At 47.1% G+C, this 141,871-nt stretch overlaps 4 protein-coding genes and 1 pseudogene across 14 annotated transcripts; 3 read left to right on the top strand and 2 right to left on the bottom strand.

Moving 5' to 3' along the window:
- The first annotated feature begins 34,726 nt into the window (after positions 1 to 34,726).
- Positions 34,727 to 39,716, top strand: ANKRD40CL (ANKRD40 C-terminal like). The gene is made up of 5 exons (XM_061176394.1): positions 34,727 to 34,762; positions 35,176 to 35,314; positions 37,944 to 38,024; positions 38,582 to 38,742; positions 39,573 to 39,716. The coding sequence occupies exons 2-5, from the start codon at positions 35,275 to 35,277 to the stop codon at positions 39,714 to 39,716; spliced, it is 426 nt and encodes a 141-aa protein (XP_061032377.1). The 5' UTR covers positions 34,727 to 34,762; positions 35,176 to 35,274.
- Positions 39,717 to 46,115: 6,399 nt separating this feature from the next.
- On the bottom strand, positions 46,116 to 70,352 carry LUC7L3 (LUC7 like 3 pre-mRNA splicing factor). 3 transcript variants are annotated; one of them, XM_061175983.1, is made up of 11 exons: positions 70,109 to 70,345; positions 59,483 to 59,549; positions 56,523 to 56,562; positions 55,895 to 56,039; positions 55,465 to 55,539; positions 54,057 to 54,161; positions 52,946 to 53,107; positions 52,269 to 52,552; positions 51,603 to 51,763; positions 48,017 to 48,210; positions 46,116 to 46,494 (listed from the first exon to the last, which is right to left on the bottom strand). In XM_061175983.1, exons 1-10 carry the CDS (start codon positions 70,205 to 70,207, stop codon positions 48,050 to 48,052), a joined length of 1,299 nt encoding a protein of 432 aa, XP_061031966.1. In that variant the 5' UTR covers positions 70,208 to 70,345; the 3' UTR covers positions 46,116 to 46,494; positions 48,017 to 48,049. The 3 variants fall into 3 exon arrangements, 2 of the variants coding, with proteins under 2 accessions (XP_061031966.1, XP_061031965.1); XR_009698403.1 differs by lacking the exon at positions 46,116 to 46,494 and adding an exon at positions 49,389 to 49,514 and having other exon boundaries at positions 48,124 to 48,210; positions 70,109 to 70,349; XM_061175982.1 differs by lacking the exons at positions 46,116 to 46,494; positions 48,017 to 48,210 and adding an exon at positions 46,501 to 47,964 and having other exon boundaries at positions 70,109 to 70,352.
- Positions 70,353 to 73,806: 3,454 nt separating this feature from the next.
- Positions 73,807 to 79,723, top strand: LOC133080812 (large ribosomal subunit protein eL15-like; annotated as a pseudogene).
- Positions 79,665 to 92,778, top strand: ANKRD40 (ankyrin repeat domain 40). 2 transcript variants are annotated; one of them, XM_061175114.1, is made up of 5 exons: positions 79,665 to 79,863; positions 85,039 to 85,187; positions 85,533 to 86,018; positions 89,556 to 89,728; positions 90,342 to 92,778. In XM_061175114.1, the coding sequence occupies exons 1-5, from the start codon at positions 79,730 to 79,732 to the stop codon at positions 90,486 to 90,488; spliced, it is 1,089 nt and encodes a 362-aa protein (XP_061031097.1). In that variant the 5' UTR covers positions 79,665 to 79,729; the 3' UTR covers positions 90,489 to 92,778. The 2 variants fall into 2 exon arrangements, with proteins under 2 accessions (XP_061031097.1, XP_061031096.1); XM_061175113.1 differs by having other exon boundaries at positions 79,667 to 79,863; positions 89,556 to 89,737.
- A 1,980-nt stretch (positions 92,779 to 94,758) lies between these two features.
- ABCC3 (ATP binding cassette subfamily C member 3) lies at positions 94,759 to 137,885 on the bottom strand. Of its 8 annotated transcripts, XM_061177017.1 has the most exons (31): positions 137,802 to 137,885; positions 126,207 to 126,383; positions 125,718 to 125,843; positions 125,373 to 125,510; positions 124,412 to 124,537; positions 124,095 to 124,156; positions 123,260 to 123,391; positions 121,865 to 122,056; positions 118,586 to 118,763; positions 118,326 to 118,487; positions 117,047 to 117,139; positions 115,624 to 115,827; positions 115,373 to 115,519; positions 114,869 to 114,956; positions 114,433 to 114,499; positions 114,076 to 114,202; positions 113,818 to 113,994; positions 109,847 to 110,014; positions 109,362 to 109,515; positions 108,251 to 108,365; positions 107,915 to 108,062; positions 107,609 to 107,816; positions 107,005 to 107,315; positions 105,725 to 105,924; positions 105,443 to 105,569; positions 104,281 to 104,382; positions 101,790 to 101,936; positions 101,482 to 101,640; positions 100,742 to 100,908; positions 98,133 to 98,327; positions 94,759 to 95,514 (listed from the first exon to the last, which is right to left on the bottom strand). In XM_061177017.1, the coding sequence occupies exons 1-31, from the start codon at positions 137,844 to 137,846 to the stop codon at positions 95,406 to 95,408; spliced, it is 4,551 nt and encodes a 1,516-aa protein (XP_061033000.1). In that variant the 5' UTR covers positions 137,847 to 137,885; the 3' UTR covers positions 94,759 to 95,405. The 8 variants fall into 8 exon arrangements, with proteins under 8 accessions (XP_061033000.1, XP_061033001.1, XP_061033002.1 ...); XM_061177018.1 differs by lacking the exon at positions 124,095 to 124,156 and having other exon boundaries at positions 109,323 to 109,515; positions 121,865 to 122,049; XM_061177019.1 differs by lacking the exon at positions 125,718 to 125,843 and having other exon boundaries at positions 109,323 to 109,515.
- Between the last annotated feature and the right edge of the window lie 3,986 nt (positions 137,886 to 141,871).

Raw genomic sequence — 141,871 nt, 5'->3', positions numbered from 1 at the left:
ACTAGACAACTACACAAATGAATATCAGTGACAGATGATGGAGGGTGCTTAAAGGAAATATGCAGGTGGCTGACAGTGGGCGACAGGGCCCGGCCGCTCTCCCTCACTGGTCCATGGACTCCACCTGTAAAGGGTGAGAAGTCAGCTGGAGGAGGCTCTGAACACCTGGCTGGGCAGATTCCAGGGGAGAAAAGTAGGGGCAGGAGCCCATTTCCAATGTAGGCAGGGGTCAGGGAAGGACTTCCAGAGGAAGTGATGCTGATGCTGAGCCCTGAAGGATGAATCTCACGTAGCCGGGCAAGGAGGGGACCGGCAAATGCAAAGGCTATGCAGAACATTCGAGGAGCTAGAAGACAGCCAGGGTGGCTGGAGAGGAGCAAGGCGACACAAGTCCAAGAAGAACTTGACTCAGAGGGGAGAATCTCTGGTCCATGCCAATACCACCACCAGGAAGGAGGCCCTGATTTTACCTTCCATTTAAAACATGTTTCCTTTGCACTTTGGATTCTGTTTTGGGCAGGTGTTGGGTGGGGAATTTGAGAAAACAAACATACGAAACAAATCCAGTCTATGCTAAGGGAAGAGTAGACCGCAGGAGAGCCGTTGGCAAGGCACTGCTTGCAGCAGATGGGAAACATAGTGCGTATTTGGAAATCTCCTAGGAGCATGAAAGAGGTAAGTGGGGGAAAGCTACTACCCACTTCATGGCAGAATGGTTGGGGACACAGCTGGACACAGAGCAGGGGCAGAAAATGGGCCAGGCCCATTTGTCAGGAACTACTAGAAAGACTTCCTGTCAGTGAGGGGTCCAGGGGCAGGTGCCTCTCTAATGTTGAGCCCGGCTGGCAAGCATCATGGCTGAGGGCAGAAGGGTGCTGTTTCCAACTCCAGGGCAGCACAGGGAAGTGGGAGTGAGCAGGAAGATGGAGAAGGGGCAGGAGACACCTATTCAAGGGGGCCAGCCCTCCATACCTTCAGGTTTCAACCCACAGGCAGTGACCTTAAGCCTGCCTGCTGCCCAGTGTAGCCTCAGATAGCAAAGATCAGGAGAGACAAAGACCCCGCCACTGAGGGCAGAGAGCATTAGTGTGTTGGGATGAGGGTTCGATGCCTGAACCCTGTGACTAATCCACTGCCCTGAAGGTTTCCCAAAGAGGGAGTGGGCACACACAAAAGACAAGTGCCAACGGGACCAGCACATTCATCAACCTTAGTCTTAAGGGCTTAGTGTCTGAGCCTCTGCAGAGACTCTCCAGTAAGACAGGCCCTGACTGAGAAGGGGGCTCTGGTAAAGGGCCTCGGGGCTTCACCTCCCAGCTCCCCTCCCCAGGGTTCAGGCTTTGGGGTCAAAGCTGGCTGACTGACCAAACACCCAGTCACACGTGGAGAAGGTGCACCAGGAAGAGAGGACAGCCGGGGCTCTACCAGCTCACCCATCACTGGGACAGCGGCTCCAGGTCTGGCTGCCACGAGGAGAAGAGAGAAGAAAGGGAAAGAAGCAGACTGCTTTCATGGGAGAGATGGCGTGGACAGAGGGTGCATGTCAAGGCCTTTGAAAGTAGCCCCATCCATGAGTAAACTACTGGTGAATACATGTTCTTGGAAGCACCCAGTAAGATGAGCCCCCTCCTCTCACCCCCATCCTCTCTGTCTTCCATCTTATTACAGCCACACCGGTGTGTCGGGTCCCCCCCTTCTCTCCCCTTCCACCTTCTCAGGAACTTCCTACCATCAATTATGCCTTCTCTCTTTCAAACATCCACCACCTCCTCTTAACTGGGTCATTTCTATTAGCATCTGGACACACTCAAGTCTCTCCCATCCTCAACAAATAACGAAATCATTCCCTCCACCCCCACATGTTAGGGAACCATTGACCAAAACTGCCCGCCTTGGCCGGCATGATGATAACCGCTTGCCTGAGTTGTTTTTCAACAGGAGGTCCCAATAAAGAATGTGGTGCTGCTAACCAGGAGAATTCAGGAGGGGCCAAAAGGAGGAGGGAGGAGATGATATGTCCTGCCAACCTCCCAGAAATCCTCACGCCGGAATCCATCTTGGCTGAGAGATGCACGCGCCACCAGGGAGGACCCTGAATCAGACCAGGTATGGGCCAAGCAAGATGATTGGCCAGAGACAACCTGGAAACTAACCTCATCACCATAAAACCTGAGATTGTGAGCCACGTGGCAGAGCCTCTCCTGGGTTCCCCTACCCTGCTGCTCTCTGCCCGGGCACCTCTTCCCAATAAAATCTTTTGCTTTGTCAGCACCTGTGTCTCCTCAGACAATTCACTTCTGAGTATTAGACAAGAGCCCACTCTCAGGCCCCGGAAGGGATCCCCCTTCCTGCAACACACATACCCCCTCCATAGACAATACTCATCCCAAAGTCAGTCTACATTCTCTGCGTCCATTTTCTCACCTTCTGAGTCCTGACTCACCTCTCACTCTCCTGCACACTCTGATCCAGCTTCCCACCCATCACTCTGCCAACAAACATGCAGCTAAAGCCACCAGTGGCGGGCACAGCCCTAAATGGCACACGCAGACCTGCTTCTTTCTATCTCTGCAGCATGTGGCCTGTTGACCACTGCTCCTATGCTAGGACCCCTCCTGCTTTCCACCCACTTCCCTGGTAGCTCCTCCCCAGACTTTGTTCAGCGGGATGTGTCCAGGCTGCCTCCTTGGCCCCTCCCCCCATAGCCAGGGGTTTCCAGCACTGGCTGCACATTAGAGTCACCTGGGGAGCTTTTAAAAACTACCAGCACCTGAGTGCCCCTAATTAAAGCAGAGTCACTAGAGTGGGGCCAGATGTGGTAGCTTTAAAAGCTCCCAAGTGATTCTGAAAGTGCAGCCAGGGTTTCAAGTCATTGCCCTGGGCGTGAAAGAGGTCGCTGCGTCCATCTGGGTACCAGTAGCCTTCAAAGCCCTATCTGCAGGCTCGGAGACATCCAGAAATACCTTTGCTTCCCCAAAGGCAACTAGCCAGACATCATCGCATAGCGGAAATTGATTCCTCTCAGCTTTTGTAGAAGCCATTCCAGAGTCTAACACGCTTATTGTAATGCTAAAGTCATACGGTTCTTCCTTTTATCTATATATAATCTGCATTCACATTTCCATAATGAACTAATTAGGGAAGACATTTTCCTTCTGGCCTACGGAAGACCTTAGTAGCACATCCAGAAGCAGGTTTATTATTTTTATCTCTTGAATCATGAATGAAAAAACTCTAGAATGCTAAAATGCCTGTGACTGAATCATGATGCTTTGGTTCGATTCTCTGCTTCTCTCTCTCTCACAAGGAAAAAAAAGTCACTGCTTTCTGCTTCCTGATGCCCTGGGAAACAGTCCTGCCCCTCCTGCCACTCTCACTCATCACACTGGAATGTGATTAGATGTCTCTCCAACCAGACTCCAAGGCCTTTGAGGGGAGGGACCATGCGTTAGTCACCACTGCATCATCCATGCCTACCATGGCGCCTAGCATAGGGTAAAGTTTTGTTGAATGAATGGATAAAATTTTACGGAATAAGCCACCACTCTGGTTGGTTCTCCTGAATAGATTCATAAGGAGGAGACACGAGCTCTCAGCTTAGAAGCTATATCTGGAAGGCAGACTTGTACTGTCTGCAGATAGTATAGGCTCCTCCTCTGGGCATGAACTTGAAGGAGGGTCTTGTAGAGAATCCCAAGCCTGGCACACATGAGAGTCACTTGGAGGGCTGGTGAAACCTGTCCTGATCGCACTGCAATAAGGAACCTGTCTTTTCACACACTTCCATTGGCTGCAGACCAGAACTGGGGGACAGTCTGGCACTCCCCAAAGGCAAAGTTTCCTTCACTCAAATATTTGGAAAGAAAACTGAGGGAAAAAAATCACTGAAGCAAGGAGATTCACAAGTAACCCAGGTAGGAGACAACTTTCTGGAGCAAGACTTGTCCCAGCGCCCTTTGCTGGGGTGGGGAAGCCCCACGTGGGCACAGAAGCGATGCTGCAGACGGTGCTCACCAATCTGGCAGCCTCCCTTGCAAGACAAGGAGACGCCCCTGTCTCCCCTGGGGGAGAGTGAGTGATCTGGGTGATTTGAGTGATGGCATATGTGGGGCTCAAAGACATGGGAGTTGAGCCCAGGGAGCAATCTGGTTCTCCAAACCAGATCAGCCGCCAGAGCCCTCAGAAGCAAGAAGCACCACTGTGTCTCCCAGTCACCCTTGACTGTGATCTGTTTCTACCCACAGAACACTTCCGACTCAAAGGTGAGTCCCGCCTCACCCCACCCCAACCAATTTTCCAACACCAGCTGAGTGTCCTACAACTTAATTCAGTTCTGACGCTTAGTACCTGGAGTTAGCACCACACATTAAGGCTCAGTCCCACAAGATTGCCCCCACTTCAGACGCCGGTCACAAGTCTCGGACCACCAGGACTTTTGACCAACCAGCTACAAACTTAAGGGGTTCCCACAACCCCCTCCTCAGGTTCGATAATTTGCTAGAATATCTCACAGAACACAGGAAAACAGTTTACTTACTATTGCCAGTTTATTATAAAGGATACAACTCAGGAACAAACAGAAAAGATGCATAGAGCAAGGTGTGAGGGGCTTGCATATCCCTCCCAGCACTTTGATGAGCTGGAGGCTCTCAGACACCCCACCCCCCGCCATAGTTTTTATGGAGATTTCTTTATGCAGGCTTGATTGTTCAGATCACTTCCTCTCCCCTCCTAGGAGGTTGGGTTGGGGCTGAAAGCCCCACCTTCTAGTCATGCCTTGGTCTTCCTGGTCCCCAGCCCCTATCCTGAAGCAAGCTGGAAGTCATCCCTCCCCTGATGCTATCCTGAAGCTATTCCCACTCCCCCAACCCCCCACCCCCACCCCCGACCCCTCCATCCCATCATCTCCTTAGCCAACAAAAGACGCTCATCACTGGAGAGTCCAAGGAACTGGGGACTAAGACCAAATGTTATAACAAAATATGCTTCTATCAGTCAGGAAATTACAATGGTTTCAGGAGCTCTATGTCAGGAATGGGAGACAAAGTCCTAGAGAAAGAAAAGTGGTGGGTGCACCTTTGGAAGGAGTAGAGACACCCCGAAGTGTCTCTACGCCCCCAGTCTCTGCTTCCTCACCTCTCCCGCTCAAGGCTCTTCACAGGCCACCAAGGGCCTCCCTGTCACTTACATCATGGGTCTCATTTGACCATTCCACAGGTGTCTATGAAGCACCTGCTGGGTGCCAGATGCTGTGCTAAGTGCCCTGTGGCACTTGTGGAGCACTGAGGCTGGACCCAGCGGGGAGGAGAGGGCAGAGGAAGTACAGGGTGGGGAGGGAGCCAGAACTGGGCAGCCCACAGACTGCAGAGAGAGCAGGCTGAGAGGTGGGTCGATGGGTGAGGAAAGAGTGTTCCAGGCAGAGGGCCTGACAGGCTGAGGGTAGAGGGCAGAGGAGCCTCTGAGAAACCAGAAGATTAACACAACTGACTGGATTTTAGAGACCGAGGAGGTTGAAGGGGAAAGATGTTTCCAGGGAGATGGGCAGGAGCCATGGCAGACAGAGCTGTGTGGTCCATGGTGAGGATGAAAATCTGAGTCCTCTCTTCTTCATCCTCTCTGTCCAAGTGACCACCTAGTCACCTCTAAGATAGCTGTTGCCTATTCAGTTCTCTGTGTCCTCCTTGTTCCGAATCTGGCTTATGAGACCATCCACCTAATCCCTGGAACCTGCGAATAGTACCTTATATGGCAAAAGTGATTAAGTTAAGGATCTTGAGAGGAGGAGCTTCTCTTGGATTTTCTGGGTGGGCCGTCATGCAGTCATGTGTATCCTTATAAGAGAGACACAGATGAGAAGACAGAGAGAATGGAGAAGGCAGACATTGGGATGATGCAGCCATAAATCAAAGAAAGTCAACAGCCACCAGAAGCTGGAAACAGCAGGGAACAGATTCTCCCCTTGAGCCTCCAGAGAGGGGGCTTGACTTCAACACCTTGACTTCAGACTTCTGGCCTCCAGAACTGTAAAAGAATAAATTTCTCTTGTTGTAAGCTACCAGATTTGAGGTGATTTGTTACAGCAGCCACAGGAAACTAATGCAGTGAGAACCTGCTCCTTTCCTTCCAGAACCTAGAGGCTGCCTGCATTCCTTAGCTCACATCCCCCTCCTCTATCCTCAAAGCCAGCAGCGCGGCATCTTCTCTCCTGTCTCACCTCTGCCTCCCTCTAATAAGGATGCCTGTGGTTACATGGGGCCCACCTGATAATCCAGGACACTGTCCCCATCTCAAGATCCTTAACTTGATCTCATCTGCAAAGTCCTCTTTTCCATATAAAGTTACATAGTCACAGGATCCAGGAATCAGGACACAAGCATCTCAAGGGGTGAGTGGGGAGGAGGGGGTGTTATTCTGTGAACCACACTCAGGTACCCAGCTTCAAGGTGCTTTCTGAGCGTTTGTCTCCAGGGGTCTCTAGAACTGTGCTTAAGTTCTCTTCTCACCGGGAAACTTGGTCCTCTCCCTCCAGCTCCTGCTCTGGAGGCACCTGGGGCTCCTTTGAGGTGGGTGGCAGAGATGCTCATGGGTCTTCAAACTTTCCAGGTGCTCCGCCAATCCCAGGAACCCACAGCCCTGAGAGGCACCCCTCCCCTTGGCTGCCTCCCTTCCACCCTCCCTCAGCATCCTCACTACCACACTCTAATTTACCCCGAACTCCAACCACCTCAGGGTCCACAACACACCTTGGCCTCCTGTCTTACAAAGGTCATGGCCATGCTTCCACAAAGCTCACTCATAACCATGTCCAGAGGCAGCACTTAGTGAGGGCGTAAGTGGTCCACTGTCAGTAGAATCACCCAGGACAGGACTGTCAACATGGCCCTGTCACGTTAGCCCACAGTCTGCTGGTGTGGGGTCAAAGCAATGCTGAGTGAATGAGGGATTCTGCCTCAATTTCAAGTGTCACCCTTCTTTGGAGATACTATGTTGTTCCTAAACACCCGGGCCTCCTTTTTCTCTCTATGGCAGATGCTGTTGCCTGACCAACGCCTCCACTCCCCACGTCTTCCTGCTGGCTGAACCCCAGTTTGGTTCACCCTGCTCTTCAAGGAAGCAGCCAGGATCTTCAGGAAGGCTGGGCCTGTCAAGCCCCAGGGGTATGAATTTTAATTGCTCCTAAACAATCCTGGTGGCTCGGGTCTCTTGCCAAGAGACTGGTTAGGCACGCTGGGCAGGCAAAGCAATTCCAGCCAGTGAAACATGGCAAGTTGGCTTGAGGGGGTGGTTTCATTTTTAAAAGGAAGGAAAAATAAAGAAGTTGCATCACTCTGCCTCTGAGTCTGGTGGTCTGATGCCTGGACCTACAGAGTCTGTCCTGGGAGTCCAGGAGAGCCAGGCAAAGGGGTGGACAGAGGAGACAAGACACCAACCTGTGTCCCTGGGGTGGGCATCCAGCGAACTTACCAGAACCGGACCTGCCCTCCCGCCAGGCTCCCCTCTCTGCATACCCTCCCGCGCAAGGCCCTCCCTGACCCAAGTGCTGTTGGTGGTTTCTGCTCCTTTTTGCTCGACGCTCCCCACCCGTGGCTTCTTGGCATCCTTGCAGCAGCTACTGGTTTAAAGGCACCCACCCCACGCTGGTTTCTGGCATCACAGTTGCCCCTCTGTCCTTCGACTCCAAGGTGGGGCGCGGGGGGCCAGTGAAGCTCCGCACAACAGTCGCCAGGTGTATACACGGGCATGAAACAGTTAAGCTCGGCTGCTGCTGTGGGGGTGGGAAGGGGATTAACTTGGAGTTGACGGCTACCTGCACACTGGGGAGGACTTTTTAATCCTCACTCAACTGGAAAGTTGTTCCCCTCCTGCCGAAGAAAGCCAGGGTGGTCCACACAGCCCTCCTGTGGCTGGAAGTGGTGCAGAGAGACTCCCCGCCCCCAGGTCACTGGAAGCCACACACAGCAGGGCCTGGAGGCTGAGCCCACCCGGATGGGTTAGGAGGAGCGACCCCGGAGCATCAGAAGTGCAGTGGTGGGGCTCCACAGACGTGGAATCGGGATTGTAAGAAATCGATGCCGGGAGGCTGAGAGTCTGCTCTGCGCCTAGTGTGACCAGCCGGGGATAGAGGGGAGGGTCTGTGAGTAACCCAGGACCACGACAACCAAGGACAAAGAGGGGCCCAAAGGCCAGGACTGGATGGGGCACTGCGCTCGCACTCCTTTGCTGGGCCGCCACGGTCCCTTCTTTGGAAGGGTTTGGGGGCAAACCCCAAACTGCCCTCCTGGTCACTTGGAGTTGTGTGACCACCTCAGCGTGCTCGTCTACTTAGCTGTGCAGCATCACGTGAGTTCGCGTCAGTCACTCTCCTAGAATCACCGGCACTGAGTCCCCAGGAGAAAATCGTCAGCTATCCCTGACCACACTCTCCCTCCCTCCACCTTCCAGCCAGTCACCAGCTCCCTGTGAGTCCACCTAGGAAAACACACACACACACACACACACACACACACTTAAGCACAAACACATGTACATATGTGTGCTTACATACCCAATACCCATGTACATACATACATGCACGTATACAAAAATATACACTCACAGCTCATGTACACAAGAGCCACCTGGGGTGCTCCTCAGAAATGCAGCATCCTCCATCCCACCCACCACGCCTGCGGAGCTGGGAAGCCTCACAGCAAACACGGCTTACAGACAGGGCTCTGGAGAGCCTGGCATTTTCATTTTCCTTTCCCAACCACCAGCCTTGACTCACATTTCAGGTTCTTAAATTCCCACTAGAAACTGACCCTCGGCCTTGTTTCACTGGAAGCTCTGATCCTCCCTCTTCCCTCACGTTTCAGGCTGTAGCTCTGGCTCCGGGTGCCTCTGGCTACTGGAGAGGCACGAGCCCAGGAGCGTGCCACTCCGGCCATGCTTGCCTCACCCTCACATGCAGATTTTTGACCCCTCTTGGAAACTACCAAGGTCACTTGGCTAAGGAAAGGGGAGACAGCAGTGGGTGCCCCCAGCCAGGAATGACCTCTTCTGGCCGTTCCACAGGCTGTCGTGCCCCTGGACAGCCTCTCTGGGTGTGAGAATCCGCTGGAGGCCACAGAGTTTAGGCATCTCTAACACCCAAGGCAGAGGTTCTCACTCTTGAGTGTGTAAGAGTTTCCCCCGCACCTTTCTAGGTCCCCAGCCCCACCCGGGGGGCTGACAGAGCCGGAGCTAGACAGGCGGGCGTGTGGTAGGTGAGGGTGTGTGGTGGGTGAGAGTGTGTGGTAGGCAAGGGTATGTCGTGGGCCAGGGGAGCGAGAGAGAGAGGGGACAAGAGTGTGGGTGACTTCTGTGGTTGGAAAGAGCCCGGGGATGGTCCTCACTAGGCAGGTGGTGTAGATGTGGCAGGAGGAGCCCGGCCAGGCCCTGTGGGGCACAGGACACCAGTGTCAAATGGATGGGAGAGGGGCCAAGACCATGTCCCTTCTCTGAGGCTCCCAGTATGTTTTTATTTTTTTAACTCAAGAAATACCAAAATAATGTGTATAACTGAGTCACTTAACTGTACAGCAGAGATTGGCCCAACATTGTAAATCAGCTATACTTCAATTTTTTAAAAATTAAAATGAAAGAAATACCAAAATTGGGTTTCTAAGACTGTGTCATATTTTAAATGTTGTATTCATTAAATTAGTGCTTTTGATGCACACACACACAAGCAATGAAATATTTTATTTCTCTGCCCCCAAAAGTAAACAGATTGATGTAGTTTTGAGTGATATAAAATATCAGAACCTTTGCAGTAAAATCACATTAATTTTGCATTTTGAGTAAGACAGAATATTCTACTAATTGCGGTTTAATGATAACCCTGTGTCACTGTGTGTTGGTTTCCTGCGGCTGCTGTAACAAATTACCACAAGCTTGGTGGCTTAAAACAACAGAAATTTATTCTTTCGCACACTCTGGAGGCCAGAGGTCTGAAATCAGTTTTTACTGGGAGAATCCATCCCTCGCCTCTTCCAGCTTCTCTTGGCTTCTACCTCCCTGGCGGCATCACTCTGATCTCTTTTCTTCTTCTGTGGGAACATCTCCTGAAGTTTCCCTCTTATAGAAATACCTGTGGTGGCATTTAGGGCCCACCCAGATAATCCAGGATAATCTCCTCACTTCCAAATCCTTAGTTTAATCACATTTTGTGCCATTTAAGGTGATATTTACAGATTCCAGGGATTAGGACCTGATTTCTTTGGGAACCATTACTCAGCCCACCAAACACTGATAACATGTAGACTTAAATCTTTTAAAAATATCCTACACTAGACGGATATTCACTCAACATTTCTGTATGTTTGAAAATTATTATAATAATATATTGAGGGGAGAAAAAGAAAAAAATATCCTACACTAAAATGTGCTATGCACAGATAATTATAGGACTTGTAAACACAATTAACTCACACAAGTGCTGTGGTCCAGGGACATGGCATCAATTTAAGGCTGTGTGAGAACCTTCCAGTCTTGCACGTGCCTCTTTGCTTCTGCACAGACAACCTTGCCTAGAGGGAACATCCAAGCTCTCCATGTGAGGTCTTCTGGAGACACAAGGGCCAAGCCAAATGGCACTCCAGCAACCCCACCCCATGCTCACCTGAGACAGGTCCCAGCGCTGGTGTATTGTGGACCTCGACCTCCCCAGGCAGGGAATCATTTTGGAGTCCTATTCACATCCTCACCTGAGACTTGATGCTTCAGGGATTTGTCTGAAGGAGGCTTATCTATTCTTACTGTACTGAATTACACATAACATAAAACTTACCATTTTAGCCATTTAAAAATGTACAGGGCTTCCCTGGTGGCACAGTGGTTGAGAATCCGCCTGCCAATGCAGGGGACACGGGTTCGAGCCCTGGTCTAGGAAGATCCCACATGCCGCGGAGCAACTAAGCCTGTGTGCCGCAACTACTGAGCCTGTGCTCTAGAGCCCGTGAGCCACAACTACTGAAGCCCGTGCGCCTAGAGCCCGTGCTCCACAACAAGAGAAGCCACTGCAATGAGAAGCCCGCGCACTGCAATGAAGAGTAGCCCTCGCTGGCTGCAACTAGAGAGGGCCCCGTGCAGCAACAAAGACCCAATGCAGCCAAAAAATAAATAATAAATAAATAAATTTATTTAAAAAAAAAAATAAATAAATAAAAATGTATAAATCAGTGGCATCAAGTACATTCACAATGTTGTGCAACCATCATCACTATCTAGTTCCAGTCACTCCCTGTTCCTCCCTCCCCCAGTGCCTGGCAACCGCTGATCTGCTTTCTGTCTCAATGGATTTGTCTATTCTGGGTACTTCCTATAGAAGGAATCATACAATGTTGGTCTTTTGTGTCTGGTTTCGTTCACTTACCATAATGTTTTCAAGATTCATCCATGTCGTAGCATGTATCGGTACTCATCCCTTTTTATGGCTGGACAATATTCTATTGTTTGTGTGTACCACATTTTGTTTATCCATTCTTCAGCCGATGGACATCTGGGTTGTTTTCTACTTTTGGCTATTCCTGGCTGGAGCCCCAGAACCCCTCCAGACCCTGCATCTCTCAGCCCTGATTGGGGCAGTAGTGCTGCCTGTAGGTCCATGAGCTTCGGTGCCAAAACAAGCAGGGCCTTAATCCAGCAAGGGAGAGAGTGTGGCCCTGGTAAACCAGGGTCCTTAGTTGGTGCACGTCCACTGCTGGTTGCCTTCTCTCAGGACTGCTGCTCCCCTTCTTCCGGCCCGATGGCCCCAGTGCTGCTGCCACGGCATCCTAGGGTCCTACCTGATACAGGCTCCACAGCTCCTGGCATTTGCCACGAGCAGAGGAACCGGGTCTGCAGCGGGGAGAGAGGGAACAACGTGGGGAGAAAGCGGCAGAGCTGAGAGAGGGGAGGCCCGGCGTCGCTGTGCTGGACAGCAGGTCTTTCCTGCAGTTTGTGGGTTGATTCCTGTAAATTCCTCTTTCTGCCTAAGTTACTTCATATTGGATTTCTGTTGCTTTCAACGCAGAGAATCCGACTGTGGCCTCATCAGCCCTCTGCCACCACAAGACCTAGTGCTCTCTGAAGTGGAGAAAACGGGGAGCTCCACTTCGCCCAGACTACCACCACCTCAGGGTAGTGACTCCGTGGGGTCCTAGGTGTGTCGGTGAACTTGGAACTTCTGGGACGAGCTGCATGGAGCTCAGATCTTCATAAAATGGGACATCAGGGGGCATGCACAGCCTTGTCAAGAATGCAAGGTTTTCCAGTTACTCCTTGGATGGCTTGGCACCTGGTAATTGACCCTTAGCTGTGAGATGCCCCTGCCACTCCCCATGTCATTTAATGGGTAGCAAATGGGATCCAGCAAGGGACCTCCATCCACCTGGAGAACATTCTTGGGTGCTGCCCAACGGGGCCTCAAAGGAGTCACTGGCCCAGGCAACATCACCTCTGAGCCAGCCCATCCTCAAGCCCGTGTTTCCCCAGTGCAGGCCTCCGGGGCTCTGCTGTGTTTGGCTGGGGTTTCTCCTGCGTTCAACTGGGTATTGAAACTCCCAAGCTGGATTCCCTGCCAGGTGCATTTGTCTTTGTCTGATCAGCAACCCTCCTCACCTCCTCCTCATAACAAATTTTGAAATCAGAAAGTGTTAAGCCTGCCCTTTGGAGATGAGACGTGCAGAATGATGATTATAGAAATCTCTTTTGTTTGGTCTTCTTTAAAAAGGAACAACGGACCAAGCTATTTTCTTGCCCCCAAAAGAAGTACTGTTGATTATTAAAATAGTGTGCTTACTTTGTGCTAATAGGAAAAGCTGAAGAATATTAATGAACTCATGCACTCCACAGAGCCCTGATTATCTGACTCATCAGGCAAAGGTCCCAAGTACAATTAAAGTAGACTCTTCTCTGGCCTCTATCAGAAGAGATTTTCTCTGAGTATGGTCTGACCACTGCATATAAAAAGATGAGCAGTTCTCGTCATTTTTTTCTACACGGTCTGTCTTTTCCATATAAACTACAACCCTTAATATCTCTGTACCTCAGTTTCCTCATCTGTAAAATGGGATAATAATACTTTCTCCATAGGCATATTTCGAGGATTTAAAAACTACAAATCAGACTTCCCTGGTGGAGCAGTGGTTAAGAATCCGCCTGCCAATGCAGGGGACACGGGTTCGAGCCCTGGTCTAGGAAGATCCCACATGCCGCAGAGCAACTAAACCCGTGCGCCACAACTACTGAGCCTGCGCTTTAGAGCCTGTGAGCCACAACTACTGAGCCCGCGTGCCACAGCTACTGAAGTCCGTGTACCTAGAGCCTGAGTTCCTCAAGAGAAGCCACCGCAAGGAAAAGCCTGTGCACCACAACGAAGAGTAGCCCCTGCTCGCCACAACTAGAGAAAGCCCGTGCACAGCAACGAAGACCCAATGCAGCTAAAAATAAATAAATAAATTAGTTAATTAAAAAAAAAAACAGCACTACAAATCACTTAAGAATTGTGCCTGGGGGACTTCCCTGGTGGCACAATGGTTAAGAATCCACCTGCCAGTGCAGGAGACTTGGGTTCGATCCCTGGTCTAGGAAGATCCCACATGCCGCAGAGCAACTAAACCCGTGCACCACAACTACTGAGCCTGCGCTGTAGAGCCCACGAGCCACAGCTATTGAGCCCGCGTGCCACAACTACTGAAGCCGGTGCGCCTAGAGCCCATGCTCTGCAACAAGAGAAGCCACCGCAATGAGAAGCCCGTGCACTGCGACGACGAGTAGCCCCCGCTCGCCGTAACTAGAGAAAGCCCGCGCACCGCAATGAAGACCCAAATCAGCCAAAAATAAATAAATAAATAAGAAATGGCAATTTAAAAAATAAAAATAAATTTAAAAAAATAAAAAGAATTGTGCCTGGAACTTAGCAGCAATAAAACATATTTGTCATTATCATCGCCATCATCATTATAAATATCAAAGTTGTAAAATCCATTTTAGATAATTGAGTGAAATTATAAAGCATAAATAGTACAGGATGCAATGACGGTTCATGAATTATGGCTATTGTTGATCACTTCAGACATAAACAGTGAACTCACTAGATTCTTTTCCTACTATAGTTTTCTACTAGACTAGGTTCCTTTGTTTCACATACAGCTGAATCTTGAACAACACGGGTTTGAACTGTGCTGGTCCACTTATACTCTGATTTTTTTAATAGTAAATACTACAGTACTACATGATCTGCAGTTGGTTGAATCCACAGATGCTGAACTGTGGATATGAAGGGCCGACTAAAAGATTTTTAACTCCTCAGAGGTCTGGCGCCCCTACCCACCACCACCCTCATTGTTCAAGGGTCAACTATACTAAGAAAGTTCAAGCAGGAAAGTAATTCAGTCTGCTATTCTTCTCTGCAGATACTGGTTTTAGAATAAAGGTGCCTCTGGCTGTTTCTGAATTTTAATGAAAGCTAAGCTTTATTTCTTCCACCGAGATTCTGCCCCAAGCTGCAGAGTCAGCCATGACTCAGGCCAAACCCTATTCTCCTGGCTACATGCTTGCCAAGACAGACCCGTAAGAACACTTCCTGGGGCTTCTCTGCTGAGGCTTCCCCCTCTCATGTGATGGGGCTGGAAGATGTGGATGCAGCTGCTGGAGGATGGACACCCTGACTCAGCTTCTGAGGTCTCAGAGACACCCCGGTTGATGCCACTCTCTAGGGCTTTCCTCAGTGTCCTTCCAATAGAGGCTCCTTGTTTCATTTTAACTAGTTTGAGTAGACTTTCTGTCAAAGATACCCAACATTCCTAAGGTTCACCAGAGACCAGAGAAACTCCATCACTGTTTTCTCACCACTATAGCCAGCCCCTCAACTAGGAGAAATGTCCAGCCTCAAGTGGCAGTCCCGGGCCTCAAGAAGCCGAGAAACCCATTCAATCTGCCTCCTCGGTCTTCTCTGAGCCAGCTTCACCTAGCGTGCTGCCTTCTGTGCATTGGTGGGGCTACAGGATTACCATAGGATCCAAACACAGGTGTACCGCCTCTTTGGTGAAATCTGGTCCTAGCTGAGGTCAACATCCCAGATAGAAGCAATTAAGACCACCTTCAAGGGTGGACAAACCACTTTACAGGAGCCTGGCTCCCCAAGGTGGTACTTCAGACCACCAACAGCCCAATCATCCAAGGCAAGTGACTTGGCTTGTGACTAGTGAGATGGGCACTGTTCTCCAAGAAGTTCAAGTTCCACATCTGATACAGGCTGGGAGCCCAGACTTCCGAACAGGTGCCAGAATAGCTGGAGATGGAAGCTAAGGGAGCCTGTGGCCTGAAAGTTTATGGTTATCTTATTATCAGGGTAAGTTAATGCTGCAGTAAACAAGCCCGGATGATAATGGCATAAACACAGTTGAGTTTATTTCTCATTCACATGAACAGTCCCAGGCGGGTCCAATTCTGGTGGCTGGGGATAGAGCTCTCCATGGGAAAATTCTTCAAATCCCTGGGCTCTGTCAACTTCAACACCTGGCTTCCAAGGTCACCGTAACGAAAGGGGAGAGGTCATAAAGGACCATGCAATGAGAACGTTTTTTATAGTTATGGCAGGCCTAGAAAAGTGATCACATTTCATGGGCTAGAACTCAGTCACAGGGCCTCATCTAACTGCAAGGGAAGCTGGGAATGTAGTCTGGCTCTGTGCCCAGACGAAGAGGACAGCCACTTAGAGAGCAGCTAGCATCGTCGTGGTGGTCGTGGACGTGAGGCCACCTGTGTGTGGTGTCTGTGCTCTGCAGTTCCAGAGCCACCTTGGCAGCCTCCATGGGGGTGGCTCCGAGGGTGGCTCCCCAATTCCACCAGCTGGGGAAGGCTGCCTCCTCAGTGCTCACTCATCAGGGGTGAGCACTAAATTACCCTCCCAGATTCTGTGCCCCACCCTTCACGTAGGACCCAGTCTAGCACTTGGGACCCTCGATCCTGACCCAAGACTGAGAGCCCTCCGGCTACCATGGCAAAGAGTTCCAGGTGAGCCCCGACCTGCACTCGCTGCCTCATGGCTCTCCTGCCGCTCTGAGAGCAGCGGACCCCTCCTGAGATGGCATCCTTCATCCTCTTCCTGGACCCTTGATCCTACCGACCCCAGCCACTGCCACTCTCTCCACAAATGACCCAGCCACCTAATCGTAGCTCCTATCCCGGGTTGAACAAGCACTGTTGCCCGTCAACCACTCACTACCCAACAACCAGTGAGCAAAGAAAGCTTCTCACCCACGTCCTTCAGGAGTGCTGAAAATGTCCGATTCCCTACAGTGATTTTTGGAACCTGTGTCACATTCCTTCCCGTCCCCAGTCGTTCTTCTTGTGAGGCCAGGAGAAGCAAAGCCTGAGTGACGGATTTGCTGGGCTGAAGAGAGGCCAGCAGAGCCCAGGCCCCCGACCCCTCCTCACTCAGGGAGAGGAGAGAGCTGGCAGTGGGCACACCAGGTGCAGCATCTTCTCGCACCTGGTCCTGCCACCCCCAGATGCCAGGGCTGGCTCCACTCCAGCCACCCACACCAGTGACCTGCTGTCTCCTCGGTGTTGCCCACCCCCCTCCATGTGGGCTTTGGATGCAGCCGGGCCTGAGCTCCACCGTCTGTGCCCCTCCTGAGCAAGGCCTGGCCCGTTTGCAGGCCTCGGGTTTCTCTCCTGGGGTCGCTCCAGGCATCTTCTGCTGTGGCAATGCCTCCGGACAGCTGAAGAGGCCCTGGGTGTCGTACAGAGAGAACAGGAGGAGATCAGACCAGCCTGCCCTCAATTCAGGTGCCACCTCTTCCAGCTGTGTGACTCTGAGCCAGTTCCACCCAGCATCTCTGTTGCCTCCTTTCAAAGTACAGATCCCTGCAGGGCCATGGGAGGCAGTTAATCGAGGTTGGCAGGGGTTCTTTCCCCAGGCTCCTGGGCCACCTCCGGAGGTCTAAGGAAGTGCTGAGGCTGGGGCCACATGGTATATGCCTGCTGCCCGCGTCACTCTAGGAGAAGGGCCTTAGCTTTTGTCTGGTCCTCAGAGGGGCCCATGAGCCCAAGAAGTCCCTCACCCAGAGCCCCCCACTCTCCCCACTTTGGGCTGAGCATCTTTCCTGGTCTCCCACTGCCTTCCATCTTGCTCTGAGCTGCATTTACCGTGTGGCATTGTGGTGACCCATCTCCCATAACAGGACTCACTCACGCTGGGCCATGCTTGTTACCCTGTCCCTGACCCTGGGGTTATTTGCAAAACAGGGTCTTAACAGGTTCCTTCTCCACCTACCGTAGTCTTTTTCATCCGGAAGCCCTACTACCCTCATCCTCCCCCTTCACCTGCCCTTCGAGCAGCAAGCAGCGGTGTTCCCCAGAACACGCCCTCCTGCCACCCCTCCCCTTGCACTGGCTCCTCTGCCCCCACAGCTTTCACTAGGCATTAGTGAAGGTGACACCAGCCACTCTGACATGCATACCCAAGGTTTCAGTGGCTTAATGCAATAGACAGGTGTTTCTGCATATAAAATCCAGCTGGCACTGGGTTCCACAAAGTTACCAAGGGATCAGCCTCTGCCTTCTTTACCATGTGGCTTCCATGGTGGCCTTGGGCATCTACATCCAGCCAGGGGCCTAAGAGGACATGGAGAACAGTGTGGAAGGTTCCTTGGGTTTTTATTTTCTTGGGAAGTGACAGATGCAGATGTCACTTCCACCCACCTTCCGTTGGCCAAAACACCATCTGTCTTAGTCTACTCGGGCTTCTCACAGGTCTGGAGGCTGGGAAGTCCAAGATCAAGTCTCCGGCGGATTGGGCATCTGGTGAGAGCCCACTTCCTGGTTCACAGCCAGCTCGTCCTGCTGTGTCCTCACATGGGGGAAGGGGCGGGAGAGCTCTGCGGCCTCTTTTATAAGGGTCCTAATTCTATCCATGAGGACTCTACTCTCATGACCCAACCACCTCCCAAAGACCCCACCTCCTGAAACCATCACACTGGGGGTAGGATCTCCACATATGAATTTGGGGGGGACCCAAACATCCAGTCCATAGCACTGCCCATGGCCACAGCTAACCGCAAAGAGGGAGGGAGATGTGGTCTAGGGGTGCACCTGGCAGCAGGGGCGTTAGGTGGGGCGAGCTACAAACTAGTCCCTGCCCAGGCTGTGCCTCTGGTCGCTGAAGCACCGTTTCTCTCTTTCTGTCCCACGTAGAACACACTCTCACTCCTGTGCCCTCACTTCTTCCTGGGACCTTGGCCACACCCTGGGACCCCCAGGAGATGCACAGTTCTCTCCCCAGGTCCAGGGTGGTTCCTTGTGACCTGGAAACCAACAAACTAAAAGAACAAGTTATCTGTGTCCTTCCCTCCCCCTGCCCACCCCCCCACACACACACACACTCCAGTGGCAGGATATCCACAACACATACCCCAGTCAGGAGAAGAATGGAAGGTGGAGAGCAGGCTGTGATCACAGCAACTGTGAAATCCAGCCAGACAGGCGCTGGGAAGGCGGCTGCCAGGAGATTCTGCCCTGTCCAGTGTCCTCCGCAGTCCCCGTTCCCCCTCCAGGGGCTCTTCCTGCCGCTCTGCTCCAGCAGCCTGTTTGGAGTGGGTGTTAGGGAAGTGCCTTCCTTGGTCACTGCTTCTCTCCTTCAGCCTGCAGCTCCTACTGGTAAAAGTTCTGAGGCCTGAAGGTGGTTTTAAGGTCCAAAGGATCAGAGATTTTTTTTTTTTTTTTTTAGTTCAGGCTTCTGGCTTATTTGACAGGACGGATCCCTCAAAACCTGAAAGTCTCCTCCTCTCCCTGCTTCCAATCAGTCTCAGGTGCCAGTGACCACATGCAAAATTCATTTTGAACACGGTTCTCCAGACTGGTTTTTGGCTTCCTGCCCTCAGGCCATCTCCCTGAATGTACTAAAGGACACCGGAGGCTCTCAGGCCAGGAGGAAGGACCCCCGTCTTACTCTGACCTGGCTCAGGGCTGAGGCTTAATGGGCCTTCGCTGCTCAAAGGGCTGTTGGATATGACTTCCTTCTGTCTGCATCTAGAAGCAGTCAGCTTTCCCAACCAAGGCCCCAGATGTCTGGAATCTTTCTATTTCACTTTAGTTTTGCTTGCAAGTCAGCCAGTGTTTGCCTGGGCTCATCTTATTCCTCTAATACCTTGCTGAATACTGTCTGTGACAGCCAAGGCTCTCTATGACAATCTGCTTTACAACCGCTTCCCCGAGAATGAGGACAGTGGCTTGCTTATCTCTAGCAACCGTCCTACCAAAGATTTTGCCGCCGCAAAGCACGGGTCTCCACCTTCCCAGACCCGCAGCGGTCTCCTCGCCACCTCCCCCACCGACACAAACCAGTGCCATACATTTCAGATTTTCACTACGGTAAAACCCCACTCCTAGGACCAATTTCTGTCCTAAAGTAACACTAATTCATATAAGAGATAACCACCCCCCCCCCAATTTCATTTGCTAAACACACTGTAAGTTTATTTTTCACTCGTGTAAAAGGCAAGCTAGGGAGCAAATGACCAGGGACCTCTGTTCCTTGCAGTCATTCAGTGACATAGACAGATTAAAGGTGTGCCATTCTCAATACACGGTGTGCCATTCTCAATACACGGCTTCTGAGGGAGACCCGGACACCAGAACCCAGGCAGCAAATTAGAAGAGAGCAGAGCAGTTTTATTGGAACACAGTCAGAACCATCGTCTACATAGTGCCGCAGCTGTTTTCATGCTACAAGGACAGAGGAGGCCCTTCTGAACCATCGCAGAGGAGGCTGTGTGGCTCACAAGGCCTAAAATAGTTACTGTCTGGCCCTTTACAGAAAAAGGCTGCTGACCCCTATGGTAGCGGACTGGTGACCGGAACGGATGGGATGGGCCAGGCCTGCGAGTGGCATCATCCTTCACTCCATTGGCCAGAACCCAGCCACATGGACATGGCCGCACAACTGTAAGGGAGGCTGAAAGTGTGTTCTCAGTGTGGCCCCAGAAAGCAAGGGAAAGAGCCGGAGTTATCATCTGGCCTTCCTCTGCCACAAACACCCTCCAGGCCCTGGTAACCTCAGACTCAGCATTTCTACTTCTCAGTCCACCTTCTTTCCTAAACTTCAGATCCATATTTCTAGCAATGAGCCAGACTTCTCAAACAGAACTTGATCCTTTTTTTTCCCCCCAAATATGTTTCTCCTTCTGTGGTTCATAATTCAGTAAATAGTTCATCATTCATTCAAGTGCTTAAACTAGAAACCTCAGGATAGGCCATGACCTTCCCAGTCCCTCAGCCCCATACCCACACTCTCCACGTGCATTTGAACTTAAGTCTCCCAAATCGTACCCCGCTCTTCTCTGCACCCTGCCACGGCTCTTGTATTCGCCTCCTAACTCGTTGCAAGGACCCCAACCGCCCCTGAACCTTGTGTACAATTGTCTGAGTCCACTTCTTCAAAATCTAGTCGGCCTAAATTGCTCCCCTGTGTGAAATTCTTGCTGTCCCCAAAGGACACAGACAGGTCACCTGAGGTCCCCCTTCTCCGCAATGGCAGGGCTGAGAGGGGAATTGTGGTTTATGAGCCTTCAGAGACTCCATCCTCCACTCCCCATACTTTGCAGGATAAAGCTCCAGGAAGCACAAAGAAAATTCTTTGCATAGCAGAAACTCTCAAACCAGTACAGAGGGTGCAGCCGCCTTTCCAAACTCTCAGAGAAGAATCTTGCAGTGGGCTGAGCAGTTTTGCTCTGCAGGGACATAGTCATGCACCTCTCACGGGCTCTCTGTCCCTGTGCCTCTCCGTTTCTACCTGTCTGTCCGTCAGAGCTTCCTAATACCCGGAGCTTGGGAATGAGGACATTTCCACAGGGCCTCCTCCTCCAGGACAAAGCCCCTCCCAAAGATCCCCGAAGATCACTCCTCTTCTCTCCCCTCTCCATGACACAGCAGCCTCTTTGGGGGACAAAGAGAAGCCAAGTGGGTCTGCGGTCCTCCTTAGGAGCGTGAGTTTGGTGCTGGGTGGCTGCCTGGGTGACCACTCTGCCCAGGTGTGACTGCCCCAGTCCCCCTCCACTACTGTGCTGTGTTTCCTTGTAACACGCATCCTTCTCTGAAACAATCTTATCTTTTACACGTGTTTGCTTATTCATGGCCCGTCTCCCCCACTAGAAAGCAAGGTACCAAATCAGAGTGATGACATTGTCTCTCTTCTCTGCTGTTTCCCCAGCATCCAGAAAAGTGTCTGGCTTACCCTTGGTGCTCAGTAAGTTTTTGCCAAATGAACGAAGTGGCTAGTGACCCTCTAATGGCCTCTTGCTTCCCCCACAGAGTAGAAGGTGGGGGACCCCTAGACCCCACACCTCCCTCGGTCGCTCTGTCCAAGTTCCAAAGACCATCTCCTCCCAGAGGACATTTGACGTCTAAAGCTGAGTTCCCACCTGGAACTTCCCATCTGAGCAAACAGCAGCTCCATCTACCACTTGCTCAGACCAAAGCATCAGCCTTCCTGGACTCCCGCCTCCCTTTCCTCCAGTGCATCGGCAGATCCTGTTGGGACCACCTTCAAGGCGTATCTGACCCTGACCCCCGCCATGGCCCCATCGCTATCACCAGCTCTCTCCTTGGTGACTGCTACAGCCTCCCCCACCCCACCCTCCCGGGGATCCCCACCTCCCTTGCAGGGCAGCCTTTTGGAAACGTAGTTCAGCCCTCTGCTTCCCACGCTCTTACAGCTCCCTTCACACCCGGAGCAGAATCCAGGTGTTCATCAGACCACAGAGCCCCATGGCACCCCGGTCATCGCCACAAGCTCAGCTCCTTCCTCCTGGCTCCAGGGCCCGGGGCCTCTCGCTGCTCCGCAGGCTCACCCGGCACCTCCTGCCCCAGAGCCTCTGTGCCTGCAGCTGCCCTGCCCCGAACCTGTTTCCCCACACACCCCGTGGCTCGCTCTCTCCCCCATTAGGGCTCTGCTCAAACGTCTCATCGGCAAGGCCTCCCCTGGCTGCTCCACCTCAGGCCGGGCCCCTGCCTCTTGTTTCCTCACCTCCCAGGCCTCACGGTGCACTTCATAGCGTTTGTGTCTATTGACGGTATGTCATCGCCTACATTGTAAGCTCCCGAAGGACAGGGACCTGTCACTTTACGTGCTGCTGTGCCCTCAGTGTCCAGAACAGGGCTTACATTTGTTGAATGAAAACAGAATGGTGACTGAAGGAGATGGGTCCCTGTGTGGGGGATGGGAGTGGGGATCCGGAGCTCAGGTCCCTGGTCTCGGTCAAGTGCACAAGGGCCCTAGTCCTCGGCCCTCCTGGCCTCCTCACGTGTCCCGTCTGCGGCCCTAGTGCCCCTCCCTCCGACTGTAGACTCAGTCCTGTGACTGGTCAGTAGGCTGTGAGCAGAAGAGACACAAGGGCAGAGCCATGCATTTCTGCCTTTGCCCTCCAGTTCACCATGAGAACACGCCGGGGCAGGCCTGCGGATGATGAGGGACCCACAGATATATGTGCGGAGAACATTCTGGGCTGGGCCGAAGGAACAGCCAGTGCAAAGGCCCGAAGGCAGCAGCTTGCCCGGTGTGCTCGAAAGACAGCAGGCTGGCGCTGCAGCCCAGGGAGGGAGGGACAGCAACAGGGAGGCCACAGGGGCCAGAGCACAGAGGACTTTGCAGACCCTTGTGAGACTTGGGCTTTTTCCTCTGTGAAATGAGAAGCTGAGGCAGGTGTGATGGTTTTAGTGCTGGTGAGAACAGATACAGGAATGTGGCAGAAGCACGGAGACAGGGGGCCAGAGGGTGTTGCAGTAATGAGCCCAGGCTGGCCACCGTGGAGGTGGGGAGAAGAGGTGGGATTCTGACCACTGGGAGGTTAGAACTGGAGGATTTGCATAAGGACTGCAGGTGGGGCTGAGCCCATGGGAGGAAGGGAGGAGATCTGAGCTGAAGACAGCAGGGAGACCCTGCCCGAACGCCTTGGCATCGCTCCCAGAGGCCCCCTCTCCCCCTTCCAGTTGTACTGGCCCTTTTTCCATTCCTCAAACACGTTCAATTCTCTCCTGCCTCAGGCCTTTGTCACTTGCTCTTGCCACTTTTCCCTTGCTTTGCCTGGCTAATCCTTGTCATTGGGGTCACAGCTTAAAAGCACTTCACAGAGACCTTCCCAGGACCCCCACCTATCCCTATAGATGATCAGTTCTGTTATTTTTTCTCCTCCCACCCTGCTCTTTCCCTTTCCAGTGCTCATTGTAATCATGTACATAATCCTGTGTTTACTGGTTTAATGTCTGTCTCTGCTGGATTACAGAAAGTAGAGCCCCTTCCTAGCCAAGCTCCAGAGACAGGCTGCCTGCATTCAAGTTTTCGTTCCTCCCGTTTAAACCCATGTGAATGTGGGAAAGCTACTAAACCATCCATCCTCAGTTTCCTCCTTGGAAGGATGGTGGTAACTAAGACCCAGTGAGACCGTTGATGTAAAGCACTTAGCTCAGTGCCTGGGACATATTTCAATAAATGTTAGCCACTACACTAGCCATGGTAAGAAGACTGGTTTAAGAACTATCTAGAAGCACTTAGTCTGTTTACATGACTTAACCAGATTTGGCAAGCTCTCTGAGTGGTGTAAACAAGCAGCACTCCAGGTATCAGACTGCCTAGATGAGGCAGGTTTGAAACTGCCCCTTGGCAAACGCACAATTGGGGAAATAAAAGAGGTGTATGGCGTTTGTTGTTTTTGGTTGCTTAGCATCCAAACCCGGGGTGGGTGGGCGGATCCCTAGACAGGCAGGAGGCAGGGTTCCCCTAAGGAAGCCCGGTGGAACCAAACTCCCTCTCCCAGATCCCTGCACAGAGAGCTTGGCCACTCACCCTGAGCACATCGTCCTGTCTAGGACCTGAACACCGATTGAGGGTCACAGAGAAGCCGGGACCATTGAGATGTTTCTCCTCTGATGTTGGGGGCCCAGCAGCCAGCACCAAGAGGTGACCGTGATGTCAGCAGGCCCATCCTCACTAGTTCTGCCTGTGGCTCTACCTCCCAGCCTTCTGGGTTCCTGCCCAATTGATATGCCTGGTTCTCCAGCCTATCTTGTGATTCTATGGGCCACCCATCATCCTTCCAGAAAATTCCTTTTAGGCTGTAGTTAACTAGAGTTGTTTTCTGTTGTTTGCAACCAGGAATTCTGGCTTGTCTGCCCTCCAAACAGGCTGAGTACCAACCCTCAGAAAACCCCGGTCAGCCCTCACCCTGGCTCTACCCTACACATCACCAAGAGCACAAAACTTCCCTGGAGTGCTGCAGCCATGTGTCAGCCTGTACTCAGAGAACCCAGAAAAGAGGGTAAAGGTGTAGCTGGCTGCTATTTGGAAATATCAACCAGGCTTCTTTCCTAGTATGTCATACCACCTTGCCCCAACGCAGATGGCAGTGAGGGTGTCCCCAGGGCAAGGCTGTTCCAGAAGAAATGGAGAGAAGCAAAAGGAGCTAAGCCTTGAATACTGAGGTCCTTGCCTCAGTAAAAACACTAACCATGAAGGAGCATTCTCTTCCCACCCAGAGAATGGGCTGGAATGGGGAAGCACAGAGCTCAGGGAGGAAGCAGCTTGCTTCCTGGGTGAGGGTGTGAGGACACCACCCTCTCAGAATACCCAACACATATGTACATGTAAAGAGATCTGGAGGTGTGGTTTCTCTAGGCAGAGAGGGCCGGAGATAGCCCCCGCTCCAGAGTTTCCCACAGAAGTGGATGAGAGAGGGTTCTGGGGCCAGAAGAGGCTGAGGGTCAGGATGATATGATGACAAAGGAGGTTGGATGAACCATGGGCCCGCTCAGTGAATGCTGGCAGTTGTGGGAAGCAGCAGGGATGGAGGCCAGCAAATGATGGTCACTGGGGCCAGAGCCCATCTTCACTGATGCCAGCAGAGAAGATGAGAGTGACCAAGATCAGAAGCCCTCTCCCTACTGACAGCACTAGCTGGAACCCCAGGGAGAAAGGAAGGCAGAAACAAAATTGACCTGAGGGAATCCTGAATTCTTTAACAAAATGCTTCCACACCATGCAACGTGGAAAACTGAGATGGAAATTAAAGTCGGTTATGGAAAATAAAAATGTTCACACATCTGACTTTGTGGCCTGCGAAGTTTGTACCTACCGCAAAGGCGTCCCACCCCAAGGAACCCCACCATGGTCATTGTCCAAGAGAGCAAAGGATGGACAGCCTGGAGAGCTTTCAGGAGATCTGTGGAGAGAGACACTAGTAGGACTTTGAAGCCTTGGTAAAGTGACTTGTTTTTATTAGCGCCTACTGTGTGTCAGGCTCCATGCTAAACAGTACATGTATTACTTCTGAGAGAGGTGGGAAATTATTCCCAGGTGAGGAGAGTTCAGCACAGAGGTATTGAAATGCATTGGGCTGATTTCCCACAAGACAGCTTAAATCACGGTGGCTGCAAAGAGGGGCTCTTTGGGTAACTGGCAATGCTGCTCTGGGGCTTTAAACCCGAAGGTGGTGTTGGGAGAGATGGGAGGACTGGGAGAGATGAGGTTAATTAAAATGCCAAGTTCTTGGAGGGAACTCAGGCAGGAGTGGGGCGGCCCCTGGTGGACATGAGGGGAATGGCAGCTAGGTGGCTCCGACCTGCCCCGCCAATGGCCCTGGATTGGAGGAGGGGGAGGGGGAAAGGGAAAGGGCCCGCGAGGCTCCCAGGGGGTGCTGGGAAAGGACCACGTCTTCTGTGGGGTCTGGACTTAGGCCCTCAGCCTGGTGACTGCAGTGGCTACTCCAGGGAGGCGTGGTCTGGGGAGGGGCATTATGTGAGGACAGAGAGGAGGAAGGAAGGAAGTAACCTCGGCTGAGCGCTGACCATATGCTCAGAAGAGACATGCTGAAAACAATGGTATACACTTTAGAAACAGGCAAAGATGCACAGGCACATGCAAATCAAAAGAAAACCAAGGTCATGACCTGAAGATCAAAGCTGAATTCAACTAAGAAATCCACAGGACAAAGCAGATCTCTTTATAATGCTGAAGGGGGTAAAATGTTCACCAAATAACATAACATAAAAACATAGGTACATCAAGAAAATGAAAAGACAACACACAGAATAGGAGAAAATATTTGCAAATCATATATCTGATAAGAGACTTGTGTCCAGAATATGTAAAAAAAACAAAACAAAACAAAACAAAAAAACCCTCTTACAACTCAACAATAAAAAGACCCAATTTTAAAATGCGCAAAGGATATGAATGTACATTTTTCCAAAGAAGATGTACAAATGGCCAATAAGCACATGAAAACATGCTCAACATGATTAGTCATTAGAGAAATACAAAACCACAGGCGGGAACTCAGACAAGAGTTCCTCACACCCACTAGGATGGCTAAAATTAAAAGACAGGTAATAATAAGTATGAACAAGAATATGGATAAGTTGGAACACTTTTACATTGTTAGTAGGACTGTAAAATGGTACAGCCACTTTGGAGAACAGTTTGATAGTTCTTCAAAATGTAAAACATATAGTTATCCTATAACCTGGCCATTCCACTCCTATATATGCTCAAGAGAAGTGAAAACATATGTCCACACAAACACTTGTACAAGAATGTTCATAGCAGTATAATTCATAACAGTTAGCCCCAAAGTGGAGACAACCCAAATGTCCAACTGATGAATGGATAAATACCCACTCAATGGACTGTTATTCAGCAATAAAAGGGAATGAAGTGTGATACATGTTACCACATGGATGAACCTTGAAAACATGTCAAGTGAGAGAAGCCAGACACAAAAGGCCACATATTGCATGATTCCATTAAGAAATGTCCAGAATAGGCAAATCCATAGAGAGAGAAAATAGATTAGTGGTTGCCAGGAGTTAGGCAAGGGGAAATGAGGAATGACTGCTGGTGGGTACGAGATTTCTTTTCGTAGTGATGAAAGTGTTCTGAAATAAGATAGTGGTGATGGTTGCACAACCTTGTGAGTATACTAAAAACCACTAAATTGTACGCTTTAAAATGAAGAAGTTTTACGGCGTGTCAATTATATATATTTTAACATTTATTTATTTATTTATCTATCTATCTTTGGCTGCGTTGGGTCTTCGTTGCTGCGCACGGGCTTTCTCTAGTTGCGGCGAGCAGGGGCTACTCTTCCTTGCAGTGCGCGGACTTCTCAATGCGGTGGCTTCTCTTGTTGCGGAGCACGGGTTCTAGGTACGCGGGCTTCAGTAGTTGTGGCACGCGGGCTTAGCTGCTCCGCGGCATGTGGGATCTTCCTGGACCAGGGCTCAAACATATGTCCCCTGCATTGGCAGGCGGATTCTTAACCACTGCACCACCAGGGAAGTCCCTACATGACAATTATATTTTAATAAAGCTGTTATTTTTTAAAAAAACATATGTAAGGCAAAAACTTTAGAAAATGCATGGAAAAGTAGACAAGTGGAAACACATCTCAGCCCTTAACAGATCAGATACTTGAAAAACAAAGAAAATAATCATGTTTCTCAGAAGTTATATGTTGCAAGCAATAAGTACACCTTTCCAAGGGCCCCTCATCCACTCCTTTATTTAACAAATTTACACTGAGCACTGACCATGTGCCAGGTATTGTTCAAAGCTCTGAGGACACAGCTGGGGGAGTCTCTGCTCTGTTGTAGCTCTGGTGTAGTTCTAGTGGTAATGTAATGTTTATAAATGTTATATAAAAATTGACTTGAGCTGCAAAGGAAATCTCAATAAATTCCAAAAGAAATAGTACATACAAGCCCTATTGTTTTGCCACAAATGAAAAAATTAGAAATAAACAATAAAAGTAGAAATGAAATCTTCCAACCACTTAGAAACTTTAAATCTCTCTCATAAGCAACCTTATGATCAAAAAGAACATTAAAACCTCAGTGCAGAGTATTTGGAAAATGAATTTATACCTATAAAATGTACACATACATGGTCTAAGGGATAACAGTTTTTCCAAGCACACTGCTAAAGTCAGAGCCAGGCAGGAGTTTCTTGTGATCACTACTGTTTTTAACATGTTCCTAGAAGAAATGGTCAATACAATTCCACAAGAGAACAAAATAAGAAGTGCCATTGCTTATAAACATCATCAGATTGGCAAAGATTGAAAATTTAATTCCCATTGCCATAAAGAATGGAGTGAAGCGGGACCCAGATTGGTACATGCGTGCCCTTGCTTTGGTCTGGCAATCCCACTTCTAGGAAGTTTCCTGCAGAAGACCTTACACAAGTGCTCAGGTAGGCCCCTTACAAGGGTCTGGAAACAATGGTGCATTAATGAGGAATTAGCTAAAAAATTCCACAGTGACATTCTGGAATACTCTGAGGCACCCAAAAAAAGAGGTAGGTCTATATAAATCTGCTGTTCTTCAGCGGGGGCAATTTTGAGAAAACTTGGTATACAGTAACATGGAAAAATACCCACAATTCAATTAAGAAGGAAGTCCAGAACCACATTTATACCATGATCCCATTTTTTTTCCTAAATATATTTATGCTGGTGTACACATAGAAAAAATATTGGAAAATTCATACCGAACTGCTCATTCACTCATAATTCTTTTATTCATTCAACAAACATTGAGTACCCTGAGGTGCCAGGCACTGGTCTGTCCTATGTGCTGGGCCCCTGCCTTTGTGGGAACTCGGGGGAATTCCTGGGAGGTGCCCAGGAAAACTGAATTTTCTACTTTCCAGGCTTTTGAGGTTTTGACTTTTTTATTATTAACCAGAAGCATTATATTACTTTGTAAATAAAAAACAACAAATACCATAGAAACCAACCAGCACATAGAAACAGATTGGAAGAAACAAGTCAGGGCAGGGAGAGTCCCACAATTCACAGCAGCAGGTAGGCTGGGCAGGTGATGGGACTCTCAGCTGCCCTTCTGCCTGAATCTCCTGAAGTGAGGAAGACACCCACAACCCGAGAGAATCAAAAGCAGCAGCAACACACTAGGGAGAAGCCCCACAGACGGCAGCGAGGATTCTCAGCCGCTTGAACTTTGTGGTGTAGCGGCACCATAAGAGACAATCCACCACCCCAACAAGTTATCCTAAATTCAAATCTCCAACCTTGTTGAGCCGCCCTGGGACTCTGCTTACCCACCCACCCTTGCAGTTCAAGCACCATAAGGTGGTTAATAGCCAGCATGTCTGTTTATATAAGTCAGCATCTTTCTCAAGGGAGCCTTCTTGCTGATTCAAAGACCAAAGAAAAAAATTATCTGGCTACAATAGTGCCCCCCCATCCCCAGGAAGGAAACAAAACAGCTGAGGGGAAGTGGGGCTAGCAGGTGAAGGGTCCTTGGTAAACAGAACTGTCCCTGAAGAAATGGAGGCCCCTGTCCTCTCCTGCCCCCTAGTGGTCACCCAAGGTTTTCATCTGAATTGGCTTCTCTATGGCCACCAGGATTCCATCAAGCAACGACAATAGTAACAACTGATACAGAGCTCTAATTCACAGAACATATTTTTTTATATTCTATCCTTGCAGAACAGATGGAATCATTATTATCACCCATTGTATAGATGAAGAAACTGAGGCTCAGAGAGAGTTAAGCCAATCATCGATGGCCCTGCATTCACAAGTAGCCCAGTAGTACTCTTCCTCCAATGCCACCCTTCCTTCCCAAAGCTGCCATCTTTTTTATAAAGCCAAATTGAATTTTTAGCTGGGTCTCCAATCCTAGAAGCCAGTCTGAGGGTCTGCTAAGGGCCAAGTACTATTTAGTGGGTTCACAGTCTTGTTTCCCAGGAGCAAGTATTTCCTGGAGCAAGCAGCCAAGTTATTTTTGCCTGGTCCCTGTATTGTTAATCACAGAAACAGGAAAGTGTGTTGGTTTCAGTCTCACTCTTCATTGAAACCTCAGGTCTATTCAGGCTCAGTGGTGGCATTGGGCCTTCTGGGGGTACCAGGAGCTCTCAGCTGTCTTCTCCATACCACACAGGTGTGTGTAGGAGGCTCGCAAGGCTGCCTTCTGGACCACTTGCCTCAATACTTTCCTCAGTCATTAAACATGTTTTTTCCTTCTTTCAAAGTAATATGTGCAAATAGATTTTTAAAAAATAATAAAAAACTTACAGAGGAGTATCCCTAAGTTTAGGAAACCAGAATCTTTTATATCGGGCAGTAGGCCTGCCTGACCTTTGTCCCAGAGGGAGACATTATCTTTAGTATACTGGACAGTAAAGAAACCTGCCCTTTGGGAATTCCCTGGCAGTACAGTGGTTAGGACACAGTGCTTTCACTGCCAGGGCCTTGGTTCGATCCCTCGTCAGGGAACTAAGATCCCACAAGCCACATGGCATGGCAAAAAAAAAGAAAAAAGAAACCTGCTCTTTGCTCTGGAGAGAGACACTATCTCTAACTTTCAAGGTTGTTCACTATACAAATATTCTTGAACAAGTCCAGGCAAAGACAGCCAATGCCTATGGTCCACTAACTGCATGCAAGAGACGCATATAGAATTAATCTTCCAACAATTAAAAAGGCCAACTAACTGATAAAGCTAGAACAATAAAAGAATTCCACTCTGGCAGGATATAAAGCTCTCACACTGTGCCTGCCCCAGTCAACCCCTGGACCAGGTACCAGACAACTAGGGGCAGCCCTGACACCCCAGAGCCTAATGAAATGATACAAAGTAGCCAATCCTACACCTGCTTAGCCTGATTACCTACCTTTCATACTTCCCATGAAAGGCTCTTGTCTACATTTTCCCCTCATTCCTTCTGCCTCCTGGCCGACCCTGGTGCCTCTCTGTGTGGCCCTGTGTGGCATGCCATGTCCCCTTCCTCTTGGGAACTGTGAGTAACAAACCACCTTTTCAACATCAGCTGTCTCCTGATCTGCTGGCCTCACCATACCTCAATGATAATAAAATCTAGATTTTAACATTTCATCTCTTACTATCAGATTGGAAAAGTTACAAAACTTGACAACACTGCTGGTGAGGCTGTGGGGAAACAAGTGCTCCCATGTGTGGCTGGTGGGAGTGCAAAATGGTTAAACATTCATGGAGGGAAACTTACTAGTATCTCCAGATACACTGTTTACTGGGGAAAAAAAGCACAGTAGAAAAGAATGTTTACACCACCTTTTCTGTAAGAAAGGAATAATAAGGAAATATACATGTATCTGTTTGATTTTTCAAAAAGAAACACAAGAAGGATAAGTCAGAAACTGAGGAGATATTTTCCTGCAGGGGATAGAAGTCATGGAAATGTGGAGTGACTCATCTCTAAACATAAATTTTTGTATAGTTTTGACTCTTAGAATCATGCTAATGTTTTATATACTCAAAAAAATATCAGTAAGGATTGGGAAGAACCCTAAAATGCAAACACAAACAATCAACCCAACTGTATTTCAAGTAAGCAATTCTGGAACTACTTGGTCTCTGTAACTGTCAGACTGAGCGAATGAGTAAATATATTAAAGATGTTAGGAAAGCCAGATTTCCCACTCTTGGAGAAGAGAGCTACAAAATGGAACTGGAGAAAGCTAGGGAGAACCCTTTGGTTTTGAAATGGAATTGGAAGTATCATTATGAACTTGTGGTCTTAAATATATATACACAGAAATATGTACAGACAAATGTGTGTATGTGTGTTCCTAGTTCTGTCCACTAAAAGGGTCTAGAAGCATTCTTCTTGGCATCCACATAGCAATGAGTACACCTATTCCCCACTGAAAGGAAATGTGGCTCCTTGCAGAAATGACAGAATCCAGGGCTGGGGCAGGGAAAGTACAAGCTGAGCACAGAACATCTTGATGTACCAGGAAGTAAGAAAGTGCTCATTAAATGATGGATATGTGAAAGGATTACAGGATATGGGAAACAGCTGTAAGCAGATACTGTACACAATTGGGATAATCTGAGCATCAAAATAAATAATGGTAATAATGGATTATAACTCATTGAATAAAACAAGAATCCATGAGCCCACACTGATAATAATGAATGAATGAGGGACTTCCCTGGTGGCGCAGTGGTTAAGAATCCACCTGCCAATGCAGGGGACACAGCTTCAATCCCTGGTCCGGGAAGATCCCACATGCTGCAGAGCAACTAAGCCCGTGTGCCACAACTACTGAGCCTGTGCTCTAGAGCCCGTGAGCCACAACAACTGAGCCCAAGTGCCGCAACTACTGAAGCCCGCACGCCTAGAGCCCATGCTCCACAATGAGAAGCCACTTCAATGAGAAGCCCGCGCACCACAACTAAGAGTAGCCCCCACTCGCCGCAACTAGAGAAAGCCCGCGCGCAGCAGCAAAGACCCAATACAGCCAAAAATAAATAAATAAAATAAATAAATTTTTTTTAAAAAAAGGATACCTGCACGGTTTCACAATATCTCCCCATAAGTTACATATTAATTGCAAAAGGAAAAGGACACACTTTACAATGGAAAAACCTGGCGGATACCTCCTTTCACAAGTAATTAAAGTCACCATTCCCTAAGATGGAACAAACCAAGATGTGCCTCCCATTATAATGCACTAGGAAAGACATAGCACTTCCATGCTATTCCTGCCAAAGCACATAATTTGATCCTAATCACAGTGAAACATTGGACAAACCCAAGTGAGGGACAAACAACAAAATTACTTGCTTGGACTTTTCAAAAATGTCAATGTCATGAAAAACAAAGAAAGGCTGAAGAACTTTTCTGGATTAAAGAAATTTATGAGACATGGAAATTAAGTACAATGCCTAATCCGGAATGGGATCCTGAGCTAGGGAAAAAAAGCTAAAGAGGATATTGTTGGGTTAATTGATAAAATTTGATTATGGATTGTGGTTTACTAAAGGCATTACATCAATGTTACATTTCCTGATTTTGATCCTTGTATCTTGGATATATAAGAGAATACCCTTGGTATTAGGAAATACAGCCTGAAATCTTTAGTGATAAAGGAGCATGTCTACAACTTACCTCAAACTTCCTGGGAAAAATGTGTGTGTGTGTGTGTGTTATACACATACGCATGCATATATACCAAGGAAGAGAGAGAGAATATTAAAGCAAATATGACAAAATGTTAACCATTGGTAAAGGGCATATGTTCTTGCAACTTTTACGTAAATTTGAAACTATATCAAAATTAAAAGCTATACCCCGACCCCCACACAAAAGCTAATATGTAAACAGAAGGGCCCACTAATTGCCCAACATAATGAATGAAAAAACACCCACACCCAGGCCTATGTGGCTGCCTCCTAACAAGCATTTTGCTCTTGCTTGTTAATGGGTCCTGATTTTTAACATTAGACTTTTTACACTAGAGCATGTAATACTTTTATTTAAAAAATTTAAAAATAGAGGAATTCCCTGGTGGCCTAGTGGTTAGGATTCAGGGCTTTCACTGCCGTGGCCTGGGTTCAATCCCTGGTCGGGGAACTGAGATCCTGCAAGCTGCACGGCGTGGCCAAAAAATAAATTAAAAAAAAAAAATTAAAGAGAGGGTCCCCCAAAACAACAAGAAAAAGTGAGTATTGTGGAGAGAACACGTGCATGAGTGAACGAGTGAATGGGGAGTGGGCGAGTGAATGGACAGAGCAGGCTAGTGACGTGGGGACGGAAGAGGCTCCCCCTCAAAGCACAGGCACTTTCTTTCATCTCTGCCCTCGTGGCCCCATCCACCCAGGTGAGGGGTGCAGGGGGGCTCTGTTTATGGCTGACACACCCTGGTAGCTGGGCTGGCCAAAGTGCATTTTCTTCCCCTCCCTTAGGAGGTCAGGCCAGGCGGATCCGTGCTGCTTCCTCCTCTCTGCCTGGGCGGGGGCGGGGTCTCCTGCATTCTTGGCAGACGGGCACCAGGCATGCTGGGGAGGCTGCATCAGGCTGGCAACCAGGTGGCCCACATCTAGCCCCAGGCCTGTGCCCGGCTGCCCCTGTGACTATCAGGGAGCATCTTCCTGCCTTGGGCCTCCCTTTCCCCATTTGCACCTTAAGAAGTCTGGTCAAATCAGCGACTCTCAACTTTGACCACACATTAAAATCAGCTGGGAAGGACTTCCCTGGTGGCGCAGTGGTTAAGAATCCACCTGCCAATGCAGGGGACACGGGTTTGAGCCCTGGTCTGGGAAGATCCCACATGCCGTGGAGCAACTAGGCCCATGTGCCACAACTACTGAGCCTGTGCTCTAGAGCCCGCGAGCCACAACTACTGAGCCCACGCGCGGCAACTACTGAAGCCCGTGCGCCTAAAGCCTGTGCTCCGCCACAAGAGAAGCCACCGCAACGAGAAGCCCGCACACACCGCAACGAAGAGTAGTCTCTGCGCAGCAACGAAGACCCAACGCGGAAATAAATAAATAAATAAATAATCGGCTGGAGACCTTTTAAAAATTCCAGGGCCCAGATTGCACCCCAGGCCAACTAAGCAGGACTTGTCAGAGGGTAGGACCCAGGCACCCGCAATTTTTAAGGCTTTGCAGGTGATTTCAATGCACAGCTAAGTTTGAGAACCTATGGGCTCTGATCTCTGAGGTTCCCCCTAGCCTTATGATGCTGAGGCCCACCTGATGCCCTGTCTTCTGACACTGGAGGGTTAAATGATATGGGAGAGCCACCCCGAACATGTGAGTTCCTACCTTCAGCCCTTTGAGACAGCAGCCCTGCCCAGGACTTTGCCCAGCCCCACCCACCCTTCACTGAACCTCCTGCCCCAGCCCCTGCCTCCTCCATTTTGATGTTTGGAATCAGGGATTCAGGATCCTTGCCAAGGCGGAGTCTCCCCAGGTATGGGCCCGGGTGTTCCTGCTTTCTTGTCACTCACAGATGCTGAGGAAGGGGCTGGGAGAAAGGGGAGTGAGAATTGGGGAGGAGGGGGGAGTCTGTCCAATCCGAGATACTGTTTGCTTTTTCTTATCCCTTGAGGTAATAGCTGCTAACCTTTCCCAAGGAGGGCTGTGCCACCAAAGGCCTCCCCTCCCAGGGGCCTTTGGGTAGGTTAGCCTGCACTGCTTCCCCATAGACACAGCCCGAGGAGAGAGCAGAGAGCCTTGAATTTCAGTCCCTTCCTTCACTTGCAGCATCCTGTGCAAATTAAATCATACAACACACCTGAGCCTTCGTTTGCCTGTCTGTAAAATAGGTCGACCCTGCCCTATCTCACCAGCCAATGACAAGAACATATTATTGTTTCACTGCAGATAGATGCACTAAGTCTTTAGAACGTGCTTTTTATTTGATTGGGAGCTCAGCATAAATGCTAGAGGGGCTGCTGATCTGACAGACCACAGAGCTGACCCATGGCTGAACCCCAACAGGACATGAGGGAGAAGCCTGCAGGTGAGTCTTTAATTCCTGTTTCCAACATGGTCCTCAAGGAGGATAGGGGAGGGGCCTGAGGAAGGGACGAGCAGGGTGCCCTCCCCCACTCTGCCAGTGGTGTAGTCAAGAGCAGAGCAAGTAGACCAAGGGTCCTTTCGGGGGGGGGGGGCGAGTATCAATAGCTATAATTAATAATAGCAGCCAGCAAATACTGGTGCTCACTACGTGCCAGGAGGGGTTGTACTTTCTATTCACTTTCTCCTTTCCTTCTTACAACCCGTGAGTTAGAGATTATTAATCCCATTTTCCAGATCAGAAAACAGGCTCAAAGAGATTACGTAACTTGTCTAAGGTGTCACTGCTACTAAATAGCATAGGAAAAACAGATCCAAATCTGCCTGACTTCAAAGAGCATGCCTTCTGACCTCTAAGACACCCTGTCCATCCACAGGGCATTGTAACCCGACAGATTCATCACGGAATTAAATGCTTTTACACGTGGTAGGCCAAGCTGGGGGACATCTCATGCTCTGTGTGGGGTGAGTAGTGAAGGGGTAGGGAGGGCATCATTCCAGCTCAGGTATCTGGGGGGCTGAGGCTCAGCTGCTGCAAGGCTGTCTCCCAGCCCAGGGCAGAGCTCCCTCCACGGCCCAGAGTGGAAGGGCACGGACTAGACTGCAGATCCCTGCCCCAGGGGTAGGGACATTATTTCTGTCCTGGGAGAGGGCTGCGCTGGGCGAGAGCATCTCATTTCTGGGGAAGCATTTAGCAGTGTGGAAAAAGCACGATTTAAGCCCTAAGGAGGACTGGCTTCATGAGCCTGAGATCAGAGCAGTTGTGCAGGGCCCTACATGAAGGCCTCACGCTTGGGATTAAGTGCTCTGTGGTCGCTGGCTCGAAAATTTTCATATTTAGTTTGTTCTGTAAGTGAAATCAGATGGGACAATGGAGCATGTGCTGGGTGACTGGGAGCTGGGAGCTGTGGCTCGAATGTGTGGTCCCACTCTCAGCCCATCATGCTCTTACCTCTACCACTCCCTCATTCTGCTGTCACCTTCGGCCCCTGGCAGCGACTCAAGCAAGAGGCAGGCAAGGCAGGGCATGCTCTGAGGTCCACTGAGCAGGGAAGAGGCAGGGGCTGGGGTCTCTCGGCCACCCCCATCCAGATACCAGAGCGTTCAGGTGGGGAGGGTGCAATTCCCTGGGTAGCCATTTTGCACTGGGCCCCACGTAATTAGTAGGTCACATCCAGGTGCTGCCATTTCCTAATGGAGCAAACTCCAGCAAGTTACTTCACCTTTCAGCACCAATTTTCTTGTCTGAAAATGGGAACAATGTCTACACCCCATAGGATTCTTGTAAGGACAATGAGGTTTCTGGTTCCCCCCCCAAAAAATGCAAGTTTGATTATGACAGCCTCCTCCTGAACACTGTCTAATGGCTTGGCATTGTTCTAGAATACAGGCCTTTCACCCATACCAGTACTGTCCAATTAAAATATTATGTAAGCCACATATGTAATTAAAATTTTTCTAGTAGCCACATTAAAAAGACAGGTGAAATTAATTTTAATATATTTACTTCACCCAATATATCAAAACTATTATTTCAACACATAACCAATATTAAGAATTAATGAATTTTACATTTTTTTCTAAGTCTTTGAAATGCAGTGTGTATTTTACACTTAGAGCATATCCCATTTCACGTGACTAGTGGCTACAGACCGGGTAGCAGAGGTCAGTAGACAATCCCACACAATCAGGCGCACACGGTCCCTCCCTGCCCTCTGCCCTGCAGCCATGTTGAATTGCTTTTCTTCCTTCTAAAGAGCCACTGCCTCCCCACACAGGGCCTTCTGCTGTTCCAGGGCCCTGGAAAGCTCTTCTCCCTCTCTACCCTACGGATCTACTTAAGTCTGCTCACCCTTCAGATGTCAGATCAAACACTTGCCCCTCAGGGAGAACTTTCTTAACTCCTTTCCAGGCTTTCACACTTTGGTGTATCTTGCCCTTGCCATGCCCACAACCGTAATTTCACATTTACTTGAGGTCACTTGATCAATATCTATCTCTCCTGCTAACTTGTAAACGCCAGGACAGACACCACTTTGGGTTTTTGTTGTTGTTTGAATCATCATTTCCCCAGGGCTTAGCACAGTGCCCAGCACAGAGCAGGCTTAGAAGGATATTCTAAGTATGTAAAAGGCCTGGCACCTGGAAAGTACTCTGGAATGTTTCCTCCTTTCCCTTCCCTCTGGTTGAGAAAACTTCTCCTTATAAAGGGACTCTTCTAACTGTATAACTCTGCTAAAGAACCGGAGACACAAAGCTCTCAGTGCCGAATATATTTAAGTAGAAACGAGTTAAGCGCACAGATTATAAATATTTCTTCCTCAGATTACATACCATTCAAAAATACTGTCTCAGTTCCTTTTCATGATTTAAACGGTGATTAAGGAAAATTACTCTTCAAGTCTGAATGTAATTACTGCCCTTTTCGCGGCAGTTTTTCCTGTGAGGAGGAGGAGCCGCAGAGCAGGAAGTGGAGATGGGGCCCTACTGCCCCTCGCCTAACTGGCGGATCTGGAGCGCTAAATGCTGTGCAGCTGCTCTTTCTCAACTCTCCTTCTCCAATTCTTTCTCAGGTGAATATACACAAGAAGGCGCAAATCAACAGTTGCCAACTGACCCAGGTGATAATGCCAAACCCGATGACACCTGCCTAGGTGAGGACTCAGCCCCCAGACCATGTTGCAAAGCCAAACTCACCATTTGGCTCCCTCCACCTTCAGTCAAAACTGCTCCTTCTTACAACAGCTAAGTTTTAAGACTCACTCAATGCCACTGTCCCAGAAGATGGTAGAGTTACCTTGAAGTCCCAGGTGGTGCGGTAGTTATCAACAGAATGATTTACACTCTTAAGAATACAGAGCCCCAGGGCTACACATTTCCTTGAAGCTTTACAAATAGCCAACAAGGCACAAACAACGCCTATGTATTGCCAAGGGTGATGCATATCACCCACTGCATATTTTAAATCCTAGCCTGGCTTCAAACTGCAAGCCTTTTGGTGGGTATAATGGGGCATACACCCCAGAGCTTGCCCAGCATTCCAATAAAATCTTCAGATAATTAAAAGTTTATATTTGCCTATAAAAGCTCCAGATCTACTTATTACTCCGTTCTTTTGCTGTAATAATTGATAACGTTGAAAGGCTTTAAAATGAGTGTTTTGTTTCTTTTACGAATAAATTTGTGGGTGATCCAGAGCTGGTGCTTAAAGTCAGAATTCAGAGCCACAAGGAAAATGACTTCATTGAAGTTGAACTGGATAGACAAGAGCTGAGTTACCAAAATCTACTAAAAGTGAGCTGCTGTGAACTGGGGATTAACCCAGAGCAAGTGGAAAAAATCAGAAAGCTACCAAACACACTACTCAGAAAGGTAGGGTTTACAAGTTTCTAAATAGAGACTGGGCTCTAGGTGGGTAAAATTATGTCCTGTGAAGCCAATCACTAGCTTCTGCATTACTAATATGAAAACAAAATCCAAGACACTGGAAATTCTGGCTGCAGGACAGCCAAACATGGTAACTAGGTTAATTTCAATCTGGTGCTTCTACAGATTTGCTTACCTAATTCATCAACCCTTTTAAAATTGTCTGAATTACAACTAATACCCACATTTAAGACCCTAGTTCAGTATGGCCAGCCTCCAATCTCTACAAAACTGACTGGTCCCCAGGACAGAAAATACAAACCCACTCTTACCTGCTTAGCAACAGTCAGCCTTTGCAATCTCAGGAAACAAAATTTGGGGCATTTTTATATATTTTCCTGATTCAAAATACAAATCTCGCTTTTTAACTTCAGAGGAAAATTCTCATTTCTTTGGGCATTATTTTTTTTAAAAAAGCAACTTTCAAAATGCCTTTAGCAATTCTTATTGGTGCCTTGGCTAATAGTATATTCTTTGTAAACTGAAAGTGGTGGGATGATCATACTTTATAGTTTTTTTTTTAAATGCCCTGGCCTACAGTTTTTTCTTGGGCCTAAAGTTCTTTTTCAAATTGGGACTTCATTCCCTTTGGAAACCTGCAACATGGACTGAGGGGGAAAAAAAAAAAGACACACACAGAAAAAAACAATTCTCAACTGCTGACTTAGTTTACCATGTATAGACAGAAAACAATGCTTGGCCAATATAATTAAGCCTTTTTATCTTAACTTCACGTGTATTCATGAACCATTATATAATTTCTTTTCCATATTAAGGACAAAGACATTCTAAGACTACGGGACTTTCAAGAAGTAGAACTCATTTTAATGAAAAATGGAAGCTCTGAACTGATAGAACACATACCGTCTCTGTTAGAGAAGCCCTGCTACAACAGCAATGCTGCAAAAATGACATATTAAGAAATCCCAGAGACAAAAAAACTGGAATCAGTATTTTGTAAATAATGAAGCCTGGATCGTATGTACCAGCTTGCTTCACATGTGTACTTATTACATTTCCTTGTTTGCAACTTCTCTGGGCTGGGAGAAGAGTACGTTCAAAATGCTTTGACAGGGCTTCCCTGGTGGCGCAGTGGTTGAGAATCTGCCTGCCAATGCAGGGGACACGGGTTCGAGCCCTGGTCTGGGAAGATCCCACGTGCCGCGGAGCAACTGGGCCCGTGAGCCACAACTACTGAGCCTGCGAGTCTGGAGCCTGTACTCCGCAACAAGAGAGGCCGCGATGGTGAGAGGCCCGCGCACCGCGATGAAGAATGGCCCCCGCTTGCCGCAACTGGAGAGAGCCCTCGCACAGAAACGAAGACCCAACACAGCCATAAATAAATAAATAAAATTTTTAAAAAAATGCTTTGACAAACAGAAGTATAAAAAAATTGTAAGTATGATTCTTATCAACGCAAGTTTAGTTTGTAAAGTTGTACCCCAATCCTGATCAGGCATCGGTATGCACTCCTGAGATTCAGTCAGGACAAATGGCCAGGGTCTGTTCACATGAACTCCATTAAGGGCAGGGTGAGCTGATGAGCTGGGAAAGCCAGGACCCCACCTGGCACACTTGTTCAAATATCCCAGTTTCTAAAACCATCATTTCCTTTTTACACACTTTTTAACTTACCTATGACTTAACACAAGTAAGTAACCATCTTTGAGGGTACTTTTAACATACAACTTGCAGAAAAGCCAAGGCACAGCATACAGCATTGAACTCTATTAAACAGGTGAAAAAAAAAACCAAGTTGGCGCCCTCACTAACTAGCTCCAAGATGGGTTATGATCACATCCCATGCTAGGTTCTTCCCTACCACACCACCTGGAATCCTTCTGGGTCAACTTGCTAACTTCTAGTTAACAGCTGCTTGTTACCTTGGAAGCACTCATGCCTGACTCCATTTACCAACTTCCAACAAGACACACCACACTGTCACTTCTTTACACACCCGGGTGAAATGATCTCTAATCCTCATGGAACTGAGACCTTAAGGCTAATCCTTAATTACCAGAGACCTCCTGGGCAAGTACAATGTCTTGTCTCCTCCAGCACATGCAACAGGCCACTGTCCTCTCACCTCCAAATTCTTAATAGGTCACCTTTGATGAAGGGTGAAGGGACACTGAGGCATTACATGAACACTTATCGCAACCAATGCCAAAAAGGTGGAAAATGTTCTGATTAGGGCAGGTGAAGTGTGTACCATTTCATTCATGAAATGAATATGAGACCTGAATCTGCAATTTACTTAGTGTCCACGGGATTATGGTAGGAGCACCTCAGCACTGAACGTAAGCCCAGCATTTAAGTCACATTTCTAAGATAGCACGGCCCCTAATGAAAGCCAATTCCACCCAGAGCTTAGTGTTCCATTGCCAGGACTGTGACAGGGGATGACAGGGGGTCAATCCCCATGTGTCATGTCCCTAAGTTATTTTCAATTTTTTCTTAAATAAGATAAATGTAGGGAGGGACTTAGGGTTGGTTAATGGCCCAAAATTACCGTTTGTGGAAAAGTGAGATTTTAGGTGGTTTTTAAGTGAACACGGTAGAATAAATTTATTTGAAAAAAACTACTGTTGGGAGGAAAGCTTACAATAGCAGAACCTGCACAGTGTTGCCTAGTGGTTAAGTACAATAAGATCAACAGGGCAGCAACTTAATTACAAGGTTGATAAGCAAATTGAAAACACATACCCATTCCAAGTTAATACAGCCTGCACCAAAAACATATTTTCTATGACCAACATAGTTTTAAGACTGCAGATTATAAAAATCTGAAGCTTCAAGAGTAATTTTTATTTTAAATTATTTTTTTAACTTTTGGCATGCAGGATCTTAGTTCCCTGACTAGGGTTCGAGTCTGCGTCCCCTGAAGTGGAAGCACGGAGTCTTAACCACCAGACCACCAGGGAAGTCCCAAGAGTAATTTTTATTATGTATTTCATGCACTGATTGTAAAACTAATTTCTAAGGTGCACTTCCTGAGAGGTTTTTTTTCTGGTACCTGAAATAAATCAGGTACCAGAATGCTATCCTAAAGAGTTCCACAACATATTTAGGAATGGTCTAGAATTCTTAGTTGTTCATAATGTATGTTCATTTAGAATGGAGTGACCTGCGGTGCGTAGTTGGAGGTAAGAGGGCCACTGCTAACTGATACAGGGACTTTTAGCTAAATGAATTTTATGCACCTGTAGGTGCCTTTAAAGTTTCAACCACTTCCCCCTTAAAGAGCAAACATTATTTAAACACTTCATGGTATTCCTATTAAGAGCAGAACAAGAACAAAGAGCAGCCCCTCTGAGGTGACAATGTAACTTGAACAAAGGGAAGGATGTGCTGACAGGTCAGGAGAATGGCTCTTCTCACCTCAGCAGTTTCCCTTCCTGGATTGGCATACATCTGACAGAAAAGCTTTTTTGGAAGCTGCTTACACAGCAGAAGCAGCACCAGCTCCCTGGCGGACATCCAAATGAAAATAACATCAAGATAAAAATAATGTATCACAAAGAAAACATACATTTAGGCCCTGTTTCTAGCTTTCAAAGACTACAATTAAGACCCTAAATCTGGCACTCGAGAAACAGTACCCTTTACATCTGCTACTCACTGAAGATTAATTTCATGAAACACATTATGTATGTTTTACTACTTACTACCTTCACCAAGACCTTTTCCCATTTTTTAATTTAAATTTTATTAAGAAATATCATACATACAAAAGCACATACACATACAGTTTAAAAAAGAAACCACCCACCCAGCTTCAGCAATCACCACCAGTTCCTCTGAAGGCTCCTCCTTGCCCTTCATGATTTCCCTGCAACCCTCCAATGTACTGAATTGTGTTAATCATTTCCTTGCTTTCCATTTACCATATATTTAACGGCCTGGTTTTGACCTTCACAGAAACAGAACCACAGTGGATGTATTCTTCTGCAACTTGCTTTTTTGACCATTGAGACTCCTTGTTCACATATGCAGCTGTAGTTCAGTCTGACTTCTGTGTAATTCCTCTATAGGAATATATCACAGTATTTATCCAGTGGACTGCTGGACGTTTGAAGTCTTTCCAGTTTGTTTTCGTTTCCTTTTCTTCCTATTACAAACGATGCGGTTATGACATCTTTACATCCATCCCCTGGCACACAGGCATAAGAGTTTCTCTAGGGTATGTATCTAGGGGTGGAATAGCCACAAGAAGTTATGGCACAGTTATGCCAAACTGTTTTCCAAAGCTGTTGTTCCTAAACATTTTTAAAGCTGTTGACAACTGATCTATTTGGGATGGCTGAGGGGAAGAAATAGATCAACTATGAAACTCTCAAACTGCATTTTTAAACTAGAAAATTAAAAAATCTAATACAACAATGAAAAATACATTTACTTCTCTTTTACTTGAAATGTACTTTTGAAAACTACATGTTTAAACTTAAAATTCCTATCTCCTATGTCTCAAATGCCTCTAAATACACTGAGAACAACAAGATTCAGAACGTATGCTATACTACCATATATCCTAAAAGATTCATACATAAATGCTTACATCCCTCACCCCCACCTCCCCACAAAAACCACTTGGAAAAACAATTCTTAACACTAGTAGCTCCTGTAGAGGAGGAAGAGAGGGACAGGAGTAGAAGAGAGACAGATCACTAAACACTTCTGTTGTTTTTCTGAACCATATACAAGCATTACAATTGTCACACAAAATTCTTAAAAAGCAGTCACCTGGGGTTCTTTCATAAACTAAAAATCAGTCCAAACTCAAACCTGAAAACCAATCCTGAATGAAGTCCCATCCCACAGAAAATATACACAATTCTCAAATATTTTTTTTTGTTTCATGCACATTTAGAATGTTTAAAAACATTCGCACAGCTCATCTACAATGCATTTTTAAAAGCAAAGAATGTACACAAGCTCAAAAAACTTTCACCCTAAATTTTTCAGTTTTAACATCTCTAGAAAGTTTTAATCAGGTAGCTGAACTCAACCTACATGCAGTCAAAGTGTTCTCAGACCTTAGAAATAGGGCTGGTTATCCTCTGTGACACTAACTATATTGAAGAAACCAGACAGATCACCTGCAGGTGAGTAATGCTATAAGGAAAGAAGGTAAATGTCTCTAGGCTAGCAATATGATTAGCTCAGGAAGGCAAGAAAGGTGTTTTAATTTAAATTGAAAAATTACTGTATTATAATCTGTTTGAAGAAAAAATGTCTTAACAAAAAGGGTGATGATGCAGTGTCTCTACACTGCAGAAGGGAGGATGCCAGAACAGCAGACTCAATTACCAGGTACCCTTGAGAGGCACAATGGAAAGTAAGCTACCACACCAGTACTACAGTTGACCAACTAAAAGTTCATCCAATTTATTTTAATTAATAAACTGTTCTTTATCTTTTAGTGATACATGCAGAAATATTTACAAATTAAATATGTCTGAGACTTGCTTGAAAATGACAGGGAACACACACAAAGAGCAAGAATGGCCATTGAGTGATGGACTTTAATAAAAGTTAACTACACTTTCCTACTTTTGTGTCTTAAATTTTCCAAAATTAAAAAACCCTGATTGCTGATTCCAATCTTATCAAGTAATCTTCTGGTTAATAAAAACTGGCTCCCCTTAAAGGCTTTTCAAAGAGATGCATTAAGCCAACTGACAACTTTTTGGTCTACATGACAGAAATGTGTATTTCTTAGTGTAAATTAGCACATGGCCTCTATATTGGATTCTGTGAATTTGGTTAGTAAGAATAATTTCCTCTTGAGCCTGATAATTTTGGGTGTTGGGTGTGACCCAATTTCTAGATCTCCACAACTAAGGCCAGACCTTAGTCATGGACACCTCAAGGGACCAGGCCTCCCCCTCAAATCCTACATTAACTTCAATAGTGATCCATACAGATGAAGATGAAGATGATGAAGACTTCATGAACTTGTTTAGTGTACTTCATTAAAATAAGTTAGCTACTGATTCTACATGAGGCAGAACAGAACAAAGCTGGCACTTTTAATACCCTCATGATTTAATACCTTAATGACTAAGTACCTTAATACTTAAGTAAATTTCTTCTGTTTTTAAGACTTAGAATATGAATAGAATAAACTATCACTTTATGACCTTTATTCCTACAACCACAATCTTGTCAAACTACGCAAAGCAGTGCTTTGGGAGGTGGTCGACTTTGTGTTAGACTGTTTCCCATCTTACATTAATCCTCACATGAATCACCTCTGACAAATTCAGAGATAAACCATCCATCTATTGCTGCATCTCCAGGATTAGCTAGGTAAGCCAGGAATGCTCCGTCCCCATAGCATTATCTCGTACAAAGCCTCTGAAGTGGCAGCTTCATTATTTTCCAAAGCTTGGTGGAGGGTATTTTAGTAAATTCTGTAGCCTATTATTATGCCTATTAGAATGAATACAGTGGCATAAACAGTAAGGCAGTGGACCACAAGGCAGAGACCTAGATTCCATGTGCTAGTTTCTCCACCAACATGGAACCATAAGTCACTGGGTGAGTCATTTAACGCACTAACTCAAGTTTCCCCACCTATAAACTGATGACAATATCTGAAAATTATAAAGCACAGAGAACTGCCATGGTATATGTAGCTGGAGCTAATATTTTTACACAGTCACAAGCTGGCTATAGGTAGAAACGTGCTGCCAAATTTGCTGTACACGATCCCCCCACATCCCCATTACCTTAATCATCAGTTTGTTTTTTTTTAAATCCTTGTTATATGTACCATACACCCCATACATAGAAATAAATACATTTATAATCCAACAAGACCAGGTTAAAAAAATCTTGATACAGGATTTTAAGACCAAAAACTAGTTAAAAGTTCTTGAAATGCTCTTCTACATCATTATTTCATAGCTGGAGGATGATAGTGTTTGTCAGAAGGACATTTTGAATTTCTACTACTAAAGAAATCTCTCAGGGGTGTAAAAATATATTCTAGTTCATTGTATATCTTTGTTATTAAAAGCATAATTCAAATGTATTCATAACTACCCCAAATTGAAGCACCATTATTTATAACATTTAAACTGTGGAAATTCTATAAAAATTAGTCTTAAACAGAACAAATCAGATAAAACTGTACACCAACATCTCTAGTAACAGCGTATCTCATATTTAAAACAAGGGACTAGTTCAGAGTCAATAACTTTATTAGAAAAAGATTAATACTAAAACTTTTCAATGACAGAGACAAATTTGTAACAGAAAGTCAGAGATACTTTATTTTCACTTCTAAATCCAAAGGCTAGGTATAGCAGAGTTGTAAAAATGGAATCCCACTTAGTCTGATTCACACAAATACTAACGTTTAATCTCGTTTTCAAAGTCCAAGAATGAAAACTTGCAATTAAACACTGAGCAAGCCACATATTTAGGTAATATTTCTTAAAAAGTCTTAAAGAAAAAAATATGATACAGGACCTAAGTTTTCAGTGGCATATATATGCTATTAATACATGTTCTGAAATCTGGTAGGTCACATCAGTCCTGAATTAATTTTTAATAAAAAAAAAACAAAAAAAAACTAACTGAGCTTTATACTTTTTCTATGCCACTATAGTTTTCTTTCACCTCATTTTAATGTCGATCTTCACTTTATGCCGTTTTCAGTTTTCTTCCAAGAATCTTCGAACAGTATTCCTACAAGGCAAAATTTGGGGAAAAATGATAATTAGACAACATGTAAAAGGCAAATTTTTATGACTAAGTGGCCCAGTCATTAACTGCTAATTAATATATGTATATGGAATGTTTGTATTCTTTTAAATTATCAAGGCATCAGTGTGGTCTCTTAAAGCCATATGCCTGTGTATGCCTGCCTATGTTTGAATGGCTCACACAAATTTAACACTATATTGCTGTCCTAGAAAAGGAATGTCATCGACAAATCAACTAATTGGTACTTCCTTTCATTAGGAATATTTAATCCCATGCCACTAGCCCAAAGAATGAACAGTTCACAGGTTTTAAGAACTCTTATAAAGCCTGACTTTAAATAGTTCTTTAAAAACCCAAATTCATTCTATATGGTTCATCAGTTCTTTGTATTTGTTTGAAGGTGGCTGTCCTTGCTATTCACTGCTGCTTTAAATGTATCAGCCAGTGATTATTCCTATTATACCTATGGCTGACTGCAAATTCTCCTACACAGTAGGAAATATTAAACACATACCTCTTAAAGACTTGAGAATTGCATTGAATGTAACAAGGCGAATAATATGAAGTGTTTATTGTATTTAAAATTCTTTAAAGATATCTAATTCTGGGCACCACTGCATCCCTACACACAGTTGAAAAAAAATTCCATTCTGTTAACATTTGATTATAAGTTTTCACGCAATACACAAAAAACCCCTCTGTGCTTCTTGTAAAGAACAAAAAAGATACACAACAGTTAAGCGTAAAGATCACAGGCAATAGCATTCAAACATGGATGTGGGTAGAGAAAGGAGTACCTGGCATGAGTACCTGCTTAGTTTGACTGAATCCTTGATTTTTAATTTGGCTTTTCATGGGCCGCTCACAACACCAACGCTGTGTGAGGTATGGTAGTCAGCTGCAATAATTCATAAACCCTACACTTCCATCAATCCAATGCTACTGGCTCTCGAGTTACAGAACAAACTGCATTAGAATGCAAGGCAATAAAGCAAAAAACTAGAAACATCCTTGACAAAGAAATACTAGCAGTTTAATTAAAACAAAGTAGTCCAACATGTGCCTCAGAAATATTTAAGTTTTTAAAGCATATGTCTCTGCCAATGTACCAACACAAGATGGACTTAATACCAAAAAGAAAAAAAAAAACAGTTCAACCTTTTTATTAAAAAAAAAAACAAAAAAAAAAACAAAAAAAAACAAGAAATGACAGCAAAATCCCTAAAAAAAGGATAATTAACTTTTCAATGGCGACTATATTACAAACGTTGGGTAATAATTTCCAAAGAGGCACACTAATGGGGGTCACGAGTCTGCTACAAAATAGCTGAGACAAAACAATGTACCTCAAAATGTTTTGCAGGACTACACTGTCTTTTCCTTCAGAAGATGCTTTTGTATGTCTTCTTACTCGGCTTAGTTCCATCTTCATCTGTGCATACTTACGCTGCACTGTCAAACAGTAACAAAAAGCCCTAATCAAAGTGAGAAACAATACACTTACCTCTGTCTGATCTGAGGTCTTATCAGATCAGTTTTAATTGGACTGAGTGTCACCTTCAGATTTAATGTCTTCACTGGTCCCATTGACCTCATTCTTAGTATCACCTTCCTTTGATTCAGTGTTTGTGTCTTCACTCTGTTTTTCTCGACTACTGGACTTCACACTACTTTTTTTATCATCAGATCCCCTCTTTTCTGCCATAAAAGAAGACATTGATCGTGGATTTTAAAGTAAAATACAATACATACATAACGCTTTGAAAAGTGAAAACAATTGAGAGATGAAAAGACAATCATTTCCCATAGACTGCAAGTAACAGTTTGATGAATCTATCAAAGGGGTAAAATTTGTAATTTACAAAGGAGGGAGAGGGCAGGACAGAGAATTAGAGAAAGCAAAAGGTAAAATAGTGGGCAAATTCTCTCAAACTGGTGAGAGGTACACGTAACACCAAATCACTGCAGAATCTAAAACTTAAGTAGATTTCATTTGGGGTAAAGAACATCAAAAGGCAATGGGAAAGGTATGAACGATAGTACAAAAAAACTGTGTTCACATGAAGTAAATTAAGTTAAAAAAGTAAAAATAGTAACTGCAAAAGGTGAAAAAAGGTGAACATTTTATAGGCATGTTTCTCCAACTATATATTTTTAAATGCAAAAGATGACTTATACCTATATATATTTGAATACCCAAGAGGGACAAGCCCAACAAAAGAAAGTGGATCTTAAATCCCATTCCAAATACTGAACTTCTGTGCTTTGCTAATAAAAGTAACGTATGTGCCATCTCAGAATTGTTTTTCCAAAAGGAGGAATTAAAGTTCAACTCAGCTGCAAATAAAGGATGAAAAAAAAAAAGTCAACTTTTCCTTCTGTTTTCTTTGGAATGGTGAAACGCCAGAGGCAAAAAATGGTACATGGAGCAAGTATGTTCTAGCTTTTTCAGTTCCAAGTATTGCCTAACAAAAGATTTCTACAGAAAATGTTAAAGCAAACTATCAACACAAACCTTCTGGAAAAATTATTTTTCCCCTTAAAACTAAGTTAAGAATAGCTGGTCTAGCAGAGTACTTCATAAGATAGAAAGAGGTTTTAAGAGAAGCAGAACCCTCTAAGGTTCTAGACAAAGTGTTAAGACACAACATTAAATAACTGGGAGAGGGATGGTAATGAAAACAAAATATGGTATGGGGGTGGGGGGCACTCATTCAAAGAACGTAAGAATTGAAGATCTTATGTGAAGGAGCATATTCAGTCCATAACACTTGCAAAATGCACGAAGCAACGTCCAAGTAGCTGACTGCAGGACTTGCTTCACGTCTGTCTGTCCACTTATGAGAACTGTGCCAGTACAGTGTGCTCTAACTGACCTTGTGGGAAAGTCCTCCCTTTGTGCCTTATGGGCTTCTCCGGTGCACAGGTAGCTTCAATGAGGAAGAGTCGTCTTGTTGCCCCGTAGAGGACTAGTAGTCAGTCCAATAATCTTATCTTCTGCCCTATATAAATATGGTAGATCTTAATAGTCCTAAGGACATCCACAAAGTGTGGTGGACTTCAGGGCTATGGATTAAAAAAGGAACCTCTCTTGACAAAGAGAGCACCCTAAATTGGTTGGTGGTTAAGAAAGATAGGTTTGTGCAAGAAACCACTTTTCGTTTGTGGAGTCAGATAAAGTGCTTTCATTACAGCACATGGAGTAGTGAGCTCCCTCTTATTCATCGCCATTATCAAATGCTTGCTACTGCTCATATCTGACCTCAAAGTTCAGGCCTTCAGTTATTTATACGGAGTGCCTAATTGGCCACACGGTATTTTCAAAAGCCAATAAATCATGTCACTTCTAAAAGAGATCCCAACGTTCAAAATAAATCTATAATGGCATACCCAATCTTTCAAGATGGACCAGATGCAGAGTTTTCTCTGAATCAAGTCTTCACTCCTTCCTTCACATCTCACCAGGAAAATCCCTGTTTGTCCATAATCTAAACACAATGCAGCTTATTTTACTTAAACAAAAGTTTGATTATATTCCACGATGTGATCATTACAATAAGGATCATAGTTTAGCAATTCAACTCATCTTTTCTGCTCTCTCTAGAAATTACACAAACTGTTTTTAAGTCAGACCAGTGACATTTATTGCTCAACTTTGATCCCAGATAGTTATGAAGGCTAGCTAGCTTTTGTCCCTGAGAACCAATGCAACTATTTTAAGTGTCACAAATGAGGATACAGCAAAGAGCTTTAGTTCTCAGAGAGAAGTGATTAATTTCATCTCTGACATCCATATCTGGCTCTTGAGAGTTGACCCATCATCCCCAAAATACATTATACAGAAAGTCTTGCAAAAAGGTTGGGTGAAGCTTTCTTAAAACTAATATGGTCAGTTAACTCTTGGTATCAATTGCCTTTTGAATCACAAAGTAATTTCTGGACTTAAATGGCAAATACTAAAGCTCACAAGAGCAAGTTTTAAAAATTATCCTGTTTCCTACTTTTTAACATTTGCTCCATGTTGTAGAAAAAGCGAATATATGTAAGTATTTTTAAAAAGAGAAGATGCACTTATCTGAGGAAAAATAAAAGACACACACACAAAAAAAATCCACTGTTTGTGCTGCTAGTTTCCTAACTCAGTTAAACCCCACAAAAACTATAGACTAGTTTCATAAAAGAAAATAATGAGTATCACATACACGTCTAATATAATAAATTCAAACAGGAGCACACATATTATGTTGGTGATCAAACATGGACACAGATAGGCAGAACAGGATGGAACAAGCAGAGCCAAGAAAATCAGAAATAAGCCCTTTCTCTCATTCCTGAAAACCATGCAAAGCAGAATAGCCCAGTCAATACAAAATGACAGACGCACAAAGAATCTGAAGAAAACGCAGAAAAGGCGACCCTAATGATTAAAAGAATTATTGTTCAATGAAGGCTAAGTTGAAAGATGAGAATATCCTTGTGAAAACATGCCAAAGACAAAATGAAAAAGTCCATTAAGAGTGCACAGTGAACCAGCTACTAGAATGCCACAGAAAACCAAAGGAAAAAGTAGAGGGGAAAGAGCATGTTGCTTCAATAAAAAACATGGTAAGACACATGTAAGGCATTCAACTACTGCAAACTTAGAAGTACTGAGTTAAATGAATGCTGTACATGAGCACCAATGCAGTAATGTACATTTACTCTGCAAGACATATTATGGAACACTGCAGCAAGTACAAAAAAAAAAAAAAAAAAAAAAAAAGTTGCCAATAACCAAGAATTCTACACCTTAATAAGCCTAAAAGATAATGCAATACTTGGAAGAAACTAAATGATAAGCCTTCAAGTTATCAATTGAAGGATGTGACTTTAACATGTTCTAAGAAAACACCAGGCCAACTGTCATTCTCACAAGTCAGAGCAGGAGGGGGGAGAATAATGCTTGTCTCCTACTGAATGGTATTCATCATAAGTGAAAATGAGTATAGCTTGAAGTGGAACTCTGCCTGTGTCTGAAGAAAAGTGAGTCGGTGGGGAGACAAGAAAGTGAAAACAGTCTCTTAATAAATTAAATTCTCATAAAAACTAACCTTTCTCCTTGGATTTTCTATCTTGTTCTCTGTCCCGACTTTTGCTCCTGTGCTTATATGACTTTCGATCTCGGCTTTTTGATCTTCTTCGATCCCGACTACGAGATCTATGCTTTCTTTCTGATCTATCATGGCTTCTGCTTCTTCGTCGATCTCTGCTTCTTAAATAATTTGAAACAAAAGGAAAGCAACTTCAGCTGATATTACAGTAAGAAAAAACCTTGAAGAATTACACACTGTTGAATAAATAACAAGATTAAAAGCAAAACTTACCCTTAAAGGCAAAAGAATAGACTCTACTATTAAAACATATTTACATTAGAAATCTTAAAAACTGAAAATTGGAAAATCCTTCTAACTTCAATTTTTCAAATAGGTAGCCCTACCCAAGATAATTTATGATTTAAATGTCTTCTCAGAATCAATGAGAAGAGAAGCACTTAAAAGACCATCCAGTACACTGACTTCCTAATAAGACTGCATCAAACCTCCTTAGACTGCCTCAGAAATAGCAATGAAGTTGCCTCAAAGATGGATTCGTTCATAATCCATCCTCATGCTTAATGAGACTTAAGAGGGTCAAGTACCAAGGAATATCACTAGTAATTACTACTGTTTATTGCACACTCACTATATGTCTGGCACTGTCTCATGTGTTCAATATACCTGCTTCGCCTTCTTTCTCTACTTCGTGATCTTTTGTGGTCCCGAGACCTGCTGCATCTTCGGTCAGAAGTTCGGCTTGAGTGCCGACTCCTTGATCGACTCCTCTTTCTTCTTTCTCTGTCTCGAGCCCTTTCTTTTTCTCTTTCTTCCTCTTCTCTTCGTCTTTTCCTCTCTCTTTCTTCCCTTTCTCTCTCCCTTTCTTTTTCTCTTTCTTCTCGTTCTTGTTTCTCCTTTTTTAAACGCTCATCACGATCAGGTTCTTCAGTTCTTTTTCTTAATTTTTCCTAAGGAAACAGAATTTGATTTTTTTTTTAAAAACTATATAAAGACACTGTCAAACAAGGGCTACCTAATGTGAAGCATTTTTAGACCAACTTATGGAATTTGATGCCCTAAAAGTGAAATGGAGAAATCTCAACACCATGTATGTACACAAGATATTTGACTAAACCCTCAGGAATACTCTTTCTCCCAAATTCCTAGCACTACAGAGTAAAAAAAATAAAGCGCTTTGCTAATCTAATGAATAGCAGAACATTGTAGGGATTATCGCTACCTCAAATAACACAGTCAGCAAAAATATCAACGAGAGGTTTATATCTCTATGTCATCAATTTTTAACCATACTAAAATAAAGTACTAGCTATAGCTAAAATACATGTTTATAAGAAACATACTTTTAATTCTTCTACAGTAGCTTTAATTTTGGCATAGCCCATGTGCTGTTTTCCCATCAAATGGTCATCTACCCGGGACTGGGCATCTCCCACTATCAAAAAGGCTCCACACACTTCACAAACTTCCATTTGTTTTTCTTGGGCAGCAAAACTTTCAATTGTCTGAAATGATAAATCAGTTATTATAAGAACATCTGAGGAAGACAGAACAAACAAATCTCCCCAAAAGTACTTAACATTTAGAATAGATTTTTAATTTTGTCAACTGCTACTTTCCATTTCCCCAAAGCCATAATACTGAGCAGCAACTTTTAGAGAGAGGAAGTATCACAGCAGCAATCAACTTTCCACATCACCCAAGAAGTACTTAGACCCCATCCCTCAACTCCAACAAAGAAAAAGCTACCTATACCACCTCAAAAAAGCTACCTATTTTAGTCTGAATTCATTTCTCGTTTGGTTCAACAGGTTAAAGATGTGGACTCCATATTAAAAATGTTTTTCAAAATCATTAAGGAATTGAACTCACTGAGTATAATCTGAACATATCCTTTTAATATTTGGGAACCAATGACCAATTATATTCTAGCATCAATATCCAAAACATGTCTTTTGTATGTACAAATACATACACTGATACAAAATACATTGTATCAAATACATTGATACAAAAACATGTATCAATATCCAAACATTATATTCTCTAACTGAAAGTTAAGAAAGTAGAAGGCATTATTAAGAGTATACCAATTCTGTACTAAGGTAAATACAAACTGAATAATTTGTTCTAACAAAAAATAAAACCCAGGCCCAAATGAATACTTATGATCTAAGGCACAGGTTGGCAAGCCAGCGGCTAGAGGCCTGTTTTTGTAAAGTTTTACTGGAACAAAGCCACATCCAATTGTTTATATATTGTTTAAAGCTGCTTTTGTAATATAAAGGCAGAGCTTTTATATTACAAATCTTGTGACCTGCAAACCTAAAATATTTACTATGTGGCCCTTTAAAATAAAGTTTGCTGACATTAGAAAATTATTCTCAAATCGGAATAGATCCCAGTAATTCACAGTGAACAGCCTGGGTAAATCAAAATGAGGTTGCTACTCACCGAAGTTGTGGACCTAAGTAATTCTCTCTCTTCTTTTAACTGTTCAACTAATTTCATCATTCCCTGGGCTTCTTCTACTTTTCCTTCAGATCCTAATTCTTCAATCTAAGGGGAATTTAAAAAGCAGTCAGCATATCTTTCTAACCACACTATCCAAGTATTTTTCTTTTTACCCCAAGCATCATTAGCATTTAGCGGTTGTTTTGGGTCTTTTTGTTTGGTTTTGTTTAGTGAAGCCTGCATTAACTATGTATACTTGACAGAACAGCAAATTTCTAAGGTGCACAATTTCATACGGTTTGACTCCCATGAAATCAACACCACCATCTAGATAATAAACATATCCATCACCCCAAAGGTTTCCTCCTGCCTCTTTGTTGTATCTCCTCCCAAAGCAACCACTGATCTGCTTTAAGTCACTATAGATTAGTTTGCATTTTCTAGAATTTTATTTAAATGGAACCATGCACTTTTTTTCCCTTCTGTAGGGCTCCGGTCTCTTTCACTCAACCTATTATCTTAAGATTCATCCACACTGTTACATGTAGTTAATTCCTTTTTATTACTGAATAGTGTATCACACTGTATAGATCAGGGGTCCCCAACCCCCAGACCAATAGCGGTCCGTGGTCTATTAGGAACCTGGCCACACAGCAGGAGGTGAGCAGGAGGTGAGCAGGAGGTGAGCGGCAGGCGAGCGAGCAAAGCTTCATCTGTATTTACAGCTGCTCCCTACCTGAGCTCCACCTTCTGTCAGCATTATGGTGAGCTGTATCATTATTTCATTATATCTTACAATGTAATAGTAATAGAAATAAACTGCACGATAAACGTAATGAGCTTGAATCATCCCGAAACCAACCCCCCACCCCCATCCGTGGAAAAACCTTCTTCCATGAAACCGGTCCCTGGTGCCAAAAAGGTTGGGGACCGCTGGTATAGATACATCACATTTTTTTAAATCCATTAACCTACTGACACACACATGAGTTCTTTCCAGGCTTGTTTGGGGTGTTATTTGCCTATTATGAATAAAGCCACTATAAACATTGGTATACAACTCTTTGTGTTAACATATGCTTTCATCTCTCTAGCAGTGGAATGGCTCGTGGTGCCTCTTTTAATTTTTTAAGAGAAACTTTTTTCCAAAGTGGCTGCACCATTTTACATACCCCAACAGTGTAAGATAGTTTGTTTGCCCAGCTCTCCACTAACACTTGATATGGTCAGTCTTTTTAATTTTAGCAATTCTAATAGGTGTTCAAAAAGCATCTCACTGTGGATTTGTATTTCCCTAATGTCTAATGACACTGAGCAACTTTACATGTATTTATTTGCCATCCTTATACCTTCTTTGGTTAAGTGTCTACTCCAAGTATTTTCTGACATTAATGCACACAATTCTCACCTGCTGCAGGAGTACATCGATTTTATCTGTTAGAACCTGAATTTTTTCTTCATTTTTGCCGGTTGGACCAGCTGCCTAATGAAGACAACAGAATGTATTATCAACAACTAAAATACAGAGATAGACATTCAAACTCTCACATACCATACCTAATAGTTGTATTTAATAACTGAAATGCTGAATCACAAGGATAGTAACTCAATTACCTCAATTTTTGTTAATCAGCTGCATATTTTGTCAGTTACTGATATTTAAGATCAAAACCTTATGATTAGCAAAATCAATATTACATTTACTAATAAAGACTGAAATTTTAAAAGAATACAAAGTAATGAATGAACCTGAACACAAGTTTCAACACTAGGGAAGTCTCTGGGTTTCCAGAGAACAAGGACACTTTACAAAGACTGTAAATTAATTTCATACTCACCCCAGATGACTGCTGGTTTTGAGATAATGCCAAACGAGCATGACCTCGTCTAATTCTACGTTCTACTTCTGCAAGTAAGCTCTGTAAGTATCGCAGAAAATCTCTCTCATAGCCAACTTTCATAAAACGAGAACTCTTCTCATACCTAATAAAAATGAAAATAAACAAGCACTGTTTTCCTTCCAAATATTTATTGATTACAACTCTCATATTCTATCTTAACTAATCTCATGGACTACTGCATTTAGACTGAAGGCGTAAGGAATTCCCTGGCGGTCCAGTGGTTAGGACTCTGTGCCTTCACTGCTGAGGGCCCGGGTTCAACCCCTGGTCAGGGAACTAAGATCCTGCAAGCCGTGAGGAGCCACCAAAAAATAATAATAAAAGAAAAAAAATAAAAAACAAATGTGATATAGAAAAAAAAGCTTAGGCTTATTCTTGGCATACAGTATGTACTCACATGGTGATACTACATTAAGCTGCATCACTTTCTACCACCCCCAACTAATGAACAGGACCTCTGTCCGACATTCATTTTAAACGAATTTCAATTATTTCTTCATCCTTGTCCCCTTTAAACCAAATAATGATGGGGGGTGGAGGGATGACCCCCAAAAAGGTAACTTACTGTTTTCGCAGATTTTCATCATGAATTTTTTCACAAGGCCCTGAAAGAACAAGAAATATGAAGGTATAAATTATTGAAGTTAACTTTTCTCTTGCCAAAACAAAAGGAAGTTCTTTTTTAAAAAAGGAAAGAAGATCCATTTAATCACTGAGTAGTCTGTAGACACCTAAATTAAGCCTACTGATTCATGAAGCAACATACCCAAGTAAGCACATGAAAAGTGTTCTCCTTAGTCTTCAAGATGAGTATAACGCAGAACTACGTAAGAGAAGAAAAAAGAGGGAGTAGGAGGAATGAAAAAATTGTTCCTTACTGCCACCAAGAAGAAAACTGGGATGAGGGCAGACCACTGGTCTGAACCACCAGCGACATTTTATTCATTTTGAGTCTCTGTGAATAGTACAAGACTAGCACCCTAGTCCTACCCCTTACCATCTCCAAAAGGCAACCAATTTTGACCCTTTCAGTTGTATCTTCTGGAATTTACCTCCATATTTCTAAATTTTATGCTTATTTTGCTTTTTCTTGGTTTATCTTAGGCATCAAAAATTTAGGTTAAATAAACATTCAGTGCTTATATTTTGATTATGCAAGTCCTATATTAACTGCTGAGTCAAACAAAAGGTGCATTATAATGACACTTTTGATACACTTACTGGAATTCTTTCTTTTGTTTAGTCTTTTCTATGTCTCTATTTCCAAATTCATCTCAAACACTTTAACTCAGCTATAAGAAACCATCTCAATACCAATCTCCCTCAAGATTCAAAATACATCAGATAATCAGCTTTATTTTCTTCCATGAGCTTTCTGTCCTGCTTGAACCTGGGCTGCTTTTTTTCTAAGCTCACTAATAGAGTTGTCATCCTTAGAAACTCCTTTTCTGGTCTGTACTGAAGTTTACTGGATCTCTCATTTCTCTCCTTCTTGGTTTATGCCCATGAGTTTCCAGAGAAAAGGTGGTAGATAAATTTGTTGAGACCGTGCATGTCTGAAAATGTCCTTTTTTTCCACCCTCATATTTTCCTGTTTGGCTATATAGCTAACCTAGGTAAAAACATTTTTTCATTCAGAATCCTGAGGGTGTTTCTCCAATGTCTTCAAGCTTCCAGTGTCATACTGACAAATCTGAGGCCATCCTGATTGATAATCCTACGTGCCCCACCCTCACCCCTGGTGTTCTGGAATTTCACAATGGTGTGGATCTTTTTTCATTTGTTGTGCTGAGCTCTTGAAGGACTCACTCAATCTAGAGGGTAAAGTCCTTTAGTAATGCAATATTAAAATTTCCTCCCTTCTGTTTTCTCTATCTAGAACTCTTAATTAGCTATTAGAGGACTGGACTGATATAATTTTTTCAAATTTTAATTTTTTATTAACATTCCACAAATTTATTTTATCCTCAAAACTTTCCCCTGATTTTATTTCAGATTTCTCTAGTTCTAATTTCTAGGAACTCTTCTTAGTTTTTCAAAACTTCCCTTTTTATACAGCATCCTATTCCTCCTGATATGTTCTCTTATTTCTCTGAGGATACTAAATTTAGTTATGGCTTTAAAATTTTTTTTTCTTCTGTTTTCCCCCATTAGCCACCATATTCCACTAAATTCTTTTTTTCTGTTGGTTTTGGTTAATCTTTTGTTTGAAGGTTTTCTTCAAATGTCTGACTGGTATTCCTTGGCTGGCAAAACACTTCCAAAATCTGACTCGAAGTTGGTATGCTCAGGCAGGGTTTGTCAACTAACAGGCTTTACCATAGGAAAATTGGGCAGCAAGACTTTCTTTTAGGAGATTCCCCAAGGGTCAGTACCTGTAGATCACTTCTCTGGAACTGTTCACTTTCTCTAAAGAATCCTCTTCTCTTCTGCCTGGGGAAAAAACATCTGGCTGTATCCTTCTAGGAACAGGGCAGAGGAAGGGAATGGGAAAACCTCACTATTGAGAATACAGACTCATTTAATCTCTTATAGTCTCATCTTTGTTATTACTGCCCTGTCCTGTATCTCTACTCCCAATATCCAGATACATCCAGCCCTAATGTGCTCTTAATGTTTTAGGGCAAGCTGTTAATGTTTCTAGAATGATACTAGTTATGTACCATCCTTGGGAGAAGAAAATGATCAAAATTTTTTTTTGCACTTTGTGGTTCAAATGAACTAGAGTCTCCTTACCCCAATTTCTTCAGAACATAACCCCCTGGGGTCTCCTGGGCTGTAGGGGTGGGAAACAGAATCACCAGATGCACAGGTCTGACCACACAGACTAGTGGTTCTCAACAGGGGGCAGTTTTGCCCCCAGGGGTATCTGGCAATGCCTGGAGGCATTTTTGGTTGTCACAATTGGGAGATGTTACTGGCATCTACTGGGTGCAGGCCAAGGATGCTACTAAACATCCTACAATTCAAAGGACAGCCCCTCCCACCCCCGCAAACACAGAATTTTCCAGGTAAAACTGTCAAATGTCAAGGTTGAGAAACCCTGAACTAGACTAATCTCTGGTTTTCAGCCCCATGATTCAACTCTGCCTTCTATGGTACCTGATGCCTCCAAATCCTGAGCCTGTCCAGGGTTCTGCTGATCAAACTCTTGCTTCTGTTTAATATCCCCTTCTGCAGCTTTTAGGGTACAGGTTTCTCTGCTATTCTTCCATCCACTTGTCATCTTCCAAAAATGTGCTGACATCTCTAATGTTATCTCGACTCTTCCATTTACACCTTTTTTGTTTTTAAATTTTCATTTTAGTGGAGGGGTTTCAGGAGGGAGTGGAAATAGATATGTATATTCAATTAAGCCACCACGTTTAATTAGACTGACATTTATTAATACATTCAAAAAACTAAACCAGGAAAGAAATTACTTTATCAACAAACCTTTAAGAGAAAACTTCTTTTCAAAATTATAAAGTATCAGTTTCTCTTTAATCATAAATTCGATAAAAGTTACACAGAATATTTACTTACCAAGATCAGAACGAGTGTTTGTGAACAATTCCGCAGGACAAAAACCACAGAGGTAATATTTACAAACCTAGTGAAGAAAAACAAAGGTAATTTAACTTTTTGAAATTGTTCGGTTTTAGAACTATACCAGAAAAGGGTGCCAAATAACTATTTTCTCATTTCATGATCTTCATCTTTCAACCAAGTAAGTTTAAGAACAATTTCATTTGTTAAGCCATTTAGTTAGGTAAATTAATGACTTTCAGACTCCTGGATTTCAGTACAAGAAATGCAGGACTGACAGTTACCAGCATTTTCTATTTCTATAATTACTTCCTATTTCTATTACAGTATTAGAAATCACTGCCCTACTCCCAAGCAACAAAAAATATTGGATAAAGACATCCAGAAAAAAGATGACTTTTTATTTAAAAACACACCAATAAAAAACACATTGTTCTTATTGTCTAACTTTGTTAAAGACCAGAACCAATTTACAGACTAAGATTTGGAAATCACTGCCTAAATTCCAAATAACACTTATTTAAAGCAATCTGGTTCAGTATTTTCACTTAAAGAGATCCTGTAACAGGCCCCAAGATGTAGTGGATATTTTCACACATGCCAGCACTTTACTGAGTGATTTCTATGGTATGAGGAAAAATTATTAACATGAAACCGACTTTTAATTCTCTCTCATTGGTACTTTTGTAACTCCTTCAGATACATTCCGAGACTGCTCTATCCTATGTTTAATTCTATAACACTGCAAACCGAAACCTGTTAAGCAAAATTCCAAAGTATCTCCCTTCATATAACCCTTCATTATTATTGGGTAAATTTTCAATGTACAACTATGATAGAAAAGGTCTGCTAAATTTAAGATTGAATGAGTTTTTTCGAGACACTTAGAACTGGATGTTAAATCTCAAATAGACTGTTTTTTGCTTCAAAGGTCAATTGTTTTATACTTGTCTGAAGCAATGTGGTTCCATAAGCTGTGTCCAGAAGAACTAAGGTCTTATAAAGAAAGGTCTCATAAAGAACAATGAGATTCAAAAATCATGTCTAAACATATTTAGTTTTATATCAATATTATCCTGTTATATGTACCCATGTGTCATAGTATCTTTATACCATTTTCTTTTCTTTAGAAGTTCTAACACTCGATTTTAAATTATTAAAAAGGCTCTGTATGACCACAAATAACATGTTGGCGAGGATGTGGAGAAAGGGGAACCCTTGTACACTGTTGGGAGGAATGTAAATTGATGCAGCCACTGTGGAAAAACCATATGGAAGTTCCTCAAAAAAGTAAAAATAGAACTACCATATATGATCCAACAATTCCACTCCAGGGTATATATCCAAAGAAAACGAAAACACTAATTCAAAATGATACATGCACCCCAATGTTCACAGCAGCATTATTTACAACAGCCAAGATATGGAAGCATCCTAAGTGTCCATCAACACATGAATGGATAAAGAAAATGTGGTATATATACACAACAGAACACTAATCAGCCATGAAAAAGAATGAAAATTTGCCATTTGCAACAACAAAGATGGACTTGGAGGGGATTATACTTAGTGAAATAAGCCAGACAGAGAAAGACAAATACTGTACGCATTTGTGGAATCTTAAAAAAAAAAAAAAGCAAATTAGTGAATATAATAACAACAAAATAAAACAGACTCTGTGATATAGAGAACAAACAAATGGGGCAAGGGAAGAGGCAGGGGCAAAATAGAGGTAGTGTATTAAGAGGTACAGACTATGATGTATAAAATAAATAAGCTACAAAGATATATTGTACAGCACAGGGAATATAGCCAATATTTTACAGTAACTGTAAATGGAGTAAAATCTTTAAAAATTGTAAATCACTATGTTATACACCCGAAACTTATATAATATTGTAAATCAACTATACCTGAATTTTAAAAGGGCTCTATACGTGCAAATGGTTAATGTTTTAAAATGCTATATACTTTTCTAATTATTAAAAAGTCTGATTTGTTAAATTTTGCATCCACTTTAAGTGTATCAGCAAAATACCAATGCCAACATTCAGTTTAAGAATCTCTTTCAGGGGACTTCCCTGGTGGCACAGTGGTTAAGACTCCATGCTCCCAATGCAGGGAGCCCGGGTTCGATCCCTGGTCAGGGAACTAGATCCTGCATGCATGCCACAACTAAGAGTTTGCATGCCACAACTAAGGAGCAGGCGAGCCACAACTAAGGAGCCCGTGAGCCGCAACTAAGACCCAGCGCAACCAAATAATTAATTTTTTTTAAAAAAGAATCTCTTTCATTTAGGGGAAGGAGCACAGAGACAAAGAGGGTATGCTACTTATCTTTCAGACTATTAACCCTGGTTCCAAAGGCCCAAAAATTATTTAACAAATTCCCCACAATTTTAATATAGTTATATGAAATAGGTTAATAATAGTTATTACCAGCATTTACCATTATTTATAGCTACAAATTATATGGTTTTAATTATATTATTTAATTATATTATTTAATTTTAAAACTAAACTTGGCGTTCAGCCCTCATAAGTATGAAAGTTTATTATTACTATCACTATGCATTTTACTTTCAAGTACATACGTAAATATAAGACTACTGTTCATTAAAACAAAAGGAATAAACATCTCTGTGGTCCCTCCTGACTCTTAAATATAACCAAATACAAACTTTGAGTATTTCTAGGAAGGAAATCTTTTTGGAAGTATTTCCAAATAGTACTTATTGAATCTTAGTTTTAATAACATTTATCACCAAAATCAAACTGACCTGGATCTGAACTGGGCTTTACCACATACTGTACGACTTAAGTTTTCTGTAAAAGTGGGGATGACTACTAACTTCAAGGTTTGTCATAAAATGTGTAATAAATTCTGTTTTTTAAAACTAAAATACCTCTGATTTTCAGAGCTATTTAAAGTTTTATTCTTAGGACTTCCCTGGTGGCACAGTGGTTAAGAATCTGCCTGCCAATGCAGGGGACACGGGTTCGATCCCTGGTCCAGAAAGATCCCACATACCGCGGAGCAACTAAGCCCATGCGCCACAACGACTGAGCCTGCGCTCTAGAACCCACGAGCCACAACTACTGAGCCTGCATGCCACAACTACTGAAGCCTGTGCGCTTAGAGCCCGTGCTCTGCAACAAGAGAAGCCACTGCAATGAGAAGCCCGTGCACCGCAACGAAGAGTAGCCCCCGCTCGCCGCAACTAGAGAAAGCCCACGCGCAGCAACGAAGACCCAACGCAGCCAAAAAAATTTTTTTAATTAAAAATAAATAAATAAAGTTTTATTCTAAACTCTAAGTCTTATTTATATAAATAGTTTTCCAAAAAACAGTACATTCTAAGTGGTCAAAACTCTAAGTCTAAATATACTATGTCAGTTTTCCAATAAAATACATGAGTGAACACAGCTAAATCTAATAAGTACTGTATGGAATTTTAATTTTAAATGGCATTTAATTTTAAAAAGTGGAAAATGGCACTTCAACAATCATTTAACACTATGTGCTAAAAACGATGCTTGAAGTATCAATACAAGACCATGTTAAGACTCACTCCTCAAGAAGCTTGGTCTGGTAGCGACACAAAAACTAAAATGTACATGCATCACTAAAACAGACGGGAATTTAGTCAGGAATGTCAAGTGGTGAAGCTTGAACTGATTAAGTTCAGAAGTGGAATGACAAGACATTCTAGGCATAAGGAAACATGAAAAGACAGACATAGCACAGTATGAAATAGGCAAGTTGAAATAGGTATGCTTGGAGAGGCAACATACTGCAGAGTTTGAATCGTGGCCGCCACTTTTCAACTGTGAAAAACTATAGGCTGTAACTCTGCCTCGTGTCCTCAATACAAAAAAAGGAGACAATAAGTATTTCACAGTGGGATTGTAAAACTTAAACTCTCCATTTACTGAATTGGGAGAAATGGCCAAATAAGTCTGTTTTCTTAAATACTACCCATTACTTTATAAAATATGTCTTTAGGCACTATGTAGATCAAATAAGACATGCCAGCAGGTCTACCTATAATTTAGTCCAATCACTCCATCTGAGATGAGAAACTGAGATCAACCACATGACCTGCCCTGAAGGCATCTTACAAAATACAGATTAAAACCTATTTTCCTAATTCTTTTCTGTGTGCTCTTTCTACTCTCCAAGTCTCCTTAAGATATTGTCGTAAAGAAATGGAACATCAACACATTTGTTATTCTACCCAATAAACTCTAGCTACTTAGACTGCTTCTTTTAACCCTTCCCAGGGATTGAGGATGTCTAACTAAAAATATTAACAGTCTTTGACTCAGCAAGTCTTTACTAAATGTCCATCATGGACCTAGCAGTCTGATAACCAAAGGTGGCAAGGGGGAGCAGAATTCTCATAACGTAATTGTGATTCTCTTGATAAATTAAGCTAACACTAAAGACCAGAAGAGTTCAATCTCAACAGCATACTTTTCACTACCACTTAAGAGAATGCAGATACAACCAATCTTAGGAATCTGACTAGAAAATTTTAATTCCAAGTTTCCATCACATTAAACAAAGTCAAACTGTCAAAAATTAAAACAATTATCTGAAAATAAAATTCAAATTCAAAATTCAAAAAAACAAAAATCTGGCATTAGATACTTTGTTGGGAAAAGAAACATTCCAAACATTACTAGAGTTGTGGGACAATTTTGCAGCATCCATCAAAATGACTAAGTAAAATAAGCATTTAACTTAGTCATCATCTTTCTAGGAACCTATCCTACAAATGATTCAGCTACATGTACAAGAACGTTCATTGCAGATTGGTTGGTAATGGTAAAAGAATTTGACATAATCTACATATCCACCAGGAAATAGTTAAACTAAGGTAGATTTTTTTTTTTTAATTTATTTTTGGCTGTGTTGGGTCTTCGTTGCTTAACGCGGGCTTTCTCTAGTTGCGGCGAGTGGGGGCTACTCTTAGTTGTGGTGCGCGGGCTTCTCATCGCAGTGGCTTCTCTTGTTGCAGAGCACGGGCTCTAGTCACGCAGGTTTCAGTAGTTGCAACACGCGGGCTCAGTAGTTGTGGCACACGGGCTCTGGAGCACAGGCTCAGTAGTTGGGGCACGCGGGGTTAGCTGCTCCGCGGCATGTGGGATCTTCCCAGACCAAGGCTCGAACCCGTGTCCCCTGCATTGGCAGGCAGATTCTTCCATGCGCCACCAGGGAAGCCCTAAGGTAGATTTACATGTACCAACGAGGAAAGATTCCACAGTATAAGTGAAAGTTCTTAAGTATATATTATAATTTATATAACATTACATTACTATATGACAACTTTCACTTATATATGTGTCTGTAAATTACTAGAAAACATCTGGAAACATACATACAAATTTTTAAGCTTTTCCAGGGGAATTTGGCAACAGTAAGGGGAGACAAGGTCAGACTTTCGCTGTTTACTTCTAATTTTAATCTTTTATAGTAAAGCAAGTTTACTTTTGTAAAAAATCATTTTAACAACTCTAAATCAGAGGGAACATAATAGTAAAATCAATTCCTAACAGTAATTAGTCATGGTTCACTCTCCTTTTTATTGCCTACACAAATTTCTTGTAAAATTTTAATCAATTTTCCACAGCAGCAGAGATAGTGAACATCTCTCTCCCACTAAGAAGCCTTCAATTATTTCCCAATGTCATTTAGTCCCAACTTTTAACAAGGCTTATAAAAAACATTCAAAACGAGGTTTCTGCTCATCTATCTACACACCTCCTTCCCCAACAACAAAAACAAGGGCTTCAGCTCTAATACTATTCACAATTTCTCAGGCCTAAGATTCTCTCCAGCCCCTAGTAACATTTGTCTTCTCTCCCTCAGGCTAACTCCTACGAATCCTTTAGGTCCCAGTATTTAAAGGCCACTTTAAGAGGCCTTCCCCAAGTACCCCAGTCTGGGTTAAGTGCCCCTTTCATGTGTGCTTTTCTAGACCCTCTACTTTCCCCCACTGTGCTACAAAAGCCCATTACTCCTTCAAAACTGCTACCAAATGACAGTTCTCTCAGGGAAAGTGCTGCATCTATACTATTCTGTTGTACATACTATAAGAATGATACATTTTTGTGTCATTCAAAATAATTTGTATTTGTGTCATTCAAAGTAATTACAGGAATTTCCTCAATTTACAAGAAATTATCAGAAAATTAAACACATTTCATAAAACAATGAAACACTGTATACTAACTTAAGCTACTTTCTCCCCTTGTGAAGAAATCAAGTCTAATGAGATACCAGGAATTCCCTGAAGTCCAGTGGTTAGGACTCCGCGCTTTCACTGCTTGAGGGTCCAGATTCAATCCCTGGTCAGGGATCTAAGATCCCACAAGCTGCACAGTGCATCAGAAGAAAAAGAAAGTCTAATGAGACACACTGAGAGACAGAGAAAGAGAGAAAGAAAGAGAGAGAGAGAGAGAGAGAGAGAGAGAGAGAGAGAGACACACACACACACACACACACGGTTTCCCAAAGGCAATCAAATATTAAGGAAATACCTTAATATTTTCAGTGTGATAATAATATTGTGGTTATTTATTTGTCGTGCCCCAAGGCATGCAGAATCTTAGTTCCTCAACCAGGGAGCGAACCTGTGCCCCCTGCACTGGGAGTGCAGTCTTAACCACAGGAACGCCAGGGAAGTCCCAGTCCTTATATTTTAGAGATAGATAATGATGTCTTTAAGGTTGAAATGATACAACTGCTTCAAAATACTGAAAGAGGCAGGACATACAAAGGAAATAATACTGGCCATCTGCTGATAATGTGTCTTACTGGGTATGGTTACATGCAGAGTTCATTCCACTATTCACTTCTGTATGTGTTTTGGAGAGAAAAAAGCAAACAGCAGTTACATACACAACATATAGGCTGCTGGCAATTCCAAGAAGCCCAACACTTACTACGCACTACAGAGTGAGGCAGGAGATGTCTATACTTCTGACAGATAAAACATTTTGGTGACTATGAATTAAAACTGTCTAGTAAAATACTTCTAGATGCCATGCAGTATAATTACTCATTTTTTGCTTCCAATTTCCTTCTTAGATTCTGAATCCTTTTTTTAGATGTTAAAAGTCACAAGTAAAAATGTGGACAGTAACTTAACTGTTTTTTCTTTTCTAAACAACTTTCAGTGTCAGTGATGGTATCTGCTAACACTGTGAAGATTTTAGAAAAGAACATTTATTTCAATTCCCTTCATAAATTATTAAGCCTTCATTGAAAAGAGGGCACACTTGAATTTGATAAATTATGAACGAAGTCTCATTTTATATATTATTAGAATCAGAGTTAAGTCAACAGTTAATTTCACTTTTGGGGTGAGATCTACAATATAAAATCCTCAATTTGAACCACTAAGTTCCTTTTATATATATAATAATAAAAGCTCCAGACCAAACTTTACAATTCCCTACAATCTCAACTCTTCAGATGATCAGAAGGCTACCAATGCCTTCTCTATCAAACACTGAAATCTTTGCATGTGAACACTAACCAAAAGGAGCTCACACTAGGCAGTTAAAATCATATGCTTTCCTCATTACCCTGGTTGTTTAGGATTAACAAAGCAGAGCAAACTGCTTAATGCAAAAATACTAATAATCTCAAGGAAATGTAAAATAGTAATCAATGAGGGAGGAGGGTGTGTCAATGAATCCTTGGAACAGTATTAAAGCTGATTTGACTTGAGTTGAAAACTACTTTAGTTGAACACTACTTTCTCTCAGATCCAAAGGTAACAATCTACAAAAGTTGGAAAGGCCTGTAAAGTAAAACACTTTCCCTGATAGTGGTTACATACATACATCTTTACAAATAAATGAAAGGTCAGTAATTTGCATCACAGAAGCATCCTTCACTTAAAAATTAGTTTCCCCCAAGTGCTTCTAGCTCACAATTAAAAACCTAGTATTGGGCTTCCCTGGTGGCGCAGTGGTTAAGAATCCGTCTGCCAATGCAGGGAACACGGGTTCAATCCCTGGCCTGGTAAGATCCCACATGCCCCAGAGCAACTAAGCCCGTGCACCACAACTATTGAGCCTGCGAGCCACAACTACTGAAGCCTGCGCACCTAGAGCCCGTGCTCCGCAACAAGAGAAGCCACGACAATGAGAAGCCCATGCACTGCAACGAAGAGTAGCCCCCGTTCACCACAACTAGAGAAAGCCCGCGCACAGCAACGAATACCCAACACAGCCAAAAATAAAAATAAATAAATTTATTAAAATAAACAAAAAAACCTAGTATTGACACTAAGGAGGTGGGTCAAGAAGCAGTAGTTAACAAGCTTTAGAATGCGTAAAAATGCCATTTTAAAAAATGCAGATTTCTGGGGCCTTCACGTAGACCTATCAGAATGGGGGGGGGGGGCGCCTGAGAAGTACAGATATCTGCATTTAAAACAAATTCCACAGATCAGTCTGATGCAGACATCTAGGAATTACTTTTAATACTAATGTAAAGCTTCCATTTCATTGTTAAACAAAAGGACCCCACCCAGCTGAAATGGCTTTCTGCATCTAATACAAGTGTGGCAAAGAAAAATTTCCAGATAGAATAGGAATGCAAAAATATTTTGGGGAATTCCCTGGTGGTCCAGTGGTTAGGACTCCACGCTTTCACTGACGGGCTTGCGTTTGATCCCTGGTCAGGGACTAAGATCCCACAAGCCTCGAGGCGTGGGCAAAAAAAAAAAAATTGAAATATCAGGTTACAGTGATGGTGAAACCCTTACAGTACATACTGGGGTTGTCCATTCCTCCAGGATTTTAGCACTAACAGCCAACAACATACACAAATGACCTGGAAGTGATGCCATGAGCTTCCCCAGCTTTATAAAACTCTATAGTAATTCCTGCTTATTTAGAAGACGCCACATGCTGGTCTACACCAACCTTTCCTTGCAGACAAGAATCTGAAACACCAGCAATTGACTTTTTCAAATCCCTGAATCTAGAATGAAGTGTAATCTGTCATTAAAGGCATAAAATATTTTGACAACAGCACCAAAAGTTTAAATCAGTGAGAAGCACTAAAACTGAAAGGAAAACAGATTTATTATAACTAAGATGATATAAAACTTAAGTTGCTTTTCTGACAGCCTCATTGCTTATGTTTAAACCCAGCACACGTAATGCAATGTGGCAATAAAATACCACCAGGAAAAAAAGTTTCTCCACAACACTTGTTCGAAACCAATTAGGCACAGGCATAGGCTGCTCCAGTTGATAAGCAGGCAATCAAAAGCAATTTTCCCTCTGTAATTCAAAATAGATAAATGTCCTATTTACCCATCAAGTGAATCATGATGTTCATTTTTTTCTTTTTGCAAAGCTTAGATTACTGAGTGAAGTGGTAAAAGAAAAAGTTACTTCACTGTGACAAAGAAATGCCTAGAAAAGAAAGAATCAAGGCAAAAAACACAGTTACTCTATAAATTCTACCACAACACTTCATACTACTGTGGAATGAGGCAGCGCCTCACAACTTTAGTCAAACGCTTATTTTTTAAGGTACTGAAAGGACTCGTCTAGCACCAACTTGTTTTCCCGCACTGCAAGAGAAATTTTATTCTGACCAAAGCCTATGTTTAAAATGAGTAAGCAACTTTAAAAAAAAGGCATATTTGTTTATTCCTTCATATTTTGATTAGTAACTGCCTTTAAATTATCTTGTTTGATTACAACCGGATGTAAAATTAAATTCTTCATCTATTCTTCAGGTAAGACCTAAAATAAACGTTACACATCGTGTTCAAAACACTAGATAAACATCAGGGTATTTGCAGAGAGCCAGTTTCATAGAACTGTGGAAAGTGAACAAGACCAGAAAGATTAGGTTTAGTATCGCCATTTAACTTGCCAAAAGACCCTGGGTGAGCCTCTCAAGTCTCATCTGTGAAACTGGGTTTATAATTATTTACCCTTACAGGGTTAAGAGAATCAAATGAGTTTCATGTGAAGAAAATGCCTTGACAATTATCTACATGAACGGCTTACTAGACCGTACTGCTATCAAACAATATTTGTAAATCACGGTGAACCCTACCAAGTTATGACCTCTTTTAAAATTTTATTTCCCCATATAAGCGTCGAAACTGAACCATTACTGAAATAATATACTGTCTCGATTTTTACCACTAATGCTGGCCAGAAATTTCAGTCGAAATACGTCGCTCAGCCCAAATAACGGTAGAAATTTGCCCTTTCCCTTATTTCACAATGAAGTGAAAACTACAGAGCCTCTAGATGCAAAAAAAAAAAAAAAAAAAAAAAAAAATTCCCTCCTTTCCCGCCTTTCCCTGCCTGATTAAGGTGCTTTTCAATTCTGCCAAGGGTCTTTTTGACTTCCTTGATACTTAAACAACAACAACAAATCATCCCTTATCCTAGGATCCAGGAGGACTCCTCCCTCCCGGGCTATCCTCCCGGCTCCCTCCGGCCACGGGGTCAGATACTTGACCCCGGGGCGGCCCGGGACCCAAACCGCGCCGCGGCCCCGGCGGGCCCCAGTCCGCTCCACTCCCCTCCCCCACGGCGCCCGGGCACAGGCCCAAGGCCCGCGGGACTTACGCTCTCGTGGTCCCACCGCACGTTGCTGCGCTTCTCATCCGGGGCGAGGTTTCGGTCCCGGCCCATTAACTCATCCAACAATTGCGCGGCCGAAATCATGGTGCTTTCCTCGGGCGACTGCTCCCACCAGCCCTGGCACCCACCAAAGAAAACGCCAGCGACACAGTCGCCAAGCTCTCCGGCCCGCTCCCGGCCTAAAAGCCTCAGCTAAACAGGAACCGATAAGACAAAATGGCCGCCGCGCGGACGCCTTCCCAACATGCCGTGCGCGCGCGTGCGCCCACGAGGACACGCCCAGGCCTGGGAGGCGAGGGCGGGCCGCTTCCGCCGGCCCGCGGGCGGGGCCTGCCGAGGCCTGAACTCCGCCCTTGCTGGGCGGCACCGCCCCATTCCGCGCCAAGCGAAACCGTAGACTACTGAGCGTGGTAACGCGTGCTGCTTCCTTTCGTAGGCTCCGTTAGTCCCGCGCTCTTTCACGGAAATAGAAACATACGTCTTGAAGCTTTAACACCGCTCCGAAATGGAGAAAAGGGTAGCGTATCCTTTTGTACCACGCGGTGCACTTCGGTGCCATCTTGCAGTGGAGGAAACTGAAGATCAGCACTCGTTCCGTGTTCCGACTCCTTTCTCCTAGTCTCTGCGCTTGCCGCCTCTTCTCCCTGACTTGGTCCTCCCACCCCGACTCCCCTGATTCACAAGGTGGAAAATCAAGGCAAGAAGAGATAAGGCGGTTTCTTTTTACGCGGAGTATGGGGAGGAGTTTGCCTCCCAGTCTGGAATTTTTTTAAATTATTGATTCATTTACTGAACAAATATCTGAGTACTTATCATGTACCAGGTAAACTCTTGAAGCTAAGCTCTGAACCTTTCAGACACGGTCTTTGCTCCCACAGACCTTGAGGATTAGTGAGAGAGACAGTCACTAAATAAATAAATATATCAATATAAATTGTAATAAGTACTCTAGCACCTTTAACTGTACGGACTCTAAAGACAGATCGCCTGGGTTGGTAATCCCAGCTCTGCCATTCTGCCTTCCTTTCCCCATCTGTGAAATGGGGCTTATAGTAATAATGGTCCCCTAAACACATAAGATGTTGCTGTGAAGATAACACAGGTAAGGCATGTAGAACAGGCCCAACACATTTTAAGTTTAATCATTAGCTATTATGATAATGAGGAGGAGAAAGTAGGGTTCTGTCAAAGAGTTAGAGAGGTCTCTCCGTGGAAATGACCTAAGGCCTAAAAGATGATGGCTCTCCAGCCAAGCAAAGTGGACAGAAAAGAATTCAAAGCAGAGAGAGAGTAGCATATACCGAGGTCATTTCATTATATGAAACGATGTTCATCATTATTTTAAATAAACCTAAAACTGTCAGGATACTCATTAAGTGGCCTGAAGATGGCAAACATTTGAGAGATGCTGCTTTAAAGGAGTAGAGAAGGAACCACAGGATACTGTGAAAGGGAAACCAAAGATGTAAGAGGAAAGTCTGAAGAGTATAGAGTCAGGGAAGATCAAACAAACAAAGATAGAGAAACTGTTTCAATAAGGTGAAAGTGGGCGTCCCTGGTGGCGCACTGGTTAAGAATCCACCTGCCAATGCAGGGGACATGGGTTCGAGCCCTGGTCCGGGAAGATCCCACATGCTGCGGAGCAACTAAGCCTGTGCGCCACAACTACTGAGCCTGTGCTCTAGAGCCCGCGAGCCGCAGCTACTGAGCCCATGTGCCACAACTACTGAAGCCCACGCGCCTAGAGCCCGTGCTCCGCAACAGGAGAAGCCACCTGCTCGCCGCAAATGGAGGAAGCCCGCGCACAGTAACGAAGACCCAATGCAACCAAAGATAAATAAATATTTTTTTTAAAAAGGTGAAAGTAACCAACATTGTAGAAAACTGCTGAAGGTCTGGCATGAGAAGACTGAAAAGGATCCACTGGATCCGCAGTTGGAAGTCAGACTGAAATGCATTGAAGAACGAAGGAAAAATGAGGGAGTAAAATGGCAGGCGGACAACTCATTTTAAGAAGTGAAGCAGCGAGATAGGGTAAGAACTGAAAGGAGGTATGGGTCCAGGGAGGCTTTTTTAAGATGGGAAATTAGAATATGTTTAGTGTTGGAGAAGGTAGAAGATAAAAGAAGAGAATAGCTAAAGTTCCAAATTCTTAACAAGGGAAGGTGATGGTTTAGGCTCCAGGGCATATTGGCCTTTCCTAGAAAAAAGGACCATTTCTCCACTGAAACAAGAGAAGAAAAAAGATAGAAATCAGTTTGTAGATGCAGCAGTGAGATAAGGGAGTTTTCAGCTGATGGTTGCTGTTTTCTCAATGAAGCATTTTTTGAAGGTTCACCACTGCCACGACCACCAAAAAGAAAAAAAAAAAAGTACATATCTTGAACTACAAACAGGACTTATAAAACCTGAGTGCAAAGTTACAGTTTCTGTTCACTAAAACTTTTTTTTTTTTTTTTTGGCTACATCATGCAGCTTGCAGGATCTTAGTTCTCTGACCAAGGATTGAACCCAGGCCACGGCAGTGAAAGCGCCGAGTCCTTACCACTGGACCACCAGGGAATTCCCTAAAACTTTTTAATCTAATTCCCTCATTCATTCCACAAACTTTAATGGCGCATGTACTTTGTGCCAGGAACTGCGTTAGTGGCCGGGAACACAGATAGATATATACGACCTGGTTCTCAGGGAGCTCCTGAACCATGGAAGACAAAAATGTAACAATAACTTGAAATGAAATAAAAGGAAAATACTGTCCTCTGGATCTCAGAGGCAAGAGCTCCTACCCAGTCCCACGCTAGGCTCTTTATGGCTCTCTTTTTCATAGATTCTGAGGCCAGCCACGGTTCAGTGTGTATTACCACTGCAGATAATGAATTCATTCATTTATCTTTTTCATTAATTCAACCAGTGCCAGCATCATCTGCTGGGCATCAGGGATTCAGACATAAAAGTAGTCTTTTGTTTCTTTGGCCGTGCCCCCGGGGGCATGTGGGATCTTAGTTCCCTGACCGGGGGATCAAACCCGTGCCCCCTGCGGTGGAAGCTCAGAGTCCTAACCACTGCATGGCCAGGGAATTCCCAAAAGTAGCCTTTATGAACAAATCACAATGCCCAGTTTACAGATAACTTTTATAGATTATATGAGTTGGTTATTTTCTGATGCTGAGATGGAAAACAACCTTATCAGTCAGTGGTCTCCAGACCCCGTTCCATGCATGTTACTAATGTAAAGTGTCATGGACTGAACTGTGTGCCCCACCACGCACACACACAAATTCATATGTTCAAATTCTCAGAATCCACGGTAGGATCTCACAATGTAATTACATTTGGAAATAGAGCCTTTAAAGAGGTAATAAATTTAAAATGGGCCCCAATACAATCTGACCGGTATCCTTATAAGAAGAGGAAATTTGGAAACGCCAGGTAGGCACACAGGGGAAAGGCCATGTGAGGACACAGTGAGAAGGCAGCCATCCGCAAGCCAAGGAGAGAGGCCTCAGGAGAAACCAAACCTACTGACACCTTGATCTTGGACTTTTAGCCTCCAGAACTGTGAGAGAATAAATTTCTGTTGTTTAAAGCCACAAATCTGTGGTACTTTGTATGGCAGCTCTGGTGAACAAATATAGAAATGAAGCCACAGTTACTACTGCTTCCCAGCCTTCAGCGTGGCCCCCATGACTCCATCCTCCATCTGCTTTGCTGCCTCCGTCATCTTTCTAAATGTAAATCCAGGTGTGTCTCTTCCCTGCTCAAAACCCCTCAATGGTTCCCCATCTAAAATTTAAACACCACAAGGCCATCCATGATTGGACCTGCTTCTCCAACTTTTTGCTACTGCTCCCCCCACACCTTGAACACCCCTTCTTCCTATGACATCACACCATGTTACACTGCTCCAGACATGGAATGCTCTTTCCTCACCCCAGAAATGTCTACCCATCTTTCTCAGCTCACAGCCCAAGCATCACCAGCTCTGTAAAGCCAACCTGGACCCTCATTCTCTGCCTGCCACACACAACTCATCATCTCCTTTGTGCCACCATTTTACCTTGTACATTTTGGGGTTTGTCACACGATACTGCAAATATCAGTCTTTTTCTTTAAAATGAAAGTTTCTCCCTTTCAGTCTGGTGGCAGCCATCAGTTTATCTCAAAGGTAAGCCAAAATAGGCACTTACGAGTACAGCCAGGAGCTGTGGAGGAAGAAGCAGTCCGATGTAATACGCTTTCTTCTCAAGGTGTGCTTTTGGCAGTACTGCCAGCTCTCTGCACTCCACAGGGCCCTCCACCCCACCCAGCCTGATAAAGCACGCAGACTGGGATGCAAGGCCAAGCAAGGTTATGTCACATATCAGATTTCTGTGAGCCGTGCTGGCTGCAAATGCCCGGTTCCTAAGGGTGCCAGCTATGGCAAGCCTAATTATCATGGTGTTAAACGGCTAAAGTTTGCTTGAAACCTTCAGTCTATTGTGGAGGAGTGAGCTGGGTGCCACCATGTGGCTCTGAGAGTCCTGGATTCTCACTGGGTTGGGGAAAATTCTACACACAAATTCTTTGAGGTTATCCTCATTGATCCATTCCATAAATCTACCAGAAGAAATCCTGACACCTAGTGGATCATCAGTCCAGTCCACAAGTACAGGTAGATGTGAGGGCTGACATTGGCAGGTTGAAAGAGCTATAGCCTTGGAAAGGGCCACGAGTTACGCCACACCGCTGGTGGTTCTCACCATGCAGCTTGGAGATGGCACAGTACTCTCCAGCTCCACTGTTACTGCTAATATAAGTAATGTTTGTGGGCCTCCCTGGTGGCACAGTGGTTAAGAATCCGCCTGCCAATGTAAGGAACACGGGTTTCAAGCCCTGGTCCGGAAAGATCCCACATGCCGCTGAGCAACTAAGCCCGGCGCCACAACTACTGAGCCTGCGCTCTAGAGCCCGCGAGCCACAACTACTGAGCCCATGTGTCACAGCTACTGAAGCCTGCGTGCCTAGAGCCCATGCTCCACAACAAGAGAAGCCACCGCAATGAGAAGCCCACGCACCGCAACAAGGAGTAGCCCTGCTCGCCTCAACCAGAGAAAAGCCCGCGTTCAGCAACGAAGACCCAACACAGCCAAAAATAAAATTAAAAAAAAAAAAAGTAATGTTTGTGAAATTCTTACCTAATAAACTAGGATATTCGTGTCTAAAAAGTCTTTTTTAATTTGTCTGTTAAAACTAGTTGTCTACAGATTGTTTCATGAATGCATTGTCAAATTATGAAAGCTAAAGTGCAATAATGTTTAAATACTATAAGTGATGGTATATCTTGTTTCTAATAAGAAAAATACTTTTGTCTTTGCTTTATCCTTTTAGGAAGTTTATATGTCAGTGTTTAAAATGCTGTTTTGTACAATAGGTGTAAAATACATTCTGTAGAAGAGGAATGCAGAAACTAGCCACGCACATGTTGGTGCATGTGATGAAACCTACAGCTTTACTGGAGTGATGCAGTGCTCTGCTGGGTTACTCTCCAGTGGCTGTTTTATGGAGTTTGGCAAGGATAGACTTTTTTTTTTTAATTAATTAATTTATTTATTTTTGGCTGCGTTGGGTCTTCGTTGCTGCGCGTGGGCTTTCTCTAGTTGCGGCGAGCGGGGGCTACTCTTTGGTGCAGTGCGTGGGCTTCTCATTGCAGTGGCTTCTCTTGTTGCAGAGCACGGGCTCTAGGTGTGCGGGCTTCAGTAGTTGTGGCATGGCAGCTCTAGAGTGCAGGCTCAGTAGCTGTGGCACACAGGCTTAGTTGCTCGGCGGCATGTGGGATCTTCCCGGACCAGGGCTCAAACCTGTGTCCCCTGCATTGGCATGCAGATTCTTAACCACTGTGCCACCAGGAAAGCCCAAGGACAAATTTTTAAAATTGGATTTTGCTTGGAAATGTGAAGGATGTCCTAATCCTCTGTCATGGTCATATGCAGAAAAGTAATGAAAGTCGACTAGGGCCTACATTTTTAGATTTAATCTAATATTCCATATCTGTGACTGCTGCTTCCGAAAGGAGAAAAGTTTAAAAGAATGCCACCATTTTTAAGAGAACTGAATAAACATGTTGCAAGAGGATTCTCTTACAAAAGAAACAAATCCTGGTTAATCTAAACAAAATTGCCTTGGTCTCCACAGTACCTCTGAAGTTCACTTAAAAGGCAGAGGCTCCTGACTCAATCCCATGACTCCACGGGATCTGTAGAATACTGAATTTTATGCAAAATAGTAATGGTATTTATACTGGCATATACTGAAACTGATGGAAATTGAACATCAGGTAAATGAGAAGGGAATTATAAACCTTAAGGTTTGTAAGCTAGTAACACTAGGATTGGGAAATTGATGGTCATCAGATACCTTTCAAGTGTGGGAGGATAGAAAAAGTCAGCTTTGATCAAAATTGTAAATACTTCATCTGTAGTGCTAGTTTGTGACCATTTTACCTTTGGCTAAAAAATAAGGTTGTCTTTATTCAAAAGTAACATCATTGCTCAGTCTAACAAGTATTAAAAGTCATCTTGGGTCAACCCAATTTATCCATTCCCATAAGGCTACTGAGAAAAGTCATGTAGTTGCTGTTAATACAAGTTCATGGTTTCCAATTTAACTACATTATTTTTTTCATTCCTGCTCAAACTACCCTCAAAATCCTTACCTTTCTACAAACTTCCAAGTCACCAATTATGCCTTCTTTAATATTCAGCATACCACCACATCTGTTTGCTTCCCATCTTCCAGTAGTCCAGGCTTTGTTTACCTGGGTGAATTTGAGTGTGTAGGAAATATGGAAGAGTAATTGCCCCAATTCTTTCCAATTCTGGTTTTGCTGACTTAATAGGTAGTTTAATTTTGAAATCGAATTGCTGGTTTCCTTGAACCAGTTTTTCCCCTATTCTCTTCAGGTCTTTTAAAAGGCTCACTTAGGGAATTCCCTGGTGCTCCAGTGGTTAGAGCTCTGCACTTCTACTGTGGGGGGCGGGGAGTGGGGGATGGCGGGGAGGCAGGCAGGGCTCAATCCCTGGTCAGGCAACTAAGATCTTGCAAGCTGGGTCTTGAGGCAAATCAATCAATCAATCAATCAATCACTCACTTAAATGATTTCCATAAAATAGGTAACAGGCTCACAAAACCTCTTGAGACCTAAATTCCTTTCCACTCAAAAAACAAACAAACAACAACAACAAAAGTTAAACCATACATTTTGTGTGTAAAGGTTGTTCAACTAAAGGAATAAATGTCTGTTAATTTTCTTTTTCTTTTTTTGGCTGCGCCACTCAGCTCGTGGGATCTTAGTTCCCTGACCAGGGATCAAACCCGGGGCCCAACTGGCAGTGAAGTTGCCAAGTCCTAACCACTGGACCACCAGGGAATTCCCTAAATTTTTAAAAATAAAAAATAAATAAGGGACTTCCCTGGTGGTCCAGTGCGTAAGACTCTGCAATCCCAATGCAGGGCCCGGGTTCGATCCCTGGTTGGGGAACTAAATCCCACATGCATGCCGCAACTAAGAGTTCGCATGCCACAACTAAAGATCCCGCATGCTGCAATGAAGATCCCGTGTGCCGCAACTAAGATCCAGCGCAGCCAAATAAGTAAAAAAATTTTTTAAATAAATTTATTTATTTTTGGCTGCATTGGGTCTTCATTGCTGTGTGCAGGCTTTCTCTAGTTGCGGCGAGCGGGGGCTACTCTTCGTTGCGGTGTGTGGGCTTCTCATTGCGGTGGCTTCTCTTGTCGCGGAGCACGGGCTCTAGGCGCACGGGCTTCAGTAGTTGTGGCACGTGGGCTCAGTAGTTGTGGCTCGCGGGCTCTAGAGTGCAGACTCAGTAGTTGTGGCACACGGGCTTAGTTGCTCCGTGGCATGTGGGATCTTCCCGGACCAGGGATCGAACCCGTGTCCCCAGCATTGGCAGGCAGATTCTTAACTGTGCCACCAGGGAAGTCCCTAAAATCCTTTTTAAGGAAGGAAAATTTGACAAATAAATCCTTACAAAGAGAACTCACAGATTTTGATCTGCAGTAACTACCAATTTTTTTGAACTGCTTTTTAAAAAAAGAGGCCACTACCTACTCCTCTGTCACACAAATTGTGCTAAAGGGCCCAATTCCAGTACTATGCACGTCAGCTTCAGATGGAGTATCATGCTGGATCTGAGAATTCAAGTTTAAATTGGGAGACAAATAAGAATGTAAGCTCAAGCAGAGTTCCAGTTCACCATAGGATCAATTTAAGTGTGCAGGCAGTTTATATTCAGTACCACCTGGTGTGCACTGTGTACTGTGTGAATGACTGTATCATAATAAACAGATTTGGGTTTTTCTTAAACAGTAGCAAGAAAAATGCTTGCTGTGCAAATCCTGGGCTGCCCCAAGGGAGGCAAATGAAAACCCCATGCCTAAATTTGTCTCTTCCTATTTTATCTCCTCTCTGCGTTCAGACCTTTCTCTTTTTCACCCCAGGGTTATTCCTTAATCCTTCCGACCCCATCTGCAATCTTCCATCCTGTGCCACATTGGAAGATGTCTCTCGGGCGCCTGGGCTCAGCAAAACAATACTTTTCTTTTTCTCCAGCTGGTTAGTAAAGCAGTGCCAGCCCAGGCTCTGAGCCTCATTAGATTGATTAGGCAAAGAAGTCAGGCAGAATGCTGTTTATACTTTGCACCGTTCCTCTCCCCAGCTCCTGATAGCAGAGACCCAGATAACTCCAAAGCCTCTTTGGTGTTCTTTTCTTTCTTTTTTCCTTACATGGCCTTCACGAAGAGTAATTAATTAAGATTTAAAAGCAGTAATAAATCACATTTTATAGACTCTGAGCACAATATAAATATTTTTCCTGAAAGCCAATTTAGAAGAAATCTCTAAAATGAGATGTAAAACAACAGCAATTGAAATAAATAATCGAACTGAATAGTCCCAAGCACTGTCAAAAGAACCGTGTACTCTATCTCTGCAATAATAGGCATATATTAGGATCGTTTTCAGCCCATTTCCCCATCCTGCTGGGCAAGAGTTGGTTCAGATAAGGAAAAAGAGCCAAACACACCGGGGTGGGGGTGGGGTGGGGAACACTAATTATTTTTGATGCCTGGTAAACAGCCTGCGCCAGGGGATAAGGCTTTTCTGGCTCTCAAATACCCGTTCTTCCCTTTCCTTGTGTCTGTTCTCCTCCCTGGAAGCTGCGGGGTAGGGAGTTCTAAAAATAGTCGGTGAATCACGGCAGATAATATTGTGCAGCTGTTACATAAACAGCCAGCCCGCGCGGGCGCCGAGGGTAGGAACGGAAAATATCTGGGTCAGGGTTGTCACTCCGAATAGGTTCCCTCGGAGCCGGCCTGCGGGCGTTGCGGCCGGGAGTAGGCTTGGGCCCACGGGCCGGGAGCAGCAGGGGAGTGGCGGGCGGCCCTCGGCGGGGTAGCAGAGGCAGCTGGCCGGGCGCGGGCGGCGGCGCGAGCTGGGCGGACGTGCTCCGCGCGGTCTCCCCATGGCGGGGAGCGGGCCGCGGCGGCGGCGGCGCTGACCGGCCGGGACTGGGCGGGCGGGCCCGGGCGGGGGCCTGGGGCTGAGGGAAGATGAGCGCTCTCCTGGAGCAGAAGGAGCAGCAGGAGAGGCTGCGGGAGGCCGCGGCCTTGGGGGACATTCGGGAGGTGCAGAAACTGGTGGAGAGCGGGGTGGATGTGAACTCCCAAAATGAGGTCAACGGCTGGTAAGTGGGGAGCGGGGGAGGCCTAGGGGCAGAGCATCCGGCCCCGGCGCGACCTCGGCCTAGCGCTGCCCCCCGACGCCCTCTAAGGCGTGGCCCGGCGCCCCGGGTCAACGAGGCTGTGCGCTCTGGAGGCCAGACCTGGCCCCTTCTGCCTCGGGTAGTCAGCGGAGCGTCGTGTCCAAATCCCGGCCCACGTGGTCCTGCCCCGGCAGCGCCCATCCGAACCCTGGCGCCCGCCGTTCCCCCCACCCCACCCCTAACGATGCCGGAACGATGCTGGCTACGACTCTCACCCTAATTTGGAGCTCACCCCAGTTCGAGTCTGGAATTACTATGAAGAATAACGTCTGTGCAGAGCAAAAAGCATAAGCAACTGAGCAAATGTGGATCTTATAAACTAGCACGATTTCTTTTCCCAAGACTAGGAAAAAAAAAATCACTTGCATCCCTATTCTGCCTCTTTGTTGTCTCACTGCAGCAGTGATTTGCTACTACCTACAGCTGCCTGTTGCAGGAAGACCCATTCATTTATCCTATAGAGTGTTTGCTTTGTTTTCTTAGAACAGTTTCAAATATGGGACTTCAGATGCCTGCATGCAGTTGAGTCCTTTCCAACTAAATAAGGAATCTCATTTTAAGATGTGCTGGTGGTCAAGTTTTAAGTTACTGAATGTGGTATTATTCTGCTCTCTTCACATTTAAATTTTAATTTTTTATTTGATCCAGGTTATGCTTAACCAGCTATTTTGCTAGCTGAGAGTTAAAGTGAGTTTGCAAATGTTTTATTTTTTAAGGTGGAATCATACAGTTTGAAACTAAAAGGGACATTGGAGATGGGTTCAACTCCAGGGAATAACCTGCCCGAGGTCACACAACTATTAATATAAAAGCCAGGACCGGAGTCGCAGTTTCCTGACTTCCTCACAAATCTATCTACCAACTTACCCTAAGGAAAACAACCTGGGTAGCTGTCCAGAAAGCCAGGAAACAGTAGAAACTGCTTTTTTGTTTTGTTTAAAAGTGTTTGCAAACTAGGTTGCTTTTCTCTGTGTGTGCCATTTCTAGTATTGCTATGTGGTTCACAAGCTGCGAATCATTGTTTTGGCACTGGGAGGCAGTGTTGTGTAGAAGAATGAGCCTGGTCTTTCCTGCAGGTTCTTCTCCATTCCTGCTTGGATATACAACCTTGCCCGAGTCACTTCAGTTCCCAGTTATTTCAGAAGAGTGTTGTGAGCATTCAAGGAGATGCAGCATTATATAAATAGCTAACATTGAGCTTGCTCTGTAGTGCAAACAAGCTTCCAAGTGCTTTATGTGTATTATCTCATTCACAACTACTCAGGGACATAGCTATTGTTATTCTCTCCATTTTGTAGGTGAGGATACTGAAGCCCAGAAAGATTAAGTAATTTTCCCAAGGTCACAGAGTTTACAGTAACTGATGGAGCTGGGAAACAAACCCAGCATCTGCCTCCAAACCATACTTCCTCTTTTTTTTTGTTTGGCCACACCCAACGGCATGTGGGATCTTAGTTCCCTGACCAGGGATCGAAACCGCACCCCCTGCAGTGGAAATATGGAGCCTTAACCACTGGACCACTAGGGAAGCCCCCAAACCATACTTTCTTAACCACATAGTAGGTGCTCAGTGAATGTAAGTTGGTTGAACTATGAAGAGGCTTTCATAGATTTAATTGGGGGAAGATGTCTAATAGGACTTCAAATTCAACATGTCCAGGGTTGAGTTCCTGGTCTCCTTCGTACCCCTAATTGTCCCCAGCCTGCTCCTGAGTCCTTATCTCAGCATCTGAGGTGCACAGGCCAGAACCTTTGGTGCCCTCCTTGCTTTCTGTCTTTCCCTCACACCCCACATCCAATCAAGCTGCTAATCCTGCCAGCTCCACTGGCAGCGGTGTAGTTAGAATCTGACCATTTCTCACTAGCTCTACCACTACACCTCTGGTGCAAAGCCACCATCATTCCATCACTTGGATTAATGCAGTAGCCTCCTAACTAGTCCTTCTACCCTACATCTTTTCTCAGCACAGAAGCCAGAGGGATCCTGACTTAAAACATAAGTCAGATAATTTCATTCTGCTCAAAACCCTTTAATGGCTCCTGTCTCACATTGAGTAAAAGCCCACAGGGTCCTACAGTTTCGACTTCTTGTCCCTGCATCCTCTGTCTTTACCTCTAAGCCTCACCTCCGGCTTTTCCCCCTTGCCCCCTTCATTCTGCTCTCCTGGCCTCCTTGCTTTTCCTGAAAACACCAAGCACAATGTTGAGTCAAGGCCTTTGTGTTTTCTCTTCCCGTCATTTAAAATGCTTTTGTTCCCTCACCTCCTTCAGGTCTTAGCTTAGATGTCCCCTTAGTGAGTCTTTCCTTGACCCTCAATTTAAAATTGAGCCATGCCCCTTCCCTGTCTCTGGCATTTCCTAATCCCTTTTCTTTCTTTATTGTCCTTATAATACAATCTCTGTGTACCATAGTGTTTTGCTTATTTGCTGACTGCCTCAGTTTTCTCATCTGTAAAGTGGGAGAATGTTGATAATAGTATGTAACTCATGGGTTGTTTAGAGGATTAAATGAATTAATATATGTAAAGCTTTTAGAACAGTGTTCAGTATGTAAAACATTATGTCTGTGTTAACTATTTTTTCTTTTTTAACTATTATTTTTTTATTAAGCAGTGTGCTGGGTAATGGGATATAAAGGTTACCCTCAAAAAACATAGTCAGTAGCATAGAAAAGCAGAATGGTTACTGCTTTCAATTCTTAGCTGCTCAGTAACCACAATTTCTGCAGAAATGAAATTTGTGCCTCTGGTCTGAAATACTTCCCAGCACTGATAGGCTATTCTGACTGCAAATTTAAAGCTTAAAGAGTTCAAGTTCAAAGATACAGCTCCCACATCAATTGTAATTCAAGTGTCATGCATACCCCTTTGCTTTAAGGAACAAGTATAATAGCTCATGAAGAAGTTGAAAATATTGCCTGGCTACAGTGCCTGTGAGTTCTGGCCACCCAGAGCCGCACAGGTCTGGACTATAAATGATGATCACTCAGGGTACAGGGCTGTGGGGGACGTGCTATGTTGACTTAACTCCACTTTACATGGTGATGCTTTAGCTAGTTGGTTTGTCCCCAAGTGTCTCAGATCCATTGGCAGTATATTTCTTCCTTCACTCTCAAGCTTGTCATGAACAAGTGATTTACTACTAGCAAGTGAGCACTTTACTTCCAAAAGGGAACATTTTTCTCATCATGCTCCATTCATTTTTGAGTGCTTGCTTATCATTATAATTATTCATTTTCAGGCTTTCAAGACATCCACACACAAACACACTCTCAGCTGTAGTTTGCCCAGAATCAAGGATATATGGGATCCTTCTACTCCGAGTAATGCCCACCTTGTCCTTGGTTCACTCATTCAGCAAATATTAATTAAGTACCTGTATATTCAAGCAGATACTTCCTTACCTTCACACGGAGCTTATATTTTAGAAGTCCATATCAAGACTCTTACCTTATTTTCCCCAAATTGGCATTCTTTTCATCATAGAGTACCTTTTAAAGACATCTGGATAATCTAATTCTAATGAGTAATAGTTTGGAATGTCAAATATCACTCTGAAACATCAGTGGAGTTGCTCCCAGCCAGCCAGACAAGCTGGCTTTCTGTAAGTCATAAATATTAAGGTGCCCAGGGCAAATCAGCTTTTTCCTGGAACCAAATGTACTTTCTAGATAGTTATATTTCTCAGGTGGGTGACCTAATCCTCACTATTGAACATATGTTCTATTCTTCACCATATTTATATTCGTCTATAAGCTCTGAAGATATTTATCTCAGTTCAGTTAGAGAGTTGGTGAATGAGGACATTTCAAAACAGAAGGGAGGGGGCTTCCCTGGTGGCGCAGTGGTTGAGAGTCTGCCTGCCAATGCAGGGGACACGGGTTCGAGCCCTGGTCTGGGAAGATCCCACATGCCGCGGAGCAACTAGGCCCGTGAGCCACAACTACTGAGCCTGCGCATCTGGCGGCTGTGCTCCGCAACAAGAGAGGCAGCGATAGTGAGAGGCCCATGCACCGCGATGAAGAGTGGCCCCCACTTGCCGCAACTAGAGAAAGCCCTCGCACAGAAACGAAGACCCAACACAGCCATAAATAAATAAACAAATAAATAAAAAATTAAAAAAAAAAAACAGGGGAGAAAAATAATTTCCTTCCATAATAACATTCAGCTTTGGCAACTGGGGATGAATTTAGTAGCTCTATTAAGTTGGAGTATTGGCTAGCATGTTAATTATATTTCTGTGCAGTGTTAAGATGATAGCTCTTTAGAGTGTGCATAATCCCTTCCTATGTGTACAATAGTAAATAATTAGTTTTACTTAAATGAGTCTAATACTTCAGAAGAGTTCTCAAAAATTTTGGCTGTTGATGTACATTTTTCAAGTGCTTTAGGAATTAAAGTACGTGTGCAGTGCCTTAAACACAAGGCACTGCACACGTACTTTAATTCCTAAAGCACTTGAAAAATGTAGCCTTCTGGAGAGAACTAGAGAAGTGAACTCTTAAAAATGGGAATTTGGAAATCCTTTTTGTGTGTGTGTGAAGGAGAGAAAAGGAAAGAGGAAAAGAGTAACTGAGATTCAGACAGGGATCTGCTGTAGTAATAATTTTAGTGGCAGAGCAAGCTGCAGATGAGAGATGGTTAGTAGCCTGATAATATTTAATCTTCAAGTGACATTTGGTGCATATGAAGCAAGTTTCCATAGTCTCTTAAAAGGAATATGGCCATGTAAAAATATATTTTAAAGAGACTGGTACAATCTAATGAGCGACACTGATAGAGTTAACACACAGGATATCAGTAGAGTTATCTAGCCAGCCAGGCAGCCAGCCTTCTGAAAGCCATTGATATAAAGCTCCTAGGATAAATTAGCTTTTCCCAAGGGCTAGAAATGAAATTGAAAAATAAATTTTGAGCATATTAAATATTTCGATCATCTGCTTTCTGAAAAGAGAAGTTAAGATTACCAGCCTGATTTTCTGGTTCTAGCTGAACTCTAACACGCTTGTATATATTTATTTACTGGTGTGTAGAATTTGAAATCCCAAATCACCTCTCCACTTTTTAAATCACTCTTTTTTTCTTTTCTTTGCGATAGGACCTGTTTACACTGGGCATGTAAACGCAATCATGGTCAGGTGGTTTCTTACTTGTTAAAATCAGGAGCTGACAAAGAGATTCTTACCACAAAGGGAGAAATGCCAGTCCAATTAACATCAAAGAGAGAAATTAGGAAGATTATGGGAGGTGAGTCTGTGTTTTGAGGCAACTTTTGATTTTGTCAACCTAATTTAAGACTTATGGTATTATTGTATATATTCTTGAAGCCAAACAGCCAGTCTGTTTCTAAAAACAAGATAGTCTTAACTGTGCCAAGATAATTATTCCATATTGTTTCTGGAAAGGTAGGCATTATAAAGTTTTGGTTTTTTATCTGTAAACTTTAAGGTGATAAAAATGGTAACGCTAAACGTGCAGTAAACACTGATCAAAATATTTGTTGTATACCAAAGGACACTAGCTTTCACAAGATACTCTACTTTGTAATTTTTAAAGGGCTATGTAAGTGTTCTGTGTTTCCGTCTTTTTAAGTGGAAGATGATGATGATGACCATGACGACCTCCCCCAGCTGAAGAAGGAGTCAGAGCTGCCCTTTGTTCCGAACTATTTGGCCAACCCAGCCTTCCCTTTCATCTATACCCCTGGGTCGGAGGATTCAGCCCAGCTACAGAATGGGGGCCCCTCCACACCTCCTGCATCACCCCCTGCAGATGGCTCTCCTCCATTGCTGCCCCCTGGGGAACCTCCCCTGCTTGGGGCCTTTCCACGGGACCACACCTCTTTGGCACTGGTTCAGAATGGGGATGTGTCTGCCCCATCTGCCATACTCAGAACACCAGAAAGCACAAAACCGGGTCCTGTTTGTCAGCCACCGGTGAGTCAGAGTCGCTCCCTGTTCTCTTCTGTCCCGTCCAAGCCACCAATGTCTCTGGAGCCTCAAAATGGGACGTATGCAGGACCAGCGCCAGCATTCCAGCCATTTTTCTTCACCGGAGCATTTCCATTTAATATGCAAGGTAACCTCTCATCAGCAAACAACCTCTGCAACAGGGCAGGTGGTGTCCAGAGGTCTAGTGCTTTACTTCCTGGTTTTCTGAGGAGTGGGGGTGGGATTTATTTATTTTGCGTATGATTACAAAGTTACAGGAAAGTTGCAAGACTAGTATAAGGAACTCTCTTTACTCAGATTTACAAGTTATCTTTTGCCCTTTTACCCTGAACTACTTAAGTGTGTTTTTCCTAAGAACAAGGATAGTCTCTTACATAATCACCGTATAATGACCAAATTTAGAAAATATAACCTTGACATAATACTATTCTCTAACCCATAGTTTATATTTAAATTTTGTCAGCTGTCTCAGCAATGCCCTTTGTAGCTATCTTCACTCCCTCCACTCCGCCTCCCAGGATCAACCATTGCATTTGGCTATCATGTTGTTATAGTCTCCTTTAATCTGGAGCATTTCCTCAGCCTTTAGCTATCATTTTAGACCTCAGAGTTTTGAAGAGTCCAGACCAGTTATTTTGTAGAATATGATTTCCTTTCATTTTTTTCTCTATTTATTAGGTGGTATTCTACTATAAAGAAGGGCTTTCCCTTCTCCTCCATTTATATCAGTATGAACTCACTGATTCTTATTTTATTTATTGGGTTATAATCCATTAGTATCATTATTATTATTTTTTTTTTTTACTAATTTTTGGCCATGGTATTCTATTTTATTTTATTTTATTTATTATTTTTTTTTATTTTTGGCTGTGTTGGGTCTTCGTTTCTGTGGGAGGGCTTTCTCTAGTTGTGGCAAGCGGGGGCCACTCTTCATCGCGGTGCGCGGGCCTCTCACTGTCGCGGCCTCTCCTGTTGCGGAGCACAGGCTCCAGACGCGCAGGCTCAGCAGTTGTGGCGCACGGGCCCAGTTGCTCCGCGGCATGTGGGATCTTCCCAGACCAGGGCTCGAACCCGTGTCCCCTGCATTGGCAGGCAGATTCCCAACCACTGCGCCACCAGGGAAGCCCTAGTATCATTATTTTGATGTTCAAATTATGCCAGATTTATCCAGAGGGAGCTCCTTGGAGCTTGTTCTTGTGTCTCTTTGACATGTCCATCATTCTTGGAGCACTTCCTTACTTTGTGGTACAGCAAGATGTTTCAGGCTCCCTAGTATAACTTTCCCCGCCCCAGCCTTGGAATCAGCTGTTTCTCCAAGGAGCCCTGGTTCTTTTTGGTGGAGAATTGTATTCAGAAACCAGAATGTGAACACTAGGTGTGCTCACTGCTGCTAGCATCATTTCTTCTAGGCTCACTCAGAGGACAGAGTTAGAAAAGAAAGAAAAAAGCAAGCAAACAATAAAGAGCAATTGAATGATAAAAGGAAAGATTCACCAGGAAGATATAAACTAAACATGTATGTACCTAGTAACATAACTTCAAAGCATTCTAAGTTCTCATTTAATTGTTACAACAAACTCATAAACTGGGTATTATTATTTACATTTAATTTAATTTATTTATTTATTTTGGCCTCCCTGCACAACTTGCAGAATCTTAGTTCCCCAACCAGGGATTGAACCTGGGCCCTGGCAGTGAAAACGACGAGTCCTAACCACTGGACCACCAGGGAATTCCCATTATGTACATTTTATTTACTTTTTTTTTTAAGATTTTTTTTCTTGGCTGCCCCGCGCAGCATGTGGGATCTTCGTTCCCCGACCAGGGATTGAACCTGTGCCCCTTGCATTGGAAGCATGGAGTCTTAAGCACTGGACCGCCAGGGAAGTCCCTATGTACATTTTAGAAGTGGAGAAACTTAAATGCAAAGAGATAGGTAATTTACCCAGTATCACATATCTAGTACATGATAGAGCGGGGTTATACCCATTTGTACGACAGTCGTTCAAGGTTCAAAAGGTCACAAAAAGTAGAGTTGAAAGCAGGTCCCACAATTTATGACAAAAGCAACAAACTCTCCATTGATATTTTAGATCAGCGATCCCCAACCTTTTTGGCACCAGGGACTGGTTTTGTGGAAGACAGTTTTTCTACAGACTGGTGGGGGGAGGGGGAGAATGGTTTAGGTGGTAATTCGAGTAATGGGGAGCCCCAGACAAGCTTTGCTGGCTTGCTGCTCACCTCCTGCTGTGCAGCCCCGTTCCTATTGGTCCGCGGCCGGGGGTTGGGGACCCCTGTTTTAGATGAAAAGTAGAAAATGAACATATGCTTCCTGGATATCAAGCTGCATGCTGACCTGAGAGGATTAGTGAAGTTAAAAAAAAGAAAAAAAAGGCAAGCAAACACAAATATATGTACTTTTTTCTGTATTTCTATATCTATTTAATCTAGATCTTTTAAAAAATATTAAAAACTGTAAATTAATCCTAATACCTCCAATTCCAGTCTAACACCACAGGGTATAGTTTAGTCTTACCTTTCTTTTTCCATATCAGTAACTCCCTCACTTTCTGTTTTTGAGGACCTGTTACTATTGTTGTTGATAACAGTGGCCCATGGGTGGCATGAGGGATTCATATACAAGGAGCAAAGCAAAACCACCAAATGCACATGGGTGCCTGGCTTGGGCCGTCATGGCAGCCAGGCTCAGAATTTAGGAGCAGACTGCTTAGATCCCAGACCCACGAATAATGGTATTTGTTTACTCTCAAAGCCAAGGTTCCTCCCTTATTAAGGTATACTGAATTCAAATCATAGTCAGACTTTAATTTTTATTAGTAGCTTACCTTTTTGCTCTTGTACTGTCTTTATTGCAAGGATTTTCATATCTCATAAATATCTTAGATCCACAATTGTTAAATCTTTTTTTTGTTTAATTAATTAATCAATTAATTAATTAATTATTTTTGGCTGTGTTGGGTCTTCGTTTCTGTGCGAGGGCTTTCTCTAGTTGCGGCGAGCGGGGGCCACTCTTCATCACGGTGCGCGGGCCTCTCACTGTCGCGGGCTCTCGTTGCGGAGCACAAGCTCCAGACGCGTAGGCTCAGTAGTTGTGGCTCACGGGCCTAGTTGCTCCGCGGCATGTGGGATCTTCCCAGACCAGGGCTCGAACCCGTGTCCCCTGCATTGGCAGGCAGATTCTCAACCACTGCGCCACCAGGGAAGCCCCACAATTGTTAAATCTTTATAGAGTAATTCTTGTACCGTTATCTTTCCCGTGCCTTCTTTTCACCTCGCTTCCCCTTACCCTGCTTATGTGTAGTTTGATACCCAACCCATTCTCAAGCCTTTACCTGCTTAGCTCCAGCGGCAGAAGTAAATTGTCCTTCTGTACAGCTGGGATGGTTGTCTGCCGTCTCCCCCTGCCGCCCCTTTACTTTGTGAACCACAGTCTTAGATATAGGGAGGACAATGCAACTGCACCAGCAGAGCCAGAACTGGGCCTGAGCAAACCATGCTGATTGTGCTTAGTTTTCTCATTGGGTGGCACAGGCCTTCAGCACAGGGCATGATTAAGGGTAACCATCTTCTGGAAAAGATCTTAAATTACATCTGGTTACTATGCCAGAATCATTCATTAACATTTCTCCCCCCTTTTCCCTAGAGCTGGTACTCAAGGTGAGGATTCAGAACCCATCTCTTCGAGAAAATGATTTCATTGAAATTGAACTGGACCGACAGGAGCTCACCTACCAAGAATTGCTCAGAGTGAGTTGCTGTGAGCTGGGTGTTAATCCTGATCAAGTGGAGAAGATCAGAAAGTTACCCAATACTCTGGTAAGAAAGGTAAGAAAGGTCCGTTAAGTGGTTGCTTTTTCCATTTGGAAAATACCCAGCTTCCTCCTTGGGTATATGAGTCATAGCTGAAGAAACGAGAAGAGAATAGAAAAAGAGCAAAGGGTGTTTTTCCATTGAGCTTTCTTTCCTCTACTGGGCCTATAGAGACATTGGCATTTCTGAAAGTGGTAGGATACCAGAGAGAATGTTCTGAATTACCATTCACAGGTACCTATTTTTGGTTGTTTCTCTTTAGTGATCTGTAAGGATTACCTTAGTGCACTATCAGATGTGCCTTGTGTTTTATAACATAAGAACCAGGCTAAATTATAGTGCAAATCTACATAGATACATGTGTGGTCCTCCCAACATCTCTGGGTTCCCTGAATGTCAGGCTTCTGGCTTCTCAGGGCCCCTGAGGAAAACATCCCTGCACTGCCTCTCCCTTCGAGGTGTGCTTATCTTGTAGCAACTGCTGTTAAGGCCTTCTACCACTCCAACCCAGTTCACGCTTCTGGGGAATTTCCTGCACTATCACTGTTATCAACACAGCACACCAAACACATAGAGACAAGCGGCTCCTCTTAATCTGTTTAACCTATTTTTGTTTTAGGACAAAGATGTTGCTCGACTCCAAGATTTCCAAGAGCTGGAACTGGTTCTAATGATAAGTGAAAATAATTTTCTGTTCAGAAATGCTGCATCCACACTGACTGAAAGGCCTTGCTACAACAGGAGAGCTTCAAAACTGACTTACTAATGCAGCAGGGACTTTTATCACTTAGTACTGTGACAGTGTGCATTACCTCTGGGCCAAGGACAAGCCATTGATCTAAATGCCTTGGATGCCCCGGAGGGCCCCTGGTGCCACTGCATCAGATACACTAACATCGTTCTGCCAAGGTAGGAAGCCCCTGACCCCGAGCAGCGGTGCCACTCTTCCGAGCCTCTTGGTGCACAATAAACCTATTGCTTGAAGCTGTGAACAGCTGAGAAGTGGCCTGGAGAGGCAGAAGCCGACGGGTCTATATCCAATGTGTTTTTTGTGCAGAATGTAAGAGAGTTGTCTAACAGAAGCTGAGAGAGAGCAGAGCCTATTTCTAGCTAGTCCTGTTGACAGTGCACCCGAAGGGCCAGGAAGTGCTTCTCTTGGTGTTGCATGTTCACGACTCTCCAGAAACGTGAACTGACGAGAGAGGAAAACTGGGGAAAGCACAGGTACTGGACATAGGAATTTTGGTGTGACTTGTGGCTGTGAGTTTTCACATAACATATTTATAAATGTTACTCAGGTTAAAATTATTTAAGAATACAGTTACCTAATTGTAAATATGCTGTTAACCAAAAGAGCTTCCCCTCCCCAACTTTTTCCGTTGTAAACACTCTTGACTGCTTCTGTCTCTAGATTGCCATTGCCTAGACAGTCATCTCTGCATTAACGCCCCTTCGTGGTCACTAGAGGGCTCTCTGACGCCTTCTAAAAGAGCAACAGCTTTTTTTTTTTAACTGAAGCGATCCCTGTCTTCGTGTTTCTGTTTAATTGCACGGAAAGAGAAGAGCACAAACATTGCCAGTCCATGTTCTCCACTTTCATTTTCCACTACAAATGAAAAGCAATTTTCCAGACTGAATCTGTTGCTATTTTAAAGGTTATTGTGGGAAACTGAGCTAAAAGGAGTTAGCATCTTTATTTTTGTATCAAAGATAAAGATTATTTTGAAACTATTGGGATTTTTACACAGCTCTGAAATCTGTTGCTTTTGTAAACAAGTTGTTTGATCTTGGGCATCCTCCACAACCACCACCAACCCACTTAACAAAGTCAGTTGTGAGTCTACCAGGCTTTGTTCTCAAAACAAAAAAATACCTGATTAAACTCTTGAGCATGGCATAAGAATTTTTCTAAAGAACGCATTTAAGGATTCTTTTCCTTCCCTTCAGTGTCATTAATGTTAAAAAGAAAAGCTACTGTCTTGTTGAAATAAACAGCTTAACTTTAGAAACAAGAATGAGCACACTTAGACAAACAGGAGAGCAGGGGTTTGAAGCCAGCTGTTGAAGAACATCCCTGCTGTCTTAAGAAGCTTTCCCCCCATAGTGCCTATAGTTTCCAAAGAAACTTAACTTCCTAACTGTGTTAATTTTATTGGAACACTACAGATTGAGAGAGAATGTGCAGAAGATGTCAGTGGAAGAGAATGTTGTGCTAAGATAATGGCCTCCTGCTGCTGCTTAAATGCTGAGCTGTGGTTGAGGTGTTTTCAAGGCCAATGTGGAGTCACACTGTTCAGTGACTTAATTGTATTACAGCAATTACCGATGGTGAGTTACTCACCCTGGTGCAGTGTTTGCCTAACAGAGTAAAGGTTATTTATTACTCACTTTCTCTGAAGTACTTTAAAGAAGAAACTTCCCTTGTGTTTCAACCAGTCAGAAGATAGTCTGTCCAGACAAACTAACCCTTTTTTTCCCTTACCTTCGAAAAAAGTTACAATTTACTGATACAGTTAAGGCTCGTTTTATCCTGGAATAAATAAATTCAGTATTAATTCATGTCTAAATCATTGGGGTTAATACTCTTCCAGCCATCCAGATCAATTAGAAATTCTTGGAAGCAGTTGAAGCCCCTGGCTGGGAGGTGGCCTACAGAGGAGTAGCTCCAGGGCATTTCCGGGGCTTAGAAGTGGAGGCCGAGGCCGAGGGAGTCCCAAGTGAGAGATGGGCCCTGCCCTGCTCTCTCTTCTCCCTTATAAAGTCCTCTGTGGTCAACTGACTCTTGCGTATGGCAGTGAATTAGACTGCACAGTTGCTGGTAGGTGAGTTTAAAGTCTTAATCTATGCATTCAGAGAAATATTTTTATATGCTTTGTGTAATTTATAACAAGGATTTTTTTTTAGCTTTGTTAACTGTGAATTCGCCCCTCCTCCTCCACTGCATATTTAAAGCATGTGCTCACACTGTGTGTAAACATTCACTGAAGATTTTTCTCTTCGTGAACTGCTGACTGTTCAAGCATAACAAGTATTATTAAAATTAAATATTAACTGACTGAACCCACATTCTTTAATTTTGGCCTCCTAAACAGCACTATACTTCTAATAATACGGGGTTCAAATTGTTGGACGGTTCCAGGGAGAAAACCCTCTGGAGGGACTGGTCCCCACCTGAGCCTCCTCCATCCTGCTTCTGTAGTGGCGTGCACGCCTGTCAGTGGCACCGGAGACAGATATTTTGTGCGGTGTCTTCCTCTCAGTTCACAGCAGTCAGCTTCATTTCCCCAGAGTAGCTGAGCCAGCTAGATGGAGGTCATCCTCTGTTAACCACATTTTTTGATTATCCTATTTACTTTACACAACTGAGCCTCTCCTTTGGGCTGTCAGCACCTGTCAGGGCCTCAATGAGCTCAGAGGCAAACTCCCAAGACAGGAGAGGAAATACAGCCTTACACCTTCAGATCTTTAGCTGAGAATGATGCCGAATGAATCTACATTTCTGTTGGTTTGGGGCAGCTAGAGCCTCACAAGCCAGACGTCATGCCAAATCGGCCTGATAAATCAGGGAGCATAGCAGAGACCTTTTCTTAGCTCCAAGGAGAGGCAGAATAATTTGGGCATTTGTGCTTTCATACTTGCTTTATCACAAGGATGGAAGTCTTCTTCTATACACTCATAAACATCCTGGGCAGAAACAGCCTGCCAAAAAAAATGTGATTAACCTTTAACAAATAGTCCTGCAGCACAGGCTGGCCCGATGCATATAGAAAAATCAGATCAAAGGAGCCATCTCCACACCTACTGCAAACCATTTAGGGTGGAGGAAAAAAAAAAAAGCCATCACCCACATTATACCAAGAGTAAAGTTTGAAGAAATGAGAGTCAGAGGAGACCAGAAAACTTAGTAAGGTAATAAAGAGAAGAGATGCCTTCCAAATAGAAGGCCATGTGCCAGGTAAATTCTGACCTGCAGAAAAATAAACGCTTCATTGGCTTGCTCAAAAAAAGCAAATTTAATTCACCCCCTCATCTCATTTACCAGCCTGGGACTGTCAGGATAGGGGGCAGCCTCTGGCTGCTCTGTGCTCCAACATTCAACTTCAGCCAGAGTGAGGAAGATGAATGACTTGGAGATCTCACTGGTGATGGGGACCTGTCCGGAACAGACTGTTAAAGGGGCAAGGAAATAAAGCACCATGCATTTCTCATCCCCTAGAGCAGCGGTCCCCAACCTTTTTGGCACCAGGGACCGGTTTCATGGAAGACAATTTTTCTATGGAGGGGGTGGGGGGGAGCGGGGTCGGGGGATGGTTCAGGCGGTAATGCAAGTGATGGGGAGCGATGGAGAGCAGCAGATGAAGCTTTGCTCGCTTGCCCGCTGCTCACCTCCTGCCGTACGGCCCGGTGCCTAACAGGCCATGGACCGGTACCGGTCCACGGCCCGGGGGTTGGGGACCCCTGCCCTAGAGAAGCAGGCGTAGTGGTCTGAGGGATGACATAAATGTGGAGGTGTTCGGGACTTCCCTGGTGGCGCAGTGGTTAAGAATCCACCTGCCAGTGCAGGGGACACGGATTCAAGCCCTGGTCTAGGAAGTTCCCACATGCCGTGGAGCAGCTAAGCCCGTGCCCCACAACTACTGAGAACCTGCGCTCTAGAGCCCGCGAGCCACAACTACTGAGCCCATGTGCCACAACTACTGAAGCCCGCGCGCCTAGAGCCCGTGCTCCACAACAAGAGAAGCCACCGCAATGAGAAGCCCACGCACTGCAACGAAGAGTAGCCCCCGCTCACTGCAACTAGAGAAAGCCTGCGTGCAGCAACGAAGACCCAACGCAGCCAAAAATAAATAAATTTAAAAAATAAAATGAACTTAAAAAAAAAATGTGGAGGTGTTCACAGCAGCTTTCCCAAGAGGCCTCGGGTCAGATTTCAGGGGCTTTATTTCTCACCTTTTTACAATATCTGCACAGCAGCGCAGGAACTACTGGCAATTACCCAGTGAATTTTGGCTGTGAAGACAATATCTCTAGCCAAAAGTTCTTGGGTCTGACGTTTTCAGATAATTCCAGCCATGTAGATGTGTATAAAGGTTACCTCTGTCTCTCCCTCCTTCCTCCCTGCCTCCTCTAAAGGTCCTAGCCCCCAGACCTTGTGAACAGAGAAAGGCTACATTGGGGTGTATGTATTGTTGACACGTAGCTTTATTTCATCAGTGCTCCATTTTTAATGGATCCAGGCCAGCACCCCAGAGTACCAGACTCAGTTCCTAGGGACGGCCTGACCTGGCAGTCTTCTGTTCCAGAAGGAAAAAGCTTTATTAAAAAAAAAAAAACTTCAGAGTAGAAAATATGAAAAATCATGGGGGTAGGGAGGTCATGCCATGAAATGATTGAAAACAGTACAGTGTGGAAATAACACCACATTGGGAATCAGGAGACCTGGGGACTAGTCTGGGCTTTGCCTCAAATTAGCTATGACTTTGGGCATGTCATTTGCCTCTTGGGCTTCACCTCCTCACCTGGAGCATTTAGCATGGTTATCCTGCCAGGCACTTAACAGGGACAAAAACCTGACAAATGCCCCCAGCGTTTGCCATCCAGTCCGTTCTGTAGACGTATCTGGTGTCCTTTCCCTTCCTGATGAAAACCAGGAATGTCCAGGAAGAAATCCCAGGAATATGTTTTAGGCAAGTCCAGCATCTCTGGCCATCCCGTAGAAGATGCCTCTGGCTGCAATGAGGTTGGTTGGAGAATCAAATTCAGCTATTGTCCCTTTGTCCAGGACCAGGACCCTAGCCAAAGAAAAGAAGTGGTCAGGTCTCCATCAGCCCAGATCTGGTTTCATGGTCCAACCCTGCCCTTCTGTGTACTGCTCAGGCCCCGCAGTGACATGCCGACCCTCCCACTTCAGTCAACCCACCCAACACAGCGCTACACCACATGTGCATGCTTGCAAGGCTGGTTATTTTAGCCACTCCGTTTGCTGTCCTGGCAGATGAGGCAATTTCTGGGATCAAACACAAGGTCCGATTCATCTTTGCTAGTCGCGGCTCTGAAAACCTTCCCTAATGAGCCCTTCCCTTCACCAGGGTCACAGGGCCTGTGTGCTTCCATCTGCTTTGTGCCAACTCAAAAAGGCACACGGCGGGAAACTGGGCTGCAGTGAGGCCTGATGCTGGAATGTGGGGCTTTGGCTGCAAATCTGGCTGCTGCTGATGGGTGGATCTCCCCCCGCCCACACACACACAGTCAAGCCCGGGCCTGGGATTAGAATCTCTTGCCAACTAAACACAGGGTGCACCTGGTGCGGGGCCAACAGGCTGGCTCCCAGGGTGAGGCAGGAGCAGAAAGGGCTCCCCCAAGTCCCAGGAGATGCTCCTCAATAAGAGGGCCTGGACTGCACCCACTCTGTTTCCCCACCTATGGGGCTCCCAGAAACGTGTCCTGGGAAGATGTGTGTCTGTGGACATCACTGCCTAGCCACTGCCCAAATTGAAGCCCAGGAGACTGCCCCCCTCACTTCAGTGGCTTCTCATTGCCCTTAGGGTAAGGACTGAATGTTTTCCCATGGTCCTCAAAATGCAGCAGATTGAGGCCTGTCTCTTTCTCCCTCTCCTCTTGGTTCTACTGCCCCTTCACCCTTTCTCCTCCAGCCTCACGTGCCCTCCTACCTCAGGGCCTTTGCATGTGATGCAGCCGTTTCCTGAAATTTTCAGCTCCCTCCCTACCCCATCTCCTCCCCTGCTCCCCAACTTTTACTCATCCTTTAGGGCTTGGCTGGTGCTTCCCTTCCTTTGGAGAGTAAGTGTCCTGGCTGCCCTGTGTGGATTGGCTTCCTCTGGCCTACACGTGTGGACCCCTGCTTCCTTCCTGAAGGCTCTAATTACACGTTCAGTAGCGTGATTATTTGATTAATGTCTGCCTGCCCCACTCGAATGACTGAACTCCCAACCCCCAAGGTCAGTTCGAGTTTTCGCCCCTCAGGGCTGCTGGTGAAAGCCATTTTCAGTTAGAGATCCTCTCAGTCCAGCCCTTTCCTTTGTCTGGACCCAGGGCCCGGGCCTTGCTGCCCACCCTCCCTTCTCCCAGTGGGATCCTGGATGGGAGTGGAGGGGGGCGGCGTGGTAGGGATGGAACAGACAGTAGCATCAGGCATTCTCAGCTTGGTTCCCAAGCCCCTGGGAGCTGTGTGGGGAACTTCTGAGAGAGGGCCAAGGTCTGCCCATTGCCCTGTCCATGTATCTCCCCACCTCCCCATGCCCTGCAGGTGTTTGTTTTGTGAATGAAGCCTCGTTGATGTACTCCCACTATACTCCTTCAGAATAGATTTGTTGCAGCCTCCTGCCTCTTCCTCACTCTGAGCTCCCGTGTCTCCAAGGGAGCCAGCCTGGCAGGCCAGCACCAGCTCGCTTCCATCAGGCTTCTGAGTCACCCAGCCCCTCCCCTGTCCTCCAGCAGCACACCTTGACATTAGGCACAGTGAGCAAACAGGTCACATTTTTTTCCTTTTGGCTGAGTGAGCTGCCTCCCCAATGAAGCCATAAGATACCAAGAGCAAGGCTCCTTCCCTAATCCTTTGAGAAGCTGGTTCTAGGGAGAATTACAATAAAGGACAGCACTTCCTAGGATCACCTGCACTTTTTTTTTTTTAACATCTTTATTGGAGTATAATTGCTTTACAATGGTGTGTTAGTTGCTGCTGTATAACAAAGTGAATCAGCTATACATATTCATATATCCCCATATCTCCTCCCTCTTGCGTCTCCCTCCCACCCTCCCTATCCCACCCCTCCAGTCACCTGCACTTTTAACGGTTTATTTCATTGACTCCTTACAACAACCCTGAGAGAGAGAGGTTCATGAAGGTTTTGTGAATTGCCCAGTGTCATACAGCAGTCAGCAGCAGAGCCAGGCTTGGGACTCAGCCCTCTGCTTTCCCACAACAAAGCATCTACTCCGCATGGGACCTGAGCATCGTGCACCTTTCCTCCGTGGCTTCCTGGTCTGTACGCTTACCTCACAGGACGGGAATGAGGCTCAAATGAAGCCATGGCCATGTGGGCACTCTGGAAACAGTGCTCAGGAAGTGACGGGATTTGGCATGAAGGATCTGGTTCCCCTCACCTCATAGTATTAAGGGGTGGGGGGGGGAAATGAGCCATGCCTAAGGAGCCCCAGTGTGCCCCTTCCCCACATGTTGGTAACCCCAAAGTGTCCCTTGTGTCTCAGAAAGCATCACTGTGCCCCCGGTGCCCAGATAATCCACACTGTTCTGCCCCACCCCAAAACCTTAGACGATCCCACGAGGCTCCCATATCCACATATCCAGATAACCTTAATCTGCCTGCCACTTCCCCACGGCCCAGGAGACCCCACCAGGTCCCTCCCTGCTTGGGTTCCAGTGCCCCACCTGGTGTAGTCCATGATGGTGTTGAGCCGATGTGCGATGGTCAGCACCGTGCAGGTCTCAAACTGTGTGTGGATGGTGGCCTGGATGAGGTCATCAGTCTCCAGGTCGATGGCGGCTGTGGCCTCGTCTAAAACCAGGATGCGACTCTTGCGAAGCAGGGCTCTGGCCAGGCACACGAGCTGCCGCTGGCCCACGCTGAAAATGGGGAAGGCAAGGTATCTCTAGCTGGGTGCCCCCAACCTGCCCCCAGGCCTCATTCCCCAAACTGTTTCTGTCTCCACTCCTTCCCAATGGCCCAGGGCTGGCTCTCTGTCTAACCTCTCCCATTTCTGCCTTAGCCCAGTACTCCTGGAACACAGAGTTGAGGTCTGGACACCACAGGGATAATGAGGGGCCTTGCGGGTAGAGCCAGTACTTAACAACGTTGTGAAATCCCCAGTCTGTCTCTGGCACCCCTGGCCTCTTGTTCCTGTGCTTTCTTCCCTATCCTCACTCCTCAACTAGTGTCACCGTGTTTTTCTGCTTCCATCTATCAGTCATTTACACCTTAGTAATAACACACTTAAATGACTCCTCCTGGATATTTGCACACATCATGTTATCTTGCTGAGCCTAATATCACACAATTTAGTCATCTTCTGCCCCCATGGGGAATATAGGTCAGGGTTCCGTTGTGGGAACAAGGAAGGGACAGGGCAGAGGAGGCTATGGGGGGCTCCCCGTGTCTGGTCCCTGGGAAGGTGGAGGAGGGGTGGAACGCATACCTTCCACCTCCTGCCTTGGAAGCTAGAGCTAAGGAACAAAGAGAGGCTGTGTTCCCAACCACAGAGGCTGCAGCACCCCCCACACCCAGAGACAAATACCTCAGCCCTTCCCGCAGGGGTGAGTCACTACAGCCCGAGTGAAGGCCAGGCTCTCTCCCCGGCCTATTCCCGCAACTAATGAAGGTTTTGGCAGCGGAATGAGCCGCCAGATAGAGCTCAGGGCTGATTTATGGTGGGACTGGCACAGGATACAGGTTATACTTAAAGTGGCTACAAGCTCAATGAGGGAGGAGGGGAGTGGATTTCTGTCTCAGATCCTGGTGGATGTGGGGATGGAGGGGATGCTCTGGGGAGAGGTGCTGATGGCAAGCAAGGATAGGAGAATGGACCAAAAAACAGCTGTGGGGCACAGGGTCTGAAAGCCTAGGCTCGTCCGCCAGCCACCCCCAACATGGTTGTGTAAGTGAAATCCAAGTACTGTGCACATTCATTCTTACAGGGCTGCCTGGGGAGGCGGGGGCATCCCACCAGTGGCTATGATGCAGCTAGGAAAGTTTTGGGGCAAAAGCTCTCACTTCCCTGAGTCCTTGCCCCACCCCTTGCTAGCTGAGCAGCTTTGGGCAAATAATTTTATACTCTGGAGCCTCATTTCTGGCCCACAGGACTGCAGTAAAGATTAAAGGAGACAGTAGAGGCCAAAGTGCCTTGAACACTATTAAGTGCTGAGCAAATGTACAGGTTTTTGTTTTTGTTTTTTCTGGAGAGAGTCCAGTCCGTAGGTATGGACCGAGTAGAATAATACGAATAGCTAAATTTCTCAGGAGTATATCCAGTCTAAGTGCTTTCCATTTCATCACAATAACCCTACGACTGCTCTGTCCAAATGATGGCCACTAGCCACATGTGACTGTTGACCACTTGAAATACGACAAGTCTGAATTGAGATGTGCTGTACGTGTAAAAATACACACGGGATTTCACACTTGAAAAAATGCAAACTATCCATAATAGCTTTTGTATCAATTACATGTTGAAATGATATTTTAGATATATTAGGCTACGTAAAATACACAATTAAAATTTATTTCATCAGTTTCTTTTTCCTTTTTTTTTAATGTGGCTATTAGACAAATTTTATTTATACATATGTGGCTCATAGTATATTCTTATTGGGCGGCATGGTGCTAACAGGTATGGGACTGTTATTATCCCATCAGAGTAAAGGAAAAGAAGGCACAAAGAGGTTAAGCAGCTTGCTCCAAATCACACAACTAACACAGCTACAAGTGTCTCAAGCCTTTAGACTCAGTAAGAAGTGACTCTGGCCCTCCCTGATACACGGCACAGCAACTGGTGATATAAAGTCTGGGGCTATAAGGAAGCAAAGAAAGGCCCGGAGAGCTCACTTGGCCCCCTTCTAAACCACAAACAAAATTGCATCCACCTTGGAAAATATATAAGATTTCTCTAAGGCTCTGTAGGTTTCCTCTTATCTGCTCCACAGGTTCAGTCCACAACCCCTCCTCAGGCCAAGCACAACACTGACAATCTCACAAGAGAGGACCGATTAGGGCTTTGCAATCTCCCAGGCGTGTCTTCTCCCAGCTGTGTGACTTTGGCCCCACCTCAGTTTCTCTGGAGCTTGTGTGAGGAGTCAGTGAAGTAGCGCACAGTGCCTGGCACACAGAATATGCTCAATACAAGACAGCGCCCCCTGAGTTCACGCTGGCTGAGATGGGAGTGGGAGGGCAGGAGGGGGCTGGCCTGGATTTGGTGTCGTTTGATGCTAGACCCTCTATACTGCTGCAGAGTGCTATTCCTGACCCACCCACTCCCAGCTGTTACCTGAGATTCTCCCCGCCCTCGGAGCACTGGAAGTCCAGGCCTGCCGGCTGGGAGCTCACAAACGTGTGCAGGTGGGACAGCTCCAAGGCTCGCCACATGTCTTCCTCCGAGTAATTGCCAAAGGGGTCCAGGTTCATGCGCAGGGTCCCCGAGAACAAGATGGGGTCCTGGGGACAAAGCAAGGCCTCAGAGGGAGGCAGCTCAGGCCCCATAGGGAGCCATGGGCCCCGAGACCAGGGAACAAGAAAGGGGTTGAGGTGGCGGCATTCCCACTCTGACCCCAGCCCTCCAGGAGGGAGGCAATGGCCAAGGAGATAGAAAAACGCCTGTGGGGAAGTGATAAACCTCAGCTTTGCCAACCCAAAATCCTGCGCTAAGGCAGAAACCTGAACCGCTAATCTGACTCCAAAGTGTCCAGTCAGCAGAAAAAAATACCCCAGAGGAGTCAGAAAAAGTGAAATGTAATTCAGAGCTATGAAACCAGGGGGCCAGGATAGAAGGCCTCTGGGGTGGGCTGTGTGGAGGGGCCTGTTGTTCTGCTGGTCCAAGAGGTCAGAGGACAGGGTCTTATTGGGCAGGAGACGTCTGACCCTTCCAGACCCACGACAGCGGGCCGCTCTGTGGCTCTGCTCCAGCCTCCCAGAGAGAGGTCCCAGTCTTGAACTCCAAGCTACAGAACAAGGGTGGGACCTGCCGCCAGAGTCACTGGTCAGTGTGGCCAGGCCACACCAGGCTGCTACCTGGGGGATGATGGTCAGCTGAGAACGCAGGTCATGGAGCCCAATGTCGGCCACGTTGAGGCCGTCGATGAGGATGTCGCCCTCCGCGGCTTCCAGGATGCGGAACAGGCAGAGGGTCATGGACGATTTGCCAGCCCCAGTGCGGCCCACGATCCCCACCTGGAGGCAGTGGGGGGCCGTCAGGGGGAGGCAGGGGGTCAGCGGGGCTGTTGCCAGGACTCCCCTGGGAGGCCAAGCAGACCCTTGGGCTGGGCCCCTGCCATCCCACAGACCCACGCTTCCCAGGGAAAAACCCGCCCCACACGCACCTTCTCGCCACCTCGCACTTGTAGACTCAGGTCCTTCAGCACCAGCTCCAGGCCCGGCCGGTAGCGCACAGAGTAATTCCGGAACTCCACCTCACCCTGCAGTGGCCAGCCCGCTGGCGGGCGGCTGCCCTCCACCACCCAGGGGGCCTGGCCACCAGGGGAAGACAGGATCCTCATCAGGGGGGCACCTCTTCCCCAGCCCAGCCATCTCCCAACTTTGGTCTGCCTCCCTCCCCAGGCCCCTGCCATCCTCACCCACCAGGGACCCTGGCGGGGAGGCCCTGGTGCTCATGTGGCCCAACCTTGTGGTTCAATGTCTCTTTATCCCTCTGACATTATTCCCCACAGAACTTTGCTCTTCCCTATTCCCCCGTGCCCTACGGACCTAAGTGGCCCCTCCCACCTGCCCTCGCTCCCCCTTTCACCATTCTTTATTATTGAGTGGCTACTCCGTGACAGGTAGTGGGGTCAACAATGGTAAACAAGACAAAGTCCTTGTCCCCATGAGGCTTACATCCGAGTCTAGGGGGGCATACAGTTGACAAATAAGTAAGTCTACATAATGTCAGATGGTGATGAGTGTGGATAAGTGCCTGGTGTTGCTATTCTGTACAGGGTGGTCAGGGAAGGCTTCCTGGAGGAGGTGATATTTAAATAAAGACCTGAAGGAAGTGAAGGATCAAGACAAGTAGATATCTGGGGGAAGGGCATGCCAGACAGAGGGAACGGCAAGTACAAGTACTTCCAGGTGTGTTCTGGATCGCAATGACAAAGGTGAGAGGTAGGAGACAAGTAGTGGATGGCCCCATCACATAGGGCTTTGTTGGCCATTTTAAGGACTGTGTTTTTTTACCCTGAGTAAGATGTAGGGCCATGCACAGAGGAATAACATGATTTGGTGTGTTTTTAAAGGATCTCCCTGCTGCTATTTGGGAGAGGGAGAGTGGAGGGTGTTTTGAAATGGGGGGTCAGACTGTCAGCAGTCAAAAAGCAAAGCAGCCAGTATAGGTAGACCGCTCTCTTGAGGAGGTGTCAAAAGAATGGACAGTAGGGTTGGGGGCAGAATTTTTGAGAATGTGGAGACAGGATCATGTGTGTAGAGAGGGGATATGGGAATGCTAGGCACGAAGAGGGAGAATTTGACGATCCCAGAGAATGGGGCATGTGGGAATGACAGGGGATGCCTGGGGAAGACAGGGGTAGATGGGGGCCCCATGGGCAGGAGAGGCCAGGTTGGGAGGAACAGGTGGGGTAGGGCTCAATGGGGGCTGACAGGGCAGGAGCTCAGGTCACAGAAGCCATGAAGTGCTTTCCAAGTAGGAGCGAGGGGCTATTTTGTCTGAATGTTGCTGAGAGGTTGAATTAGATGAGAACAGAAAAGTGTCCCTAGGTCGGGAAGCGGGAAAGTCATTGGTGAGTGGGTTCAGTGGAGTGATAGGGCCAGAAACCAGGCTACAGGGTGATGAGGCAGTGGGGAGAGCACCTGCAGACCATATTTTAAAGCCAGTCTCACGACAAAGGAGAGCAGAGAAATGGGACATAGGATACAGGGGAAAGGGAGGGTTGGTTTGAGTGTCTAGAATGGAAGCTGCAAGAACTTATTTTTGTGCGTGGATGGGAATCATCCAACAGAGGGAGCAAGATGGATGATGTAGCAGATGGAGGGTGTGATTGAGGAAGTGAAGTCCTTGGGTGGCCATGCAAAGAAGTAGAGGGAGTGGACTTTGAAATGAGAAAGGAAGAAGGTGGAAGGGACACAGGCAGATTTGAAAGTCTGGAGGCAGGAAGGCTGAGGGAGTTCACATCTTGTAAGCCGTTTTCTCACTGAAGCGTTAGGCAAGGTGGATGACTGAGCCTATGATGACCGATGACTGAGTCATTCGGTCGATGACGGAGCACAGGGAGAAGGGGATGTGGGGGTTTAAGGAAAGAGAATGGTCGAAACAGAACTTTCTGAAAGTGGGAACACATGCTTCTTGGAGAAGCAAAACAGGAACACCCAGCCGTGGTGTGTGGTTATAAACTTGAAGTAAAATCAATGATTTTCTCCAGCAACGTTTTAGCAGCTGAGCACCGGCATGTTTCAGAAGGTAGACAGATGGGCTCAACTGGGGTGAGGATGACTGAGAGAGAGAAGGGCAAGGGACTTGAGAGCACTGGCACTGATGGAGCATAGGATCCAGGCTGGATGAGCTCATGGACAGAGGGACAGAGGCAGGGCACGGGACTGGGGGGTCCCAGGGAGGACAAGGTACTGTGACCAAGGAGGGCTTGGAACAACGGGAGCTGTCCTCTCCCACTACATCAGGAACTGCTTGAGGGCAGACCTTGTCTTGCTCTACACCTCCTCACATAGACCTCTGGTTGACACTCAAGAAGGGTTGAATGAATGAATGAATGAATGAAGAGCCACCTGAACAGCTGGCCTGGGGGTGTAGGGATGGTGGGTCACCAAGCACCCCTCCCTGCCCCAGGCTCATCCCGTACCCACCTCAGTCTCCGTCTTGGAGTACTCTTTGACTCTCTCCACGGCCACAATATTAGACTCCAAGTCTGATATCGTTCGTATCATCCAGTTCAGAGCCAATGTCACCTAGCCAAAGGGACTGGGTCATAAGCGGGGCAATCTCTCCTCCCCTGAAATGGCTTTGGGAGGAGTTCAGACTCCTTGACTATGCTCCTATCCTATCCCAGCTATGACCCAGGTGGGCCTGGGCAAACCCATAGATGTGCCACCTGGGGCTCAAATCACAACTGTACCTCAGGCAGTGACAATGCAGACTTAACAAAAGGCCACCCAGCTCAGTGTTTCTTAAACTTTAATATGCACAAGAAAGATTTCCCAGGGAATCTTGTTAAAATGTAGCTTCTAATTCAGTAGGTGTGGTGGGACGCGAGATTCTACATGGCTAAGAAGCTCACGGATGATGTTGATGCAACTGGTCCTTGGACCACACTTTGTGGATCAAGGAGTCTTGATAGACAACGCTGAAGCCAGAGCCCCAGGTCTATAGTATCAGAATCTACAGTTTAAGATCTCCAGGTGATTCATATGCACATTAAAGTTTGAGAAGACTGACCTGTCTGGATTGTCCTTTGTTTACAAAACATTCAAGACTTGAGTCACCTGAGGCATTGCAAATATGATATGCTTCACAAAAATTCCATCTGCAGTTATTTAACGCTTTGACAATATAGGCTGATATCAGGGTGACCTTCCCAGGCTCCAGCTACCTGCTCCGTGTACTTTCCCTGCAGGCTTGTGACATGAGGTGTATTCCAGCTCTCCACGTCCCTGCCCCCGGAACCCCTGTCAGGGTTGACCTCTAGATCTTGTGCAGGCAGGGCAAATTCTATTTGTCTCTTGGGGCCAAGCTCCAAGATAATTTCTCCAACACTCCAAGGTAGAGACCTCCTCTGGGCTCCTACAACATTTTGTGCCTTCCTCCACTAAGGTGTGTGCACCCCACAGTACCATCCCCTGCTGGTGGGAGTGACTCTCCACACTTGACTGGGAGCTCACAGTCCCAGGGAGCAGAACCTGTGGCTGGTCCCCATCTGGGGCAGAGCGAGGTGCCCAGGAGATGCTTGTGAAACCTGTGTGGCCTCTGCCCCAGTGGTGGCCCTGACCCAGGACCCAGACCTCTGCGTACCTGTAGGGCATAGGACACAGACAGGCCCACCAGCCCTGGGCTCAGGCTGCTTCTCCCAATCACAGCAAAGAGTGCAGTGAAGAGCACAACACAGTTGCCCACGAACTCCACTCGGACCCCCAGCCACCTGTGGGGATTAGGCAAGGAGGAAACGGGGCAGATGCAAGAAGGGGGCTGTTCAGGGGGAAGGAGGGGCTTGGACCCAGAACACCAGGGTCTCTCCCGCAGAGACACTGGTGGAAACTCATGGGAGGAGCAGGGGCTGAGGGAGCAGCTTCTGACCTGTTGGAGGCGATGTAGGGGTAGCAGCTCCTCTGGTTGGTGTCCACCTTAGCATCACTGATGGCCTCGAAGTCCTGGCTGCGGCCATAGGCCCGGATGACGCTGGAGCCGGTCACCGTCTCCAAAAAGTGGGAGTAGATGGGTGAGCGGCTGACAGATTCCAGCCGCTTCAGTTGCCGTGACGTAGCCACATAGAGACGCTGACAGGGGATGGAGAAAGAGCTTGGAGTCAGGACCGTGGGGCCCCAACTCAGTCCAGCACGCCCTCTGGACCCATGTGAGCCGTCTCCCCGTCAGTCCCACTGCCCCATAAGACCTTGCTCCCTTCCTCCCGCTCCGCCCAGAAGAACCCAAGACTTGGGGGCCTGATATGGCTCCACGAACCCATCCCACCCTTCCCCTCTGGTCAGCTCTGCGCACTCTTCCAGGCCACTGTGTCCACGAAGCCTTTCCCGATTCCCTCTCAGCTCCTGACCCCCTCACCTCTGCGGGGGCCTAGATTATTGCACTGACTCTGCTTTGCCTCCTGTCAGTGACTATGCCTGTCTCCACTTAGGGGCCCTAGCAGTGTGTTCACACAATCAAAATTTTGCAAAATTTGCAAAAATAAGATAATTTTGTATTCTTTTTCTTAAAGAGCCTCTCCCCGCCCCACCCCCCAGTTGTTTAAACTTCAGCCCCACAAAAACACAGTTCTGCCTCCACCTTCCATCTTCTACCCTGTGGGCCCCAAGATGGCCAGGGCCATGTAGGATTTGCATCTGAGAGTCCCCCATCCCAGCACAGAGCACAGTCTTCACACACAGGCCTGAGCTTCTGGCCACCTGTGGATTACCTTCACTGACTGATTAATTAATGGCAGGATAGGGGCTCAGCAACACAAATGCCTTTTATAGGTAGCTGTATCTGAATGTTATCAACTCGTCCATGTTAAAAACATGTATGTAAGTTTAGATATATCTAAAAAGAAGGGAAGGATAATGTGTCTCAAACCGTTGACAATATTTTATTAAAAATAGCCAGCAGGAAGGAGTTCCAGGGCCAGTCACAATTTACAAGGATTTCATTTTATCCTATCAACAACTCTGTGAGGTAGGTTCTAGGATTCTATTTTACAGGTGAGGAAAATGAGTTTCAAAGAGGTATTTACTGAACCAAATCCAGCTGTGAAGCTGTGGGGCCTGACCTCCCTACATCCCACCACTGGTGGCCCCCGGGAGAGCTCCGGCCACACAACGGCCATGCTCACAAAAAGCCATGCCCACCCACTCAGGGCACACCTGCACAAAGAGGTAGAGGACAGCCAAAGGCAGGATGACCACAGCGAAGAGTGGCGTGCTGGCCACAATGACCACGAGGGTGGAGATGGAGTTGTAGAAGGAATTCAGCAGCATGAGGATGGTGGGAGCCAGAACCTCATCGATGATGCAGATGTCCTTGGAGAAGCGGTTAAGGATGCGGCCTGAGGGCGTCGTATCGAAGAAGGACTGCGGCGAACGCATCTTGTTGTGCAGCAGGGCCTGGTGAAGCAAGCGCGCAGCCTGGACGCCTCCCACCGCCATCGTGACAGCTGACAGCATCACCAGGAGCCCTGGTGGAGGAGGAGAGGGGCGCTCGTTCACCTGGGCCGGGTGGCAGGCATGCCGGGGCAGGTTCCGAGATGGGGGAGAGCCTCGGTGAACTAGGCAGGCTCAGACGCAGGGCATGGCTAGGATGAGCTAGACAGGGCCAGAGGCAGGTAGACTGCTAGGGTGGGTTAGGGAGTCCCTGGGGCTGCCACAGTGGAGAAAGATTCAGAGGCGAGGGCATGGTTTGGGGGACCCAGCAGCCCAGAGATGAGGAAGGGGCCACTGTAGCCCCTTCTAGGTATCTCTGCAGGCTCACCTTGCAGAATTCCCAAGGCGGCGTAGACGCCCAGCCTCTGGGAGGTGTTGTTCTGCTGGCCGTTCACCACAGCCTCACCGGTCCAGGCACTGAGCCAAACGTTGGCCCCAATGGCAGCCGCACTTTGACCCCCGTGCAGCAGACAGATGACGAGCGTGGCACAGAGCCCCACGGCCCTGGCGTAATCCCAGAACACACTCAGCTTCACCTGCATGGCCACAGCGGTTGGACAGAGGACTCCGGTGAGCCCCGGGACTGCTAGGGGCCTGCCCACCCCCTCCATCCCTCCCCGCCCACCCTACTCACAGTGCCCATCTCCACCTTCTCCTCCTGGGTCAGCACATGGCTCGCCTTTGCCTCTGTTGCCTGCACTACCTTTTCTGCCGCACCCAGGCGCCTCCTGGGCACAGGCCGACCCTGGCCCTCTCCTTCCAGGGACATGGCACTCAGCTGTCTGTGGAGGCAACTGGTCAGGCCCAGGGAGGAGGCCTCCAGCACAGCCACAGACAGAGCCCCAGAAGGAGGTTCAGGCTGCAGCCGGAGGCCCGGGGTGCGTCAGGGAGAACGCCCACCTGCGCCCCCCGTCAGGGCTTGAGAGCCCTGGTACCGTCTCCCGGGGGCTGAGAGCTCGCAGGTGCTCACCTCATAAAATGCTTCTGGACCTCATATGTCACTGGCTCATTATCTGTCAGGTCTGTGTGATTGCTGAGCGTGTCCTCAATCAGCAGCACCTCCTCATCCTCTTTGTCCTCCAAGGCTGCAGCGGGGAGGCAGAAAGGAGAGCTTGGCTAGCTCAGCCCGCAAGCCCCTGGTATCCCCCGCCCCACTCCAATGAAGAGGCCTGAATGGACAAGCGAGAGGCAAGGGGAGAGGGACTGAGAGGGCAGCAAGAACAACAAGAAAAATAAATGACGAATTTCGTGTTGGAAAGAAAAAGGGTGGCAAGAAAGACTTAGGTTAGAGAGGAAGAAAAGCTTCCCATCAGGGACTACGTAGAAGGGGATTCAAATATAAGGGTCAGGAGCCTGGGCTCTAGAGTCAGACTGGTTGAGCTAAAATCCCACTTCCTCGCCGCATGAGTTTAAGCAGGCATGTAAAATGGGGATAATAATAGTACCTACTTCATCGTGTCATTGTGAGGATTAAAGGAAAGAATGTGTGTCAAGAGCTTGCAAGGGGCATAGCCCTTAGTAAATGCTCAAGACATGTTAGCTGCATATACGGAAGTAGGCGAGAAAGCCCAGAAGGTCTGTGAGCCAGCTGGGAGCCTGGGGTTGGGGAGCCAGGACTGGACAACAAGGGGGTCTCAATATGCTCCATGAGGACAGGGATTTTTCTGTTTGTTCATTGCTGTCTCAGCGCCTGGAATAGTGCCTGGACATAGTAATTGCTCAATACATATTTGTTGATAAATAAATGACTTTTCCAAGCATTTGCATATTTACTAAACAATTCATCTGTGAAACAGTTTTGCCGTACAAGCTGGGCCTGGGCCCTTAGGCCCTTTTGACACATGAAGGAAGATGAGGAGGAAGGACTTGAATCCATCCAGTTCACTTTCCCTGTTGGTGGTGTCTGACATCACGCAGATGGTCCAAGTTCCCCAGAACCTCCCTTGTACAACACTGGGCCTGTCCACAGACACTCAGAAGCTCCAGGACAGGGGAGATGCTGGGAGGGCAGGGGAATACGGAGGGCCAAGAATGGCAGATACCGGTCCTGCTGTCGGCCTCCTGGTGCTCCTTGCCCTCACCAGGTGCATAGTTGCGGAGAAAGTTGGCAAAGGAGCCATTGCGCTGCAGCAGGGCTGCGTAAGTGCCAATCTCAGACACCTGCCCGTCAGCTAGCACTATGACAAAGTCCGTCTGGGGCAGGAAGCTGATGCCGTGCGTCACTAGCACCCGTGTCTGGGGAGAAGGCAGCAGGCTATCACTCCCACTGCCCTCAGCGCACACCCCTGGCACGGCGCGGGGCCACGGAGCGAGCGTGAGGTGCCTGTGTGCCGGCAGCATGAGCAGACACATCAGGGACTCACCCCGTGCTCAGCGCAGCTGGCTCAGTGCCTGAGAGGCATCGTCCCCCACTCCCGCCCCACGTTTCCCCCACTGCCCAGCCCATGCTCCTGTTCCTCAGGCCCTCCATCCCTCCAGGTCTCACCCGAACCCCTTGGCCTCCCACCAGTCTTCTCCTGTGGCCCTAGACCTCACCTTAGCCCCCTTAGCCTCTGGGAGGCCTCACCTTTCCTGCCAGCACACCTTCTGGCCCAATGACTTGGTCAAAGATATGCTTGGCCACGTGGGAGTCCACGGCTGACAATGGGTCATCCAGCAAAAAAATGTCAGCATCACTGTAAACAGCTCGGGCCAGACTGACCCGCTGACGCTGGCCCCCAGACAGGTTAATGCCCTGGATGGGTTGGAGGAGGGAGGTGAGAGGTGTATATTGGGTAGAAGGGAGTCAGGCCATCAAAAGGGGGACAGGGCTCTGTCTGTCTATTGTCATTCAAAAAGGCAGACCTCTAAATTCACATTTCATATGCCTGGTCCTGTACCTGGGAAGCTCTAAGGCCATGGAGGAAGGGGTGGTGGCTCTTAGAGTCCTCCCAGGGCAGGTAAGGACATCCTTCTCCCGGCCCAGCTCGTTTCCCTGCCTTCCACCTTCATACTCTGGGAGGCTGGAAATCCCCAGGAGGTCCTTAATAGAACTTTTAGTCTCCCATCAACCATACGGTTTGCAGATGACTTTCATAACAATTATCCCATTTGGTCCTCTTGTCAGTCTTTCCAGGGAGGTATCATTAGCCCCACTTTCTAGATGAAGAAACTAGAGCTCAAGATGTTAATGACTTTGTCCAGGGTCCCAGACTATTAAGGGCAAAAGCAAGGATGGAAACCCAGCATCCACCCCAGAATTTATCAACCCTGAGATCATTCACGTACCAGAGGGGAGGTAAGTTCACTCCTTAAACCCATTATGCAGAAACTGAGGCACACAGCAGCAGGGCTGGGCCTAGAGGGCAGACCCCAGAGGTATAGCCTGCTTTCCTACCACCAGCTTTCCTCATTCCCTCTGGAACAGGCCCAGCTCTTTGGGGGGTACCCTGAGAAACTGACCCCTGGGGAGAACAAATGTGGGGTGGGAGCTGGAGCTGCTGAAAAGCAAGGGGTGGACATGGAAGCTGTAGTGACTGAGACGCGTGAACGTGCCTGCATTCAACCAACCAGTCTTTCTCCAGTGCTGCTATGTTCTGGGCACTAAATCAGGCTTGTGTGTGCGAGGTCAGTGTGGGTCCAGGAGAGATGGGAAGGAGGAGTTGTATCGTAGACCAGGAGGTCTACTCTGGGTTCCTATCATCTTGGACTCTACTTAAAAATTTCCCATCCCCACTGCCAGGCTCAGGCCCTCATTTCCCCAGGGCACCACGAGAGCCTCCTCACTGGTTCCTGTGCCTTTGGGCCCCTCCACACTGCAGCCAGGGCAGCTTTTCAAAATGCAACTCCTGTCCCTGCTTAAAACTCTTCACTGACAAGTTGAACGTCAAGATAAAAAATGATGGTAATGGATTATAACCCATTGAATCAAATAAGAATCCATGAGCCCACACTGATATAAAAAAATTAATGAATAAGTAATAAGCCAACTAATAACTATAGAAGGAATGGAGTTATAAAATCAACATTTGGCCAACATCATAGTAAACACTGACTCAGGCAAAAATCATCAATGAAAGTTATAAAACGAAATCATCAGTAAACGATACCACCTCAATCAAGAGATCAAAGTTAACATTGTCAGTAACGCATGAACTGACACCATGTGCCTCCTGATATGATGTACCAAGAAGGACACAACGTTACTTCTTTGGTTTTTCCCCCCAAAAATATATTCCGGAGCTAATCATGTTCAAATTGAGAAACATTCTGCAAAATAACTGGCCTGTACTCTTCAAAAGTGTTGATGTTCTAAAAGACAAAGACTGAGGAATTATCCAGATTGATTGAGAATAAAGAGATATGACAACTAAATGCAACTCATGATCCTGGATTGAACCCTAGACCAGGAAAGAAAATAGCCAAAAAAAACATTACTGGGACAAATGATGACATTTCAAATGTCAGACAGTGAATTAGATAATAATACTGTATTAATGATAAATTTCTTGATTTTGATAACTCAACTATAGTCATGTAAGAGGATGTCTTTGTTTTGAGACACTGACATCTTTAGTATATAAAAAAAGAGGTGAAACTATAAAACTCAGAAGAAAACACAAGGGAAAAGTTTCATGACATTGGACTTGGCAATGATTTTTTTGGATAGGACACCAAAAGCACAAGCAACAAAAGTAAAAACAGAAAAATTGGATCACGTTAAAATTGAAAACTTCTGTGCATCAAAGGACACAATCAGCAGAGTGAAAAGGCAACCTTCAGAATAGGAGAAAATATTTGCAACTCATATATCTGATAGCGGGTTAATATCTAGTATGTATAAAGAACTCCTACAACTCAACAACAAAAAACCAAACAACTTGAATAAAATGTGGGCAAAGGACTTGAACTGACATTTCTCCAGAGAAGATATACAAACTACCAATAGACACATGAAAAGATGCTCAACATTACTAATCACTGGGAAATGCAAATCAAAACCTAAATGAGATACCATCTCACATCCATTAGGATGACTATTACCAAAAAACAAAAACAAAAAACCAAACAACTGCCCCAGAAAACAAGTGTTGTCCAGAATGTGTAGAAGTTGGAGACCTTGTGTACTGTTGGTGGGAATGTAAAATGGTGCAGCCATTATGGAAAACAGTATGGCAGTTCCTCAAAGAATAAAAAAAAATAGAATTATGATTTAGCAATTCCACTTCTGGGTATGTACTAAAAAGAATTGAAAGTAGGGTCTTGAAAAGATCTTTGCACACCCATGTTCATAGCAGCATTAGTCACAATAGCTAAAAGGTGGAAGCAACCCAAGTGTCCATTGATGGGTGAATGGATAAGTAAAAGTTGCTGTTTAATGGGTACAGAGTTTTAGTTTTGCAAGATAAAAAGAGTTCTGGAGATTGGCTCTACAACAATGTGAATGTACTTAACACTACTGACCTATATACTTAAAAGGATATCTAAGTTAAAGATTTATGTTATGTATATTTTGCGACTGTTAAAAATTAATAAATTAATTAAAAAATAAAAACTTTCACTGATGTCCCATGGTTTTTAGGGTAAAGGCCAAAACCTTAATCAAAGTCTTCAAGGCTCTACCTTACCCTGTTTCTTCCACACCCCTTCTAACCTCCAGTCACACCAAATTGCACAGAAATGCCAGTCCACCCACCATCCCTCGGCTCACACCTTCAAAGACTTTCCGTCACTTGGTAAAAGCCACAGTTCTTACAGTGGTCTCCAAGGCCCAATGTGACCTGGTTGCCTGGACACCTCACTGACCTCATCTCCTCCTCCTCATCCCTGCTCATTCCACTCCATCCACATTGTTCTTCTTGCTGGTCCTTAAATGCCCCAATCACACTCCTGCCTCAGGACCTTTGCACTTACTGCTCTCTCTGCCTCAAATGTCCCAGACAGGGCTTCATGTTCGAAGATACGGACCACTCCCTCACTTTGGTCAAATCTCCGATTCTCAGTGAGGTTTTCCCAAAGCACACTAACAATACAACCCTGCACATATTCCTATATCCCTTCCCTGTTTCATTCTTTCCCCTTAGCATTTATCTAATATTATATATTTTACTGATTTATCTTGCTATCATCTCTTTCCCCCAGTAGAATGTAAGCTATATGAAGGCAGAGATTTTAGTCTGGTGTATTTACTACTGCATAATATTGCCTGGCATATAGTAGGTATGTAATAAAATCTGATGAATGATGAGAGCTTCTTCCTTAGCTATTAAGATTCAGCTCAAAAGTGATGCTTTTCCTTATGCAGACTACCCCCGTTACTGCCTTCCAGTACCCTGCACAGGCCTTTAGCCTGGCCCCCAGGACATTCTACAGCCCCTACCTGTTTACAAGTCAGTTTCCCCCAGTAACAGCTCTGTTTCACCAGTGCCTAGCACACAGCTAGGCATGATACTACATGAATGTGTGAATGAATGAATGAATGCATATCTGGACCTGGGCTGGACTGAGGTGGGCAGCTGTATGTGCTAGCTCCCCAGAGGACGAAAGAGGAGTCTGTACCTTCTCTCCGATCTCTGTCTTGCCCCCACCAGGCAGCACCTCCAGGTCAGCTAGCAAGGCACAGGCCTCCAGAGCCTGTCGGTACCGCTTGGGGTCCAGGGCTTGGCCAAACAGCACGTTTTCCTGAAGAGTGCAGTTCTGGATCCACGCCTGCTGGGGCACGTAGGCCACGGAGCCCTGGCCAATGGAGAAGGTTACCTCGGGGTTTGCCCAAGGCCTGGCCAAGCTTCCCTTCCCAGGAGTCCCTGCCCCTCTCACCTTCATATACACCTTGCCTTCCAGCTTCTCCATCTCTCCCAGCAGGGCAGACAACAGGGAGGACTTCCCACAACCCACAGGCCCCACCACAGCCACTAGTGCCCCTTTTGGCACCTGGATATCTAGGCTGGGGGCAAGAAAACAAGTAGCCCAGTCAGAGGAGGAATCAGGGTTTTGGTCCCCCACGTTCCACCTGGAGACCCAAGCCCTCCTCCCTTTCAGACACCACCCTGGCAAGCTGAGGCTCTTCCTGCTTTTCAGGCCAAAGACTGAAGCGTGAGAGTGGGGTTGGGTTCCACTATTGATCTGACCTTTGGCTCACTTTAGGCAGCTGAGAAGGGAAGGGAAAGCTGGTACCTGTGCAGGGTGGGTGGTAGGTTCTGGGACCAGGTGAAGGTGCCATTGTGTATGGTGACAGTATAGCCTGGGAAGACAGAGGTGTACAGCGTCAGGGGGCCCAGGGCAAGGGGAGGAGGATCCCTGGGTGGGGAGAGGTGTGGGAAGCCCTAGTGGGAGGGCAGGGAATCTTGTGGGGGGGGAGGAGGGAGAGGAGACAGGAAGTCCTGGGGAGGAGCAGGAGCCCTAGGGAAGGAAGGTGGTGGGGGAGGCCTGGAGAGGATGACGAGAGGAAAGTAAAGAGCCAGAAGAGGAAGAAGGCGGGCACAGAGTGAGAGCAGATATGAAAAGAGGATGAAGAAAAGGGGGTCCCAAGAGAAAAGTTAAAAGCTTGGAACAGAGAATTTTCTGGAGCAGTGGCTGGGGCAAGGGCAGCCCAGGTAGAGGCTGTCTGGACCTGGGGTGATGGTCTTTCTTTCCACACACTGGGAGTCAAGTTCATCTTGGCTCAGGAAATGCTGGATCCGTTTCAGAGACACACTGGTCTGCATGCAGAAGGGTGCGGGTCAGCCCTGGAAGCTGTGCTTTTCCTGTACCATCTCCTCTTACCCTTGCTGGCCCCCAACTTCCTGGGTGAGGCTGGGCCCCCTGAGGGTCCAGAGGCTGGTGCTAGGGCCCCTCCCATGACTGAGTCTTGGCTGGCTCCCACGACCAAAGACAGGGTCCAGGTTGGTAAGAGGAGGCTGTCTCCAGAACTTGGGTTTCCAAGGACCTTACCTGACTTCCTCTGACTCCAAATGGCCCCTGACTCTAATGACCTCATTCAACTTGGAACAATTCTTCATAATGCCAAATGGCCCTCCCCCGATTCCAGTAACTCTCCCTGATTACCCCCTGACCCTAAGTGACCCCATCAACCTGCCCGAACTCCAGCAGAACCCCTGGCCCTATCCAGCATTACCTGGGCCAGGTTGCTGATTAACTGGGGCAGCATGTTGAGGGGAATTTTTAAGATGTTGAACAGGGACACGGACACAAAGGCCTTCTCAGCATCCAGCACGTTGTTCTTATCCACGGACACGTACATCCCGAGGGTGGTCAGGGTCACCTGGGCAGTGGTGGGGATGGGTGTCAGGGTGGCGTCTGCAGGGTCCAGAGGCCCAGGCTGGCCAGGCAGGAGGCGGGACGCCAGCCCAGGCAGGGGAGCCTCACCAGGAAGGGGGTGCAGATCCAGATGAAAGTGGACGTGGCATGGAGGTAGGCAGCCTGGCGCATCAGCCGGAGCTCATCCTGCCGGATGTCCTCCACCTGCTTCAAGAAGCTGGGCTCCCAGGCATACAGTTTCAGCACCTTGATGCCACCCAGGATCTCGCTCATCAGCTTGATGCGTGAGTCCTTGAATTTCATTTGCTCTACCTATGGAGAGTGTGGAAAGTGCACACCCCGAGCCCCTCCCCAGACCTCTACCCACAGGGGCTCACACCTTCCCTGCACTCACACACATGGCAGCCGGACTGCTCACCGCTCCTCCCTGCCAGCCTGTGCTGCACCCCAGCCTGGAATGCCCAGCCCAACCTACTCTCTTCTCTGCTGCACAAAATCCAGCTCCAATCTCAGTGCCCCATCACTGACCCTCGCAGGCAGCATCCTCTGCCCCTTCTCTGGGTTTCTAAGGCACGTTCTCATAGGGGACCCTGTGCATGTATGTTGCCTCAACTCGATGTGAGCCTGAGGGAATAGATCCCTTATTCCTCTTTGTTCCCCAGTCCCTAACCCAGGGTGCAGCATGCCAAATCAATCTATTCATTCACCCCAATTTACTGAGTGCCTATTATGTGCCAGGCCATGTGCTAGATGTGGAGCAGATAATGATGAACAACTCAAGGCCCTGGCCATCATGAAGCTGACAGTCTGATAGGTGAGGTAGACAGGAAACAAACAACCGCCTGAATAAATGCTTAATAAATTATTACGCATACTCCGATGGGAGTTACAGGATTCTGGGAGAGAATAATGGGGTAGGGACTGGGAAATCAGAGTTTATGCTGGGAGGTGAAGGAAGGGAGGGAACTGGGCAAGGAAGGAGGGGTGAAGCACACTCCAGGGAACAGTATGTATGGTAGCCCAGAGGTATTCAGAGCTTGCTGATTTGGAGAAAAGAAAGGCCATACTCGCTGAAACTTGGCCATATCCCAGGGGGTGAGGGCTTGAAAGGTGAGCAGGGGCCTGGTGGGTGGTGGTAGGGAATTTGTCATTTATTCTACGTACAGTGGGAAGCTAGGGAAGACATCAATAAATGTTTGCAAATAAAGGACTGAATGACTGGCTGTTTACACTCATTACAGTGTGGTGGAGAAACTCTCATTAGACCAGAAGAGGCAAGTTTGAATCCCAGCTCTGCCTGATTCTGGATTACTATAATCTCTCTGGGCCTTGGTTCCTCAGCTGCAAAATGAGAATTTTTCTAAAACCCTCTCAGGGTTGGGGGCTAGAGTAAGCTAAGGTTTGTGAAAGTGGCTTGGAGCCATTGGTACTCAGTGAGCAAGGTAGTTGGTAAGGCCCAGGTTAGTGACTGCCCTCCACCAGGTACCTGGCCAAGGCTCCAGGCAGGAGCAGTGCAGTTGCTAGCACCCACCTGGAATGCACGCATTTTCACAGCCACGGCTCCATTGAGTGGGATCAGCAAGACCATGAGAGCGACTCCAGCCAGGACAGAGGGACCCAGGTTCTGAGGAGGCACAATAGATACACTAGACAGACAGACAGAGTATATAGACAGAACCCAACAGACAGAGGCCTACTGACCTGAAATGCAGGGACGGGCAAGAAGCAAAAGATAGTGGTCAGCCAAACAGATGGACAGCAAAAAGCAGACATACAGATAAAGCCAAAATGACGAAAACATTTGCAAAAACAGCCAGCCATCAGATAATGACAAGAGATAGGGACAAACAGGCAGACGTAGAAGGGTGTCCAGACACACAGGAAGGCAAATACAGACAGACAATGACAGTCAGAGTCACACCCACCTTGCCTCCAAGTCCCTCTTCCCTCCCCTGGGTTCTGTGAGAAGGATTATCACACAGGCTAGAAAGACTTGATTGCAGACACCAGCATCCTCACAGTCCTGTCCCCCACCCCTCTGCTGACCCAGAATAACCCTCTCTTGTCCAATCTGAAGGAAGGAGAAGGTCAGAGGAAGGGGGCAGAGATCAGGGCTCAAGAGTCACCTGCCAGGGCTTCCCTGGTGGCGCAGTGGTTAAGAATCCGCCTGCCAATCCAGGGGACACGGGTTCGAGCCCTGGTCCAGGAAGATTCCCACATGCCATGGAGCAACTAAGCTCATGAGCCACAACTACTAAGCCTGCGCTCTAGAGCCAGAAAGCCACAACTACTGAGCCCGTGAGCCACAACTACTGAAGCCCGTGCGCCTAGAGCGCGTGCACCTAGAGCCCGTGCTCCGCAACAAGAGAAGCCACCACAATGAGAAGCCCGCGCACCGCAAGGAAGAGTAGCTCCCGCTCGCTGCAACTAGAGAAAGCCCGCGCACAGCAACAAAGACCAAACAGAGCCAAATAAATAAATAAATAAATAAATTTATTAAAAAAAAAAAAAGGGGCACTTCCCTGGTGGCACAGTGGTTAAGAATCTGCCTGCCAATGCAGGGGACACGGGTTCGAACCCTGGTCGGGGAAGATCCCACATGCTGCGGAGCAACTAAGCCCGTGAGCCACAACTACTGAGCCCAAGGGCCACAACTACTGAAGCCCGCGCACCTAGAGCCTATGCTCCGCAACAAGAGAAGACACTGCAATGAGAAGCCCGCGCACTGCAACGAGGACCCAACGCAGCCAAAAATAAATATAAATAAAATAAATAAATTTATTAAAAAAAAAAAAAAAAAGAAGAGTCACCTGCCAGAGGAAGTACACTGCCAGGATGATCTGCAGGGGTGCTGACCACAGCAGGTTGATGAAGGGGACAACATCCATGAAGCGCTGGGCGTCCACTGACATGAGGTTAACAATTTCTCCCACAGTGGACTCACGTTTGACTGAATTGGTGATGACCAGAGCCTGCAGGTGGACAGCAGGGTGATAGACTGGGCCCGCGAGTCTCTCCAAAGCTCCCCAGGGCTGGCCTCCCCAGCCCTCCATGCCCTGCTCCAGCTGACCTTCCTATAGATGACACCTATGATGCCCGTGCGAAACCTCAACCCCATCACAAAGATGCAGTGGTAATACTGGTGTAAGATCAGAGTCTGCATCACGGAGCACACGAACATCAGCCCGGCCACCAGAAAGCCCCACCAGGTGGGGGCCGTGGGGTTTGAAATAAATCTGATCAGGACGCTGCAAGGTAAGGAGAGAGGCATGAGGGTGGGCAGGGCTCCCCCAGTCTGCTCCCTCTACTGCGGCCCTCCCCTTTCCCCTCAGCCTCCACTCTGCCCCTGCCTCTGAAACCTCTCAGCTGGAGGCTGCTGGCCCTCCACACCCCCACCCAGACCAGGGGGACTTGGTGCAGAGCTGCCTCAAGCCCTCCATCCTTACTCCTTTCTGCCTCCACCTCCTTTCCTACCTACCATGGCCCCCCGCCACCCACCCCTTTATCACCCTCTGGCCACCTGCTTCACCGGCCTGCCTTTCTTGCCTCCTTGGACCATGTGGCAGGAAGCAGTGCAACATGTCCATTGATTAGACTTTCCTGCACCTTCTTCTGGGCTGCCGAGGGCTCTGAAGTCCACTGCCTGACCACACAGACTCTCGCCCCTCAAATCCATCCTCTTCAATATCAGCGGCCTCCAACGCTGCCCAGTGACCTTCTCCAGGGCCCTAATCTACTTCCTCTCCCGCAGTCCTTTTCACCTCTTATCCTCTTACCTGTCCTCACTCCCCACTTCTCTCAGCAGCTGCCCACTTAAATCTTCCCATCGAGAACTCCCTGCCAACTACAAACTTCCCTGCAAACACTTGCTCTCTTCCTTTTGTCCTGCCTCAGGACAGGAGGCGTCCTTTCAACTTTCCACGCCGGGTCCTGCCCCCCAAGCCCTGGATCCCACCTGCCTCCTCAGGAACACATTTCGTCGTTGGCCCCCTTTCTCCTGGTCTTTAGTATCCTCCTCTCCACTGGCAGCTCTGTGCCTTGGCCGACTGACATGACCAAGTCTCCTCCATATTAGGACAAACCTCCCCTTGACCCCATGGAGCAACCTCCATAGTCATGGCCAGGCTTCTTCTGCTGTGGGTTGGGTGTAACCCCGCAAAAGACATTTCAAGTCATAACCCCTGGTACCTGTGAATGTGACCTTATTTGGAAACAGGGTCTTTGCAGACATAATCAAGTTAAGATAAGGTCATATTGGAGTAGGGTGGCCCATAATCCAGTGACTAGAGTCTTTATAAGAGAAAAGGGAGGGATATTTGCACACAGAGACACAGATGCAGACAGACAAACAGACATACACACAGGAGGATACCATGCAAAGATGGAGGCAGAGATTGGAGCGATGGGTCTCCAAGCCTAGGAATGCCAAGGACTGCCAGCACACCAGAACCTGGGAGGCGTGGAACAGATTCTCACTCAGAGCTTCTAGAAGGAACCTACCCACCGACACTTTGATTTCAGACCTCTGGCTTCCAGAACTGTGAAAGAATACATTTCTGTCTTCAGCCACCCAGTTTGTGGTACTCTGTTACCCTAGAAAACTAAAAACCTTTATAGGAAGTTTCTAGACCTCCACTGGCACCGTCTCCACTGCAGAAACCCTGTTCTCAGGCCCTTCCCCTGTGTCGCAGCCTCTGTTCTTGGCAAAGTCACCAACAAACTCCACGTTGCCTTCCTCAGGCTCTATTTTACTGGTCAACTTGCTTCACTGGAGGCCACGCCTTCCCCCGGAAGGGTTCTCTGTGCCCTGCTCCACAATCTGGGTTCTTCTCCCAACTTCGTCCCCTCCACGCTCGTCTTCTGCTCACCCGTACCTGTCAGAATGCCTTAGGGCTCCGTCTGGGGCCTCTGCACGGGCTCTCTGGGAGAGGTTAGCCACAGATATGGGACCCTGGGCTTCCACCCGATGGCTCTGCAAATGTGATCTCCAGCTAGCTGGGAATCTCCCCTTGGGGGCCACCAGCAACTCAGGCCCAAAATGGCCAAGATGCCCCTCACCACCTTGCCCAGGGCCCAGGTCTCTCTTCCTGCTGAGTTCACCATCTCAGCAAAAGATCCATCATCCTCCAGCTACCCAGGCCAGAACCCAGGTCACCTTTTCTGCCCCCCCTCTCCCCGGCACCAACACTCATTTCCAGAGAGTAGCTCCTGAATCCTGTCTCATTCCTGACCTGGACTTTCCTTGGACCTGGTTGGCCCACTTCCATGTGGCCACCCTGCCCTGCCTCCCCCACACTACTGGCAGGGGATCCTTCCAGAATGCAAACCAGACACCCCTCCCTGGCTTCAAATCTTTCAAGGATTTCCTTAGCTCTCCCTCTCTCCCTTTGCTGTTCTGCCCCTCCCTTTGGTCACCGCCCCCCCCCCTCCCGCCCCCAGCATTCAGAAGTACCTGGAGTTCCTGAGTCATGCTGTTTCAGGCCTTTGTGACTTTGCACCTTCCCCTCCTTCCTCACCTAGTTAGCAAATTGCCTGTCCTTCCAAACTTGATAACCTCTCTGGCTGGCAAGTGTACCCTGCCCCTTCCCAGGCTGGCTTCCTTGCTCCTCTGGGGGTTTTTCAGACACCTAAGTACACCTCCGCCCACACTGTGCTCTAATAGATTTACACTTTGGTTTCTCCCACGAGACTTTAAGACCATATCTTAGTTATCTTTGTATACCTAGTGTCTGGCACCATTCTGGGACCCTGGGGGCTCAAAATATGTTCACGGAATGAATGAATGCACAAATGCATGATTGGAGGGTCAAAGGATTGAGGGCTCAGCTGCTAGCTCCTTTCCATCCCCTCATTTGAGAGCTCTTTCTAGCCCAAGCCACTCACGTGATAGATGGCGGAGCCTATCATCTGGAAAGAGCACCGTAGATGGAGTTCAGAGCCCTGGACTCAAATCCATCTTTACCAGCTGTGTACCCTTGGCCAAGTCACTTCACCTCTCTGAGTTCCTATTTCCTCATTTTTTGGATTGTTTTTCGTTTTTCTGCTTCCTTGTTTGTAAAACGGGAAAAGGGCACCTCTCTGTAGGATTGTCAGGAGGATTTAAAGAGAGAATGTATGTTAACGTATACATCAGGGTACCTGGCAGTTGTACTTAGTCCAGATAAGTTGGATGTGAATGGGGAAATGAGGTGCAGAGGCTCTGCCACTTGCCAAAGGTCACACAGAAAGTGGGGATAGCCCCTTCGGTTCCTGGTCTGGGGCTCTTCTCTCTACACATTGTCCCCGAGGCCGGCCAGCCAGCCAGCCCCTTTTCCCGGGAAGGGCTGCGTGGGAGGGAGCATGGACAGACCTCAGCAGCTGCGGATTGATGAAGGACAGCAGGTCCTGGATCAGCTTGAAGCACGTGCTGAGGAGGAAGCTGGAGCCAAAGGTGGCCATCAGGGCCCGCAGGAAGGGGGGCTCCCGGGCCTGCGGCCGGCCCCCCAGCAGCACCTCACCCTCGCTGGACAGTCTCTTCCCAGAAGCCTCCGCAGCCTGGTGTCTGGTCCGGGGAGGAAGGAGCAGCGGGTAGGAATGGGCACATGGGCCCCGTGAAGCCAAGGGGCTGGCGAGGAGCAGGTAGGAGGGGGAGCTGCTTTCTTGGCTCTCAGAACTGGGAGGGGGAAGGACAGTGAGACTTTCCAGCTGAGAATCCAGAAGTGTCTTCAGGTACTAGAGGATATATGAAGGGGTGCCTTAACTGCTCCTCAAGGACTATACACCCAGTAATTCCCAACCTGTGGCCCTCTCCATGCCTCCCCAGGGCTGGCTCCAGGGAGGATGCTGACAAGAAGGGAGACATGGGCAGGGCTGGCTAGTGGTCTAGTCACTGGCAAGCTGAGCAGGGAGGGAGTGGAGGTGGCACGGAGGGACAGAGACGGGGGGCAGCAGGCAGACTGGGGGCTATTAGGTCTTCCAGAGGCTCCAAGCCATGAGCCCAAGACACTGCTGACCAAGTCCATGTCCCTGGTTCCTTCACAGCCAGTCGGCCATCAGAGGCTCAGGCGGAACCAGTATGGGATTTCTGGGCCCCAGGTTGTGGGTGGAAGGGGTTTCGGTCTTGGGGGGACGGGGGGTGAAGAAGGAGGACTCAGAGCCTCAGCTTTCTTGGCTGGGTAGTCGGCCAGAGACAGGCTGCCAGTGGGCAGGCCCTTAGCCAGAGGGTCATCTCTTCCAGCCCCTGCCTCCACGCAGGAAGCAGGATTGAGAGGGGGCGCTGGCCTCAACCTTCCTCCCCCGGCCCCTTCCCCTCCTGAGGGAAGTCCCTGGAATCTACCCTTCAAGTCAGGCAGGGCAGTGCAGTGGTGAGTGCTGTGGGGCCAGATGGCTGGGTGTGGATTCTGGCTTTGCCACCACCAACTAGGGGACCTTGGGTGCATCGTCAAACCTCTGTGCCTCAGTGACCTCATCTGGAACACAAAGGCAATAGAACCTGCACAGTAGCTGTCGGAGATTAACTGAGTTAGTCTGCACGATAAGGAAAATGCCTGGGACAGAGTAAGTGCTACGAAAGTGTCAGCCATTCTCCAGCATCAGTAGCGTTGGGAGAGCTGACCCAGGCCTGAGCTGCCCACCCCAGGACCACCTGCACCTGCTCTTCTCCCCATGCCCAGCCATGTCATCTCCTGGGTCTGCCAGCCTCGCCTGCAGGAGACCTGGGCTGTATGAAGGGGGGGGGGGGGCGGGGACGGGGGGGGGGCCTCACCGCGCTGCCTGCTCTTGCTGCTTCTTCCTCGCCTCCAGCAGCCTCTGCACCACCATGTGGGAGCGGTCCTCCTTGTTCAGGCACCAGAGGTCCCACTCCTCCAAGGGCCGCCGGTAGCCGAGGATGGCCAACCTGGAGTGGACGGGCAGCACCACCCTGGGTCAGAGTTTAGCAGCCTGGGGACAAGGGTCTCCAGAGAGGAGGATGTCCCTAGGGAGCTGTGGCCAAGGAAAGTGTTCCTTTATTCCCACAGTGAGCAGGATGGGCGTCACTGCCTCCCACCCCAAGTTCCTACTTCCAGCCCTTTCTCACTCCTTCCCAGATGCCCCATTGACTCCTGGGCCCTGATGACAAAATCCATGCTGGCTGCGGCCCTGGGGGATGACAAGGCCTGCTGGATGGAGCCCCAGCCCGAGGAGCCTCCTCAGTGCAATATGGTTAATGAGCTGTCACCCAGGTCACAGACACAATTCTCCTGCTCTAGCTGCTCTGAGGGGCGCCCAAGGAAATGGCAGCTGCAAGCTTATCCCTGACCAAATAGCTGGGAACTAATTATGGTCTCCCTCTAGGACCCTAGGCCTGTCCCCAAGGCCTGCCAGACACAGGTCTGGCCTGTGCCCTGGGATCAGAACTGGGCCAGGACCGGCCTCTGTACTCAGCCCCCAGCCCAAACAGACAGGTTTCCCCACCCTCGCCTGCCCCATGCCCACTGGGGTTCACAGCTCCTGAGGCCCCTGAACTCCTGGCCTGCTCCCTTTCCTCTTTCTCATCCCCCAACTATCCATCCCCATTCCCCCTCCCCCGGGCCCCCAGGCTTGGGGAAGAGCCAACTCACTTTGTAAACCACCAGAAAGACAGGCGGGAGAGGAAGCCAGCTCCGGCCTCAGGGCAGGGGTTCTAGAAGGTGCAAGAGTGGGGCAGGGGAAATCAGGAGTGCACACCACCCTCTCAAGGCAGAGCGGAGGGAGGAGGGTGCCTCGTTCCTTCCTGCTCCTAGGAAACACTCCCGCTCAGTGTGCAAGCCCTAGTTTGCACACTGTGGAGGTGACATGAAGACGGAATGAACTGCAAGGGATGGGGGATGCTGGTGAGGGCTGGGCTGAGGAGTGGGCTGTGGCACCCCCACTACCACCCACCTCCATTAAGACTCACGGGGTCGATATTCTTGGGGGAGAAAAACGGTGGCTTCTCCCTGAAGCAGGAGAGGATGAGGGCAGAGAGCACCAGGGCAAAGTAGATATAGAAGGTGGTGAAGCGGAAGGGGTCTGAGATCTTGCCCTGGGGGAGAAAGGAGAGCAGAATCAGAGCTTGGGAAGCCCTGGGCCTGCAGTCCTTGCGCCAAGGAGTCCTTTGGGGCACCAGACCCCTCTGGGGTAGAAGTCAGCAAAAGTGGGTACCTGGGTCCCCCTGCCCAGAGGCTTCTGAGAGACGGGAAAGGTCATAGGGGGTCCACTGTTCCGTGGAGACTTGCCCTCCTCATCTACATCACCTTGTCTAACCCTCCCTAACAGGTAGGAAATCTTATGATACTCAGTTTGCAATTGAGGAAATGAGACTCTTGATGGTTCAGGAATTTGCCCAAGATCGCAAAGAGTAAGTGGGTTGTTCCCAGCCTGTGCTCTTATGAATATACTTGACTGCCTCCTCTTGAGATGGAGAAATAGGGAGACACTAGATTGATCCCCAGTGTTCCTACCACCCCCACCCACCACTGAAGATCAAGAGGAAGGCCAGGAACTGAGGGAGGTGGGAAAAAAGGGGAGAACAAGACAACGGGATTCCAGGAAAGCCAAAACCGTTCATGTCTGCACACCTGCTCTCACTGAGCAGACATTGCACTTGGTGGTGGCTGCTACATTCCCACGAACAGCCAACAATGGCCGCATCTTGCTGCATTCCCCTGGGTTACACTGGTCCTCACCCCGCTCACCAGTCTGCTTCTCAGCAGAGATGCAACAAGTAGGGAATGACACAAAAAGGACTGAACAGCAGAGGAGGTCCTGGGAGCTGGGGAGGGGCAGAAGGGAGGAGCCTGGGACCCAGCAGTGACCTAGAGCTCTGGGGACAATCCCTAGACTGCACTGGACCTGGCAGGTTCCTCTCTTCCACTTACCTGTGCCAAAGCTGAAAGGATCTTGGAACGGAAGGGGATGATGCCACAGACCACACACAGGAACCAGAAGATGATGAGGACCCCCGAAGACCGAACCCCGTGCAGCCGCTCATACTGGATCAGCAGGGTGGCCAGCAGCTGTGCAGGGAGGTCAGGGGAGGCTGGGCCAGAGCACAAACATCTGGACCTGCCTCCATTCCTCCCCATGCCACATGGCCAGATGTTTCTGGGGTTACCCACTCCTAAGGTGTCCAGCCTTCTCCTCAGAGCCCATGGTTCCCCCACCACAATCCCACAACCCACTGGAGATCCTCCCCAATCCAGATTCCCTGGTCCCACACTGACCATGGTGACCCCCACCACCAAGGGGGTGACAAAGAAGATGGGGGCAGGGGCCCAACCGTGGACCAGGCCATGGAAGGAGTAGAAGAGGTCAGTCCAAGAGACGCACCACAGCAGGACGCCCAAGGCCTATGAACAGGGCATATGTTGGGGCCTCCATTCCCAAAGAAAGGGATGGTCCCCACTGGGGAGGAGCCTTTGCTCCTGAAACCAACAGACTTGCCCAGGATTGCCCCCAAGGGCTGGGCTGGGCACTGGCCAGAAGCTTCTCCAGGGTGGGGAGAGCATTGTTGGAGAACTTGATTGAACTTCCCCAAGCAGAGATTATCTCATTGGGCTGCAGACCCAGCTGGCAGGCTGCCATGGCCCTGAGCACAGGGAGGGTGAGGCTGGGGAACCCAGACCAGTCACTGAGGGTGGGGAAAGGGACCCATTAAAAGGAGAATCTCCTAGGTCCTGGTCCCACCCGCAGGAGAGCCCTGAGCCCCTGACCGTCTTGAGCCTGGAGAGGCGAGAGAGAACAATGTAGCCTTGGTGGCGGTGCTGCAGGCAGAACAGGTAGCAGGGCAGGGCGGCCCACAGGTAGATGCAGGGGACCCAGGCCAGCACGGAGTTCTGGAAGCAGGGAGTGAAGTCCGGGTTGTCTGTGTGCACAGACAGATTGGAGTCCTGGGGACAAAGAGAAGAAGTCAGGGGCAGCCTTGTGCAGCACTGGGCTCACGCTCCAGGGAGGGGGCTGGGCCAGAGAGCTGCCATGCGCTCTGGGGGTCAGAAGGTGTGTGAATATGAAAGTCTAAGTGTGCAAACCAGCAGGCATTGTCCCGAGTGTGAGCTCTTCCAGGAGACTAAGGGCGCTCCATTTCCTCATATTTTCTCTCTGTCTCTCTAATTGATGTTTAATTTAAGTACAATAAACTGCACCCATTTGAAATGCACAATCCAATGAGTGACAGTTGTACACACCTGCAAAACTGCTACCACAATAAAGATATAGAATAATCCACCATTCCACGAGTTCCTTTGTGCCCCTCTGCAGCCCATCCCTCCCAGGCAAACACTGATCTGCTTTCTGTCATTCTAGATTTCCGCTCTTTTATTTTAAATTAATTTTTAATTTTATCAAAGCAATATATGCACATGGTTGAAGAGTCCACTTTCTCTCTAAAGCTCTCCCAGGGAAGGGATAGGGAGCCTCTCTGAGCTTTAGTTGCCTCTCCTTTAAAATGAGGGAGGCCATCCCTGCCCGACCTACCTCCTCAGTGGGTGTGAACTCAAAGGAGCAAGGGGATGTGGAGAGAGCTTTGTAAACAAAGCTGGGGTGACCAACCATCCCAGTTTGCATAGAACTGTCCTGGTTCTAGCACTGACAGTCTCGTGTCTTAGGGAACCACTGAGTCCAGACAAGACCGCTTTTTGTCTTTGCACCTAAGAACTTTTCTGGAAAGAGATGGGGGAACACATTCAAACACATATTTTACTAAGATTGTTTCCCCCAAGGCCACCGATGAACTAATCTTTTTTTCCCTTCTTGCAAAGTATTAGACTGTCTCTACAGAAAGCTCATAAAATATAAACAACTAAAAAAAAAAAGGGGACTTTCCTGGTGGCGCAGTGGTTAAGAATCCGCCTGCCAATGCAGGGGACACAGGTTCGATCCCTGGTCCAGGAAGATCCCACATGCTGCGGAGCAACAAAGCCCATGCGCCACAACTACTGAGCCTGCGCTCTAGAGCCCGCGCGCCGCAACTACTGAGCCCACGTGCTGCAACTACTGAAGCCCGTGTGCCTAGAGCCCGTGCTCCGCAACTAGAGAAGCCACCACAGTGAGAAGCCCATGCACCGCAACAAAGAGTAGCCCCTGCTCGCCGCAACTAGAGAAAGCCCGCGCGCAGCTACCAAGACCCAAGGCAGCCAAAAAAAAACCCCAAACCTCACCCACAATCCCATCCACCTAGAGACAACTCTTAACACCAGAAGATAGAACCCTCTACCTTCTAACTGCCAGTTTAAATAATTGTCATTTTTATTTTTGTCAAAGTTATAACATGCACATAATTCTAAAGGTACATGAAAAGAAAATGGCACCCTGCCTCATCACTCCCCACCTCTAGTTCCACTTTCCAGGGGTAAGTATGTTCAAATATGCTAACTTGTTCTGGTAGCTACTTCTATGTTTTTAAGCAATTTGCTTTTAATATTGTTACATGATCTACCACTATTTGATAATCACTATTTTCTTTTGTTCTGGAAGTTAAAGCTGTACCTCTCTTACATTCTCTCCACTTGAACTTCCTCAACCTTCCAGTGTAGAAACATCACAGGCTTTTGTTAAATAAATATTCACAGTTCACACTTTTTTGACTATATAAATATTGTTCACTACGACTGGCTCTACCCCTTTCAATACCTGTGTGACCTTAGGCAAGACGCTTGACCTTCACCTCTCTGGGCCTTAGTTTCTTCAAGGGTAACACTGAGATGATAACATCTCCCACCAGGCCCCTCCCACCTGGCCCCTCAGCCATCAGCCTGGCCCAGGCCCCCACCTCTTCCCGAGCAATTTCCACGGGGTTCTAGTCTCTTCCCTTCCATGCCCGATGGGCCCAGATCCCTGCCCACACTCTCCTGGTCTTCCCCTTCCTCCCTGGTCTTTCCTTCTATGTCTCCTTGCTGGTTCCCCTGCTTGGCATCAGAGTGCCCCGGAACTCAGTCCTTTCCTCTTCTCCATTTCCTTTTACATTTGCACTCACCCCCAGGGCAATCTCTTCCAGTCTCATCTACATGCCAATGACTCCCAAGTTTATCTCTCTACCCCACCACTCTCCAAATCCGCAACTCTAAATCCACCTGCCGACTGGACATCTCCACTTTACACATCGTACAAGAGCCTACAAGGTCCCCCACAGTGTCCCTTCCCGCCAACCTGTGACCTCTCTCACCGCCTCTCCTACATCACTCCAGCCAGTGGCCTCATTGCTATTCCTGAACATAACAGGCATGTTCCTGCCTCAGGGTCTTTGCACTGGCTGCTCTGTCTGGAACGTCCCTCCCTTAGACATCCTTAAGTCTTTCTTTCTCATTGAGGCCTAGGCTGACCACCCTGTTTAATATTTCACTTGCACCCTACCCCCAGCATTCCCAATCCACTCCCTTAACCTTTCTCTGCTTTTTCTTTCCCCTATACCTACCACCTTCTAACATGCTACATAATTTAGAAATTTATTATGTTTTCTCTCATCTCTTTCTGCTGGCATGTGTGTTTCTTGAAGGAAAGAATCTTTATTTCATTTATTGATGTATCCTAAGTACCTAGAGCAGTGCCTGGCACATAGTAGGTGCTCAGCAAAAATTTGCTTAAACAACTTAAATTAAACATTTGTTGAATAAATGAATAAACAAAAGGATAATCTTATACCCTGCCTCTAAACCTTCAGTGGCTTCCTACTGACTAGAAGACAAAGTCTAAGCATGGCATTCAAGTCCCACAACTGGCCTTGAACTATCTATCTATCTACCTACCTATCTATCTATCTATGTGAACTATTAAACTATCTATGTGCCTGAGTTATCCCATCTTAAGAAAATATTTCATGGAGTGGTCTGCACACCCTGCTTCCCTTTCCTCAGCCTACCCTCAGTCTTTAATCCCATCTGAGTCAGCCCTCTGCCTCCAAAGCACCTGCCCATGGCTGCAAGATTCCTGAAAGGCAGTGTTGTGCCCCTTGCCTCATGGCCCCAGACCTGCAGGGGCTCCTGCTCCTCCTGGAGCCAAGTCCAAGCACCCCTCCTTGCCTTCCCACTGCTCCCGTCCCCCACTGCCAAACTCACTTCACTCTAAATCTGCTCTGAGAGTCTCACTCCTACACCTTCGCTCAGCCTGGTCCCCATTTCTTCCACTTGTCAAGATCCCAACAACTACAGGGAAGGGTGGTGGGCCCGGCTTAGGACCCACCTCTCCCATCTTGAGCACCCTTCCTGCTCTGAAGTCAGCACCTAACGACGGAGCCGCCTTCTGGAGTATGTCCTCCACTTGATGACGCTCTGATAAAGGCCTGCTATGAGCCAGGCAGCGGGGGGAGGCACACTCGGAACAGACCTGTCCCTGCCCCTGGGGAGCATGAGGTCCAGGAACATGCTTCTTTGGGGCGTTTCACTCAAACCCCAGAGAGCAGAGGTTGTACTGCGTACATCTTGAATTCTAGAGCTCTGTACTCAGTAGTCGCTCAAGCAATGCGAGCTAAGGACCAGAAGACTCTTGCTAAGCACTGGGCACACGGCCCTGGGCTGGGCACTGGGTCACAGAGAGGGGTTATTCTGTAGGCCTGATCAGGCTGTACCAGGGGAGGGGAGACAGACGCCCTGGCCCATATTGTTTTCCTCTTTAAAACATTTCTTAGCCAAGTATAGTATACTTACAGAAAAAGTACACACAGCTTAAGTATACACCTCAGTGAATTTTCACACTGAACACGCCTGTGTAACTAGAACTAGAATCAAGAAACAGGACATTGCCAGCCCCCAGAAGCCCCTGTTGTGCCCCCTCCAAGCCACTCCTCATCCCAGGAGAACACTGTTCTGAGTTCCAACAACATGTGATTTGGCCCATGTGGGACCTTCCTATAAAGGAAATCACACATTTCCCGGATCTTTCATGTCTGGCTTCTTCTCTCCGCACTGCGTTTGGGGGTGTCATCCTTGGCGTTGAGTGTGAGTGGGGATTCTCCCTGCCCATTTCTGCACATGGTCCATTGTATGAATGGACCCATGCACTTATCCATTCCACTGTCAAGGGGCAGCTGCACCCTGCTTTAACGCTTGGCAAGCCCGTTAATCCCATCCACTTAGTTGCCATCCAGATAGCTGGCCCAAGGCCACCCCCAACTCTGACCATCTGGTCTTCGGGCCTGGAGTGAACTGCCAACCTCTCTGGGCCCAAGCTGAGCTTCACCTCCTACAGAAAGCATTTTTGGGGTGCCCCAGCCTCCAGCGGGCTTTTCCTTGCTTTATTTTGTATGCTCTCAGCAGCCAGATAAGTGACTATCAGCTGAGAGTGATCAAGACCCCTTATGTTTCAGTAGCATTTTATTATAGCACTTACGTGGTCATTATTCCAAAAGAAAAGACGACGAACAATATTAGGCAAAAGGAAAAGCAGGCTCCACCTACTCTGGCAACAGGTCCAAGGACACCTGGCAGTTGGGAGCTGGGATAGACACCCAGGCCTCATGGCACCGAGCTGGGGTCTCTCTCACCCTGTGCTGCTTGGACCTGCACCTGTGAATACATCCTCTCTCTACAGCAACGTGAACCCTTCAGGATAGACACTGGGCCCTACTCTTATTCCTCTCCTCTCCTGCCCCACACCTTCCAGCTCCCAGCACAGTATGTGGTTGACATACAACGCACAGGTCTGTGCGTTGACAGACAAGGGAGAGTGTGTATAGGTAGACGGGAGCCTGAGCTCAAAGACACAACCAGGAATCACCACTTGCACTGGGTCAGGGTCAGGGTCAGGGCTCTCTGAGGCAGGCAGGGAGTGGTCCCGAGGAGAACCAAACCCTGATGCAGAGGACCCAGTGTGGGCTGCCTCTTTGGAGACTTCATCTCCCTGAACCTCAGTCTCCACACTAATGGGAGTAATGACAGCATCCCAGCCAGCTCCCCGCAGGGGGGAGAATGAACAGCAAAGCACCTTGACTCAAATAGGGCAACACTGGAGGAAGCAGGTGACGGAGCAGAGGCTGCTGGGACCTTGTTTTGGTTTCATAAACAAGTTCCACTGTGGCAACAATCAAGAGATCTTGGGAGGACCAGATGACTGCTTTGACCCACAGGGAGATCCGGCCTGGGCTCCTTTCCTTCAGATACGCATGTCCCAGCTGGGCAGAGCCCTCTCCAGGAGACAGTGGGTACCTGTCCTTGCCTGTGTCCTTAGGCTATTTACCTCTGACTGCTTGCTAGGACAACGACAGGACACGTCACGCACAACATGTTCAGAATGGAAATCCTGCCCGTCTCCCCTTCTCCAACCTGCCCACCCTGATGCAGGGCAATGCTTTCCTTTTCCCAGGCCGGAATCCTCTGAGTCATCCTTGATTCTTTCTCTTTCTCTCACAGCCCACACCCAACCTTTTAGCAAATCCTGTCCACTCTACCTTCAAATTACTAGGCTGAACGATATGAAAGGGCTATATTCGACTCTTTTTAATCTATAAAAAGGCATCTTCATTTGGATCTCCCTGATATATCCAGGATCCGACTGCTTCTCTCCACCCCACACTCTCACATGGATTGTGGCGTCGCGCCTTCTCTGGCCTCCCTGCTTCCACGCCTGCCGCTTGCCTAGCAGTCTCCTCCAGCACAGCAGCTGCAGGCAAGTCTTCATGAAACCTAAGCCAGACGTCTTAGTGATGCACCATGTCACTTCTCTGGTTAAAACCTGCCAAGGGCTCCCCATTTCACTCATAGTGAAAGCCAAAGTCTCCAGGGGGCCCTCGAGACCCTCATTATCTGCTCCCCTGTCTCTCTGACCTCAGCTTCCCCACTCCCCTCTCATCCCACCTGCCTCCTGGCCTCAGTGTGGTCCCCAAATGTCAGGCCTGTGCCTGCCTCAAGGCAGCGGTGCTGTGCCTCGTGCCCTGGTCACCTGCAAGCTTGTGCTCGGACCTCACCTTCTCGTGGAGGTCCACCCTGACCTTCCTAATTAAAACTGGAACTGTAACCCCCGTCGTGCTCCTGCATCCCCATCCCTGCTGGCCTGTCCTATTTTCCCCATAGCCCTTATCACTTTCTAGGATAGTATATAATTGAGTTATTTCTTACGTTTATCGTTTTTCTGTCCTCTCTCACTGGAATATGTGTTCCGTGAGGGCGGGTTTGTTAGTTCTCCTGACCAGCGTATTCCCCATTGCCTAGAACAGTTCCTAGCACAGACACAGCACTCCTATGCATTTGTTGAACAAAAGAAAGAAAGAATGAGTGAACAAATAAATGAAAGTCACCCTCCAAAGCCCACTTCTGCAGCCGTATGCCTAGGAACTCAGGATGCTCTCTCTTTGACACCGACGCACGTCAGGGGCTCTCTAACCCAAACAAAGCTAAGTGTAAACGACATGGTTGGTGGAGGTCATTTCCTGGACCCCATGATACTCCCTGCAATCCCACAGAACCCAATGGGTGACCCCTTTTCAAACCACTGGCCCCCAATTCCCATTCCGAAGAACACCAGTTGGGCTGGGAGCTGAGCCCACAGCCCCTCCCCCACTGCCACCCACACAGTTTCCATGGCAACAACAGCTACCTTAATAATGTGATTAAACAGCTGGATGGGGCTGATAAGGTCTGGCACCCAGAATGGACCACACAGCAGGGGCCCCTTCATAGGCACCAAGACTGAAATCCCTGCAGACCCCAGCAGGGGGCAGGGGGCAGGGGGCAGTAAGGACCCCAGAGCTCTCTGCCCAAGCTGGGCCACTGGCGCCTTCAGGGACTTCCCAGCCCCTGGGGCCCCAGGCTTGTTGATAGCCTCTGTCACGAGAAGAGTAATGACTTCCTTAATCCCGTGGGGTGGGGAGAAGGGATCAACTGACAAGTTCATTTATCTCAGCAGAAATGGAGGTGCAGAAAGGGCAAGGGCCTGTTCACATGTGCTGTGGCTGAAACTGCGGCTTTTGGAAGGGCCTGGGGGTGGGGGTGGGGGTGGGGGCCTGGCTCACAGCCTGGCCTGCGCGTCTGCTTCTGAAAGGGGCCTTGCCAGCCAGCAACAGCTTTGCTTATTTGAACACCACTGCGTTCCAAGATTATTGTTTAATGTTCACACCAGCTGAGACTCGTGGCTGGAAAGTGACCGGCCCCAGTTCACATGGGCTGATGCCAGGACTTGAACCCAGGCCCTGTAGCTCCAGAGCCCCAGTCCCCGTTAGGGCTCCAACATGACAGCCCACCTTGGGGAGAGAACACATGTGTCCAGATCACCTGAAACATTAAAAATCTTTTGGCCATACAGCCTGCCCTCAAATCACCTCTTTGCTGCAGTTCTTTTCATAGAGCTCAGGGGAAGGGTTGCCATCACAGGATAACAGACTAGCTGGCGTTCTGGGAGCCACTGGACTAGAAACCTGAGTATCCAGTTAGAAGGAGAAATCCAAGCCAGGGTTAGGCCCCTGTTAGCACCCCACCCCCCCCAAGCCCAGCACCACCACCTGGCCCCAGCACTGGAAACAGGAGCAGCTCCAGGTGGGGGAGGGGAGGGGCCCCGTCACACAACAGTGGCACATCCAAGTCTCACCCCCCCTCTCTCAGGATCCTGCTGCACCTGTTGCCCCTGGGACAGCCACACCAGGGAGGGGTGGACACAACTCAGGTGCTCTGATCCTGCCTCCTGGGCAGGTCAGCTGGCAGGCCCCGCTGGGATCTCCCTCCCTGGCTGGCCCCACGCTCCAAGACCATTTCCTGGTCAGGGGACCAGCAGGAGGGCTTGGCAAAGTGCCCTCCTAAATGCCACTTCCTTGACTCACTTCCTTTCCTAAGTCTCCAGCCCTCCAGACCAGGTCCAGGGCAGTCGGGGAGCAGCAGGGCTTGGGAGAAGCCAGCCTGGGGCCACAAGGGACAAAATCTTTCTTCCAGAAGCCAGAAGCTCAGAGGCTCAAAGTGGTCTAGCACCAGCTATGTTGCCCCAGATGGGATGGAGAGAAGGGATTCTAGTGGTCCTGGCCTGGCAGGGAGGACTGCGTTCCTGGTTGGGGTGGGGGTTGGTGTCCAGTAGGCGGAGGGGTGTCTGCCTCCTACCCACCGGCCTAACCTCAGGGGCCCTGCCTCTGCCAGTTTTTTGGTTAGGACCTTTGGACTTCTAAGCCGCATCAGCCTCCCAGGAACTTCCTGGAGCCTTCAGATGAAAGCTAATTCTGCAAACAGGTCAAGACCTCCTGAGGGCAAACAGCCCCAGGCCCTTCCTCTGTGAACTCTCTTCACCACTGGTGCTGCCCAACTCCACTGCTCAGAATGGAGTAATCCTCCAGGCAGGGGGCAATGAGGTGCAGCAAAGGGACACTTCCACCTTCTTTGTTCTAGAGGCATCTCTGGCTCCAAGATGGCTGGGCTGTTTGATCACAGTTCATTCTCTTGGAATTTATTCCCCATGAAACTCCCAAGCATGATCAGAGATGTTGGTAATCCACCCCAAAGTGGGTAGACGTAAGAGAGAGAGTCAAAGAAAGGATGAGTCACTCACTCAGTACACAGTATGTGTGAGTGCATGGTGTGTGTGCGCATGTCCGGGGGTCCCCTGGGTCTCCTACCCTCACATTTAGCTGCGGCTGAGGTGGATGGATTTAGCCACAAATTCCCCAGCAAACAGCTGAAATGGGAGCCCATGGTCCAACAGCCATGCCAGCCCCTTTCTTATAGGTCTTCCCAAATCTAACACCTCCTTCTAACCTCATATCTCTTTCTCTTTCCTCCTCTTCCCAGGAATATCATGACCTGTCACCAACAGAGAGTTTTAAGTTCTCAAATCATTTCACATTCCCTATCTTATTTGATCTCCACAACAGTCTTGTGAGGCAGTTAAGAGATGGGTTACTTCCCCATTTCACAGGTGGAAAAACTGAGGCTGTGAAGATAAGCTAGCAAAAAAGGCTTGGTAGAGTAAACGAGTGGCCCACAGGGGCCTGAATCATGTCCCCCTCCCCCACCTTTTCACCCTTGGCTCAGGTATCTCCTGGCTTCCCTGAACTACTTCCGACAAGGTGGGTCACCCACAGGCCCCTAAGATAAAAGGTTCAGGGACAAGTATACCTGAATAATATACAATGAAAATGAGATGCAAACTAGCACAGCACCAATGAGCAGCCCTGAACTCCAGGCCTTTGGGGTAACTGAGCTAGAGCTAAAGTTATAGCTCCAGCCTCTGGGCTTCAGACCCTGCCTCCCTTGTCTCAGCTCTGCAAACCCTCAGAGGATGAGCTGGGAACCTTCCTGGTTTCTTCCCACTCCACCTCCAGTCACCAGCCACACTGGGTACAGCCTGGAACAGCTTTCAGGAGCCAAGAAGATAATGTGGAAGATGGAAGGTGTTTAGACGTTGAGGTCGGGAAAAGGAGTGGTCAGTTCCCTTGTCATTTGAGGTATCCTCGTAGAGACCTCAAGGGAGTCATCCCTTGGACCTAACATAGCTGAGCCTCCCATGGACCCTGAGGTTCTCAGAGGAGGTACACATAGCTCATGAGCAACAGGAAGTTCAGGGACCGGGAGTCCAGAAGCCCAAATGTTCACAGTCAGGCACTGGCAAAGTTGGAGCCATACCTCAGGGTCCTGTTTCCCAGTCCAGCACTCCATAGCTGATTGTCATGTGACCTTGACAAGTCCATTCCTTCAGTTTCCCCAGCTCTGTAATGAGGGGCAGGGCCAGCTGCTCCAAGCCCCCAAGCTCTGACACTTGATTCCACGGTATCATGGAAGGGTAGAGCCAAAGGATCTCTAAGCTGAGAATAGGGAGGGAGTCCTGAGTTCCCCAACTCCTGGTCCCTTGAAGCCTGTCCCTGGACAGTCCTAAGCTCTCAGGGTTAACTGTCCACCCAGGAACAGGGGGCCCTTGCACTTGAGGCTTGGGCACATCTGCCCCCCTTAATTTACAAGTCCTGCGCCTGGCCACCTCAGACACCGTGACCATGCTGTAGCCACATCAGCCAGGCTCAAGTGGCAGTGAGAGGAAGTCTACTCTTGAGCCAAAGGGGCAAACTCTGGACGCTGGCAACACGCAACCAGGCCAGGCTGGATGACAGACAGGGTTCCTGTGGCAAGAAGGGCAGCCGCAGAGAAGCTGCGCCATCTCTGATTAACCATTTAGTGACCCAGAGAATAAAACAGATCCCCAAAGATATTTTTTACAGGTGTTCCATTGCCCCACATTTCAAAAATCCATGTAACCCCCCTCAGTCCAGCCCAAACACAGCCCAAGAGTGGGGTTCCTGACTGTATACACACACTTACGTACACACATGGGCACACACATGTGCACACACATGCACACACACCCACACAAGCACCCACCCATGGGTAACACACACTGGGCACACACAACACCAAGCACATATGTACAAATACTTGAAATGGCAAAAAGATTTAGAGATTGGGATTCCGAGGCCCTGGATTTGAGACCAGCCTATGCTGGGCAGCCCCCGGATGATCACCGACAAGCCCCTTGAACCTGAGCTCATCTGTAAAATGGAGACACACCACCACTCGCCTCCCAGAGCTGCAGTGATGATCAAGGGAGCTGCTGTGAGTAGATTTTGAAAGCTGTAAGAAAGCTCTTGGGCTGTCTACATGGGCTGCACTTAACTATGCTGCGGGTCTGGAGTCAGCAGCCTGAAAAGCAGCCTGATGTCTTAGAAAGGGATTTGGTGCCTGAGTGAAAAGGCCTGCTTTTCTATCCCAGCTCTGCGTTCCTCTAACTGGCTGACATTGAGCAAGTCTCTAGGCCTCCCCTTCCCCATCTCTAAAAGGAGAGGGTGGGACCAGGAAATCCTGCTATCCTATACCTGTAAGGGCCTGCCTCCAGAGTGAGGTCTGCCTCTCCCTCCTGAGGCCGGTGCAGTGAGGATCACCTCCTCTCTGGTGGCTCTTGTCCAGAGGAAAGAAGGAACCTTTCCCAAGAAGGCAGGAACCATTTAAGAAGGGGGAAGCCCAGTGGAGCCAGGCTCCCAAAGCACCTGGTTGACCGGCTGTGGGAGTGGGCATCCAAGTCCTAGTCTATGGGGCAGGCGCTGAGGTGTCATCAGGATCTAGTAATGGGGAAATGCCACTTCTGCACCCTGTGGTCAGCCCCAGAGAGGGACTGGGGTGTGGTGGCAAGTGCGGGCACTTTCTGAATTCAGGATGCTACCCACCGAGCCCTCGAGGAGCCTAGTACTTGGCTTTCCCAGGCTCTCCCATGTGTCTGGGGAGGACAGGGCAGGTCCTGAAGGCCACTAGGGACCTGGCTCTGGGCGGCGCCACCAGGCCCCCTCCTGGCATCACATCGCCCCCTCCCCGGGGCTGCCTAAGGGCTCGCCGGTGTGCGCCCTCAGTCCCGGGACACCTCCTTACCCAGAACTTGGAGCCGAGCTCCCCGGAGCCGCACAGAGCGTCCATGGGGCCGGAGCTCGGCTGCGAGGACGGCGAGCACGGTCTCTACCAGCCCGGGACAGACCTAGCGCCCGCCCAGAGCCGCCTCCAGCCCCGCGCTCCGCCCCCGCCCGCCCCTCCAAGCCCTTCCCCCAGGCCCTTTGGGTTGAACTGAGACAGCGCCTCTAAGAAACTGCGGCTCCCGGAGGGATTTTGGGACAGTGGCGGCGGGCCATTGACACAGTGACAAGCCCTTCGGGTGGCCACTGGGCCGCGCCGGAGAGATGCCCCAGAAAGATGAGGCTGATAGGGCTGGAGCAGGGTCTGTTTCCAAGGGACACACACCCCCTCCCACCGCGCACGACTCTGCGGAGAGGTGGGGGGGGGGGAGGTGGGCCCCCAGGAGTCAAGGGACATGAAAAGGGACTTAGCAAGACTCCCTCCGTCAATAAATCCTTGTCACGTTCATCTCTGAATGTCAGTCTCCTCATCTGTGAAATGGGAAGAGCTGTGTGCCCAGACAATCCAGAGGCTACCTCTGCCCCACAAGTTGTCCGGGAACTGGCAGAGACCAACACAGAAAGAGCACGTGTGTGTGTGTGTGTGTGTGTGTGTGTGTGTGTGTGTGTACACCTAAGGAGAGAGGGATGGGAGGGGGTCCCAACATCATCCAGATGGTGGCTTCCCGTGATTCTCTTAAATTGCTGCCTGCCTGTGGTTCTGTCCCTCCCTGATTTTGCACCTGCTGCTTCAGCACCACTCTGCCTCCACTGTCATATCTGGAAAACAAGGCTAATCATAGTACCTATGTCACAGGGTTACTCTGAGGATTAAATGGGAAAGGTATGTAAAGCATCAAGCATATCTCCTGGCACATTTAGTAGGCATCCACCTTATGTTAGTTTCCTCCACTTCAGCCTGGTAAGGGTGGGGGATGGGCAGGTAAGGCCCCGGGAAAGGCGCCACATTAGCGCATTCCTCCTGAGACTGAGTCTCCACATTCCGCATCAGTAATATGCCTTTGGGGTCAATGGCCTCCTTCTCCTGCTTGCCACAGCTTGGCCATGCTGGGACCGCTCCCTCCCTCCCTCCCTCCATTTTCCACTCCCCCAGTCATCCTCTCTTCCCTAACGGGATCCCAGAAGCCAATTCACCACCCCTGTCGGGGTTGAGAAGGAATCCGCCGTTCCCCCAGCACCTCTTCCCCTGGCCCATCTCTCCTCTGCCCTTGCCTCCCAACCTTGTTCTTGGCTGTAGGGTCTGCCCAGGTGATCCCTTCCCTGCCCTTATTCTTAAAACAATGCGTTTTCCTGCTTGGCTGCTCAGCAGCAGGTGTGGTTGGGTGCCAGTAAGATAGCACAGAAGCAGCAGCCATCTCCTATCCCTCTGGGCAGGCAGGAAGTCACCAGAAGGAAGTCTCTTCAGCCATGGGCTATCAGAACAGAGATCTGAGCCCGGCATGAGGTGGGGGTGGGAGCAGGGTGGACATGCCTCTCCCTTCCCCAGGCAGCGGACTGGGGGCTTCTCCCCCACCCCTGGCAAGTCCTCTCAGCCCTTTGTCTGCCCCCGCCCTCCACTCACCCAGTCTCCCAGCCCCCTCCGTCTCTGAGCCAGACTCTATAGAGCTTTCACACTCTTGTAGCAGTGTATCTTGGGTTATATTTAGTTGTGAAGAATCTGTCTTCTCTGCCAGTCTGTGAAGTTCCTGAGGGCAGGGATTGACTGAGTCACCTCCAACGCCCCTCCACACTTTGGGCAGAACCTTTAGTATACTGTGTGACAAGCCCCTTGATGTCCCTGGGACTCATTTTCTTGAGCAACTTGGACAAGATGCCATCTAAGGTCTCTTCCCGCCCTGCTGATCTAGGCTTCTATGGGGAGCAGCTGGGAATCCTCCACTAACCCTTCCTCCAGTCTGGGGCTAGGACGCTTGGGTCCTGTCTTCAGCATTGTGGCTGCAGCACCATCCTCTTTGGCCCCAGCCTTCTCATCTTGCTACTGGAGAGCCATTCCCAAGCCTGCGACATTGGGTGGGAACCTCCGAGATCGTGGTGGGAGACCTGGCAATACTTGCCTCCTCCCGTCTCATCTCTCTTGAGGCATTCATTGGGAGTTTGCCCTTCCTGGCCCCTCGCGGAATGTGGCCCCTTTCACACAGCTGTTGAATAACAACTACGATATTCCTAGGACATTATGGTTTTGGTCGTTCTCACCAGAGCAAGAAAAGTGAGGCCCTGAGTTGTCTTATCCTGGCAGAGGCAGGATGAGCTCCATGTCTTCTGAAGCCTGGGCTATTTCCATGCATCCTCTGGACAGGATGCATTTCCTGTATCCTTAGCTGTTGCACTCACACCCCGCCCCTCTCAAGACTGCTTGGCTACTCTCCTCCCTGTGCCTCACCTCCCTTTCTGCACCTGACAAACTCTACTCATTCTTGAAGATTTTACTCAAACCCCCCTCCCCCAAGCCTTCCTTGAACCTCCCCCACCCCAATCCTGGGCTAGGGGCCCTTGCTCTGCACAGCCCTCCCTTCCTCCCTGTACTCTGTCACTGATTGTCTTGCTTATCTCCCCCCAAAACTGCGAACATCTTAAGGATAGGGACCATCTTAAGGAGAATCTTGTTTATCACTGTATCCTCAGCACCCAGGACAGTGCCTGGCAAAGTTGGTCTTTAGGAAATGTTTGTTGACTGACTAAACAAGCACCCTGTGTCCTTAGAAGAGGTCATAAGTAGCAAGGCCACTGTAGCATTAGGTATAGTCCCAGCAGTGGGCACCGTCCACTCTGCTTTTGAGTTTTCAGAACAAAGATGTTTCCAGCTTGAGGCTCTTGAGAGGAGCCATAAAGACCTGTGGGTTGGCCGGCAGCTGACATCCCCCAGCTTTAATGGCCCCAGCCCCATTCTCTCTGCTCGAATGACTGCAGCTCCAGGCAGGATGCACACAGACTGTGCTGCGTCTCCCCTGCCAGTGAGCATCCCAGGGGAACTCAGCATCGGGAGTTTCCTGGCAGAAAGATGGAAAGATAAGATAATTGCAAGGTACAGTTTCGAGCAGGAATGACAGCAGAGAGAAGAAAGCAGAGCAAGTGGGGGTCAGGGAGACCCAGGGACAGGAAATGCCGCAAATGGGTAGAGTTAGGTGGGAACTGACAGGACAGGGGGAAGGGTGTGGAACAGTGAAGGCTGCTAGTTCTCCCCTCCACTCACCTCCTGGTTCCTTTTACCCCATGGCTCCTTGAAGGTCTGGAGCACCCCCAAAGCAGCCTCCAGCTCTCAAACTCCAGCTCTCTCCTCTTATGTCGTGGGGTGGGGCCTCTTTCCTCCAGACCCCAGCCCGGTGGGGCCTACATTGGCCCCACGTGTGGCCTCTGCCAGGCTGCCCCCTGCCCCCAATCTGCGCTTTGATCTGATTTGGCAGGTGTGTGAGCACTGGCTGCTGTGCCTGCTTCAGGAGTTTTCAAAGCAAGAAGAATTAATTAGCTCCGTGGGCCACAGTCAGCATCTCCCACACCTGGAGCAGTGCTAAGACACACAGAATTCTGAAGTTCTTAGCAGAATTCCCTCATCGATGTTCGCTGGAGCAATCACCTCCTTGGCCTGTCTTGCTGTGTCCTCAGAGCAGGGTGCCAGCCCACAACTAAATTCGCTTTTGAGAGTTAATTCCTCTCCTGGCAACCACTGTCCTGGATTAGTCCTGGGTCCACTGGCTGTGGGCTGGGATCACTGGGCACCATGGGCTCAGCACTCCAATGGCTGGGATTCCCTACACACAGACGAGTCCTTCACTGGGCTCTGCAAGCCTGTTTCCTTCTATGGGGGCTGCACACAGCACCTGTCTGCAGAAGGTGTCCATCAGTGTTGGTGTCCTCTCCCTGGCTAGGTCCCTCTACAGAAGGGGCACCAGGGTGGCACCAGGTGAAGGTGCCTTGTTGCTGCAGCCTGGTGTTTGATGCCCTCACTGCACTGCTGTTGCCAGCCCTCCACCCACCTCCCCCCGCCCCCACAGGAAAGGTGAGAGGAGGCCATGGGGCACTGGGCTGTGATGGGTG

Source organism: Eubalaena glacialis, chromosome 19 (genome assembly GCF_028564815.1).
Source record: "Eubalaena glacialis isolate mEubGla1 chromosome 19, mEubGla1.1.hap2.+ XY, whole genome shotgun sequence".
NCBI classification, from domain to species: domain Eukaryota; kingdom Metazoa; phylum Chordata; class Mammalia; order Artiodactyla; family Balaenidae; genus Eubalaena; species Eubalaena glacialis.
The sequence above is the reverse complement of the archived record's forward strand: the minus strand, read 5'-3'. Positions and strand labels throughout refer to the sequence as shown.

What these genes read in the sequence shown, in the direction of transcription:
- ANKRD40 (XM_061175113.1), top strand. Translation starts at nt 79,730, where the DNA reads ATGAGCGCTCTCCTGGAGCAGAAGGAGCAGCAGGAGAGGCTGCGGGAG. An exon ending in CAAAATGAGGTCAACGGCTG is followed by an intron (nt 79,864 to 85,038) that starts GTAAGTGGGGAG and finishes TCTTTGCGATAG; the next exon opens with GACCTGTTTACACTGGGCAT. An exon ending in CCAATACTCTGGTAAGAAAG is followed by an intron (nt 89,738 to 90,341) that starts GTAAGAAAGGTC and finishes TTTTTGTTTTAG; the next exon opens with GACAAAGATGTTGCTCGACT.
- ANKRD40CL (XM_061176394.1), top strand. Translation starts at nt 35,275, where the DNA reads ATGGCTGAACCCCAACAGGACATGAGGGAGAAGCCTGCAG. An exon ending in ACCCGATGACACCTGCCTAG is followed by an intron (nt 38,025 to 38,581) that starts GTGAGGACTCAG and finishes TGGTGCTTAAAG; the next exon opens with TCAGAATTCAGAGCCACAAG. An exon ending in CAAACACACTACTCAGAAAG is followed by an intron (nt 38,743 to 39,572) that starts GTAGGGTTTACA and finishes TTCCATATTAAG; the next exon opens with GACAAAGACATTCTAAGACT.
- ABCC3 (XM_061177017.1), bottom strand. Translation starts at nt 137,846, where the DNA reads ATGGACGCTCTGTGCGGCTCCGGGGAGCTCGGCTCCAAGTTCTGG. An exon ending in TCCTTTCAGCTTTGGCACAG is followed by an intron (nt 124,538 to 125,372) that starts GTAAGTGGAAGA and finishes TTTCTCCCCCAG; the next exon opens with GGCAAGATCTCAGACCCCTT. An exon ending in AGACAGAGATCGGAGAGAAG is followed by an intron (nt 110,015 to 113,817) that starts GTACAGACTCCT and finishes CAACCCATCCAG; the next exon opens with GGCATTAACCTGTCTGGGGG.
- LUC7L3 (XM_061175982.1), bottom strand. Translation starts at nt 70,207, where the DNA reads ATGATTTCGGCCGCGCAATTGTTGGATGAGTTAATGGGCCGGGACCGA. An exon ending in GATGAAAATCTGCGAAAACA is followed by an intron (nt 56,040 to 56,522) that starts GTAAGTTACCTT and finishes CATTTTTATTAG; the next exon opens with GTATGAGAAGAGTTCTCGTT. An exon ending in AGAGAAAGAAGGCGAAGCAG is followed by an intron (nt 51,764 to 52,268) that starts GTATATTGAACA and finishes AAATTATTTAAG; the next exon opens with AAGCAGAGATCGACGAAGAA.